Raw genomic sequence first — 129873 nt, 5'->3', positions numbered from 1 at the left:
AGGGGCTGGAGGGAGGGGGAAAAAGGGAGGTGTTAGTCAAAGAGGACAAAGTTTCCCTTATACAAGATGAATAAGTCCTAGAGACCTACCGAACAGTTTAGAGCCTATAGTTAACAATATTATATTATATACTTAAAAATTTGCTAAGAGGGTAGATCTTATCTTATTACACATAAACACAAAATAATAAAGAGGATGGGAGGAAACTTTTGGTGGTGATGGATATGCCCATGGCATAGCTTATAGTGGTCATTTCATGGGAGTATACTTATCTCCAAACTCATCAAGATGTGTATGTTAAATATGTATAGCTTTTTGTACATCAATCATACCTCAGTAAAGTGTTGTTTTCTTTTTAAATAGGAAAGATCAAATGGTTATTAGATCTAGTGATTTGGTGTATTGGGGCTTCTCATAAAGATAGCGTTCCATCCCTGTGACTCTCTTTTTTCATAAAGACCCAGTTCTCTGAACTGGTATGTGACACTGGCCTTCCCCCCATTGTTCTTTCCTGCAACTCTGTACCACTTCTCTGGTCAAAGTAGTGGCTAGTATTTGGACTTTGTGGGAAGGTGGAAGTGGGAGGATGTCATATGTTTGAGTATTGCAGAAGCTGGCAGAAGTTTTCAGTTTCACTCTGGCTATTTTCCCAATTTCCAATCCCCATCCAGTAAATACTGCAATTGCCCGAGAGTAGTGGGAATCCTTGGGCTCTTTGCCCTTCTGAAAGATACAAAAGATTATCTGCTTTCTGAGCTTAGTTTTTGGTAGATGAATATGTTATGGAACAAGGGCCGCATGAGGTACCAAGAGACCAAGCAGTGGGCCTTAGAGAATATGATGCTGGACTGTGTGTGTGCGTACGTACATGTGAGTGTGTGTGTGTGGAGTGTTTGCCCCATGCTTCTATGGGTGGATATATAAACAGGAATAAGAGAAATAGATTGCTCTATAAAATAGTCCATTGAATAGTGGCTGATTTGCCTGCAGGACGACTGTTTTTTTCTGCTTGAAACAAACAGTTGCATTAGTTCACGAACTTGTACTTGGGCTTCTATGAGACAGCTGTTACAAATTCTACACTTGGAGACCGAGTCCTGGTCAAGTTCCAAGTCTCTTCTTTTAATCAGAAGCAGGACATACTGTGAGTTAAGATCTGCTATTCAGAGAATATCTGCTATTCAGTGGCCTAATTTCCTGCAGGAGAAAGCTAAGAGCCTCCTGAAGGAAATCCTCTGCTTCATAGCCAGGGATGGCAGGCAAACACTGTGGTGTACAAAATGGGGTTATGACTCGAGTGCCTTCACTAAACATCTATTTCCCGGACTTTCTTAACCTCTTGAGTTTGGGTTAGAGTTCATCTTCCCAGGGTTATGAACTTGTGTGTATGCTATACAATCTCTGTTCATGTATCTGTGTGCCAAGTAGAGCAAAGCTCCCAAGAGCCTGAAAGTGTTCTTCATCTACACATAAAGTTGATTAGATGCGTGAACCCGCCTATTGGAATTTTTTCACAAATATCTCACAAGAATCCAATGTAGGCAGAGATGCTGGTGGTCGCTTTTCTTTTCTTTTTTTCCTTTTCTATTTATTTTATTTTTACTTTTTTAATTAATTATTTTTTTATTATGTTCAGTTAGCCAGCATGTAGTACATCATAAGTTTTTATTGTTGTGTTCAACGATTCATTAGTTGCATATAGCACCCAGTGCTCATCCCAACATGTCCCCTCCTTAATACCCATATAACTATTCACCCATTCACCATTCTTCTGAATGGCAGTCTTTAGGGAAGTTGATGTGTTCTCATCCCTACTCTTGCTGGCTCTCATGATCTAGCAGCCTGGTGGAGAATAGATGCTTAATGAAATTTGAGCCTGACTTCAGGTATCCTTGTCACCCAGCTCTGAGTTCAAAGGGCCCACTAAAATTTGTACGTCTGGAGCCCAAAGTACACATTTGTTCAAGCAACAACACAAGAATCTTACCCCTATTTAGCTGAAATTACTTCCCTTTCAAGAAGGAGAAGAGAGCTCTTGTAGCACCTAGAGGCATACAGTTGAAGGGCCCCACAGGTTTGGCATCTGATCCCCTCCTCCTACTTTTTAAGCATCTCTGTCCCTGAATATATATTTAAAAGGTAAATGATATAAAGAACGAACCATTCTTAAGACCCAAGATTATTGGCACCTGAAGATTAGCTCCAGGATGATTATTAACTTCATCTTCTCTGGAGGAAATTCTTTAGGAAACAGACTTCAGGAGCATATGAACTAAGAAAATTGCATGCAGCCTAGCTATTTTTTCTCAGAGTTCCAGAAGAAACCTCTGACTGAGCTGATAACACAACAGTGCCTTTGACTGAATTAAGACAGGCTTTTATACATTGGCTTATCATGTTACTCTCACAGAGACCAGGCTCTTCCTGGAGAGACAGAAAACTCAGTCAGGGCCAGACTACCTGCCAAGCCCCAAGCTGCCTAGTAAGTTTGTTAGAAAATGTCATTCCTCCTCTTTACATGAAAAATTTTTTTGAAGTATAAAATATACATTAAAAGTGCACAAATCTTAAAAGTGTAACTATTTTCAATAAAGTAAACACAGTAACATCATAATAAAGAAGCAAAACTCCAGAAGCTCCCTTCTCCTGTCTCCAAGAACAACCATGCATCCTGGCTTTTAACTGCACAGATAAGTTTTGCCTGTTTTTGAACTCCATTTAAATGGAATCATGCAGAATGTACTTTTTTTTTTTTTTTAAATCCCTGGCTTCTTTCCTTCAATATTGTGTTTGAGATTCATGATTCACTGATGGTGATGCAAGTAGCAGTATTTCACTCATTTTCATTACTGTACAGAATATTGTCTGTATATAGCAATTATATATGTAAATAATGGTGCTATGCATATTTGTGAATGGAATTTGTAGGTCTGAGGTTATCTATGTTCGCCATTAGCAGATACTACCAGTTTTCCAAAGAGGTTGTATCACGTTAGACTCCCACCAGCAGTGTATGTGAGTTCACGTGGCTTTATTTTCTTACCTAGTATTGTATATTTGCACTTCGTATTGTCTCTTTTTTTAATTTTAAAATTTTTAACAAGCAGTTTTAATTTCCATTTCCGTGATGACAATTGAAGTTGAGCACCTCTTCATATATTTATTGGTTACTTGGTTATTCTCTTCTGTGAATTATCTAGTTGAGTTTTTGCTTGGCTTTGTATTGAAAAAGCTAATTGACTTTTACTTATTAATTTATATGAGTTCTTTATATTTTTGGGGTAAGATTTTTCTGTTGGCGATAAATACATATAGCAAGTATCTTCTTCCACTTTGTGTTTGCCTTTTTGTTCTCTTAGTAGTGTCTTTTGATAATTTGAAGTTCTTAATTTTAATGTAATCCTATTCATCCATTTTTTCTTTCACGGTTTGAGCTTTTTTTGAGGAGGTATCTTTAGGATAGCAAATCCTTTTTGATGCAACTCTTCACTCACCTGGGAGAAATCCTTGTGTGGTTCCGGCCCAGCGTTAGCATTAGTGGTTTTACAGTGGTGAGTCATTCATACCTTGTCATTGGAGTGTTTCTTGCTTCATTGGCTTGACTTTTTTTCATCTGACATTTTTGTTCTGGTAATATCTTTGACTATGTTCCTGCTAATGCCAGCTGACTAAACCTCGTCTGGCCCTCAGGTTGGATTTCTTAGTCTCAGCTATGATCTGACTGACCAGACTGGCCAATTACCCACTTCTAATTAGCTAGTCTCAATGTCCCTATATCTAATTTTATCCTCAGTCTCTCTCCTAGTTATGGATGTGCAACAACTGTTGGCCTAGTTGTCCTAACCTCTGTCTGGTAGGTAATGTTCCCAGGCCTTCTTTAGAATATGCTCTGGCTAACTATTTTTTCTTTCTTTCTTTCTCTTTCTTTCTTTCTTTCTTTCTTTCTTTCTTTCTTTCTTTCTTTCTTTCTTTCTTTCCCTTTCTTTCTTTCTTTCTTTCTTTCTTTCTTTCTTTCTTTCTTTCTTTCTTCTCTTTCTTTTCACTTTGGCACCTCACAGTTAGGTGAATTTACAGGATTGGAAGCCCCGTCAAAGACTTTTCTGAATTGAACTGGTAGACTTCAATGTGGATGGCTTCTAGCTGAGAAAATGTGATAAAAGAACTCAAGGAAAGTTCAAGTGTGACTTTAGTCAAAGCAATAGCACCGTCTTCATGTATTAAGGGAAGCATTGTTGTTATTTCTATTTGGGCACACATTATTATTATAATGTACAATGCTAAAGAGAAGGAAATAAGAATAAAAAACAAAACACAAAACCAAAAGGGAGCAAATAAAGGAGAAATGCCTATATTTTTTCTTGGAATGCTAAAGACAATTTCACTGAACTTACTAAAGTCTGTCACCCAAGCATCCTTTTCTACTGCACGCAGATGATTTTGTTCATGATTTAGGTTAATACACTAGATCACAAATTTGAGAGTGCTTTTATGTGATAGGTATTTTTTTTAATGAAATTAGGTCCCAATTGAATTATATTCATGACAAGAGAAAATTATTAAAGTCCTTATAATGCTGGTTAAGTAAATTCTGAGTAATAACTGACATTTATTGAGGGTTTTCTATGTGCTAGGCACTGATCTTCACACACATTAATATATTTAATTCTCACAAAACCCCATGAGGTCCAGAGTATTATGTTCACCATTTTAGAAATGACAAAACTGAGGCACAGAGCAACTTTCCCAAGGTAGCTCAGCTAGCAAGGGGCAGAGCCAGGATTTGACTCAGGATCTCTGGCTTCAGCACCTGCAATCTTAACCACTATGCCTCTAAAATTAGTATAATCTATATAACTTCAGTAGTTAAGAAAGCAGTTGGAAAGAATGCCTAAGTTCCTTCCAAGAGATCTGAATACCATAGGAGAAGACTAATAGCTAAGATTTATCAAGCAGGTACGCATGGGTTGGGTACTATGCTAAGCAATTTATAGACATGCTTTCTTAGTTTTGAAAACAACACTGTGAAGTAAGCACTGTTAATCCTAAATTAAGACGAAGGCACAGGTTTAGAGAAATTTAGCAACTGCTTTCTATAAGTTTACCCAATAAATAGCCAGTCAGACTCTAAAGACTCTGTATTTTATATTACCACTGTGCTACACTGTCTTCCAAGAGTAGAGTTTCCCAAGTGAACTCCTTGGTATAAAATGGAGAATGCAATGTGATATGCTGCTATTAGCTGGCTAGGCTTAACAGAGAGGTAGCTAAAGAGATGGAGGGAACGATTTTGCTGTTCTGATCTGATGGGCCCCATTTGAAAGATGAGATACATATTTATTGAGTGAATGAGCATTATAAATAATCTCATAGTCCAGCTGAGTGTAGTGGAGATAGGAAAAGATTTATACAGGGTTCTCCATGCTGGATTTCTGGTTTCATGAACTGCTTGGAAGGAAAAAAAATAGATTTCCATGTTTAAAACACTTAGGGAAATTATTCCCTGCTTAGATAATCATAATGCCTATAAGAAGTTGTGCTGTTATTAAAAATATTCTCTTGGGGCACCTGGGTGTTTCAGTCGGTTAAGCATCAGACTCTTGATTTTGGTTCAGGTCATGATCTCAGGGTCATCAGATTGAGCCCCTGGTTGGTGCCACACTCACCGGGGAGTCTGCCTGAGTTTCTCTCTCTCTCTCTCTCTCTCTCTCCCTTTGCCCACACCCTGCTTGCATGTGCTCTCTCTCTCTCTAAAATAAATATATAAATCTTAAAAAAATATTCTCTTTAGCTTTTCTTTTTTTCAGATTAAGGAAACTTGTTACTGATTTTTCTATGCAAAACCATAAGAATGTGGATAATAAATACTAATAGATCTTTACATTTTGTAGATTATACATCTGATATGATTTGCACAGATTTACAGATATTTAAAGAACATTCAGTGATCGAAGCAGTCCCTGGAATATACATTCTGTCTACAGAAACATATACAATTCCACTAATTGACATGGACTTTAGAAATAGAGCTGGGAGATATGTAATGTAGATACATTCTGTATGAAAGCTAGACAGCTTTAGGCTCAATATATTTATTGTCAATTGTCCTAAAAGGGCAGCTTTACGTTGGATTAATTTGCCTCAGTGATTGTTACTGGACAGAGACCACCTGCAACTGCATTTGCCTTCTCTATTTGTACTTATGGATCCTCCTCACCATTCATTCCCTGTTATTTGGACACATTTCTGAATCTGTAGGTAGGATTCCTTTGGTTTGCCCAAATGTCAGGTGCATATTATGTTCTCGTTTCTAATGTTTTGGTTTAATCAACCCATCTACACAGATCACTTACATTTTTTGTGTTCTTAGCTCTAGGTACATGCATTTTCTTTCAAACCTCACTCATCGACCTCGTTTTCTAATCTCTCTCTTTTGCCTATTTTCTGGTGTAACAAGATGTTAATTGGGACTTATTATCTTGGAACTCCAGCTAGTGCTCCTAAGAAAAAGATGTTACCTTCCTGTTCTAAAGAGAGGAGGTAGACCATCTAACTGGGACTTAATTAAAGATAACAACTGGTCCAGAGACTTTCACTCCCAACACCCCAAGATATCAACAGCTTGAAAGGAAATTCATAGAAGGGAATTCAAAGTTTTGGAGTTTTGCTTTTCTACTCCTCTCTCTGTGAGGAAGGAGGTACACAGTTCCCCCCCCAAGCCAATTCAGACTCTATTTAAGCAGATAAAGGAACACTTATTCTCATATAACAGTAAGTCTGAGAGAGATAGCTGATATCTTCAGTTATCTGCTATTTTCTTGACCCTCTCCCATGGTCACAAGATGGCTGCTCCAGCTCAAGGCAGAAAAAAAGGAAGGCCCATCTCAAGGGCATAGATCACTTTTGTAAGAGAATCAACATTATTTTCATTGATCTATTTGTTCATTTGCCAATATCACACTGTCTTGATTACCGTGGTTGTATAGTAAGTCTTAAGGTCAAGCAAGCAGTGTCAGTCCGCCAACTATGTTCTTCTTCACTTTGTTTTTAGAAGCACTCCCACAGACTCCTTCTTCATTTTCATTTGCCAATATTCTAATACATGGCCACCCCTTGCTGAGAGGGTGTAAAAGCCATATTTAATGTTTTAATTCCACATGCAAAGTTGGATATACCTGTTGTGTTAGGCATCTGATGGTGTCTGCCATAACTGTAGATGATGAGAAAACTTGCTATGCAGAGGTCCTTGGCATCATTGCAGAACCCACAAATGTATCTCATAAATGAGTCAGCACTGGGAGCCTGCCATGAAAAAAATATCAATAACCAAAACAAAACAAAAACTATAACCAACACTTGTTAACTAGAAGGTCTTTGTTCCTTTTCTATAATTTTCCTAACTTCTACCTCAACTTTGAAGGTCACAGAAGATGGAAGAGGCAGAAGATGAAGAAAGGTGAAAGACCACATGTCCCTTTTTCTTCCATAGTAAGTTTCTGGGCCAGGCAGACCAAGCTGATGGAATGTGAGAAGCTCTGAATTAGATGCAAGACTGACAATTTAACTGTAGTAGACTTTAATATTTTCATTTATTTTTATTTTTTAGTATCTTTAATGATAAGAAGCAATGGGATCTTCTGAGAAAATGTTAGAGGATGCGAAGGGGAGATCTGACATAGGATGATAGTCGGGGGGTTTTGTCTGAAGGAAGATCAATTCATTTCCTGATTGTGTTCTACTAAGTTCAGCCCCTTCAACAAACCGATTATGCTAGAAACTACAAACTCCTTTAATCCTATTGACCCACTGCCCTGACTCCTAATAAGTCTTTCTAGCTCTTATTTTCTAGCCTTTTCATTGCTGTAGAGGTGCTGAATCTGTTATTAAAAGACAACTTTAGGAAGAATATTTGGTGTCTGCGGGACAGGAGAAAGCCCAGGAGGAGTACTTAGGAGAGATTGTAACGGGAGAATAACAAATCCTGGTTTGTCACTGACTGCCTTTGCGGTCTCTCTGTAGCCCTGGGTTTCCTACTCTGACATAAATGGGCTAAAGAAAATGATTGTAGTAGACACCTCTTGTGTTGGTTGCCTAGCTCACTTTGTTCTCAGGACATTGCCTCTGATACCTAGGGATGCTGTGGGTCCATGTGACCCAGGATCCCTTCAGAGCTGATTAAGCAGGAGAGGACATCTGTCCCAGGCCAGGCTGGCTCTCTTTCCTGCAGTATTGAATAGGTGGACACAGAGATGGAACAGTGTTGACACTGACTATCATTAGTAACGGAGAGCAACCCACCCCCACCTGTGGTGGCTGGCCTTAGAAAAGCCCAGCCTCTTGCTCTTCTTGGGGCTTAATGTCTTAACTGTTCCTTGTCTTTCATGAGATTCCTGGTAGTTTTTCTGTAAATCCCTCACTTTGTTTAAGCTGCCTCAAATCGTTTTCTATGACTTGCAATCCAAGGTAATTTTTTAAAGGGTCCATTCCACTTCTACAATGTTTTTATTCTTTGATTTAATGGTATCCATTAATCTTGAACAGAGATGAGTTGTAACCTTGGGTGTTGGTAACCACAGACACCTGGCAGCTATGCACTGGTGAATGACTGCCATTTTGGCAGTCCTTATACTGATGAATACTAGAGATATTCCTTTATATATTCTTAATAACATTAGATTTTTAATTAGGTATATTTGCATTTGTTACAGAGAGGGAACATTTTTAGTTTGATAGTTTATATTAGAGGTATACGCGATGTTTACAGAAAAGAATTAGCTTCCAGGGCAAGAAATAGGTGAACCAAGTTGTATTTTATAAGTCACCGTATCAAAAGGCACTATTATTAGATACACACCAAGTCTAAAAAGTTGAGTGTATACTCAGACTGGTTTATCACTAAAACCTCATGCACCAGCATCTCACTGAACTGATTGAATGCAGTGGGTATTTTGAGGGCAATTGATGTTCTTTAGTTAATTCTCCCAGATAATGCTGGATATTAAAAAAGTTGAAATCAAATTAAACATATTTTGTTGTAAATGTCATATTACACTATGATTTGATACGGCATAGTTATCAAATACCTATCAAAATAACTTCAGAATGAAAATGTTTAACTGGAATACCAAAGTTTGGAAGTGTAATTAGCCCCTTTAATATTAAACCTCCTAACTATGGACTCTTTATGGTTCTTTAAAAACTTACTGTTATTGATTTCCCAAAGTGAGAGGCATGCCACTCAGTGGATAGAAACCAGTATTGCAGAGAAGAAATAGCTAGGATTACATTTTGAGATACTAGTTTTTGGGATTTTGCCAACTTGGCTTGGGGGCATGGGTGAGCAAGCTGAGACGAAGAAGGGCTATGTGAGTTGTTCTAGAATTAACTTAATGATTAATATTAGTGGCATGCCCTCAGAGGGGAGGGAGGTGGGGGAATGGGATAGACCGGTGATGGGTAGTAAGGAGGGCACGTATTGCATGGTGCACTGGGTGTTATACACAACTAATGAATCATCGAGCTTTACATCGGAAACCGGGGATGTACTGTATGGTGACTAACATAATATAATAAAAAATCATTAAAAAAATACAAAAAAACCCCAATAATATTTCAAATGAAAAAAAAATTAGTGGCATCCCCATAATGTTTGTACAAACAGAGGCACAGACGGCAAAAAAATTATTTATTTATAATGGTAGTTCTGAAGGAGGGGCATTTTCGCCCCAGCCTTCCACTGGACATTTGGCAATATCTGGAGACATTTTTGCTGTATGTGTGTTACTGGCATCTATTGGGTAGAGGCTAGGAATGGTGTTAAACATTCTATAATGCATAAGACAGTCCCCACAAGAAAGAACTGTCAATAGTAGTGGTGTTGAGAAAGCTGGTTTATAAAAATTAGTTTCACGTGTTTTTGAACTCAGATGCTTGCTTTTTAGTCAAACTCTTCTAGATGTTCATACGAGACCAGCTTTACTTTCTAATAGATAAGCAATATTTTATAATACAGATTTGTTTTTATCTGCAATGATTATGGAACTTTGTAAACTGCTACCAAAAGTCAGGAAAAGTTTGAATTTTCACACGTAATGCCCCCCAGTCTTGCCTTTCTCTATTACCAGTTCAAAGCCTTTCTTCCTTTCATTGCTCATTTTCTTCTATTCTGGATTTTTTTATTAGACTAAATAACTGAAGCACTGACCAGAAGCAAATACAGTGCCCATATTTAAAATTTGGATAGAATTTGTCTTTTTTTAAGATTATAATTTCATTTCCCTTAGATTTAAAAAATTTTTTTTTCTTTAGACTCTAGGCAGATGGAGACCCAGCTTTTTCTCAGTTTTTGAAATGAAACAAGTTTCAGATTATCAGGAGAGCCTGAAGTGATTCATTTCTTTCTGTTGGAATTAGTCTGCTTAGGGTAAGTAAAATGTTTGATTTATCTGCTTTTAAAAAAAATCTCTGATGCTTTTTATGTTGTCCTATTGGTATTAATAATTAATTTAATTATACTGCAGAATGATAGTGGCATAAACTATCATTGGAGATGTTGTAAAGATTACTTCACATATACTACTTTTGAAGTCCAAGGACAAAACACATTATTTTATGACATTTAAGATTGTCAAATGTAAAACCTTTTGGGAAATAATATCCAAGTTCTGCCCCTAAATTCATAACACTACAATTCCAAAGATAAAGGAATGTACAAAAAGTATGGAAAGAATCAACTGAAACATGGAAGTATAAATAATCACAGGTATTGCTTTTTTCCTTTAGTTTTGCTAAAGATCTAAAGACCTTTCTCTATGGAAAGTACTTGCTTAGAAAACCACGTAATGAAAAGTTTTTTTTAGCAAGTCTGTTCTTTCTTTTTTCTTTCTTTCTTTTTTAAAATAAGATCTTTCATTTATTCATTTGAGAGAGTGAGAAAGAGAGAGAGAGGGAGGACGAGCAGGGGGGAGGGTCAGAGGGAGAGGGAGAAGTAGATTCCTCCTGAGCAGGGACCCAGATAGGATGTGGGGCTTGATCCCGGGATCATGACCTGAGCTTAAGGCAGATGCTTAACCAACTGAGCCACCCAGGTGCCCCATGTTCTTTCTTTTCTTTCTTTCTTTTTTTTTTTTTTAAAGATTTTTTATTTATTTATTCGACAGAGATAGAGACAGCCAGCGAGAGAGGGAACACAAGCAGGAGGAGTGGGAGAGGAAGAAGCAGGCTCATAGCAGAGGAGCCTGATGTGGGGCTCGATCCCATAACGCCGGGATCACGCCCTGAGCCGAAGGCAGACGCTTAACCGCTGTGCCACCCAGGCGCCCCCCCATGTTCTTTCTTGATAAGTAGTAAAATATAGAGATTTACTACAATTTTCCCACCTTTTGAACACTTAGTGTTTAGGAAGGGGCCTCTCACATCCAGCAAAATGCCTGGTCCATAGCCGACACCCAAAAAACATTTGTTAAATGAATTAAAACAGACAAAATCTCAGATTTTTAAAAAATCAGTTTAAGTCTCCTGTGGCGGTGCACACTCCCACAAGGCTCTAACCCATCTAGCTGCTCATCATGTATTTCCAGTTTCCTGGTGCCAGCATGACCCGTTGACACATCAAATAAAAAAATGTGCCAAACTCGACTTGTGTTTTTCTTACCCAAGCCTGCTCCTCCTTGTTTCCTATTTCTTTGAATGTAACTATAATCCTCCTACTCACCCACTCTCCATATCCTTTGGCAGGTTGAGTTAACATCTAGCTTATTCTGCTTCTTTTTTATTTAAGGTTTTATTTATTTATTTGACAGAGAGAGACAGCCAGCGAGAGAGGGAACACAAGCAGGGGGAGTGGGAGAGGAAGAAGCAGGCTCCTAGCAGAGAAGCCCGATGTGGGGCTCGATCCCAGAACATTGGCATCACGCCCTGAGCCGAAGGCAGACGCTTAACGACTGTGTCACCCAGGAGCCCCCAGCTTATTCTGCTTCTATTGTATGTTTCCCCATCTCAGTCCCGGCTCCTGTTGTCCTCAACCTCTACTACCTTTTGCTGGGACCAGTGAATACCCTTTGGTTTTCCTTGTCTCTAGCCTCTTCTCACCAATTTATTCCTAAACTTATTGGTTGATTGCACATTACCACCCCTCGCCCCCCATCAAAAAGGGAAAAACCCAGTTTAGTATAACGGTTAAGATAATGGATTCTGGCTTTGATTTTGTCTGAGCATAATGTAGTGAGCAAGAGCTTAGACTCTGAAGCCAAACCGCATAGTTTATGGTATGCCATTCAAGGATTTTTTTTTTTTCCAACCTCATTTCTCACTTTGTAGTACAGCCAAAATACCTCCGTCTATCTCTTCTAGCCTGTAAAGGCCAGTTCGCCTTACCGCTTCCCTGAAATAGTCTTCCTCTTCTAGGAACTGCCCTAGCATGGCACCTACCCTACTCACTAACAGCTTTGTACAAATTACCTGTGACCTCAAACTTTTTTTTAATCTCTTGGGAAAACACACGCTTATTAAGGGCAGGATATGCTTGTATTCTTTTTTATACCGCCATTAAATCACGGTGTCACTTGCACATTACGGTTGCTTGAGAAATGTTAGGTGAATCAATTTGAAGACATTAATCCCACTCTGAACCTCTACCTTTCTGGACTGCATAGGTTTATCCGAAATCATGGAACTTTATATTTAAAAGGGTGAATAAAACATGTAAATTAAACCCTTAAAGCTGACGTAAGAAATTTCTTGAGGACCCAAAAAGAGTCCTCAAGACTTTACATGGGTTACATTATCATTAGTTAGTATATTAGAAGTTTTAACAGAAAATTTTAAAATAGTTCTTTACGTACTCGCTTTAAAACAATAAATGTGCTAATGTTAACATAAGTAATGTATTTTTAAATTCATTATGGATGTTATATTCATCTGCCCATTCTCCTGGATCTGGCACAGCTTCCAGCACAAAGATGCCAGACCCTTATTTGGAGAACCAGACCCGGCCCTGTGGGAACATCTGGGAAGCCGCTCGCTCCGCCCATTCCCCCGGACACGCGGCCCCGCCCCAAAGCGCGCCGGCTCCGGGTCCCAGTGCGCACGCGCAGAGCTCCTCCAGGACGCGCGGAAGGGCGCGCGACCACGGTGGCCCCCTCCCCCACATTTCGCCGCGCACGGCAGGAACCCGTCGCCCGGGCTGCTTCGCCTGTGGGGGTCCGTCGTCGTCATGGATTCTCCGTGGGATGAGCTGACCCTTGCCTTTTCGCGCACGTCTATGTTCCCCTTTTTTGACATCGCCCACTACCTGGTGTCCGTGATGGCGCTGAAGCGTCAGCCGGGTGAGTGCGGGGAGCCGCAGACTGGCCCCCTCGGGGTACCTCTCACGGAAAGGACGGCCTGAGTCGCCTGAACGGCCGAGCTGCCTCTGTCCCAGAGTCCTGTAGTAGAGCTGGAGGGGAGCCGCGAGCCGACCCTTCCGGCCCCTCGAGCGTAGGTGGGGAAACAGAGGCAGGGAAGGGAGGTGGCCCCGGTACTCGTCAGAGGAGGCACGACCTCGGGTCCGCGACGTCGCGTAAGGGGCAGGTGACAGAGAAGCCTCTGCGGCATTTCGGAGCCCGGGTCCTGCTTGAGCCCGCCCAGGATGTGCTTGGTCTCCCGGTGGTGCCACCACTTCCTTGGAAAGTACAGTATTTAAAAGTCACCTGGGGACAGAACTCCCGGGGACAGCAAGTGGGACTTGGTCACTTGGAACAGTGAGTAGTTCTGGACTGTTCTGCAGTCCTGAAAGTTGTATCAACACTTAAAAAGCCTCAAGCAGGCACGCCACTATTACTCATAACGCAGCGCTTTGTCACCTTGCTTAGCATGCTGGATAAAGTGATTGTTGGAAGAGAGTGGATCCCCGTTTTCCGTCTTATGAGTGACACAGTCCAGAAGTCACTATCTGTAGACTGGTGCTAGAGTCTGAATACAGCGTTTTGAGTTTCTTTTTAGTATATGGCCAAGGAGCTATATTTGTATTTTCTTGTATTTTACATTTAGGATATGTTTACTCCTGTATTGCTTTATTTTTGCAGTTACTCTGTTTGCCTTTGGTTTTATGGATCTCTTCTTTCTTTGAGTTCAGGCATTTATTTTCTTTTCCTACTTTCTCCCTGTTCATGCTGCCTGGTCCTATAGAGAGAGTTAATGAGTGAGGGCTTGAGGAGGTGCCATACCTCTTATGGACTGTTTTTTGTTTTTTGTTTTTGTTTTTTTTAAACTGTTTGGTCTCGGAAATATTTTTCATTTACATTGATGTTTGTAGCTCCGTCTAAAGCATTGTTTGGTAGAAGTTTTGACCTGGAAAAGGTGAATATTGTATTAAATCAGGACAAGTAATCTGCGTAACAAAGTGTTTCCCTGATTTGAAAAGAAGTACATTGTCATGCCATAGTCAGTATTTGAAATTTTCTTGTATAGACTACATCAGGTTCTCAAAGTGTGGTCCAGGAACCCTTGGGGTTCCTGACACTTACAGGTCAAAGTTATTTTCATAATAATATGCAGATGTTGTCTTTTTTACACTAATTTTCTCACAAGTGTACAGTGGAGTTTTCCAGAGGCTACATGACCTGTGATACTGTAACAGATTGAATACAGAAGCAAATTAAGATTCCAGCTCTTTTCTCTTTGAAGCCAGATATTAAAAGAGATTTGCTAATATATAAAACAGTGGGACTTTTCTCATGAAATGTTTTTTACTTTGGAAAACAGTTATTTTTCATAAAGAATACATAACTTATGTTAACATGTAGTACAGTTATTATTTTTAAAATGAAAACATAAGTACTACTTTAAAATTTTCTCAGTTAATAATTTCTAATATGCTAAATATTGATACCTGTAACTCAAATAAAAGCTCTTTGGGGTCTTCAAGAATTTTTTTTTCAGGTCTGACTTTTTAAAGGTTTAATTTGCATATATTATATTCACCCTTTTTATTAATAAAGTTTATGATTTTGGAAAACACAGACATGTGATTACCACTACTATGAAGATATGCAATAGTTGTTTCATCACTCATCCCAGATTCCCTCCTGCCCCTTTGTAGTCAGCCCTCTCCCAGGTCCTGCAACCATTCATCTACTCACTAATTTTTAGGGGTGCAAGGACTCCTGAGACCAAAACATTTGGGAAGCACTGGACTAATTGAATGCTAAAACAGTATTACACATGGTGTGAAAAATATTTTATATTCCAGTACCAGTGCTTATAAACAGGTAAAAATGATAGAATTCATACAAAGGAGTATACCTGTTTAAGCTTTTAAAAGAAATGTGTTGGACTGCCTGTTTCTTCCACAGTATTTGCTTTTTTCCACCCTGCTGTTATAATTCTTAAATATTTTGTCATCCTAATGATCAGAAAAATAGTTTTCATTTGCATCTGTCATGGTTGCTGAGTGTGTGCTGCTTTAAGTTTAATGGCTGTTTGTATTTCTACTTCTTATTGAGTTGATCATATTGTTTTTCCTATTTAAATTATAATGTAATACATTTTTTTAAATGATAAATCAGGGGTGCTTGACTGGCTCAGTCAGAAGAGCATGCGACTCTTGATCTCAGGGTTGTGAATTCAAGCCCCATGTTGGGTGTAGAGATTACTAAAAAAATAAATAAAAATTAAAACTTAAAAAAATGATGAATCATCCTTACATTCTTGGGATAAACTCTATTTGTTTGAGGTATCATTTTTGTTTGAGGTATTATTTTAATTCATTAGGGATTTTGATTTGCGAATTCCTTATATAAATTTTTACTTAATTGGCAACTTTTCTTGTCCCCCATTGACTGATTCTCTAGAACTTAGACCAGTAGTACAATAAAACTACTATTCATCCATGTAGTACCAGGATTCTTCTTTTTGTTCTCTCAAGCGTTACTCCTTGAGACTCTTGACTTTTGGAATGTGCTCTACCACTGCCAATACCTCACTCTTCACTTTCCTACTATTTACATCTTATATGTCTCTACCTAGATCTTAAAAAATGCTAGTGGAGACAAGAGGGTAAAGGGGATTAACTCTTTCTTTCTGTGGTGTGAATAAGGACAGCATCCTTTTTTTGTTTGGTTTAGGTCGTAGGCCTTCAAATCCAAGGAAAGATGATGGTTTTCCCTTCATTTACTTTTCCACATGACTTGTGCTTCAAGCAAAGACATCAGGGTATTTAATAAATTGGATTGTTTTCTTTCTTTCCCTCCCTTCCTCCCTTCCTCCCTTCCTCCCTTCCTCCCTTCCTCCCTCCCTCCCTCCCTCCCTCCCTCCCTCCCTCCCTCCCTCCCTCCCTCCCTCCCTTCCTTCCTTCCTTCCTTCCTTCCTTCCTTCCTTCCTTCCTTCCTTATTTGACAGAGCACAAGTAGGCAGAGTGGCAAGCAGAGGGAGAGGGAGAGCCAGGCTCCCAGCTGAGCAGGGAGCCGGATGTGGAGCTTGATTCCAGGACTCTAGGATCGTGACCTGAGCCTAAGGCAGATGCCTAACAGACTGAGCCACCCTGGAGCCCCTGTTTTTTTTATTTCTTAATTTACCTTCATTTGTAAATAATCAACTTTAGTTCCTCCTAAACCCTGGCATCTGATTATCTATGGTTTTTAGTTTCGGTTAGTAGGATAGGTTTTGCTTGTTTTCCATTTTCCTGGGTATTTTATTAGGAAGTTGGAAAATGCTGCCTTGAGGGGTATTAGTCAGAAATCATTTAACAAAAAGTTTACATCATCAACTGTAATCTCTCTTCCATTTTTAATCTGCCTTCTCTCTTTTCTTATTTAAATCTTCATTAAAATGAACATATTTTTTCAATCATGCATTCATATCCAGTTGCTATTTTCTGTAAGACTTTCTGAAAATTTAATCTACAATTATTTCTACTTGATTTTTACACACAAAATCTATTTTTCCCCTTAATTCTCCCATCACTATTTTGCTAACCTCTCTTGAATCCCAGGGACTTCAGTTAAGCAAATATTTATTGAAACTCCACTGCATTTCAGGCACTATATTAGATATTGAGCATACCAAGATGAAAGATGTTGTTGTAGCCCTAAAGGAACTCATCTGTGCTATTGTCTTCTTTTTTTGATAGTATCCATAGGTTTTGCTACCTTTCCTATACAATAATAATATTCATTTCAGATACATGCAAAAACATTGTAGTATCTTAATTCTTATCCTCACATCACTTTATGATAGGTATTATTGAGCTCATTTTACAGATGAGGAATAGCCTTACAGGAATAAAATAACTGTATTATGTCACATTAGTTAATAAATTATGGAGCTAGGTCTTCGGCTAATTCCAAAGTTCTCAAATATTCTGTGCTCTCTTTTTGCAGGTCCATTTAATGTTTCTGGTTTCTCAATATTTAGCAATTTCTCATTAAGCTTTCATTTGACATGGTTTTATTCTCCCATGATTTCTGTCATTTCCTTTTTTTTTTTTTTAAGATTTTATTTATTTATTTGACAGAGAGAGAGAGCACAAGCAGGGGGAATGGGAGAGGGAGAAGCAGGCTCCCCCCACTGAGCAGGGAGCCCAATGTGGGACTCGATCCCAGGACCCTGGAATCATGACCTGAGCCAAAGGCAGATGCTCAGCCAAATGAGCTATTTCCATATCACCAAAGAGTTTTTCCTTTGCTTTTAGGAATTAAATCCAGGAATAAAGCTTATTATTGTGTCCCGTTCTAATTTGTGGGAAATGAAAGGATTAATATGTCAAGAATTTGTCCGTTCTGATGATTCTGTTTTGCTGTCTTTATGAATCCACACGTAACAGCGTACAGAAAAGTACAAAAATTGTAAATGTATAGCTCAATGAATTTTAAAAATGAGCACATCTATTTAATCAACATCTGGATAAAAATAGAACATTCATGAAACCCCAAAAGCCCCTTTTGTTATGTGATGTTATAAAAAGTGACAGTTTGTTCTGCCCAGTGACGGTTGGAAAAGGATGTCTCAGAAATGGCAGTTCACAATTTGCTTCTGTTTGTTTAGAGAGTCTTACTTAAATATCTTTAATTTATAAGTGAAAGAGTATTTGATTGACATGACATAAAATAGTGGTCAGGGAGTGTGGTTTGGTAGAAAGAACTCATAAAATCAGGAGACCAGTGTTAAAACACTATCACTAACTGTGTAGTTTGGGATAAGAGCTTTAAACCCAGTATTTTATTTGTAGAGTGAACAGCTAAGCAGTGTCCCCTCCTTAGGAGTCTCAGTTTTGTTTCTAAAGAGATGTTTTTTCAAGTTTCTAAGTTTAAATAATTTCAACCCATCCTTTGTTTCCTCAGCAGTGGTAAACTGCTTTCTGTAGTTGATACCTCTGTGATACCATAGTATTTACTTTTTACCTTTTCAACAATCTAGTTAACAATCTTATACTTAATGTGTTTATAGTAAATTCCCCCTATTAAAATAACCGTGTATTTTCTCTTTCCTAAGTAGACTCTGACTGGTACCGAATCCTAGCAGTGGAGTTTAGCTTCCTACTTTCTGGTTTGCATATGTCATGTTAGGATATCTAAAGTACTGGCTACTTCCTGCCCGTAGATCCAGTCAGTAAAATGTCATCAGTGTAGTGGGCCAGTGTGATGTATGGATTCCCAATATGATCAAAATCTCTGTGGATTTTGTTGTAGAGCAGGAGAGTTGACATAGACCTAAGGCAAGACCCACAGTTGTGTACTGTTTGCCTAGCCAGGTAAAAGCAAAGTGTTTCTGGGGTTCCTTGCAAATTAATATGGAGAAAAACAATTTGCTTACCAGGTTATAGGGGTTATATTGTTTTGTTCCAGTAAAAGTACTGCATCTTGAATACCAGCTGCAGTTGGAGTCACTACCTGTCTACATTTATCATAATCCCCAGTCATTTTCCAAGATCCATCTGCTTTACATATAGACCAAATAAGTAAGTTCAGTGGGATATGATAGCTATCACCACCTTTTCATCTTTGGTGTTTTTGGTTATGGCACCCATCTCTGTGGTATTGCTTTTTAAAAATACCTTGAGAAGGAGAAGAAACTCTAGGAGCTTCTACTTGAGTGTTTCTACCATACTGATCCTTACTCCATAGATCAGAGAATCGATACGGGCTTTGTGTCAGTTGCTGCCTCTGTCTGTTCTAGTTATACATTGAGGAACTGGGGAAATAACCACAAGGTGGGTCTATGGATTTACTTGGCCCACTATGATTCAAACTTGATCCAAAACTGGAAGGAGAATATGACTTTATTTTCTAGCTTTCATTTCATAATGAAAATATTTTGATGTTAAAGTCCGTAGGTGATTATGAGTGCTTCAAAACTCATATACTTTGAATTAGAGTAAGGCCTCAATGTGACAAATATTGCTAAGAGCTTTGGGGAAAATAATTCTATTTCTAGCATAGCACAGATATCATAAATCAAGGTAGGACAGAGAGTTTTTTGTCTTTTAAATATCAGCATGTTAAAAATAAAATAACATAACTTAATTAACACAGTTTGTTAGCTAAAGGAATACATCTTTGTTTTAAAACTGAGAAAAAGATTAAAGCTATCATATTAACTTTTTTCCTACTGAAAATTATTTACATGCTGGAAAGATATACAAGCTGTTTCTGGTTAACTTTCTGTATTTTCACAGTTTAACTTCACTATAAACTAATTCTGGTACTGGTATGATATATACAAAGGAACATAACACCTAAAGAAATTTGTCATAAGATTGCCTTATACTGTAAAATGTGTTACCATAGTGTGTGTACCGAAGAGAGCTTTATAGAAAAGCCAATTTGAGTTAGGGAAATTTTTCTAGCTGACATAATTTTGAAAATTAGGCAAAAAAGATTGATGTGAGGGGGACCCTTTAATTCTGTTCTTTTCCTTTCTTTTTTCCTCTAATAAAATCTTAATATCACTGATTTAAGTCTCTTAGGGTTATGAGTAGTCTTTTAGAGCTGTGATGTTTTTTCATCCCAGCAATAAGAACTCAAAAGAATTAGGTCTTGGGCTCAGAGAATAAAAGCAGCCCAAGGGTCACATTTTGCCTGCTTTCTCTGTGGGTCGTGATCAGTCCATTCAGTAGATAAATCAACAAAGTGTCTGCCATGTACTAGGTAGTAAGTGTGTTTTTATGTTTATTTCCTTATTTTAATCTTTATAAGTTATGTATTATTCTAATTTTATGAAAGTTGAAAGTTAAGCCAAGAGGGTTTAGTGGTCCTACAAAGACATCACAAAACTGGTGTGTAATTACAGATGCTTCTTTGATTTGTGACAATACAAAGGGAAATTCATGGTAGTAAAACCGTAATATTTGAGCGCTTGAAATACTTCAAATACATTTTTCTGTCATTCAGTACATTTATAGAGCCCTACTCTATACTAAAGTCTCTTAGAATTTTAATAGGTAAGAACTTTGTAATGGAACTAACACTTAAAAACAAAATCTAGAATGTGATGTCCTAAGAGGAAAGAATAAAATGTGCAAGTTGAGGAAAAAGGAAAGTTATTTTGATAAACTTAATCAGAAATGAATTTTACATGAGCACATCATTTATATGAAATCATTTAGTAAATTTGATTCGGATTGTTTTAATGGTCAAAGGAAAACCTGGGTACATTTGAATTTGGCTGAGTCAGTGACTGGTATCAGATGGGTGAAGGTAATGCTAAATCTCCATTAGAGTAATACCAAGCAACACAGAGGACAGACCCCAGTGAGTATTCCTGACTGTCTGTTTATTCAGAGCAATCAGTTACCTTAGAATGTGTTCTTCACAGTGACTGTGCTGTGATGGGCCCGTTATGGCTCTCATGCAGTTAGAACTCCCATTTCCAGAACGCTTTCCCACGGCTAACCAGTAGGCCTGAGAGAGAGAGAGAAAGAGAGAGACATACATGCACGGTAGGTTTGGGAGAGAGTTAAGAGTAAGGGTGGAAAAGGGGTGTGTGTGTGTAAACAAGCATAGGAAAAAAGTTTGAAAGTTGTCTCAGACAACTCAGAATAGGAGTGTGATGGAATGGCAGAAATGGGAGAGAGTAATTTTGCTTTTTATTTTTATTTACTTATGTAATAATAGTGATAAGCTAATATTTAGTTGCTTACTATGTGGTAGGCCCCCATTCTAAGTGATTTCAAAGTACTCACTTGTAGTTGATCCTTAGTTAATCCTTACAACAACCGAGTGGTGTAGTTACTTTTTTCTTTACCTCTTCTGTGTGTGTGTGTGTGTGTGTGTGTGTGTGTGTGTGTGTGTGTTTTAAGATGTGGGAAAGCAAACAATTGTTGAATTCACACAAGTGCTGGTGCCAGGATTTATATCTGAGCAGTTAAACTCTAGAGTCTGTACCCTTAAGCACTCTATATTGCTTTTTTTAAAAAAAATATTTTATTTATTTATTAGAGAGAGGGACAGGTGCAGGCAAGTGGGGGGAGGGGCAGAGGGAGAGGGAGAAGCAGACTCCCCACTGAGCAGGGAGCCAACCCTGGGCTGTATCCCAGGACCCTAGGATCATGACCTTAGCTGAAGGCTGACAGATGCTTAACTGACTGAGCCATCCATGTACCCCTCTATATTGCTTTTCAACATGAAGATGGTGCAGGATGGGAGCTAATGACCCTTACCTAAAAAAAAGGTTATACTCATTTATTAGGCTAACTGACCAATGTTATAATCGGTTACCACCGTGTGCTGCTGCATTGCCCATACACATATTGAGGTAGGTCATAATCTTATGTGGGGGGTTGGCTTTAAAGATAGCATGATCGTGTATTATCAAAATAATTCTTGAAAATTCTTAGGTTTAGGGGAAATTGCTACACTGAAGATTGATGTCCTGTCTTTTAGTACATTTCTTATAGCTGATTTTTCTTCCAGATTGGAACAGGTCACCATTTCTTGAATTATCTCCAGATGCATATCATTAAACCTTGGCATCACTTCACTTGACAGGATATGTACACCACAGAAAATGCACATCTGCCAACTCATGTTCACTCCTGGGCACATTTTGTTGTGTGAAATGGTGGGTTGCACTATTTGACTTTTATCTCCTTCTTTTTTTTCCTGAGCACATACAGATGAATTCCTATATTAATACAAGTATGATGATGTTACTGTACTGAGCTCACACATACATTATGTAGTTTGTTTTGTTTTTGCATAAGTGGGCCTTTTCCTAAGAGATAACAACAATTAATAGTTTGGTTATATATTCTTGCAGACTTTCTTTTATGTATTACTTGTATATGTACTGATAGAAATACATGGTTTTCTGTTTTCCCCCTGTAAATTATTTCTTACTGTACATATTGTTTATATACATGATTTTTGTTTCACATCAGTGCATGTGAAACTGCTACATTCTTTTAAATAGACGCATTATATTCCACAGAGTGGGTGTGACATAATTTGCTAAAATTTTGTTTATACAATTAGTAAATGAACATTTTATTTAAAAGAATTCAAATATGATTAAATAATATAATCAGTAATTAAATAAATTTAAATCCTTTTTGACCATCCTCCCAAATCCTAGGCTTTCTCAAGAGATAATAACAGTTAACATTTTTGTGTATTGCAAATCTTTTTCTGTGCATTCCATGTATATGCATGTACCTATAGAAATGTATAGTGTTTGCATTTTTGCTCATAAATGATTCCAAAAAATAAAAAATAAAAAAATAAATGATTCCATGCTGTCATATTGGTGTTCAACATGATTGTATTTGGTTGTTTTTACTCAGTAGCATGTTTTAGGGATCTTCCCATGTTGATATGGCTTTATCACACTCTTGATTGTTCCTGTATAGTATTCCATAGCACAGATGATCATGGTTAACTGTTCTCTGATGATGGTTGTTTAGATTGTTTTCATTTTTATCACAGCATTATAAACAACACTGCTTTAGTATTCTTGTATGAAATTTCTTGAGCACTTGAGTCAGTTTTAAATTAAAAATTTTGATTTATACTCCCAAATTATTCCTCAAAATGACTTTTTAATACTCTTACAGTAGTATATGAATTTCTTCACACCTTTTCCAACTAATAAGTTAATATTAATAAATATTAAGCTGTAAATTTTTCTGCCAATTGGATGTGTGAGAAATATAACATCTTTTTAAATTTTGTTTTTCCTTGATTACAGACGACTTGAGGGAGGACTTTGTTTCTTCGTGTGTTTATTAGTCATTTATATTTCCCACTTTGTGACTTGCTCATTTTTCTCGTGTTTGTTGTCTTTTTCTGTTGATTTATTGGAATTTGCCTTATACACTATTCCAGACTTTTGTCATATAGAAGTTTTAAATTTTAGTGAGGTCAAAAAATCTTTTCTCTTATAGCTTTATTCAGGTTAAATACTTTTCTTTCTGTTCTTAGATTGCTAGATTTTTTTTTAAAATCAGGAATATTGAATTTTTAAGTCTTTAACTGTCTAAAGGGGAGATAATAATTTGTTAGTATAGTGAATGTTTTAAATGAATTTTTAAATATTGAATCCTTTTTAGTTCTTTGGATAAAATATACTTGGTCATGTTTTATTATCTTTTCAAAAAACGACTGATTTCAATTTGTTATTAATATATTTGTCCATTATACTCAGAGTTAGAATTACTGTGTCTTCTTCCTTTCCTTCTTCCCTCCCTTCCTCTTTCCCTTCCTCCTTCCTCTCTCTCTTTTTTTCGTTATTTATAATTTTTGATGTTGGGATTATGTTGTTTCATAGAATGATTTAAGTTTTTCTCCTTTGCTATATTCCATAATGGTTATATAGCATAAAAATGAGTAATCCAAAAATATTTGGTATATGTTTTCCATTAATTTATCGGGGTTAGCACCTTTCTTAAGATAGATCTTCGCCCTGTAGCTTTTTTTTTCCATAGTTATATGTATGTTCAAGTTTCTATTCTTAAGGGAATTTTGCTAATTTATATTGTCCGTTTCAACTGCATTTTCACATTTATTAGATTAAGTGCATGTTGTTTTCCTATAATTAAAAAACTCTATAAATAAACGATTTCCTTATTTTTCCTTCTAATGTTTTGCATTATTTTTGTTTCTTCCCCTGCCCCTTTCTCAGACTTGTTGAACAATGGTCTGTTTTATCGGTCTTTTCCAAGAACAGCTTTGGGTTGGCTTTATTGATTGCTCATCTCCCTCTCCCATTCTAGCTTCTGTTTAATGGATTTCTACTTTTATTTTTATAAACTGCTTCTATTTCTCTGGCTGACTTTATTATTATTATTGTTATTTTTTGTACTTTCCCTTTGATATTTCATACTTAAAGAAAAGTTGCCAGAATAGGCCAAGGAATTCTTGGATACTTTACTCGGATTCACCAACCATTTACATTTTGCTCCATTTATTTTATTTTTTTCCAGCTTTAATTAGGTGTAATTGACAAAATTATATATATTTAAAGTATACAATTTGATGGTTTGATATGCATGTGAATTGTTAAATAATTATCACAATCAAGTTAATTAGTATATCCATTATCTCACGTAGTTACCTTTTTTTTTTTTTTTTTTGGTGGTGGTGGTGACTTAAGACCGACTGTCTTAGCAAATTTCAAGTGTACAATACGGTCTGAATAACTGTAGTCACTATGCTGTACATTAGATCCCCAGAACTTATTCATTTTATAACTAGAAGTTTGAACTTTAACATCTCTTTGAATGTTTTCATTCATATTATTTTTTCAGAACCACTTGAATGTAAATTGGAAGCATTTGCCCAGTTACTTCAAATTACTTAAGTGTGTTAATATTTAAGAACCACAGAACAGTTACTAAAATCAGAAAGTTTAACAGTGATACAACACTGTTATTAAGCCAGGGTCCATATTTAGATTTCATCAGTTGTCCAAAAAGTTCATGTATAAATATTCTTTGCCCCCTCCAGGATATGATCCAGAATATACATTGCATGTAGTTTTTGTCTCTTCAATGTTATTTAATCTGGAGCATTTCATCAGCCTTTTTTTTTTTTTTTTTTTTTTTTTTTGGTATTTCTTGACTTTGACATTGCTAAAGTATAGGCCAGGTGTTTTTTCCAGAAGCGCCCTCAATTTGGGTATATCTGATTAGATTAGTTCAGGTTATGTATTTTTGGTAGCACTACTGTAGAAGTAAAGATGTGTTCTTAATCATAACAGGAGTCACCTGATGTTGTTTGTTTACAGTGATGTCTGCAAGGTTTCTCCACTCTAAAATTATTTCCCTCTGTAAATAATAAGTAACTTGTTAGGAGGCATTTTAAGATTATGTATATATCTGTTCCTCATCAACCTTTCACCTCTGGGTTTATTTTGTTATTCTGTTTCTAGCCTGTCATGTTAAAAGCTTTATTTATTTCAGCTTTTATTTTCTCAAGTACTTAAGATAATAAGTTTTTCTTAAAATTTGCTTTGACGTATCAACTGGAAGTACTTAAAATAGGAGGGCTGGGAATAAAAGGAGAGAGTAGGTAGGGAGATTGTTTATAATAACGTGTGCTATTAGGAAACTGGTAGTAAGAGCCTGGACAGAGTATTTTAAAGGTGCCCCAAATCCCCTAAGTCTTAAAATGTTTCCAGCCTTGCTTTAAAACCAAAGATAGAGTTTATGATGATAGTGATTGTTGCACCTGTGAGTAAGCTTTTGAAAGTTATGAAATTAAGAAGTTTATTTCTTTAGTGCCAGTGGTACTTTAGGATTTGTTTAGTATACAATTATCTCAGACCACATTTTTACTTTACCATTTCAGGAGCTGCGGCAGTGGCATGGAAGAATCCTCTTTCAAGCTGGTTTACTGCTATGCTCCATTGCTTTGGTGGAGGAATTTTATCCTGTGTATTGCTTGCAGAGCCTCCGTTGAGGTTTCTTGCAAACAACACTAATATATTACTGGCATCTTCAATCTGGTAAGCTGCCATTATGGTGAACTATGAGACATTTTAAAAATTGTTTTGTAAATTATTAGTAAATGAATTTTTTTCTTTAAAACCTATTTTATGTTCTTGAAAAGTGAATGCATGTGCAAAGGAAGGAATCCAAATAAAGCCAATGTTTTTAAGTACAAAGTTTTTCTCTTTCTCACCCTTTGCTTTTGTCCCAGAGGCAAGTATTGTTACTGTTGTTTTATGTATCTTTCATTGGAAGCTTGTCAGATGTGAAAGGGCACCAAATATTTGGCCCAAAACAGTTTAACTCATACAAACAGATATACAACAGGATAAAATCAGGAATGTGACCAACTACACAAAAAAATCCAAGTGATTATGATTCATATGTAATAATCGTTCTTGTCATATTCTCTGTTAGATTTTTCAGAGTCATGGGATTCAACATTAATTTTGTTTTTAATTTAGTTTTGAAGTGAAGAAAAAATGTTAGCAGGAATTGCTTTGGATTCTTAAAAATTCAATTAGTTATCCTTAAGATTGATCCATCAAGCTAAAAAAAACTATAATGCAGTCAGAGTGCTTTGCTACCTCTGAAGCAGAAACAATACTTTTGATTAAAAACCCTATCAAATATATAATGTTAGGAACACTTTAAGTTCATTTTTATTGTTAATTTTTAAATGAATATGTAACCAGTCTTAAAAAGGAATATTATAAGTAGTAGTGGCAATGGGAAGAAGTAATAGTGGAAACCTGTGGCAGTGGAAACAAGTAGAAGTAGAATAATAAATTTGATAGCTAATATTTACTAAGTTGTTAACCGTATGTCAGCTAAATTCTTTATATTCATATTTCATCATAAGATTTCTGTAAGGTAACCATTATTTTTACATTTGACAAATGAAAAAACTGAGGTATTGAGAAACTTTGCTACAATTTACATGTTTAGTAAGTGACTGAACTACGATCAAAACCAGGAAATTTGACTTTGGAGGCTTGACATTTAATGGCCACTATCTCTCATAAATTAGTTTTTTTGTTTTGTTTCGTTTTTTGTTTTTTTAAGTAAACTCTACCCCCATTGTGGGATTCAAAGTCATGACACTGACATCAAGAGTGCATGCTTTACCAACTGAGCCAGCCAGGTGCCCCTATCTCACATAACTTGTTTAACCATCTCTTAAAGTATAGTCTTCCACCTGCTATGTATTTTCTTTCTTTCTTTCTTTCTTTCTTTCTTTCTTTCTTTCTTTCTTTCTTTCTTTCTTTCTTTCTTTCTTTTCCTTCCTCCCTTCCTTCCTTCCTTCCTTCCTTCCTTCCTTCCTTCCTTCCTTCCTTTTTTTTGAAGTACAATTAACATATAGTGTTATATTAGTTTTGGTGTACAGTATGTTTGAAGAATTCTATATATTATTCAGTGCTCATAATGATAAGTGTACTCTTCAACCCTTTTATCTATTTCACCCATTTCCCTACCCACCTGCCCTTTGGCAACCAGCAGTTTGTTCTCTGTATTTAAGAGTGTTTTGGTCTCTTTTTTTCTTTGTTCATTTGTTTTGTTTTTTAAATTCCACATGTAAGTGAAATCATAATGTTATTTGTCTTTTCTGACTGACTTATTTTATTTAGCATTATACCATCCAGGTCCATTTTTAACAACACTAATTATCAGGAAAATGCAAATCAAAAGTACAATGAGATATCACCTCATACCTGTCAGAATGTCTAAAATGAAAAACACAAGAAATAACAAGTGTTGGCCTGGATGTGGAGATAAAGGAACCCTTGTGCACTGTTGCTAGGAATGCAAATTGGTACAGCCATTGTGGAAAACAGAATGAGGATTCCTTAAAAAATTAAAAATAGAATTACTATATGATCTAGTAATTCCACTACTGGGTAAAATGAAAATGAAAATCCTAATTTGAAAAGATACATGCACCTCTGTGTTTATGCAGCATCATTTAAATAGCCAAGAAATGGAAGCAACCCAAGTGTCCATCCATAGATAAGTATATAAAAAAGATACGGTATGTACATAAAATGGAATATTATTCAGCCATAAAAAAGAATGAGATCTTGGGGCGCCTGGGTGGCTCAGTTGTTAAGCATCTGCCTTCAGCTCAGGGCGTGATCCTGGCGTTCTGGGATTGAGCCCCGCATCAGGCTCCTCTGCTGGGAGCCTGCTTCTTCCTCTCCCTCTCCCCCTGCTTGCGTTCCCCTCTCTCGCTGGCTGTCTCTCTCTCTGTCAAATAAATAAATAAAATCTTAAAAGAAAAAAAAAAAAAAAAGAATGACATCTTGCCATTTACAACAACATGGATGGACCTAGAGGGTATAATGCTGTGTTTTAAAAGGCTTTCTCAAGGACTATTATTTCTATAACAATATTTTAAAAAGATCAGCTTAGCATTTATTATAATTTTTATGATTTAATTTATTATAATTTTTATAATGCTGAAACTATATAAAAAGTAGGATATCCAGAGTCTGACACTTACTGTCACTTCCACTTCTGCTCCTGTATACCGACCACCACTCTTTCTTGCATGGACAAAGTGATTATTTAAAAATAAGTTAGAAGGGTGCCTGGGTGGCTCAGTAAGTGAGGTGTCTGACTCTTGATCTCAGCTCAGGTTTTGATCTCAGGGTTGTGAGTTCAAGCCCTGTGTCAGGCTCCACGCTGGGTGTGGAGCCTACTCAAAAAAAAAAAAAAAGTTAAAACATATTACTTCTATGCTCAGTAGTTTCTTTTCTGATTAAGAACAAAATCTAAGACTCTTACCGTGGCCTATAAAATCCTACAGTATCTTCCCTTTCATTCTTTCTGATGTAATGTCTTTCCATTGTACTCCTGTTCATTCTGTTTTAGCCACCATTGGTTTTACCATTTCTTGAATGCATAAGGTGTTTTTCTACCTCAGTATGTTTGTGCTTGGCATCTTCTCTTTGTAATGCTATTTCCCCAGAAGGCATGCATGTATGTGTGTGTGTGTGTGTGTGTGTGTGTGTGTACACACACACACACACACACTTATTTATTTATTTATTTATTTATTTATTTACTTTTCCCCCCCAGAGAGGCCTCCCTGACTGAAATAGCACCTCCTTTCCCATGAGTATCACATCATCCTTCTTTATTTTTCTTCTTGGGCTTATTACTGTCTGACATATTATCTGTTTATTTCTTTTTTATGTTGATCTGTCTCATTCTACTAGAATAATAACTTATCAGAACAGGGACTTTGTTTTTTGAACTGTTTGATAAGTACTTTTCTAGGTTCATTAAATACATTGCTAAAGGAATGGACTACTATGTATTGTTACAAGGGATTTCTGATTGAATAGTAAGGATTACAGGTCTTGATTATTTGATACCTTAAAGAAATAAAATTGCTTGTCTATAAATGGATGCTTTCTTGGCTTAAAGGGTATATTAGAAATGGAAAATAAATGCATTTTTACATGGTGAATTAATAGAATAGTATTTAATGATTTGTTAACCTCAGATCTTTTATTATCCCAGTTTTATATAGGAGGAAATTTAGGCTTAGGGAATTGGTGAATGGCAGGGTCTGAATTCAATTTAGCGTTTGGATTATGATCTTAACCAAGATGAGTTTTCACCTTTTTTTAAAGATTTATTTATTTGGAGAGACAGAGTGAGAGTGAGCACAAGCAGGCAGAGGGTCAGAGGAAGGGTGAGAAACAGACTCCCCGCTGAGTAGGGAGCCCGATGTGGGGCTCGATCCCAGGACCCTGGATCATGACCTGAGCCGAAGGCAGACACGCTTAACCGATTGAGCCATGCAGGCGCTCCTAGATGAGTTTTCATTTTATTTATTTATTTATTTATTTATTTATTTATTTATTTATTTATTTATTTTAAAGATTTTATTTATTTATTTGACAGAGATAGAGACAGCCAGCGAGAGAGGGAACACAAGCAGGGGGAATGGGAGAGGAAGAAGCAGGCTCATAGCAGAGGAGCCTGATGTGGGGCTCGATCCCATAACGCCGGGATCACGCCCTGAGCCGAAGGCAAACGCTTAACCGCTGTGCCACCCAGGTGCCCCGAGTTTTCATTTTAAACACTTTTCTTTTTTTAGGATCAAATCTTTTTATCTTACTTTTATTTATTTATTTATTACAATTTTTTTTCTTTAAAAATTTTCAATTAATATTGAACAGGTACAAAAGAATATTTATAAAATATATGCAATGTATAAAGAACTGTGATACAATAAAAACTGCATTTCCATCATTTAGAATAAGAATCTTTTTATTATAAAGTAAAAATTTAGAAAACCACAAAAAACAAATATTTTACCTAATGAATTATTATAAAGTATAACCTTGAAACCACTACCCAAGTCAAGAGATAAGGCTTTGCCCTTCATGCTAGAAGCCCGTGTTGTGTGTCCCATTCCGATCACAGTGCTTTTCCCACCTTAAGTAACCATTACAGCAGCACATCATTATCTTGACTTTTATGGTAATTGCTTGTATATTTTTATAATTTAATCATCCAAATGTTCATCCCTAGGCACTGTAATTTAGTCATGTCTATTAAGAAAATTGATGTCTCTTAAGTCGCTTTCATTTTATATGTTCCCCCTCCATACCTTTTTTCCCTTATAATTTATCTCTTGAAGAACTGGAGCCATTTGACATGTAGAGAGTTTTTCATAGTCTGGAATGTGCTGATTGCATACTCATGGTGCAGATCATTATATTTCTGTATTCTCTGTGTTTCCTGAAAATTGATAGCTTGATTCAGAATACATATCAGATTCAGGTTAGATCCCTTTGACAAGACCATAAGAGGCCCAAAATATCTGATTTGCTTTCTTTTTTGTTGACATTAGCACTCTTACACTTAATGAGTGAATTAATTAACTGGGAATTGCAAACTGGTAATAGTCTAATTCTATCTTTTCTTCTTATGCATTAGATGGAGTAGTATAAATAAATACTTCCCACCAATCATCTATTATTTAGTTACCCAGTTGTAGAAACATATAGGAACAGCAGGATAAATCCTTGATTCTTTATCTTTATGTACCAGTTTTCGTGATAATTAATTGGTCCTCTGTCATCCTCCAAAGGCGACCATTTTTTGTGTGTGTTTTGAGTAATTATGAACTTACGGAGTTAAGCGTATTTTATAGATTTCAATAAATTGCAGTTGTCGTTATTGATGCTCAGATTGTTTCATCTTTGGCTGGTGGGAACTTCTTCAGATTGGTTCTTCAGGTGGATTAGCTCCTTGCTACTTAATATAAGATTCATCTTGTACTTTTCTTCTGCAACCACTCATTTCTCTAAGAAGCTCTGGTTTCTTTTAGTGAGAAATGGCATTTCAAGACCAAAATTTGAGCAGTAGAGATGTTCATTATTACTGGATTGATATTGTTTCTAAGTTTTTTCAGTGGACAGAACTAGGAAAATTAAGGATGAAAATTATTCATGAGTTCATATTGATATTTCTAATTCAAATTCAAGACCATAGAGCCTTCATTAACACGTAAAAGAACCTTAACACATAAAAGAGCCTTTTCTGTTACATATATTATATGTGTGTATGTGTGTGTGTGTGTGTGTGTGTGTGTGTGTGTATCTCCTTTCTTCCACACTAAGAATTTTCTTTCTTGAGGGCACAAGACGTAAGAGAATTAGAATATTCCAACATTACTCATTTCTTTTATTCTTTATTTTACACACAATACACAATAGCTTTGGAGTAATAGTACTAATACTACCACTGATGTGATTACTGAGAACATTAATTTTTTTGGATATATACTTCTCGTTCTCTTTCCTTTTTTAAAATAGATGTACTGTTCTACATTGTCCTAGTTGTAACTATTACATACTATTACTTTTCCCTTCCTAATCCTCATTCATTCTTAGTTTTACAGATAATTTTATGTTCGATGCTTATCACTAGTCCTTATGTCTGTGTCTCTTTAGTGATTTTGGTTGTTTGAAGCTTATGCTCTAGGAGATTCATCACTGAATTCCCATATGTTGATGTTTGTGTCTTTTGTACTTGAAAGTCAGTTTTACTGGGTATAAAATAATTGGATTATACTTTGTATCTTTGAGGATTTTAAAATGTTACTTCATTTCTTATGTCATAAAGCATTGCTGTGGAAAAAGTCTGATGATCATTTAATTTTCTTTTCCTTATAAGTCACATATTCTTCTAGATGCCCCAAATATTTTTTTTTCCTGTTAAAGCCTAATAATTTAAATAAAATAAATCTTAGTGTTGTTCCTTTTGGGTCAGTATTTTTAGGTATGTGGTATATTTCTTTTTAGTAGGTACATGGTATTTTGTTTTTTGTTCTTTAACTGAGAACAAATTATTTTATTATTTGTACTCTTCAGAAACTTGTGTGGTTGGTATATGGCTCTTTGTCTTTCTTCAGTGGACTTTTTAAATCTCTTTTTTTTAGATTTAAAATGTTTTTCCCTTTCCCCTTCTATTTCTTTCAAGGTATTGTTATGTTTATTTCTCTTTGTTTTCAATCTAGTTTGGTTTTCATTACTGAAGTGATTTCCTTTAAAAAAAATTTTTCCCCCCTAAGAATTGAATCTTCAGTTCTCAGTTTTTCTAATTTTGATGTATGTTGTTCTTTTATGTGTTGTATCACTTTTCTTAATGTCTTTAGCTTGTTTGGAAATATTGGTTTGCGGTTTTGATCTGTTCAGTGGACATATTTTCCTGAGTGCTTCCATTGTCTGTAGGGATTTATTCTGCTTTTTTTCTTAAAATAAATTTGTGTGAGATTTGACCTTGATACTTTTCTGTTGGTCGTTTTTATGTTGAATTGGGTTTCTTGAACTTTTAGGGTAATTCAGAAAAGATGTTCTGACTTCATAGAGCTCCTGCTTCTGTTGTTTTTATAGTGTTCAAAAGATGAGGACAGACCTTTGTTAGATTTCCTGCGTCTCTTTCCCCTTACCCAGTTTGGTCTGAACCTTCCATTTCTTCTGTTGCTCTGTACTGCTCAGTTTTGATTCTATACCAGTGTTTTCTTCACATGGGGCTTGTTCTGGGAGATAGCGTGGGTGGATCCGTTTTGGAAGTTCATGGGGACTAAAATGCTTTAACCTCTTAGGAACTTTTTACTATGGACCCTTTGTCTCACCTGGTATTGGAGAATGCCAGCGTCTCTCCCAGTTTCAGCTGTTGTTATTGTTTCCAAATTGGCCTGTTGTGCTTTCTAGTGAATACCTCTTTGCTATTTTGGAGTTGTTTTGTTCTTTGGTCCATTAGTTGCCACCTTGTTGCTTTCTTCTTCCTCAAAAAAGTATAGGTCTTATGGGTATTGGTGAATTGTCTCCGCCTGTTTGCATTTTGGGATTTGAAGGGATACCTTGTCACATAATTTTAAGTGTTGTGGATGGGATTTTGGTTTTGCTTTCTAGTTGCCCTGTGTTTATGTTGGGATTTGAAGAGATAAAGTCTATGCAGCCAGTGCTGCCACCATCTTCCCTAAACCCATGCCATTAGTTTCAGTGTCCCTTGTATGCTACCACCCCGCCTCCTGCTTGATCCCATCTCCTTTCTTCCTTTCTCAGAGGTAACCATTACTCTTAATTTTGTGCTTATCCATTCCTTTACTTTTCTGTGTTCTGTGTGTTTAAGCATTATATCCCTAAACAATATAGTTTTTGAAAGTATTATATATGGCATCATGTGTATGTATTTTTCCGTGACTTGGTGTTTTTGGTCAGTCTGTGTTCTTGAGATTCAGTCTTATTGTGTATGGTTGTAATTTATTAATTTTCAGTTATAGCATACTAGAATTAGTTGTCATAATTTATTCATCCATTCTTCTGTTGACAGAGAGTTGTTTCTAGTTTTTCTATTACAAACAGTGTTGTTAAGAATATTCTTCTATGTACTTACTGGTGTACACAAGCAAGATTTTCTCTTGGTATTTGCTTTAGAGTAAATTTATTGAGGGGCGCCTGGGTGGCGCAGTCGTTAAGCGTCTGCCTTCGGCTCAGGGCGTGATCCCGGCGTTCTGGGATCGAGCCCCACATCAGGCTCCTCCACTGGGTGGGAGCCTGCTTCTTCCTCTCCCACTCCCCCTGTTTGTGTTCCCTCTCTCACTGGCTGTCTCTCTGTCAAATAAATAAATAAAATCTTAAAAAAAAAAGAGAGATTTATCGAGTTACAGAGAAAGTGATTCTTAAACTGTACTACATAATGCCAGATCATTCCTCAAAGTAGTTAACGAATTTACATTTCCACTGTATTGCACCCAACCTAAGAACTGGACTTTACCAATAACTTACATATATTTCTTCTCCCCTGCCCCATTTCTTTGCACTTTTCCTACAGATAACCTCTTTCCTGTTTTTGTTTATCTTACCTTTCTAAAAAAAAGAAAGCATAATAACATATGAATATTTACACAATAAGTTTTTAGTTTTACTTGTTTTTGGCCCTATTTTAAAATGGAATATTATACTGTATATAGTTCTCTGGGATGTGGTTTTTTTTTTTTTTTTTAAATTTATTTGAGAGAGAAAATGAGCGGGGTGGGGGGTGCGGGGCAGAATTAGAGGGAGAAGCAGACTCCCCTCTGATCAGGGAGCCTGATGCGGGACTTGATCCCAGCACCCTGGGATCATGACCTGAGCCAAAGGCAGACACTTAGCCAGCTGAGCAACCCAGGCACCCCTGAGACTTGTTTTTTTTTCACTCAACATTATATTACTAGATTCACCTGTATCTTTGGATGTGGTTGTAGTACATTCCTTCTCATGCTGTATAATTTATTAATATCTATATTTTATTTTGCTGATGAGCATTGTTGTTGGTTATAAAACAGTAATAATAGCAGCCACTGATAAGAGTATTCACTATGTATTAGACATTTTTTTTAAGTGCTTTTTATATATTATCTCCCTTAAACCTTACAAGAATTGTGTGAGGTAAGGTACTGTTTTATTCTCATTTAGCAGATGATGTAACTGAGCAAGATGGGTTAAGTAACTTGCTCTGTCGGCTCTTATGGCAGTGTGTTGTTTTGGATTCTGGAAATAGAGACAGTATCTCTGTCCTCTCAGACCCTTGAATATAAAAAGGATACTTGTTTAAAGACACAGTATATTTTACTACTTTATTTTTAATGTTTTAATGTTGAGAAAAAATTTGTAATCTTTGCTTTATTTGATTTTAATTTGAGAGATAAAATTATATTTGGAATGTATTTCAAACTCTAGGAAGCTGAACTGCGGGATTCCGTGAATGCACTTACTGGAAAGGCCATCTTTATTTAGTACAACAGCTCATAGTGCTCACATGTGGATATTAGCACCATCTACTGGCAATGGAAAACAATAGCTTGGTGTGTCACAGTATAGTATTGTTTGGAAGACAGTGTATACCTTTGTAGGATTTTTCTTTTTGAAATCTGTTCTGGGGGAAATTAATATTTTGTAATTTTTCTGTGTACTGGGTTTTGTGCCCCAGTTTGGTTTCCTTAAACTTCCAAGTATCAACTATTAAATATTGCACATTTGCATAATCGAGACTATTGCTTTGAAGAAAAATACAAGAAAAGGTATAGTTTTATAGGTCTGTCATCCTCCAGTATTTTTCAAAGCATACATAAAATATATAAAGTTATTAATTTGTTAGAGTAATAAGAGCAAAAGCAAACCTGTCATATTAGACTGATATGAACTGTATTTAATTTGTCATTCTGTTTTGGCTTAGTTAAGTAATACTGTCTTTTGTAGTCAGAGGAGTAGAATTAATAATAGAGTGAAAACAAGGGTTCTCTGACTAACTGTGGGAAGCTTCTCTCTGCTCAGCTCTTGGTATTAACCTAAATTCTACTTTCATCTTTCCTACTTAAACTGGTTTAGGTTTCTTTGTCAGTGGCCTGACATCTTATCTGCATCCTATTTTAGGCTATCCTCTATTATTTTGAACTATACTTTGCTATTTTTTCCCTCTTTTAACCTATGTGACTTAAAAATGTATGAGAAATCATTTTCCTTCTCATTCTGTTTCTTGTCTGATATGTCCCATTTCTTCTTTTCCAGTGTGTTTTCTTTAGACACTTTACAAGTTAAAGTTGCCTTAGATGTGACGATTTTAGTAAGAGGTGAAATATAATCTTTTTAAAAGGAGGGACATGCTGATTGCTTAATGCATGTTGGTTGAGTGGTTCATTAAGGGAATTTTAAAAAGCTGACTTACATTATAGAGCAAGAATGGCTGTTTAGGGAGCCATTGGTCTGATATGTTTACTTGTGAATCTACTGAGAACAGTAAACAATTGTTTTTTTGCCCTGTGGCTATTTAACACTTGAAAAAGAGAATTGTTTTCTGTTTAAAATGTTAGCTTATTGTAGGTATACTTTAACAATATCTGATTAAACAGGATAAAGACTTGTTTATTTTAAAATAGCAATAATTACAAATTTTAGACCATATGCCATAATGTCACATAGTTGAATATAAAAAGTCCAAGTGCTAATAATTTAGGTTTTTTAACTAATGTTAAAGATAGTCTTGGTGTAGAGAATGAAAATGGGGTCATTATACTGTATTCTTTTAGTTTTTGTTGTTTCTTTGAGTATTTTACTTTTGAGCATTCATTACTGCTAAAGGGAAACCTAATTCCCCTTTCTTAATCTGCTCTATGGTGGATACCAAAGTATTTTTATTATAGTTAAAAATATTTTTAAAAATTGCTTATTTTAAGTGTGACATCTTCTCCCAGTACTTAATCAACTTCCTTATTCTGTATTTAAAGAGAGGGGTGTATTGAGGCTCTCAAAATATATGAACATGTAAAATTTTTGAATGATATGTGTTTTCAAAATACTTTTTACTACTCTCATAATTTATTCCTTTCTCTCAAACTCTTTAATTATCAGCTGATTCTTTGATTTGATATATTTTGTCTCCTGATTAACTGCTAATAAATTATTTAATTCAGAGCTACTTTTCATCATGCTGAATTTTAGGTGAGGGGATAACGAAATGAATGATTACTGCCATCTAAGGACCATTATATTTTACTATGAGCTTTACACTGTTTATATGTTATAGAGAAAAATATGTAAAGAGATATGTTGAGGCATAAGAACTGATTGTTTTAGTTGTACAGAGCCATCAGAATTTAGTCTGAACTGAGAATATTAAAATGAAACTCCCACAGTCAAATGTACATGGTAGTATTTGAGTGGGACTTTGAAGAATAAGAAGGAACTGGTAAGTGGAGATGAAGAAAGGGTGCTTCAGCCTGAACAAACCCTTGCATCTTGCGTTGGATCTCTGAAGTAGTATTTTAACAAATAAATTTCATATTCCATGAATACTTTTGGGAATTCTGACTTTATGAATCATGAATTACAGTTCTTTTGGAAGAAATATATAGAATACATCACCACATATCTTCACTCCATTAGAAAGATTATGTTCTGCTTTAAGCACAAAATTGTCTGCCGGAGTATTTTAGAAATGGGAGAAAAAAAACTAGTGTTTTTTCCGAAAGGTTAACACTATTGGTAAACTGTTTGAACAGGTGCTTAGAAAAAATTAGGCTTCAAAAAATAATTTACCTGAGGAGGAGTGAGTTATTCTTAAACTAGTGTCACAATTTAATTAGAGAACAACTTTCATATTCTTTTACATGTATGTAAAAATAATTTTCCTCAACACAAATCTGTCTCCTTGAGGTGAACTTTCTTTGTATAAGTCCTAGTTAATGTGCTGCACAAAAGGGCACAGGTAAAGATGTTAATAAGGTTGAAATGCAGCCCTTCTCAGCTACTAAGGGCTCTTCTCTAATTCCTTTTTCCAGGGGACAAACACACTCTGTTAGAGAAGTCCCTATCCTAGAAGTGATTATACATTTGCTTTTTTTTTTTTTTTTTTTTAAAGATTCTATTTATTCGTTTGACAGAGAGAGAGAAAGCCAGTGAGCGAGGGAACACAAGCAGGGGGAGTGGGAGAGGAAGAAGCAGGCTTCCAGTGGAAGAGCCTGTTGTGGGGCTCGATCCCAGAACTCCAGGATCACGCCCTGAGCTGAAGGCAGATGCTTAACGACTGAGCCACCCAGGCGCCCCTATACATTTGCTTTATTTAGTTAGTGGATTCAGTACTTAACCTTCTAGAAGAGTATAGGCACAAATTAGGAACTCAGTAAATACTTTTTTGCATATATAGAGTATTCAGAAGTCCAAACAAGATGAAATTCCTCTTTGATCACATGTTTTTAGCAAATTATTATATATGCCTCCTGTGATGTAGAAAAATTAACTACCCAATCTGTGGTCTTTTTGAAATCAAATTCTTCGTTAATATGGATAGTTCAGTTTGTTGTGCTTTGCCAAATTGTTATTGCCAATATGCTGGGTTTTTATTTCTTTTTATTGCTCTTCTCATGATTTAATTGTTTAAAAATCTAAGCTTACTTAACTAAATTAAGTGTATATTAAATATTCATTAAATAATTTATAATTGTATCTGTATATTAATGCACATACTTAATATACTTAACACTATTTATAAAATATTTATTAAAGTATTTTTATTGTAAATATTTATACTTTATATATTAAAATATTTAAATTTTAATTTCAGGTATATTACATTTTATTGCCCATGTGACCTAGTTTCCCAGGGCTATTCTTTCCTACCAGTTCAACTCTTGGCTGCCGGAATGAAAGAAGTGACCAGAACTTGGAAAATAGTAGGTGGAGTCACACATGCTAATAGCTATTACAAAAATGGCTGGATAGTCATGATAGCTATTGGATGGGCTCGAGGTAATATTAACATTATATGTTTGTAAATATCCCATTATTGATATACTACTGCTACTGAATGGTTGTCTGGTTATATTAATGAGGATCGTATACTTTAGTAACAGTATTTTTGGGAGGACGAAGTCTTCTCTTGGCTAGTAAAGTTAATTCATAATTGCACTTTTACTAGTACTAGTCATCAACCATTATTTTGAGCCTGACTACCTTACAATATAAAATTTTTATGATTGGTTTGATTAGTAGCTCAGAACCAGAGGGATTCATAGTTAAGGTATAGTGCCACCGTAAATAAAACAAGTTGACTTAAGAAATTATGTAAAAAGATTATATTAAAAATTGCTCTCTTTTTTTTGTTTTTTTCATCCTAATAACTGGAAGTAGTAAATATGATTGATTATGGGTTCATCTTTACTCTACATCACTTACCTTTATTGTTGAGTTCTTTTGTATGTAGAAATTGAACAAACTTCTCTAATCTCTCGTTGTACTGCATCTAAAACCAGTATCAGGGAATGAAATGATAAAGCAGAAAATTTTATTTTTTAGGCCTGAAATAAACCTTTAGGAACATCTCTGTGCTTGAGGCTCCTTAACCTTAATTTTAACCTTAATTATGGTACAATAAGCAGTTGCCAACACTGATGAAAGGGAGGAATTACAGTTGCCTCAGTACCATAAATGTACAAGAAAACTTTTTTCTTTATCCTCAAAATAATATTTTGGGGATCTTCTTGGGTTGTTTCAAATATTTTCTCCATAAAATTTGGCTAAATATTCTTGTTTTATGTTATTTTTAGGTGCAGGAGGTAGCATTATCACGAATTTTGAGCAGTTGGTAAAAGGAGGTTGGAAACCAGAAGCTGATGAATGGCTGAAGATGTCCTAGTGAGTTGGTGTAAACTATACTGAGACCAGCTTTTTATTCTTAAATCTTACCAAATTTCTAAATATGGATACAATGGAGCTGAAAAAATAATCATGATAATGGGAAGAGAATCAGGAAACTTACCCTTTCAAAAAGTCTGCTCTCTCAAATGTAGTTTTTAAAATAAATATTGATTCTTTTCTCTGTGGGTTCCTCCCCTTAGAAAATAAAAGCAAACCAAAGCTCCTGGATTGTTGCAGATTTGTGGGAAGAGTGTGTATTTATGGAGAGAAAACTGCGTAGGAACATACTTCCCTGGATGGAAATGAATCAGTTGCAGGTTCTTGGGATTTTCATTAATGACTGCAACATTACTCAGATTTCAGATTCACATAGTAGTAAAATGTTAAGCTTATGAGAACAAATCAGTCTGTATCATAACGCCTTGTTGCTTTAAAAATGAGAGTTGAGCTTAATTACACATAAAAATAGGAAAAGATTAGAGGAAATAAACCACTCCATAATTGTAGAGTACAGACTACCTTTTGCACCCATTTAAGAGAATCTGATCATTAAATGTTATCTAAAGACACTGACTCATTCTTAAATAAGTTACAGATGTATCCTCGATGCTCCTGAAAATGAAATAGAGAGATGTAGTTACTCTTTCCACGGTTAAAGAAGGAAAAAACTTAGGGAATAGTGGCCATAGTAAGCAAGGTGAGGAAAGACTCCCTGTGAAAAAAAGCTCGTTGGAATAGATTAAAAATGAAGTTGAGAAGCAGTCTATATGATACTTATATGTTTGTGAGAACCAACAAATTCTGGGATATTTAACTTGGAAAGTACCCCTTAAAGTGTGAATGAGGTAGTTTAGAAATAAGAACAAACAAGGCTTTGATTGATAAGTTATAAATAAGGCATTAATGAGATTCAAGGGGAATTTTTCTCATTTTGAGCATATGCCTTGAAATGTCTTTCATAAAACATTTCTTGGGCTCTTATAACCACAATCGAATTGTTTCTCCTTTGTTCAAAACCTTGGAAAGACTCCCCAGATGGCCTATAAAGCTGTCCAAGATCTGCCTTTCTTCCACACCCTATTTGCTTTGACTTCATTTTTTATTATTCTCTCTCTTGCTTGTATCCTTGAGCAAGCCAGATAACCTGCACTGTATCCTTGAACAAATCTACCATGTAGTAAATACTCAATAAATATTAGATGAATGAAAGAATTATCAGTTGGTCAGATGGGATTGATCACTGGTTCATTATGGTATTTTGTGTATGTGTGTATATATATAAATTTTCATTTATCTATAACCAAATATTTTTGCATAGTAGAGAAAGCCTAGATGGTCTTAGAGAATAAATATATTGTCATAAACACAATGTTGGTAGAATTATGAATGTTAAAGTTGCTGGTGAGGGCTCAGAGGAAAATGAGGAGCATGATACTGGAAATTAGAGGAGATGTGATACAGTTATAAGGTGGGAGAAAACTTCGTTGAGTTGTGTGCTACAGTTACGTGGAAAGCATAATATGTGAGTAGTGAACGTGGGTATTTAGCTGAGGAGATTTCAAAGCAGCGTTAAAGGTCTGGACTGGTCTCTCCTTGCTGCTTTTAGTAAAGTGAGAGAGGAAACGTTGAATTGAGGGAGTAACTGCTGAACAAAGAAACCAAGATGATGATTTGGAAAATTCTCAGCCTATCCAGATTGCAAAAGATGATTAAATTATGAGATTCATTTTTAGGAAAGTCTATTGTGGAGACTTTCTAAGTTTTACTCTAAAGGTAAAGATTAAAGGTAAAGGGTGTGGCTGGAAAACTTTTGCTAGTGTTAAAGAAATTAGGTGTGTGACTCATGGATCCATTCAGCCATCACAGCACAAGCCGGGAATAGACATGAGATTATCCAGAAAAGGTATGTGGAGGACCATCTTAACTAATGTCATGGATCCCTGTGTCATATGCTGGAGACCCACAAGGTTTTTGAAAATGGTGTATCAGTAGAAACACTGTCAGCTTGCACTGAAAGGGACAGAGATAAGGTGAAATAAAAGGAGGCTGTCAGACTCCCAAAAATCTATAGGCGGGAAACAGGCTGATAAAACTGCTCGGCTGCAAACATGTGTTACCCTTCAAAGAAAAGGAAAAATGGATTTTGGCTGGGGGCCATGGGCCTAGAGGTCTGAGGCCAGGCCCACAGGTTGGAGTCCAGGTGCAAAGGCCAGAGTCATGAGTGCAGAGGTTAGAGCTATGGACTCAGGATGGAGCCTGATGTCACAGAGGATTATTCCCAGGCCTTGAAACCTTGAAACCTAATGGAATTTGCCCTGCTGGATTTTGAAATTGCAAAGGACCAGTGACCTCTTTCTTCCTTTCCTTTCATTTTCTCCCTTTTGGAATGGAAATGTCTCTATTACCCTGTACCTATTCCACTATTGTATTTCAGATGCAGATAAGCTCATTTCCTAGTTTCATAGGAAATTAATATAAGAATATTTTCTAAATGCATCCTGATCTTCCAAACCAGTCTCATTGACATTTTCCTAAATCTCAGCCCTTCTCCAATTCCCTGTCCCATTTTATTGTTTGCAGAATCCTTGCTTTTCAGATTCAGAGCCTCTTAATTTATGCTCTAAGGAAATGCAATCCAGAATGGACTGTGAGTATGCTAAGAGGAACCCATGAGGAGGCACTATGGTACAGAACCCAAACTATTAGAAACAAAGAATAGCAAAATGACATTAAGATAAACCTAGTTCCTTTTTCTTTTAATCTCATCCTTTAAAAATGTCAATTTGGTGTACATTTTATAATACAGTTGTATGTATATAGAATTTATAAATTAATTGATAAACACATACTAGTGTCTTAAAACACTTTTTTTTTTTTTTTTTTTGGGTCCCAAGAGAGGTGCACAGTTAAAAAGTTTTGGAGACCACTGTCCCAAAACATGAGCGCTGCCCAGTCAACTCTTATGCAAGGTCTAAACCCCTGTTGCCCAAATCTAATCCTCTTTTGAACTCAGTCCTCAGCTTATAATAAATAGGTAATTTTTCATGAAATGAAATTTGTCATATTTTGCAGTGTGGCATTCTAAGAGTTTATCATTTCTCTTTCTCTAGTTGTAAGCACAAAGCTAGATAATGATCTGTTACTAAGATATACTTTAAATGTGTGGCAAATATATAGTACGAAAGTAATGCTTCTTCTTGTAGATCAACATCTTACTGTAGATGTTAAAATTTCAGCATTATTTTATTAAGCTACTAGCAAATGCTAATGATATTCTGTGCTGGAGTTAGCAAAGTAATGTGCTGGGTCTGGCTTATACTGTTATATGAGAGCTGATGTGTGTATCTGTCTCTTCTCCATTCTGTACAGCAGCCTGAAATTTACTGTGATGGGAGTATTTACACCACGGAAATGGGAAAATACTATAAATCAGGGCTTTCTTTTCCTTTTCCCACCTGACTGAAGGAGCTTATTTTGTACTGTAATGACTAATCTTTTTCCGAGTCATATTGTGGAACATGGGACTTTCAAATCTTTGTGAAAAAGTATATGGTCAGATGTGTTTCAGAAATGCTGTATATAGAAATGTACTCTATCAGAGAGTCACAATATATGTATGAACATTCTAAGATCTCTGATATTTTATCAGAGTGAAATTATACTTTTTATAACTTAGCACTTCTAAAACTTCATAAGTATATTCACAGAACCAATTTTCGTCTATTAATAACTCATTAAATTAATATTTTCCAGAGTACTCTTTGAGAAGTGTAGAGATGGATCATGTTTATTACTTACTGACTTAAAACGTATTTTATTTTCAGCCCTGCCAAGGTAACCCTACTGGGGTCAGTTATCTTCACTTTCCAGCACACGAAGCATCTGGCAGTATCAAGGCATAACCTTATGTTCCTTTATACCATGTTTCTTGTGGCCACAAAGGTAAGAATTCAAAGTAGCTATAAATCAGTATTATAAATTCATATATGACTAGAATTCTGCATACTTGGCAAGTAACAGGAACGTTTATTTTTTATTGTTACTACAGTCTAAAAAGGTAAATTTTGGGTTGTTTATTCAGCGCATCCATAACTTTCTGAAACACAGCTCTTGTTTGAGTCCTCATTTGACTTATGCTGAGACTATCAGGAAAGATTTGCAGATAGTCTAATAGTATATTGGACACCAGAGAGTAGTGGAAATAGCTATAGCTGATCAGAGACTGCAGACAGCATTGTCTCATTTGTCAAATGACATACTTGGGGTAGATGTTTTCTGAGGTTCCTTTAAGCTTTAACATTTCAGAATTTTCGAGTAGGACATATTTGTGCTTAGTCTGTTGTATTATAATTGCCTTGTTGGCAGCTTTATTCCCTCTTGAACACAGGAGATAGTGTGGTGTAAGATCACAGGTTTTGGGGACAGGCAGTCTTAAGTTCAAATCCTAGCTTTGCTATCTCATTCCTGAATAGGCAAGTCACTTAATGTTTCTGAATCCTGATTTCCTCATCTTCATTGTGTGGTTGTTGAGAGGATTGGGGATGGTGCATATCCTTCTATCACTGTGACATATCTTATGAATTTTATTTGCATCATGAGGCTAATTCTTACATTATTAGATATTGTTCCCTATTCAAAAGTAGACAGCTGGTTTTAAAATAAGATTATTATTTAAGTGTAGAGGAATTTTATAGCTAATTCTGTCTTAGCCTAGGTATTTTTGGTTAAAAACTTACCTATGGAGTTCTTAAAGGTAAACCGTATATATTATATAAATGTATATCTTAGAAAGAGCCAAGCTGCTCTAGGGATCATTTACTTTTGTTTCAGTAGTCTCTGTCCTGGAAGTGATCTGTGGCTGTAATTCAAGTACTCCAAATATCTGAGGCAGTCTCTTCATATGTGTCTTTCTCTTCCAGTCCTCACATTTTGATCTGTACGTACTTTTTTGTAACAGCTTATTGAGATATATGTTACACAGCATACAGTTCATCCATTTAAGTGTACATTTCAATGTTGTTTTGGTTTTTTTTTTTTTGTATAGTCACAGAATTGTGCAGCTGTCACCATAATCAATATTAAAACATGTTCAGCACTCCAAAAAAAATCATACCCATTAGCAGCCTTCACATTTTCCCTCAGGCCCCCCAACTGTAGGCAACCATTGTTCTTCTCTCTAGCGTTTTTGTCTCTATAAATTTGCCTATTCTGACATTTCATGTAATTGGTATCATAAATATATGGCCTTGTGACTGGTTTCTTTCATTTACTGTAATGTTTTTGAAGTTCATCCATGTTGTAGTATGTCATTCCTTTTTTATTGCCAAATAATAGTCCATTGTATGGATATACCACATTTTGATTATCCATCGCTTGATGGATATTTGGGTTGTTTTACTTTTTGGTTAGTAGGAGTAATGAGCTATGAGCATTATTGTACATTTGTGTGTGGATATGTGTTTCCTTTGGGTATGTCATATAGAAATGGACTAGATAACATAGTAATTTTGTGTTTAGCCTTTGGGGAACTAATAGACAGTTTTCTGTGGTCGTTTCATCATTTTACATTCCTACCAGCAGTGTATGAAAATTCTAATTTCGCACACCATCATCAATGCTTGTCTTTTTTATTAGAGCCGTCCTAATGGGTGTGAAGTGGCGTCTTGTTGTGATTTTGATTTACATTTCCCTGATGACTGATGATGTTGAGCATCTTTTCATGTGCTTGTTTGTAGATCTTCTTTGGAAAAATGTATCTTCGGATCACTTGCCCATTTTTAATTGTTTCATTTGTCTTTTTAATGTTAAGTTGTAAGAATTCCTCATATATTTTGGATCTTAGACCTTTATTGGATTTCTGATTTGCAGATGTTTTTTCCCATGCTGTGAATCGTCTTTCACTTTTTTGATAATGTTTTTAGAAGCACTAATTTCTAAAATTTTGGTGAAGTCCAATTTACCTTTTTTCTCTTTTGTTATGTGTGCTTTTGGTGTCATATCTAAGAAACTTTTGCTAAATCTAAGGTTAAAAATATTACCTCTATGTTTTCTTCTACGAGTTTTATAGTTTTAGCTCTAGTATTTAGCTCTGTGATCTATTTTGAGTTAGTTTTTGGGTATGGTGTGAGGAGGAGTCAATTCCACTTCATTCTTTTGCATTCTGTGGATATGTATTTTTACATTCTTGTAGATTCTGTGGCTATCTAGTCATCCTAGTACTATGTGTTGAAAAGACTATTCTTTCCCTCATTGAATTGTCTTGGCACCCTTGGCGAAAATCAATTGTAAATGTGAGGGTATTTTTCTGGATTTTTTTTTCCTCCCTCACTTTTATTCCCTTCATCTATTTACTTATCGTTCTGCTAGTACCACACTGTCTTAATTATTTTAGCTTTGTAGTTTTGAAGTTGAGAAGTGTGAATCCTCTGAATTTGTTCTTTCTAAGGATTGCTTTGACCATTCTGAGTCACTTGCATTTCCATATAAATTTTAGGTTTAACATCACAATTTCTGCAAACAAGGCCAGCTCATATTTTCTTAGAGATTGCATTGAATCTGCAAATAAGTTTGGAAGTACTATCACCCTAACACTGTTCAGGCTATCAGTCTGTCAACACAGATGTCTTTCCATTTATTAGGTCTTTTAAAATATTTTTTCATGATATTTTCAGTGTACGAGTTGTACACTCCTTTTGTTAAATTTCTTCCTAAGTATTTTATTCTGTTTGATGCTATAGTAAATGTAATTGCTTTTTAGTTTTATTTCCAGGTTGTACATTATAAATGTGTAGAAATAAAATTGATTTTTGATCTTGTATCCTATAACCTTGCTAGTAAACTTGTTTGTTCACTCTAATAGTTGTGGGTTTTTTTTTTCATGTGGATTCCTTAGGATTTTATATATTTAAGATCATGTCAACCTCAAATAGAGATGGTTTTATTTATTTATTTTTAAAGACTTATTTATTTATTTGAGAGAGAGAGAGGCAGAGGGAGAAGGAGAGGGAGAGAAAGAATCTCCAAGCAGGCTCCCTGCTGAACACAGAGCCTAGTGCAGGGCTCAATCCTAGGACCCTGAGATCATGACCTGAGCCAAAATCAAGAGTTGGCTGCTTAACCAACTGAGCCACCCAGGCACCCCTACTTTTTTCTTTCCTATCTGCATATTTTCTAATTTTCTTGTGCAATTGCCCTGGCTAGACCCTCTAATACTGTGTTTAATAGAAATAGAATGAACGTCCTTACCTTTTTCCTGGGTTTTAGGGAGAAGCCATTTAGTCTTTCACTAGTAAGTATGATATTAACTGTGGGTCTTTCACTGATGCCTTTTATCAGATTGAGAAAGTTAGTTCCCTTCTGTTCCTAGTTTGTTGAGTGTTTTCATCATGAAGGAGTGTTGGGAGCTATATAATTTCTGAGATTTTCTAACTTTAATCTTTAAAGAAGATGAACGTGTATTGTACATTTATTAGTAAGAATATGTAGTACCGGTATCTTGAATATTTTTTAATTACAGGAATCCGTTTTTGTTGAAGGCCTAATCTGTGGAATAAAAATAAATTTTTCTTACAATAGTTGCTGGACATATAGTTATTATAATGCCTAAACTTAAACACCATATTGCAATATGATAATAACATGTAGTATTGAACTTGTCTCATGATATCTCCCAGCATTTTCCTAATTATCCACCAACTTCTAAATATAATCATTTTAACCTATATTTTTGCCTAAATTCCATTTAGATTTATATTGATTTTTAAATGGCTTGTCATTTGTTTCTGAGTAGCTACTATAGTTTTTCATTTCTTAGATATAAAAAGATGAAATGACAATATATAGGGAAAGATTTGGAGTAATTATTTATTTTGTTTATTTTTCTTTACTTTGTTCTTTTCCTGTATTATTTGTATAGTCAAGAAATGTGCATTATCTGTTCATTTTGGATAATAATCTAGTGTTTTGGCATATACAGAGATGCTGATAAATATGATTTCTCTTTTCAAAGAGAATAACTCCCCAAAAGTAAAGCAAGCACATAGAAGGCTATAATATAAGTGTGAAAATCGTGAGTTCTGTAAGAGAAACAGAAAGTAAATGCCCCCACCATTGCTCAACCTGTAGTATCTCTTTTGATATCTCAACCCACTAGCAGCCACTCTGTGGTAAGCCACAGGAGGTCTCTGTCTTGACATGTGCAGGCTAGCCCCAAGCCAAGGGCTTGTGGCACCATCCCATATAGACATCTGGAGTCTCCTCCCCTGCCCCTTGTGCCTACTCAGTTTCCTCCTATTTGATATCCTGTCCTGCAGAGCCAAGTCTGTTTAGCTTCACTGACATCAGTCTCTGCCACCTTAGTTTCAGTTCTAGCTTTCTGCTTGAGAAATTGTCCTGAGGCAGAAGTGAGGGTACACGTGTGGATCACTTTATCAGTTACTCTCTTCTCACCATCAGTCTTACACTCTCTGTTGTCCAGTGCCTAAAAGTAGTTACCTTGTTTTTTGGTCAGTTTTATGGTTTCTTTGCCTGGAGTCTAGAACTAGTTATTCTGTTGTCAAGGATCTTACTTGATCAGTCTTGTCAGAGGTTTTTGTATATTGTCAGTCTTTTCAGAGGACCAACTTTTGGTTTTGTTGTTCCTCTCAATCATACTGTTTCACATTGCTGTGTCTCACGTCACCTATTTTCATTTTTACTGTCATTCAGTTTAAATTCTTTTCTTTTTCTTTTTTTTTTGATATTTATCCATTCATTTTAGAGAGAGAGCACGGAAGTGAGTGGGGGGAGGGGCAGAGGGAAAGGGAGAGAGAAATTTCAGCAGACTCCTTGCTGAGCTGGGAGCCCGATGCAGGGCTCAATTCCAAGACCCTGAGATCATGACTTGAGCCAAAACCGAGAGTCAGACGCTTAACCGAGTGTGCCACTCAGGCGCCCCAGTTTTAATTTCTCTTAACTTACATAACAATTTCTTCTTTGACAAAAAATGCTTAAGAGTGTGTTTTAAAATTTCAGACATTAAAAAAAATCTTTTAAACTTTTAAAAACTTTTCTTTAACTGCATTATAGACAGTATATGTGGTCTGTTATTCTCTGGTGTTTGTCGAGACTTTATTTCTGTACTAGTATTGATGAGATTTTAGAATTCTTTTTATATAAGAAAAGTATATTCTTTATTTTTGAGGTGTAAGGAGTCTGCAGATATCTACACATATGCTTGTTCATTATGTTTCAAATATATAGCTACTAATTTTTTCCATGTCTGATCTATTTTCTTTCTTCCTGAGAGAAGTGTGTTAAACTTCTTCCTCCTTCTCTTCTTGTCTCTTTCCCTCCCTCTTATCTTCCTTTCCTTTCTTCATTTCTTCCATAGCCCAAGCAAACTGAACATTCAGTGATGTTTAGCCCTGTAGGATCCCAGTTTCATTCAAAGAGGACTCAGTTCTACTTTTCCAGCTTTCACAAGTCTTTTATGATCGTTAAAATTCAATTCTCAGAGGAAAGAAATAGGAGCCAACTAAGACTGTTGGTATAGGGAAAAGCGCACGGGCTTTGGAGTGAGAATGTGAAATCCAGGCTTCACAATTTTGAGCAAGTCATTTATGTTTCTTAAACTAGAGTTATACATATCCTAAGGGATATATGGCTTTTTTTGGCCCTATCAGTACAAAGTCACATTATAAATGTGTTGTTTTATGTACCATTGGTTGATCTCAATGTTAGTTATTATAAACAATTTTAAGTTAAACAGGAATATATTATGGGATAGAATTCAAAATTCACGTTTTTTAAGATAAGATAAAATATGACATTTTATACTTGGCATGCCTTTGTTTTGGGCTCTACCAAGTTCACTTTCTTTCATCAGAGATGATTTGAGAAAAGTTTGAGAAGCATGGATTATCTTTTGGCTCCTTCATATAAGGAGTTATGGCGAAATAGTGTTATTGTGAAATAAAACACAGGGATACTTGAGTGGTTAAGAGTGATTAAAACTGAAAAGAGGCTGTTGGATTTTTGAAATGAAGAGGTTTTTGGTGACTTGGATAAAAGCAGTTTTCAGTGGACTGGTAGAGAATAGAAAAATGATTATAATAGACTGAGGTGAATAAGAGGAATTGAAGACAAAGCATATAAACTATTTTAAAGGGATTTGGAGAGAGTATAAATAGAAATAGCTTGGGAGAGCAGTTTGGCAATATCTGACAAAGTCGAAGAGTCAACGTATCTTGTGACCTGTTAATCCTTTTCTAGGTATAATCTACAGCAACCCGTCTCTTAACATGTGGTACAGAGCCCAACTTCATCAGTATCTCTTTTAAAATATGTGTTAGCAAAGTAGCATTTTTTTCTTTTAGATCCCTCTAATACCCAAGCCACTAACTTATTCTTATTCTGAAAAAATTGGGCTAAAGGATCTCATACAGAAAGTTAATCTGCTAATTGGCAGTACATTTTCCAGAAATACAAAGGATAACTTCAAAGGGCTGTTACATTTACAAAAAACTTAGAAACAAGCTCTTCAAAAATTTTTTTAAAACCTACTTATTAAACTTAATTTTCATACAATAAAATATACTCATTCTAAGATTACATTTTGATGACTTTTGACACATTATGTGCATAATCATCACAATCAAGATATGGAATATTTCTTTTACTTCAAAAAGGTCCTTGTGTACTACTACTCCAGTAAATCCTAACTATTGCTTATAGCTCCAGGGTACCACTTACCCAGTTTCTGTCATTGTAGATTAATCTTATTTCAAGTTTCATATAAATTGTAAACTATCTATCTTTTGTGTCTGGCTTCTTTTGTTTGGCATAATGTATTTTTTTTTTTTTTAGATTTTATTTATTTGAGCGAGAGAGCACGGCATGAGTGGGGAGAGGGGCAAAGGGACAAGCAGACTCCCTGCTGAGTGGGGAGCCCAATGTGGGGCTCTATTCCAGGACCCTGAGATCATGACCTAGCCAAAATCAAGAGTTGGCTGCTTAACCAACTGAGCCACCCAGGTGCCCCTGTTTAACGTAATGTTTTTGAGATTAACCCATGCTGGTGCATGCTCCTTTTTATTGCTGAGTAACATTATACACCCCAGTTTGTTTATCCAGTTATCTGTTGACAGATTTTGGATTATTTCTAGTTTTTTATTTTTTCCAGTATGGTTATTTTGAATAAAGTTGCTGTGAACACATGTACTTCGTTGGACATGTATTTTCATTTCTCTTGGATAAATAGCTAGGAGTGGAATTGCTGGGTCATATGGAAAGCATAAGTTTAATGTTTAAAGAAACTGGCACACTGTTTTCCAAAATGGTTGTACCCATCAACGTTACTACCAGCAATGTATGAGAGTTCCAGATGTTCTACATCCTTGCCAAAATTTGTTATTGCCAGTCTCCTGCCATTTTACATATATGTAGTGGTATCTCACTGTAGGGTTGTTTTTTGTTTTTTGGGTTTTTTTGGGTTTTTTGTTTTTTGTTTTTTTTTGCATTTTCTCTGATAAACTAGAGATTTGAGCATCTTTTCCTGTGCTTATCAGCTGTTTATATTATCATCTTCAAGCAGTGTTTGTTCCAGTCTTTGCCCATTTTTGAAAATTGGATGGTTTGTCTTCTTATTGAGTTGTTACAGTTCTCTGTATATTCAGGATACCAATCCTTTGTGAGATATATGAACTACAAATATTTTTTTCCTAGTTTGTGGCTTTCTTTTTTATTTCGTTAATATTAAGAAATTTTTGTTTTGATGAAGTTCAGTTTATCAAATTTTCCTTTTATGGTCCTGCTTTTTGTGTACTGTGTAAGTAATCCTTCCATACCCCTGGGCTGTGAAGATTTTTCACCTGTATTTTCTTCTTACAGCTTTTGCCTTTATATTTAGGTATGTGATCCATTTCAAATTAAGTTTTATAATTGGCGTAAGATAAAAGCGAGATTTATTTTTTCATTATGAGCATGAATTTGTTCCAGCACTATTTGTTGAAAAGACTGTCTTTTCCCTCATTGAATTATATTGGCACCTTTGTTGAATATCAGTTGCCCTTATATGTGTGGATCTATTTCTGGACTATATTCTGTTCCATTGATTTATATGTCTATCTTTAACCAATACCAAATTGTCTTACATAACTATAATTTTATAACAAGTCTTGAAATCATATAGTATAAGTACTTCAAATTTATTCTTTCTCAAGATTTCTTTGGATATTTTAGGTGTTTCACATTTTCATATAAGTGTTAAGATTAGGATGTCACTTTCTACAAAAAAAAACCCAACGGGGCTTCTAGGATTGTGATTGAGATTGTGTTGTGTTCATAGATCCATTTGGGAGAAATAATATCTTAAAAATATTGAACCTGCCAATCTGTCAATATGATATATTTCTGTTTATTTAGGTCTTCTTAAATTTTTGTGTTTTCATTGTTTTATATATATTTTGTTAAATTTAAATTTATCCTGAAGTAGTTCATATTTTGGGATGCCTTTATAAATAGTAATTTAAAAGTTTTCAATTTTACAGTTTACATTGCTTATATGTAGATATATAGTTGATTCTTGTATGTTTTTCTTGTATCCTATAACCTTTCTAAATTTATGTATTAGTTCTGGTATATATTGTGTGGATTTCTTAGCATTGCCTAATATACAGTCTTGTCTATAATACAGTTTTACTTTTTCCTTTTTAATATGGCTGCTGTTTATTTCTTTTTTATTGCCTTATTGTCCTGGCTAGAACCTCCAGTACAACGGTGAATGGAAATGGTGTGAGAGTGGACACCTTTGTCTTGTTCCTAACCTTAATGGGAAAACATTCATCATACATTAAGTATGGTGTGAGCTATAAATTCTTATCAATATACTTTATCAGGTTACAGAAATTTCCTTATATTCCTAATTTGGTGAGAATTTTTATCACGAATTGGTTTGGAATTTTGTTAAATGCTTTGTTCTGTATTGGTTGAGGTGATCATATGGTTTTTTTCTCCTGTATTCTCTTAATGTAGTAGATTACTTTGATTTTAAAAAATGTATCAACCTTTCATTTGTGTGACAAACTCCATTTGGCTATGATGGATCCTTTTTGTATATTGCTAGATTCAATTTGCTGATATTTTGAAGAGATTTTTTTCCAGTGCGTTTATGAAGGAAGGATGTTAGTTTGTAGTTTCTTTGTCTGGTTTTTGTATCAGCATAACACATGGCTCATTAAATAAGTTGAGAAGTGTTCAATTCTCTATTCTCTGAAAGTGTTTGTGTAGGTTTGATATTATTTCTTAGTTAAGTGTTTGATATTAGACTATTCAGATTTTCTATTTTATTTGTGTTCATTTTGGTAAGTTGTATTTGTCAAGGAATTTGCCATTTTGCTTAAATTTTTTATTTTATTGGCATGAAATTTTTCATGGCAGTTCTTTGTTACCCTTTTAATGTCTGTAGAATTGTGGTAATGTCTCCACTTTAGTTCCTGGTATTGGTCATTTGTATTTTCTCTCTCTTTTTTTAAATCAGTCCTACTAGATATTTATCAATTTCATTGTTTTGTTGGAAAGACCCAGCCTTTGGTGTCATTGTTTTCAGTTTGACATTTCACTAATTTCAGGTCTATATTGTGTCCGTCCTTGTGCTTACTTTGGGCCTTCTTTATTCTTTTTCTATAAAGAAAATGTTCATAAGTTTGACTCTATAACACTTTTTTAAGAAGTTGCATGGAAGAAAGCACCATGGTCAAAGTAAAAATACAACTGTCAAATTGTGATAGAAGTACTTGCAAAATATATCATAGAGGCTTATATTCATAATACACAGCAACCTCTTAAAAATTAAGGGATACAGGGCCAAAAACCTGATAGAAAAATTAAAAGGAAGCTTCTCATAGAGAAGATATGATATCTTTCAAACATGTGGGAAAAATGTGCAACACTCATAATTTGAGAAATATTAATTAAAATAACATTATTTATCTGGCTGGCAAAATTTAGAAAGTCTGGCTCTGTGTTCTATCTACAAGGCTATGGAGAATCAAACACTCTTGGAATTTTTCATTTTCAGTGTTTTTTAGATATTCTTGCATGTTTGTTTTTCTCTTCAATTTTTTTCCAGCTATTTTTGCATATTGATATGAACTTTAATAGCAATTTGTCTTAACTCCATAAAAAACTTGCTGGTATTTTTTTATTGAGATTGTGTTAAATTTATAAATTAACTTAAGGAGGCAGTTATATTACATAGGGAGAGAAACAGTGAGACAGGAGTGAGGACAGAGCTATGAGATTCTTTAATACTTACTTAGAGAAGGAAGATTCAGAATGGGAACCTGGAAAGAAGTTGTTAGTCAAGCAAGGGGAAAACCAAGATATGGTTTTAGGAAGGATGGACTGGAGAGTTATGCTGAATGCTGTTGAGAGGTATATTCAGATAGTATGTTATTGAAAACATGAATGAGGGACAGTGTCATTAGGCCCTTTGAGGGATACAAATGGGCATATAAAGTTTGAGTAAGACCCAGACTCTGTACTTAAGATATTATGAAGAGAAATATGAGAAAGAGAAATATAAGACATGTACACTAAACTTTTAAACTTTGTGAGGAGTGGGACTAGGTTTATTTTATTTATTACTGCATCCCTGGCAGTATGTCTAGTATTTGTAGTAGATTTTAAATATGTATTTGTTGACTGACTGATAAATGGTCAAAAGCCTCTTTTAGAGGTCTCACTGTATTGAATTCTTCCATACTTAATTATCTAAGACTAAACTACCAGAAATGAGCAATTCATTTACCCGGTTTATTGAAAAGGACATTTATAAAAATGGAAATCTTAAAATTTTAATTTATTTGACAGTCATCAGGTTAATAATTACTGATGCCTGAGTGAGTGACATCACCAATGAAGAAAGCATAGATGACCAGAAAACATGGTTGAATATGCCACTTGCCGTTGGGAGTTCATTCAAGGACAAGGAGACTTTCACTGAAGGTTTTCCAAAAGGCTTAGTGGAGTAGACACATGAGTTGCCCTGCAAAGGATTGTTTGGATCTGGGAACTCAGAGACAGGAAGAAGTATGTTCTGGGTGGAGAGAGAGTAATAATGCAAATTTTGTTTATATAGATTCTTTCAGTTGTTTGTGTGAGGTAGAAATTATGTTTATTCCTTGTACTCTCTAGGCTCTGTACAGGATCTAAAAGTACATTAAGTGTTGTTTGTGCCCTTAAAGAACTTAGATTGTATGTCACATTTTTCTGGGCATCTTTGAAATGATATAGCATGAGATATTACATAAAGAATGTGGTAGAGCTTTAAACAGTTTATTTTCCTGAATTAGTTTATATTTTAGGATATGTTGTAAATATCAGATTGTCTTTAGAGTTTCTACTTTCTTTTTTCTTTCTCTTTTTAAACAAGAGACTGGGAAGTCGAATGCTATTTAATTTAAGTCTTATGCTTTTTCTGTTAATAGTTTGCTAAATAAAGAGACAGTTTTATATTTTATGTATAAAAGAATAAGGGTTCATTCCATTTGTCACCATTATATTTGTGTCACCTTGCTGAATCAAGACCTGATAAGAGGCTGAATTCACAGAAGTTTGTCCTTGAACCTCATAAGTCTATCTCAGCAGTAATTTCTGATGCCAGCAATACTTCTCAGCTGAGTGATGAGTCTACTGGGAGTGGAGATTCTATTAAAACACTCGACTTTGAAAAATACTATAGTTCATGCTCTCATGAAATACTTTAGATCCTGACAGTCTTCTCTTTTAGTGTTTGTAAAAAGACATTGCTGTTTTCCTGACAGTGGACCATTGTTTTTAACTGAATTCCTTTATTTGTTATTGGCAGTCCATGAAGTCAAGCTATGACCAAGGTAATTATGCTAGTACACCTTATTGTAACTATTTATTCTAAAGAATAATTTAGTATAAAGAAATCGTTCTTAGATCCTATGCAATAATGACATAAACTTATAGAGTAACATTATATTTAGACTCTTCTTACTCTATATTCTCTCTCCAGGTGACCACATTCATATTCATGCCTTTACATTTTACTTATATGGTAATGACTTCCAAATCTATATCTCATACTTAAATATCTGTGACCAGACCTCCATCACTGCATTTACCCTTTTACTGTTCTGTAATTACTGCTTTACTCTGTCTCTGACCAGCGTGTCTCTGACTAGTCTGTAAGGACTTTCAGGCTGGGATGACATTCAACTTTTTTCTGGCAGACAGGTGTAATACACAAGGAGATTATTTTAATCCTGTTGATAGTTGCTTTTAGGTTTTGTTCATGCTGTTCTGTTTTGGGTTTGCCCTTCTAGAATGTGACCCTTTTGGGGTCTCAGTTTAAACCTGAGGTATATCCCTAGGCAGTTCCACTTGGCTGGCCTTGAACTCCAACCTTGTGCTGGCTGCTGTTGAAGTGTCTGATCAGCTTTTAGCCTTCCAACTGTTGCTCTCTGCTAGGTTTTTGAAATCTCTGTGTTTGCATAATTTAGGGTTGGTAAACTTCTCCACACAAGTTATGTGTGGATCTTTGGGCTTAGTTTTTTGTGGTTCTTTCCTCTTTGAGCTGTATTGCCCTCAAGTCCCAGATGCTTTGGCCTTCTCACATTGCAGCCTCTGTCTCCTTAGCCCATTTGGAACTTGTGTTTGCTGTGAATTGACACGTATCATTAAAAGAAAAAAGCCAGGTTGAATGTGGAGCTCACCTTACTCAGTTAACTTTCTCTTAGGGATCATAGCCCTTTTAGGTTCAGCCTGATTTGTTACTCTCCAGTGCCTTTTAATGATTGTTCTGTGTATTTGTTTTTAATATTGATTTTGGTGAGAGACTGGGTTTGATATAAGGCATTTTTTAAGTCATGGCTGGCTTGGAGCCCATGTGCATGCATTTTTTTAAAAGTTTGTTAGTTTGTTTATTTTTATTAAGGTCAAAGTCACAAAACAAATCAACTATTTCATTGTATACAATTCTGTGACATTTTGTACATTCACAATGTTGTGTGTGCATGCATTTTAATTTATCTAAATGATAGTACACTATAGCTCTTGTTCTTTATCTCATTTTCACCTAACAGTATTTTTAAGAATTTTTCCGTATTACTTTTCTTTTTTCTTTTCTTTTCTTTTTTTTTAAAGATTTTATTTATTTATTCGACAGAGATAGAGACAGCCAGCGAGAGAGGGAACACAAGCAGGGGGAGTGGGAGAGGAAGAAGCAGGCTCCCAGCAGAGGAGCCTGATGTGGGGCTCGATCCCACAACGCCGGGATCACGCCCTGAGCCGAAGGCAGATGCTTAACCGCTGTGCCACCCAGGCGCCCCCCATATTACTTTTCTATCTACTACTTTTAACAGTTGCACAGTATGCATTTCACTTCTGTGTTCTTCTTGATGGACACCTATCCTGTCTCCCAGCTCCTCACTACCTAGATAATACTGTAGTTAGTAAGAATTTTATTCTTGATTCCGTTTTCCCCAAACAAATGGATTGGGTAGGGGCTTCTTGTGGAGATTTGATTCCAAAATTTTCTAATTTGATTCATTATCTTAGATCTGCTGGAGGAATTGTCTTTTGGAAATTCTTGGGCTTTTGGAACCGTTTTAGTCCTTAACATTCTCCCCTCAGATCCATTTTGGTACCAATCTAATTTGTTGAGTAAATCTGAACATCTCTGAACACTGTGCGTTTTGCCAGATAAAGAATTGGTAGCGCTTTATATTCCACCTCTTAATGTCTTGGTGCTTTGTGTATAAATATACATGTGGGAAAAACTGGGTGATTAGAGACTTTCTACTCTCCCTCCTAAGGGTACAATTTACTGAAAGTCTGTGACCTTAGATAATGATAGAATGCAGTGTGTTTAGTGATTGATCTCAAAATTTGGTTGTTCCAAACTGCTTTACTGTTTATTGGTTCTGTGACTTTGGGCAAATTACTGAACCTATCAGCCTTGGTTCACATCTCTATGCCGAGAGTAATAGTGGAGTAATTGTTGGGTTAAATTTAACGAGATAAGATCATACAGAACACTTATCAAAGTTCTGGCGTATGTTAAAAGCATAGTAATGGTAGCTGTTATTGGTTGTTTGGTATAGTCTGTAGGTGATATTTTACTTTCCAATTCCTTTGAATACTAAATGTATTTTTGTGGTTATACTGCTCGTTTGCCACCCAAAAATATGGTGCCTTGTATTATTATTAATGAGTTATGTTCTTTTGCTCTGGTTAAGTATAAACTTGTAGAGAACAGAGATTTTCTAGAACCTAGCTGAGTTTGCTTCTCCTAAAGATTAAAGAATGCATTTTAGCTCAGAAATAAACCCATGCAAATGTGGTCGATTAATTTACGACAAAGGGGCCAAGAATATACCATGGGGGAAGGATGGTTTCTTCACTAAAATGGTGCTGGGAAAACTGGAGAGCCACATGCAAAAGGATATAACTGGACCACTATCTTACACCATACACAAAGATGAACTCAAAATGGATTGAAGAACCAAAACCATAAAACTCCTAGAAGAAAATATATGTGGTAAGCTCCTTGTCATCAGTCTTGGCTATTTTTTGGATCTGACACCTAAAGCAAAGACATCAAAAGCAAAAATAAACAAGTGGAACTACATTAAACTAAAAAACTGCACAGCAAAGGAAACTGTTAGCAGTATGAAAGGGCAACCTACTGAATGGGAGAAAATATTAGCAAATCGTATATCTGATAAGTGGTTAATATCCAGAGTACATAAAGAACTCATACAACTGAATAGCAAAAAACCAAACAATCCAATTAAAAAATGGGTAGCTCTGAATAGACATTTTTCCAAAGACATACAGATGGTCAACAGGTACATGAGAAGATGCCCAATGTCACTGATAATCAGGAAGTGCAAATCAAAACCACAAGGAGATACCACCTCGCACCTGTCAGAATGGCTGTTATCAAAAAGACAAGAAATAACAAGTGTTGATGAAGAGTGGAGAAAAGAGAACCCTTGTGCACTGTTGGTGGGAATGTAAGTTGGCGCGATTGCTATGCAAAACAGTATGGAAGTTCCTCAAAAAATTAATAGAACTACCATATGATCTAGCAGTTCCACTCTGGATATTTATCTGAAGAAAATGAAGACACTAATTCAAAAAGATAGTTGCACTCCCATGTTCTTTGCAGCATTCTTTACAATAGCCAGGATAATAGAAGCAATGTGTCAGTTGATGGATGAATGGACAAAGAAGATGTGATTGTGTGTGTGTGTGTGTGTGTGTGTGTGTGTGTGTGTATGTGTATTTATACAATGGAATATTCAGCAATAAAAAGAATGAAATCTTGCCATTTACGACAACATGGGTGGATCTTGAGGATGTTATGCTAAGTGAAATAAGTCAGAGAAAAGCAAATACATGATTTCACTTATATGTGAAACTAAAGAACAAAACAAATGAGCAAACAGAACAAAAGGCTCGGGAGGTAAAGTGGATAAAGGGACTCAAAAGATACAGCCTTCTGGTCATGGGGATGTAATGTGCAGCATGGTGACTATAGTTAATAATAGTGATTGTATATTTGAAAGCTGCTAAGAGTAAATCTTAAATCTCATCACACAAAAAATTTGTAACTGTATGGTGACCTATTGTGGTGATCACTTTGCAATATATACAAATATTGAATCATGTTTTACACCTGAAACTGTCAATTATACCTCAATAAAAAAATTTTTTAAAGAGTAAAAAATGTGTTTTTAATCTTTATTTCTTTAAATTTACTTTCTCTTCTCATTTTTGAAAAGTAGGAAACATTTGTATTTCAATTCAAAATTGAACTTTTTTTTTCCAGATAACCATGATGATTACAGAGACTGCTACTGCGCCTTTTGCTCCTTTTGAGGATACATTGAGTCGGATGCTGTTTGGCTGGCAGCAGCAGTTTTCATCATGTGAAAAGAAAAGTGAAACAAAATCATCTTTCAATGGTACTGGTTCATCGACCTCAAAACCTATAGGTGTTGCTTCAGATACTGTTAAGAAGAAACATACTAAGAAGACTGAGTAAATTTACTTTATAAGCTGTAAAGGCAGAAATTTTTTTCTTATCTACCTGTCTGATTGTGATAAATATTTCTATGTAAATGATGTGAAATAAAGATTATATATAAGGAATGGAGGTGACAAAAAGAAAGAACTTCTTTCTGTTTCAGGGAGATTGTCTCTTTCTGAATTGTAATTCTTGAGTGTTATGAGTGTATCATGTGAAATTGTTTTCCTAAGTTATATATAAAGGATTCTGTTGTGATTATTTTAATAGTTTTATATTGATAAAAGAGGCTAGATTTTTTTCCCTAATGTTAGAAAAAGTAAATTTACTATCATTGCAAAATAATAAAAATTAAAGCCTTTGTTATATTTAGGTATCTTCATACACAGTTTTAATTGAATCTATCTGAATTTTAGTTCAGCAAAATTAAACTTATACTTAACATTACTATTATAATTCCTAGATATGGAAAACAATTCCTATTTAACTTTGAGCACTGGGGAAAGTAAACCTTACCTAAACCACTTTTATTATGAACGAAAATAAATGACTAGTTTGTATTTCAGATATAAACATTGTATTTTTTAACCCACATTAAGTGGAAAATATTTGAAATTCTATTTAATTTTTTAAATAGTATTTTTCAGCAAGAACAGAGTATTGGTATGAGTCTCGATCTGAAGTCTATTTCATGCCTTTGTTTATAATGTTCCTTTTTCTCCAGAGAAAATTAGGGGTATAATTTTTAATAAATTACTAAGCCCATGTTTTGCTTTGTAATTTTCATTTTAGGAGCTTATTTTTTTCTCTTTTAAAACAGATTCATTTTAACTGTAGTTCTTGTCAACATTTCACATATTCTTAACTTCTTTCTTATCTTAGTTGGTCTGTATACATTAATGGTAGTATCTTTAATGATTCAGCATTTCAGTTTAAAAACGTTGTGTCTCCTTTCTAATGGGTACGTTTCACGTTTTCTGGTTGAATGTCTCTTACTAGTTCGCATATGTTTGTTATATTTTAATCTACATGTACGTATATTATTTTATTTTAAATTAAAACTAATTACCCTTATGTGGAAATGCTCAGTTCTAATGAGAATTGTACTTGGGCATTTGGTATAACCAGCTAACCAAGAAGAAACATAAGCTAAAACCTTATATGATAGTCCATTTGAATGAAGAATGGTGTTAAATCTGTCCTTATTGGCAAAAAAAAAAAAAAAAGAGAGAGAGAAGAAGAAGAAAGGGTACTAAATAATGTTAAACTTTCTTGCTTTATTTCATAGCTTTAAAATCTAGTTATAATTTTAAAACTCTATGACTAACATGATTTTTTTCTACCAAGACCCTGAACCTACCTGCAAAGAGTTAGTATGTACATAAGGCATTTGGGGATGGCACAGAAGTACTAAAATCACACCAAAGTTGGAAATTATTTGTTTAAAAAATTTTTTAGTATAAACACCAGCAAGGTACTATATACCCTTACTTGTTAAATAAAGATTTTTGGGGGGAAGGACCTTGGGATGCCAAGAAGTTTATTTTCAATATTGTATCAGAAAGCATTAAATATTTGGGTTTTGTATTATATTTGATACTCTTGTAGTTAAAAAACTTTTCAGAATTAACATGTTACTAATTATTGATTTAGTTTTTAAGTGTGGGTTTGACTATAGTTGAAATGGTAGGAGTGTTGTTTTACACTTGTATTAAAGACAAATTTATTAAAATAAGTTATTTAGCACCAATGGAGTATTACATTATTTTTATGTTTTTTTGTTTTATATTTTTCTTGAGTTAGGAGTTCAGAACTCCTCTGGCATTTTGACTGATAATACAGTATTTGTCCAATGACTACTGTCCAAGTGGAATATTGGTACAAACTTTATTAATTTTGATGTGTATCCTGTAACCTTCAATTCAAGGTTCTTAGGAAAAAGCTACTGGAGAACATGGCTTAGGCTTGAAACCTCCCACTCCAAATCTACTCGTGTTGCCTAGACTAGAGACTCACTTGGTTTGCAAAGCAGGTTGTTTAGACTTCTTTCCCAACATGTAGCATGAATGAGGTCTATGGGCCTGTTTCACATGGCCGGTCATACATAGCAGTGAGAAAGTCAAGACCTGGTAGGTCTACTTAAGTAAGAGGAGACAAGATGCTGGTATAAGAACATGGGCTGGCTTAGCTCAGTGGTTTCACCCTCTAGGAAAATGTGGCCAAATTAATATTGAACTCTGATTTATCAGATTAGTCGCTCTTCTTTGCTGAGGGAGTAAGGGCTGGAGAGGGGCCCAGATATGTGGAGGAGGTGGATATCAGTGGAAATTCCAGCTTCCCTCTGGGCAGAGACCAAAAGGTGGAAATGAGAGAAGAAGGGAGAGATTCCTCCTTTACCGTATTTCTTTGTCCATTCCTTTGAGGCCAGACACTTCATTTTAATCGACCTCAAAGCTCAAGTGTATTGCAGTTGAGAGATATGTTGGAAATGGAATAATGTGTTCAAGGACACTTTCCTTCTCCGCACTGTTCTCTTGGAGTTTGCATTCCACTAGTAGAGAGTCTTACAATAAACAAATAAATGTGTTCTTATGGTGATACTGAAGGTTATAAATAAATATTAAGCAGGACACAAAGATAGAAAGTGAGGAATTTGGGGGTGTTGAAATAGCATTGTTAGAGAAGGACTTTCTGTTAAAATTGCATTTTAGCAGAGATCTGAAGAACACATGAGGGAGCAGGCCAGGCAGACATCTGGGTAAGGGCAAGGGTCATTCCATTTTTTTACACACTTGGGTTAGATTATGTATTTTTTTCTTTTTTTTTAAAGATTTTATTTATTTATCCGACAGAGATAGAGACAGCCAGCGAGAGAGGGAACACAAGCAGGGGGAGTGGGAGAGGAAGAAGCAGGCTCATAGCGGAGGAGCCTGATGTGGGGCTCGATCCCATAACGCCGGGATCACGCCCTGAGCCGAAGGCAGATGCTTAACCGCTGTGCTACCCAGGCGCCCCAGATTATATATTTTTTTCTAAAAATTATTGAATTTATTTTTCTTAATAAGTACGATTTCACTCTTCTGGTTTTTAACAGAAGTATTTTTTTAATTTGTTTTTATTTTTACATTTTTTCTCTTGAGGTGAAATTTGCATACAATGAAATGCACAAATTGTAAGTGTACATTTAAATATTTTGGACAAATGCATACAACTAGATCCTGAACTTCTATCAAGATGTAGAACATTACCAGCACCAGCACTGGGAAGTTCCTTCCTAGTTAAATCTGCACCCCCACCCCAAATTATTCTGAATAGAATAAATAGAATCAGGCAATATATTCTCTTTTGCATAAGACTGCTTTCATTCTCAGCATAGTGTTTTTGAGATTCATTCTTCTTGTTGCATTTATCAGTAGTTCATCCCTTTTTAATTTTTATACCACATTTTGTTTATCCTTTGATGGGCTATTTCTGGTTTGTGATGTTCTGAATAAGCTACTATGACCATTTTTGTACAAGTCTTTTGATGAACGTATGTTTTTATTTCTTTTGGGCAAATACCTAGGAATAGAATTATGGTTAGTTTTGTAAGAAAAACTGGTAGACCTTTTTTACACTGTGGTTGTACCATTTTATACTCTGTAACATTGTATGAGAGTTCCAGTGTTCTACATCTTACCAAGGATTAGAGTTGTTAAACATTTTAATTTTGCCCGTTTCCAATGGGTGGTTTGTGGTGTTTATGTTTTAAATATGTATTTCCTGGATGATTGATGATATAGAACACTTTTTGTGTGTGCTTATTGGCCTTTTGTTTATTTCCTTCTGTGAAGCATCTGTTCAGATCTTCTGTCCGTACTTTATTGGGTTTACCTTTCTATTACTAAATTGTAAGGATTTTTATGTATTGTGGGTATTGATCCTTTGTCAAATACGTATTTTGCACATATTTCCTTCCTGGTCTGTGGCTTACCTACTCATTTTTATAGTGATGTCCTTTAACGAGGAGAGGTTTTTAATATTGCAGCAGTCTAATTTCTCAATATTTTATTTTACAGTTACTGTTTTCTGTGTCTTAAGAAACTTTTGCCTACCTCCAGGTTATGAAGGTATTTGCCTGAGGAACTCCAAATAAAGTAGTACCTAGCTTTTATTCTAAGAAACACTTAGAGGAGAAATCTTTATGCTATTATGTAAAGTCATAATTTTGTTATTCAGCAAGTCACTCAAGCCTAATTTTTAGTTCTGCTTCTTGAAAATCCTTATACACCTTATATCTGTGGTCACTTTTTCTGTGCTTGTGTTATAGTTTGTATATTACAGGAATTTAGTGCTTTTCTCTAGGTGTCTGTTTAGGAACTGTGGGCAGGGTTGACCTTATTTCATCACAATCCTGAAAAAGTAGAAGAGATGGTGAATAAGAATGTGGTAATAGAAAATACTTTAAAAATGAAATAAATCTCTAAGCTCATTGTAGGTATGGGATTACGTGGAAAGGTAGTGGTCCATGTTGGAATATATAATCTTAGTGCATATTTGTGGTGACAGAATGTGGACCAGTGATCTGGTATGAAAATCAGTAGACTTTAAATTAATTTCCATGGCAGACTGTCAGGTGACCCATCACAGTACATTTATGTGGCATGTTTAACTGAAGATAAGTATTACTTTCTTCTATGTTAAATAAAGATATTTAAGATGTAATTGGTATCAAGAAAAAGTCAATTCATTTGGTGGGATTATTATCAGCAAACAGTAGTTTGGTTAGGGAGGTGGAGGATTGGAGGGCCTCCTGCCTGACAAATGTAGTAGCTTCATATGTATTTTTACTGCTGTAGAATTATAGTATTAGTAAAGAGAATAAAGTTGATAATGGACATTTGTATTTTTTAATAAACATTTAGTATAATCATGTAATCATGACTTACAAATCCATTCTAATCAATAAAAATAGACTGTAGACTGAAACCTTTGTTGAGAATAATACAAAATGATTCTGTTTGTGGCTTATAAATAGCATTTTTATATTTTGGCATCTTAGCTGTGAGAGGAAGTACATAGTATTTTAATTAAATTTGCAAAGGACATTAGATGTTTTGAAAGCCCATAATGACAGGAAAAGTTCAAAGGTTTAACAGTTATGTTTGGGTTATGATTTGGCTTTAAAAAACACAAGTATGCAACAGGGAAGAATTATATAAGACCTGAACCTAAGGAAATATGCATGCATTTTGTAATAAACTGTGATTGACAAGAATTAATGAAACATGAACATGTTATAGTCTTTGTTTTGAGCAGCCTGACAGTTTGAGGGTTACCTTACTGAGGAAGAGAGAGAAATTCATGTTAGAGGACAAACAGCAGTCTTTGCCGTGACCTCTTACCTAAAAAGACTGTCTTGAAAATAATATATGTGAAAATGTTTTTAAAACATTTCACAGAGAAGAGTCTAGTTAATTTATAGGTGAAACCAGAGTTCTACACAGTTTGCAGGGCAAATCATGTGCCCCAGTCATTCATTTCCCATGTATAATATCTGACTCCCACAAGTCAGCAGGACTTGGACTTCAGAAGGCCATTGTCTTTACGCTGCTACTGTGTCTTGTTATGATGCTGTGGTGGTGGAATCTTATTACGAAGGAGCTAGTCACTCTGTATGGCATTCTGACTCACACATTTAAATCTCTCACTGCTGTCACTCCACTACTATGTCAATTACCACATTCACATTCTAAGTCTGATCTTTCAGTGTTCTCAGTTGGATACATGTCCTTAAAAGCCTACATTATTCTTCCCTATGATTGCAGATTATGTATTATGATAAATTTTGTGGTAATTAAATCCATTTGAATACAGTCTTAAAAAAAAAAAAAAGTCCCTTCTCTCTCCCTCCAGTCTTTCACTCTGTGTGTGTTGAAGCAGCTTCAGGTTTGGTCCCGACTCTGTCTTGAGCAGTGTTATTAATGTTACTCTTCTAAAGGAGACCTCAAGCCAAACTGTCCAGAATCTTTAAAGTACTTTCCAATCCCTCTGTCAACCAAATCTGTGGGATTCTAGGCTACCCCGGGACAGCGGGAATGGCACACATGGAGTTGATGGTCACTCCTCAGGCGGTTGCGATTTGAGTCACTAGGTGGTAGATGAAACAGTTGATAAATGTGTAAGAGCCGTGGGCAGCAGGAGCAAGGTTGAGAATTTCCTAGGAAGGTAGGAGGCTCGTTAGGCTCCAGGGAGGACAAGTGTCTTCTGTGCTGGCACAGTTATCCCCAAATATGAGGTCTGAAATAAGGTGGCAGAGAGGCAAAATTCTGATCTAGCTGTTTTTAAAGCTGCCGAGGTAAAGTTCTTTCACAGCAGTTGTTTAAAGGACAATCATCCTGGCTCTTAACATCCTAACAGACCTCCCAGAAACACCACCTTGCAGTACACAAAACTAGAACGCTTATTCCTACTTCCTCCTCAGTGACTACCTCCACAAGAGATCATACTTAGAGCCGTTCAGATGCTGTTAGTTTTGTTAATAGTTTTGCTAAGTCCTTCTCTGAGGACAGGAACCCACGCAAGAGATTCTTTGCAGGAAAGGGAAGATCTGCTTCAAGGTGACTTTTAGTCTTTGACTGTATCAAAATGCAGTTGACATCTCACCGTGGAAGAGAAATTAAAACACATATTTCAGTTCTGACAGAGCACTGCTCTCAGAAAGCATCCTACTACCTAAAGGAGACAAATGAGTTCAATTCAGGCAAGGATGAGAGGAAACTGGCAAGGCAAGTAATCTCCATTAGAAACAGGAAAATTTCTTCAAAAGGACATTTATCAGATTTGCATTTAAAAATTTTAATTGATGTATAACATTCAGAAAAGTGTACAAATTGTGTTTGTCTTGTTAAATTATCACAAAGAGAACATACCCGTGTAACTAAATCCCAGGTCGAGACATGAAACATGATTAATATCTCTCTTTTCTAATCACCACTCTTCTCAGAGGTAACCGGTATCCTGACTTCTAATATGAGGTGTTTGTTTTGACTTTCTTTGAATTTTATATGAATGGAATTACACCATATTTGTGCTAGTGTGCCTGACTTCTGCATACGTTTGTGACTTTCATCTACGTTACTTTGTGTAGCTTGTAGTTCACTCCTCCTCATTGCTAGTTTTCCACTGTGTGGAAAACTCCATTTGTGTATCCTGTCTGATGTGTTGGTGGGAATTTATATTGTTATGGGGGCTATTGCAAATATTGCTGCTATAAAAATATTCCTTTGCATACCTTTTGATGCACTTGTGTACACATTTTTTTCTGTATGTTCTTAGCCAGGTCATGGAATATGAACATATTCAGCTTTTGTAGATAGTTCCCAAAAGTTTTACAGAGTTGTCGGCTTAATTTGCACTCCTATGAGCAGGGTTTGAGAGTTCCAGTTCCCCCACTTCCTTACCAATACTAGGTATTCTCCATCTTTTACATTTAATAATTCTGGCAAATTTAGAGTAGTAGCTCATGGTTTTAAATTTGTATTTCCCTGACGACTAGTGTAGTTGAACATGTGTCAGACAAGTTCATTGACCATTTGGATATCCTCTTTCGTGAAGTGTCTGTTCTAGTTTCTTGCCCATTATTTTCAGTTGGGTTGTATGTCCTTTCATTTGTGTATAGGGTAGTGTGTGTGTGTGTGTGTGTGTGTGTGTGTGTGTGTGTGTACATACACTATGGATATGAGCTGTTTGGCAGTTTCATGCATTGCAAATATGTTCTTCCACTCTGTCAGCTTTCATTTTCACTCTTAAGTACCATGAATAGAAGTTATTAATTTTAATGTCCAGTTTAACAATAGTCTCATTATAATTGATTAATGACTTTTTGGTTTTATTTAAGAAATCTTTCCCTATCCCATGATCATGAAGATACTCTCCTATATTATCTTCTAGAAGCTATATTATTGTATCTTTTATCCTAAAAGATTCTCAAATTCCACTTGGAATTTATTATTTTTGTATGGTGTGAGCATGGCGTCAATTTTCCTTTTTTTCTTTTTCTATATGGATATCCAGTTCACCATCATTTATTGGAAAGTGTTGCTTTGTTGTAAATTGGACATACGTGCATTAAAATGTTCAGGACCCTGTTGTATTGTTCTCTTTATCTATCCTTACACTATATCACATATATACTATATATTGATTATGTTAACTACAGTAGCTGGATAAGTCTTCATATCCAGTAGAAAAAATCCTCCCACTTTGATCTTTTCCTTCTTCAAACTTTTCTTGTCTATCCTTGGCCCCCTTTGCTCCTATATTAATTTGGAATTGTCAGCTTCCACAAAAATAACTTGCTTGAATCTTTTGAGATTTTTAAAATTGAGATTTAAAAAATTTTGGGGGGGCACCTGGGTGGCTCAGTCATCAAGCGTCTGCCTTTGGCTCAGGGCGTGATCCTGGAGTTATGGGATCGAGCCCCACGTCAGGCTCTTCTGCTGGGAGCCTGCTTCTTCCTCTCCTACTCGCCCTGCTTGTGTTCCCTCTCTCGCTGGCTGTCTCTCTCTCTCAAATAAATAAAATCTTTAAAAAAAGTTTTTTAGGTACTTTCATTTTACTTTCACTTCGTGTTTTTCTGTGTGTTTGTTTTTTTAATTTTAGAGGGAAAGAGAATCTTAAGCAGGCTCCACCACCCCGCACGTAGCCCAGTGTGGGGCTTGATGCGGGAGTCGATCTCAGGACCCTGAGATCGTGCTGAGTGGAAACCAGTCGGTTGCTCAACCAACTGAGCCACCCCGGCACCCACTTCACTTACTCCTTGAATGCTCTTCCTTTATTTATGTAGTTCTGAGTTCTGCCCTGTTTTCTTTCTCTCTAAGGAAGTTCTTTTAGCATTTCTTGCAAGGCAAATCTGGCAACAAATTCCCTCATTTATCTGAGAAATTATTTCTCTTTCACTTTTGAAAAATAATTTTGCAGGGTACAGAAGTCCAAGTTGGTGGTTTTTTTTCTCTCAGCATTTAAGTATTTCATTCCATTCTCTTCTTGCTTGCATACTTTATGAGAAATTGGATATCGTTCTTATCGTTGTTCCTCTACAGCTAAGGTGTTTTTCTCCTGCTCTGGTTTCTTTCAGGATTCTTTGTCTTTGATTTTCCATAATTTGAAAATGATATGCTTACTTGTAGTTTGGTTTTTTGGGGGGGGCGGGTATTTATCTGGCTTGTTGTTCTCTGAGCTTCCTGGATCTCTGGTTTGGTGTCTGACATTGATTTGGGGGGAAATTCTCAGTCATTTCATTTCAAATATTCTGTTTCTTTGCCTCTCTCTTCTGGTATTTGCACACATGTATGTTATGCTTTTTGTGGTATTCCCACAGTATTTGAATATTCTGTTCCTTTTTTCAGCCTTTATTCTCTTTGCTTTTTGGTTTCCAAGGATTTATTGATATATTTGCTAGCTCAGAGATTATTTCCTCAGTCATGCCCATCCTACTGAAAAAGCTCATCAGAGACGTTCTTCATTTCTGTTAGTGTTTTTGATCCCTAGCATTTGTTCTGGTTCTCATTTATGATTGCCATCTTTCTGCTTGTACTGCTTGCCCATCTAATCTTGCATGCTGTCTACTTTGTCCATTATTATAGCCCTTAGCATACTAATCACAGTTATTTTAAATTCCAGCCTAGAATTCCAACATCCCTGCCATGTCTGGTTCTGATGCTTGCTCTGTCTCTTCAAATTGTGTTTTGACTTTTGGTACGTCTTCTAATTTTTTCTTGATAGTCAGACATGATGTATCAGGAGGAAGAAACTGCTGGCAGTAGGCCTTCAGTAATATGATGGTGAGGTGTGGGGAGAGGGGAGGTATTTTATAGTCTTGCGATTAGGTCTTCATCTTTCAGTGAGCCTGTGCCTCTGGACTGTGAACATCACGTTTCAGTTATTTTCCTGCCCCTTGAAATGAGACAGAATGGCTAGCATGGACTGATGTTAGGTATTTCCCTTCTCCCGATCAGTTAGGCTCTGATAATACCCCAGCAGTTTAGGCTCTGGTTAACTGGATACTCCTTAGGGCAGGCCTTGTTAAGAACAAAGTTCTCTGACTAATTTCAAAATTGTTCCTTTCCCCTGCTGGAAACTCAACGAGATTTTTCTCCTGTATTTACTGTGGGAATCCAGTTGAGCTTCTGCAGGTAAATCTCACGATATTGTTGGGGCCCACTTATGACTGGGTCCCCCTGAAGTTTTTAGCTCTCAGAGTTGTCCACACTGAGCCTTCAACAATTCATCGAGTACAGTTTAGGTTTTCCTACCTAGCACTGATTTTTTGGCAGTTTCTGCTGGTGAGTCTCTGCTCTGGTAAACTGTGACTCCCTCTAGTTGCCTGTTTATTTCTTCAATCTTGGGGGGCAGTGTTTTATTCTTTGTCCTCTCCTTTCTTATGGATCCAAGAAGTGTTCATTTTTCAGTCTGTTCAGCTCTTTACTTGTTAGGACAGAGTGGTGACTCCAAGCTCCTATGTGGAACCGGAAATTGGAACTCTCATTTTTTTACTCTGTAAAATACATGAAACATAATATTTACAATTTTTAAAAAAGATTTTATTTATTTATTTGACACAGAGAGAGACAGCCAGCGAGAGAGGAAACACAAGCAGGGGGAGTGGGAGACGAAGAAGCAGGCTTCCCAGCAGAGCAGGGAGCCCCATGTGGGGCTCGATCCCAGGACCCCAGGATCACGCCCTGGGCCAAAGGCAGACGCTTAATGACTGAGTCACCCAGGCGCCCCATAATATTTACCATTTTAACCATTTTTAATTGTATAGTTCAGTGGTATTAAATCTGTCTAAAATGTGCAACCATCACCACCATCCGTCTCCATAACTGTTCTAATCTTATACAATCTAAACTCTATATCCATTAGGCAATAACTCCCCATTTCCCCCTTCTCCAGCCTCTGGCAACCGCCGGTCTACTTTATGTCTCTATGGTTTTGACTACTCTACCTTATAGGTGGAATCATACAGTATGTATCTTTTTGTGACTGGTTTATTTTGCTTAGCGTAATGTCCTCGAGATTCATCCATGTTGAAGCATATTTTAGAATTTCTGTGCTTTTTAAGGCCAAATAATATTCCATTGTATGTATATATCACATTTTGTTTATCCATTCGTCTGTCAGCAGACACTTCGGTTTCTTTCACATTTTCGCCATTGTAAATAATGCTACTATGAACGTGGGTGTACAGCTATCTCTTTGAGACCCTGCTCTTAATGCTTTTAGTTATATACCCAGAAATGGAATTGCTGGATCATATGGTAATTCTATTTTTAGTTTTTTGAGGATCTGCCATACTGTTTTCCACAGCGGCTGTACCATTTTATGTTCCTGATAGTGGTGCATAAGGGTTCCAATTTTTCCACATCCTCTCCAACACTTTTTTTTTTTTATAATAGCCATCCTAACCAGTGTGAGGTGATATCTCATTGTACTTTTGATTTGCATTTCCCAAATGATTAGTGAAGTTGAGAATCTTTTCATGAGCTTATCAACCATTTGAATACCTTCTTTAGAGACATATCTATTCAAGTCCTTTGTCCATTAAATTTGGTGGTTGTTTTTTTTCTTCATTCAGTTTTAGGAATTCTCTCTATAATCTGGATAATAATCCTTTATTTGGTATATGACTTGCAAATACTTTATCCCATTCTGTTGCTATTGTCTTTTAATGTACACAGTTTTTAAATAATCACAAAGTCCAATTTGTTTCTTTTTTCTTTTGTTGCCTTTGCCTTTAGTATCATATCTAAGAAATCATTGCTAAATCCAGTGTCATGAAGTTTTTGCCCTCTGTTTTCTTCTAAGAATGTTATAGTTTTAGGTGTTATATTTAGGTCTTTGATCTATTTTGAGTATACAGTGTTAGAAAAGGGTATAGCTTTTTTCCTTTGCATGTGGCCACTTAGGTTTCCCAGTATCATTTGTTGAAAAGATTGTCCTTTCCCCATTTAATGGTCTTAGCTCCCTTGCCAAAAATATATGTGAAGTTTTATTTTGGGGCCCTCTGTTCTATCCAATTGATCTGTATGTTTGTCTTCATGCCTGTACCATGTGGGTTTTTTGTTGTTGTTTTGTTTTTGTTTTTGTGGTAGGTGAGTATTTTTTTTTTTTTAAGATTTTATTTATTTATCTGACAAAGAGAGAGACAGCCAGCGAGAGAAGGAACGCAAGCAGGGGGAGTGGGAGAGGAAGAAGCAGGCTTCCAGTGGAGGAGCCTGATGCAGGACTTGATCCGAGAACACTGGGATCACGCCCTGGGCCAAAGGCAGACGCTTAAGGACTGAGCCACCCAGGTGCCCCAGATTTTTTTTTTTTAATACCTAACAATAGGGTGCCTGGGTGGTGCAGTTGCTTAGACATCCGACTCTTGGATTCGGCTCAGGTCATGATCTCAGGGTTGTGTGATTGAGCCCTGCGTTGGGCTCTGTGCTCAGCGCAGAGTCTGCTTACAACTCTCTCTCTGCTCCTCCCTCCCATGCTGTCTCTCCCTCTCTCTCTCTTCCTCTTCTCTCTCTGTCTCAAATAAATAAATCTTTAAAAAATATATACTTAGAGGTATTTATTTTTTATTTCATTATTTTTTTAAGTTTTTTTCCCCTAAGTTTTTATTTAAATTTAAGTTAGTTAACATATAGTGTAGTATTGGTTCCAGAAGTAGAGTTTAGTGATTCATCACTTATATATAACACCCAGTGCTCATCACAAGTACCCTTCTTAATACTCATCATCCATTTAGTCCATGCCCCACCTCCTCTCCTCCCGCAACTCTCAGTTTATTCTCTGTAGTTAATATTCTCTCCTGGTTTACCTCTCTCTCTGTTTTTATTTTATTTTTCCTTCCCTTCCCCTATATTCATCTGTTTTGTTTCTTAAGTTCCACATATGAGTGAAATCTTGCAGTATTTGTCTTTCTCTGACTTATTTCTCTTGGTATAATACACTCTCGTTCCATCTATGTCATGGCAAATGGCAGGATTTCATTCTTTTTGATGGCTCAGTAATATTCCTCTGTGTGTGTGTGTGTGTGTGTGTGTGTGTGTGTGTGTGTGTGTGTATCACCTCTTCTTTATCCATTCATCTGTTGATGGACACTTGGGATCTTTCCATAATTGGGCTATTGTTGATAATGCTGCTATAAACATCAGGGTGCACGTACCCCTTTGAATCTTTATTTTGGTATCCTTTGGGTAAATACCTAGTAGTGCAATTGCTGAGTTATACAGTAGTTCTATTTTTAAGTTTTTGAGGAATCTCCATACTGTTTTCCAGAGTGTCTGTACCAGTTTGCATTCCCACCAAAAGCAAAAAAGGGTTCCCCTTTCTCTGCATCCTTGCCAAAATCTGTTGTTTCCTGAGTTGTTAAATTTACCCATTCTGATAGGTGTGAGGTGGTATCTCATCGTGGTTTTGATTTGCATTGTCCTGATGGTGAGTGATGTTGAACATCTTTTCATGTGTCTGTTAGCCATCTGGATGTCTTCTTTGGAAAAGTGTCTATTCATGTCTTCTGCCCATTTCTTAACTGGATTATTTGTTTTGGGTATTGAGTTTGATAAATTCTTTATAGATTTTGGATACTAACCCTTTATCAAATATGTCATTTGCAAATATCTTCTTCCATTCTGTAGGCTGCCGTTTAGTTATGTTGATTGTTTCCTTTGCCGTGCAAAAGCTTTTTATCTTGATGAAGTCCCACTAGTTCATTTTTGCTTTTGTTTCCCTTGCCTCGAGAGATGTGTCTAGTAAGAAGTTGCTCCGGCCAAGATCAAAGAGGTTACTGCCTGTGTTCTTCTCTAGGATTTTGATGGTTTCCTATCTTACATTTAGGTCTTTCATCCATTTTGAATTCATTTTTACGTATGGTGTAAGAAAGTGGTCCAGTGTCATTCTTCTGTATGTTGCTGTCCAGTTTTCCCAACACCATTTATTGAAGAGACTGTCTCTTTTCCATTGGATATTCTTTCTAGCTTTGTTGAAGATAAGTTGACCATATAGTTGTAGGTCCATTTCTGGGTTCTCTGTTCTGTTCCATTGATCTGTGTGTCTATTTTTGTGCTAGTACATACTGTCTTGATGATTACAGCTTTGCAATATAGCTTGAAGTCTGGAATTGTGATGCCTCCCACTTTGCTTTTGTTTTTTGACAATACTTTGGCTATTTATGGTCTTTCCTGGTTCCATTCAGATTTTAGAATTGTTTGTTCTAGCTTTGTGAAAAACGCTGGTGGTGTTTTGATAGAGATTGCATTGAATGTGTAGAATGTTTTGGGTTGTATAGACACTTTAACAATATTTGTTCTTCCAGTCCATTTGGAAGCTTTTCCATTTCTTTGTGTCTTCAATTTCTTTTGTAAGTGATCAATATTTTCCAGAGTACAGATCTTTTACCTCTTTGGTTAGTTTTTTTCTTAGGTATCTTATGGGTTTTGGTACAATTGTAAATGGGATAGATTCCTTGATTTCTTTTTCTGCTGCTTCATTATTGTTGTATAGAAATACAACTGATAAATGTGCATTGATTTTATATCCTGTGAATTTGCTGAATTCATGTATTAGTTCTAGCAATTTTTTGGAGTCTTTTAGGTTTTCTACATAGAGTATCATGCCATCTGCAAAGAGTGAACATTTGACTTCTTCCTTGCCGATTTGGATGCCTTCTATTTCTTTTTGTTGTCTGATTGCTGAGGCTAGGACTTCCAGTTCTATGTTGAACAATAGTGGTGAGAGTGGACATCCCTATCCTCTTTCTGACCTTACAGGAAGAGCTGTTAGTTTTTCTCCATTGAGGATGATATTAGCTATGGGATTTTCATGTATGGCCCTTATGATGTTAAGGTATGTTCCTTCTATCCCTACTTCCTTGAGGGTTTTTATCAAGAAAGGATGCTGTACTTTGTGAAATGATTTTTCTGAATCTATTGAGAATCATATGGTGCTTTTATTTTAAAGATTTAATTTGAGAGGGACTGCAAGTGAGCAAGCACAAGCAGGAGGGGTAGAGGGAGAGGGAGAAGCAGACTCCTCACTGAGCAGGGAGTGCGATGCAAGGCTCAATCTCAGAGCCCCGAGATCATGACCTGAGCTGAAGGCAGACGCCTAACTGACTGTGCCACCCAGGCACCCTGAGGATCATGTGGTTCTTATCCTTTCTTCTATTAACGAATACCACTCTATTTTGATTATTGTAGCTTTGTGGGAAGTTTTGAAAGTTACAAAGTGTGAGTGTCCCAGGTTTGTTCTTTTTCAAGATTCTTTTGGCTGTTTAGGTTTGCCTGAGGTTCCATATAAACTTTAGGATGGGTTTTTCTGCAAAAAAAAAAAGAAATTGGGATTTTGATAGGCATTGCATTGAGTCTTTAGATCATTTTGGGTAGTGTTGCCATCTTAACAATATTAAGACTTCCAATCCATGAACATGAGATGTGTTTCCATTTATTTATGTCCTCTTTCACTTCTTTCAGTAATATATTATAGTTTTTATTGCGAAGTCTTTCAACTTCATGGTTAGTTCCTAAGTATTTTACTCTTTTTCATGCTATTGTAAATGGAATTGTTTTCATGATTGCCTTTTCAGATTGTTCATTGTTAATGCATAGAAATGCTATTTGATTTTTGTGTGTTTACTTTGTATTCTGCTACTTAGATTTATTCATTTATTTAACATTTTTTGTGTGTGCAATATTTAAGGTTTTCTACATATAAAATCACCTGAGAACAGAGATAATTTTACTTCTTTCTTTCCAGTTCGAATGCCTTTTATTTCTTTTTCTTGCCTAATTGGTTTTGCTAGGATCTCCAGTACTATGTTGAATAGAAGTGGCCGTCTTTATCTTGTTCCTAATCTTTGAGGAAAAGCTTTTTTTTTTTTTTAAGATTTTTTTAAATTAATTTATTTATTTAAGAGAGAGACAGCCAGCGAGAGAGGGAACACTAGCAGGGGGAGTGGGAGAGGAGGAAGCAGGCTTGGGGATCACGCCCTGAGCCGAAGGCAGACGCCTAACGACTGTGCCACCCAGGCGCCCCTGAGGAAAAGCTTTTAGTGTTTCACCATGGAGCATGATCCCTGGAGGTTTATATATGGCTTTTATTTTGTTGAGATAGTTTCTTCTAATCCTAGCTTATTGAATGTTTTTTGTCATGAAAAGGTGTTAGGGGTGCCTAGGTGGCTCAGTTGGTTAAACATCCAACTCTTGATTTCGGCTCAGGTCATGATCTCAGGGTCTTGGGATAGAGCCCCGAGTTGGCTCTGTGCTCAGCACAGAGTCTGCTTGTTCCTCTCCCAACCCCCTCTGTCCCTCTCTTGTTCTCTCTGTTCCCCTCTTGCTCATGCATGTATGTGTGCTCTCTCTCTCTCTCTAAAATAAAATAAATAAAATCTTAAAAAAAAAAAGGTGTTGAATTTTGTCAGATGCTTTTTCTGTGACTATTGAGATAATTATGTGGTTTCCCCCCTTCTGTTAATGTGGTATATTAAATTGATCAATTTTCATATGTTGGGCTATCCTTGCCTTCTGAGAATAAATCTCAGTTGGTCATGCTGTATAATAATTTTAATAGGCTGTTCAGTTTGGTTTGGAAGTGTTTTGTTAAAGATTTTTGCATTAAAGTTCCTAAGAGATATTTGTCTATAGTTGGTTCTCCCCTTGTAGTGTTGTGGTCTAGCTTGGTATTAGGGTAATCCTGGCCTCATAGAATGAGTTAGGAATTGTTCCTTCCCCCCTTCAGTTTTTTTGAAAAGTGTGAGAAGAATTTGTAAGGATAAGTATGTAGTCAGAATCAGAGTACCCTAATACTGTAATATTGTGGTATGTTAACCACTTAACTCTACTATAGATGTTAAAGAACAATAGTATTAAAAATAACTATAGTTACAATAATTTGTTATGAATACACAGTATAAAATGAGGTAAATTGTGACGTCAATAACATAAAAATGTGAGGAGTAAAAGGGTAGCATTTTTGTATGTGATCTAAGGTAAGTTATTATCAACATAAAATAGGCATATCTATAAAATATTTTGCATAAACTTCATGGTAACCACAAAGCAAAAATCTGCAGTAGATACACAAAAGATAAAGAGATGAGATTCAAAGCATACCAATAAGAAAAATAATCAGCTCACAAAGAAAGGCAGCAAGAGAAGAAGAAAGGAATAAGGGAACTACAAAACAGCCAGAAAATAATAAGATGTCATTAATAAGTCATTGCCTACCAACAATTATTCTACGTATAAATGGATTAAATTCTCCAGTGAAAACTCATGGAGTGGCTGGGTGGATAAAAAAACGAGACCCAACTATATCCTTTCTACAGGAGACTGACTGAAGCTTTAAGGATACACATAGGCTAAAAGAGATAAAGATATTCCATGTGAGTGGACACCAAGAGAGAGCAAGGCTAGCTATGTATCAGACAAGACAGACTTTAAGCCAAAAACAGTAACAAGAGACAAAGAAGATCATCATCTAATGATAAAGAGATCAACATATTGAGAAGATACAACAATTGTAAATATATATGCACTCAATATTGGAGCACCTAAATATATTAAACAAATACTAATAGATCTGAAGGGAGAAATAGACAACAATACAATAATAGTAGGGGACTTCAGTCCTCCACTCTCAACAACGCACAGATCATCCAGACAGAAAATCAGTAAGGAAACAGTGGATCTGAACAACACTGTAGAGCAAATGGACCTAACAGACATATAAGGAATATTTCATCTGACAGCAGCAGAATACACATTCTTCTCAAGTGCACGTGTAATATTCTCCAGGATAGATCATATGATAGGCCACAAAACAAATTTCGGGAAATTCAAGGAAGTACAAACATTGCTGAAAGAAATGAAAGGAGAACCAAATAAATGGAAAGATATCCCATGTTCCTGCATTAGAAGACAATATTGTAAAGATGGCAGTATGTGCCAAAGCAATCTATAGATTCAGTGCAGTCCCTATCAAAATTCCAATAATTTCTTTTTTGCAAAAATGGAAAGACTGATCTTAACTTATTTGGAGGTTATGAATCTGTTGTCAACAAATGGACATTACTCACCAAGGCCAACCTGGCTACAGCCACTGCTGATGCCCAATTTACCAGCAATAGAAACCAACACTGAATCCTCAATATGGTACCAGTATGATTACATTGGACTGCTTCTAACATGGAAGGGGAAGTGCTTTGTTCTTACTGGAATAGACACTTTGGACACAGATTTGACTTCCCTGTGCACAATGCTTCTGCCAAAGCTATCATTCTTGGGCCTAGAGAATCTATCTATCTATCTATCTATCTATCTATCTATCTATCTATCTATCTACCTACCTATCAATCGTCTATCTGTCTACCTACCTACCATTATAATATCCCATATAGCATTGCTTCTGATCAAGGAATTCCCCCTCACAGCAAATGAAGTGCAACCATGGGCCCATGCTCATGGTAATTCACTGGTTTCATCATGTTCCCCATGTTTGTTGTATCTCATCTCTTCCCTGTGAGGGTGCAGGGGCTCAAGTTCTAAGCCTCTCTCTTAAGCATTGTAAGAAGAGCATGTACTAGATTGGAACTCAGAACACCACTAACAGTGTTTTTAAACCGGATTAACTGAAGTTTTATCCAGTTTCAGGAGTTCCCAATTACCCTAAAGAAAGCACTTTTCACATCTACTATCACAAGAACCAACTAAAAGAATCTATTCCAGAAGAGTAAGGGAAGTCAGTGATACATTGGGATTCTTTTGGGTCCTCCCTTCTTTCACAGAGGGACACTGAAGATACACTTAGATTCTTCCCTGCTGAGGGATGCCAGTCAAGCCATCTTTGGATGAGCAGATTAGGAGAAATATGCCCAGGCTGTGCATGTAGGTGTACACTCCCCTATTTCCTTGCCATAAATCTAGCTTTTTCCATCCTTGAACCCGTAGGTACCACATGTGCTTCCTTAGATGGGATTGGCAGATAAGATGCTGGGATCTAAGCCATCCATGGTAGGAAAAACCAGCAAATTGGGACTGAGCACATGGCCAGAGAGGTTAACTCGTCAATGAGGATGGTCTTTGTGGAGGATTCTCTAAAGGGTGTTACTTACTTGATCCACTTGTATTTGTTGGATAGGCCAACTGCAGTAACTGAAGTCTCCAGAATATATAATGGCTCAAATACATTCAAGTTTATTTTCACTCACATGAGCCATCTAAGACCTCCAGGTGGTGTGGAACTATGTTCTGCACAGGCATTCAGTGACCCAGGTTTACCATTTTTAATACATGGCTTCTAAGGTTGCCCTGGAAATTAATACCCAGCCACTGGAAGGGGAAAGAGGCACATCCAAGGTTTTTATGGGCCAACCCTGGAATACCATTTCTTACTTTCCTTTAGTAGAACTGAATCATATGGCCACATCTCACTGCAAGAGAAACTGGACTATGAGCCCAGGAAGAAGAGAAAAATCAGTTTGTGAGGTCTAGCAATGTTGGATATATAGCTTGTGTATCCAAAGTATAGGGATGTGGTGCCTGGAACAGGGCAGCAGGAGCTAAAGCCAAGAGTTTGCTGGAATTCAAGCAGAAGGCAGCATTCTCTTTGAACTGTTTCGGCGAATTTAAAGTAAGATGTTATCTAGCTGCAGGTTTGGAGATGGCTGTGGTGGTGGAAGTGTTAATTGATGATAGACCCTGCAAAACGGGCTCCAAGAGGGTGGGATTCTAGGACCTGAGCCAAGAAATAAGATTTTAAGTCCAAGCTCTAGTGATGATATTGAAGGCCAGTAGTATGGACAGAGATTTAGGAGAAGGCTTACATGTGAGGGTTTGCCTTGAAGATGCTTTGCGTTTGACTACAAGACTTAATCCCAGGTCACCCCTGCTGGTGGGCCTGGCGGGGTGTGGGCCAGGCATGGCTCTGGGATAGTTTGAGGATGGTCCTCCTGAAATTTTCTTTTAACATTGTCTTTTCAAGAAGGGCACTCATCTATGCTCTTCAAAGGGCTTAATCTCCTTAAAAGAGAGTCGTCCTGCTACCTTTAGTCAGCCATATTCATACTCCCTAGCTTTTAGGAATTTACATTAGAATAATGCTGGGACACAGGTCACAATTTCTGGTGTCCTGTGGTCTCACAGCACACATTCTGTCTCGCAGTTTAGGCATGTAACCTAGAGGCTAAATAACTACTAGATTTTAAATAACCAATAGATTCTTTATGGAAAACTTGCATGAATTACTTGCTTTGTTTACTTTCTTCTTTGGAGGTGGCCAAAAAAATCTTAATTGTTTAGGGCTTTCTAAAAATTGTCTTTTAAGGATGATACTGCATGTACTGTCTAGAGATGTTGTTGGAACAGATGTTGTGAGGCTCTTACACTGTATTATGCTAAGAATGCCTATGTATCCCCCAGGTGTTTTCACAGAAAGTCCTCAAACACATTCATAGCACTACAGGGCGTTGCCTTCCACTTGACCCTTCCATTCTCTTGATTGTTCAATGCACAAGGGTTATTAAGGAGCTGAAAGATGATTATTATACTACATCATGGTTGCCAGCTCTATGCTGGCAGATTTTTGAAAACAGATTCAGGAAACCACTGTAGGTTAATGACAGGATATAGAAGATTCCGGTCTTGGAATAAGCTAGCCTATTTCATGGACCAAAACACGGGATAGTAAAGGAGACAATATATATGATATTATTTGAGCACAGACTGAAGTAAATCTACCATTTAATGGCAACTTGATCTTGGGCTAATTTTAACCACTCAGTGCCTCAGTTTCCTCAATTGAGAAATGGAGATTATAATAGTACTCACCTCCATAGAGTTACTGATAGAGCTAAATGAGACAATACATTGAAAGTGCTTATCATGACGGTGGGCATATAATAAGCCCTCGAAAAATAATTTACCTGTTATTATAGGCTAAGGTTTTTAAAAAACCTAAGAAAAAAATGGGAGATTAAGCAGCCACCAAATCCAAACACTTGTTCTTAATGGTTAGAACGGAATCCTTGAAATCTTGCTGGTAAAAGGGAACATCTTTGATCATCTCCACCTGCATCAGCCCTTTTGGTTACCGTCTCAGAGAAAATATCAGAGCAAGTAGGAGAACAGTCCCCAAAAAGTCTAAAGCAGAGATTCTCACAGTGTGGGCCCCAGGTCAGTCATGTCAGCATCACAGGGAACTTGCTAGAAATATGAATTCTTGGGTTAGGTAAACTAGACCTACTAATCTGGAAATCTGGAAGTGGGGCCCAGCAGTCTGTGCTTTAACAAGCCCTCTAGATGATTCTTAAGCTCAGTTTTGGGGACCACTGGCATAAGCCACCAGAGGTAAATCTGTTGATAAAACTCAGCCTGCAGTCATTGCAGAGAACTTGTGGAAGTTAATGAGGCCGGGCCTGCACTTCCAGCTGCCTCCCGTAATCTCCACCTGAGCCCTTCCTGCCCCTCCTCTGCCTCCTGCGGCATCTTGCCTCCTAGTCCTGCCGTCCATGTGCTCACTCTTCTGGATCCTTCTATTCTCTCACTTGTCATCCAGCCTGGCTCTAAGCACCTGCTGATTTCCCTTCCCGAGAGCTTGTATCTGTGTGCTCGTCTCTCCCACCGCCTCTGCCTTCATTCAACTCCCACTACCTCTCACTGGCGTTAGGATGACTGCGTCACATGTTTGTTCTTTCTCACCTCTTTTTCTTCAGGTTGCCAATTCTTCTCTCCGCACTGCCATAGAGGGACTGTACGCACGAGAGCATGATCTTATTCCACGTCTTGACAATCTTCAGATGCTATAGATTAAGTTCCTTACCGTGATAATCCAGGTTCCTCACAGCCTAACCAGAGGTTACACTTCCAGCTTCCTGCCCGTTGCTCTCATACCATATGCTCCAGCCACCTTGCCTTTTGCCTTCTATTCTGTCAACTCCAAGCTCTCTGCTCTGCATACGTAATTGTCCCCTGCCTTGCATGTTCTTTATTTTTTTTTTTTAAGGATTTTATTTATTTATTTGACAGAGAGAGACAGCCAGCGAGAGAGGGAACACAAGCAGGGGGAGTGGGAGAGGAAGAAGCAGGCTCATAGCGGAGGAGCCTGATGTGGGGCTCGATCCCATAACGCCGGGATCACGCCCTGAGCCGAAGGCAGACGCTTAACCGCTGTGCCACCCAGGTGCCCCTTGCATGTTCTTTATTATCGGCTCATTGAGGTTCTATTTAAAAGTTCAGCTTTAACATCGTTGGTCCCAGAACCTTCCTTGACTCTTCTAAGGAGACTTAGAATCTCTTTTTTTCATTTCACCAGTCATACTCCATTTTCAAAAGCATTTACGACTCCTATGGATGGTTTTCCTACTAGACTGTGGACTTCTTAAGGGCCCCCAAAATATATCTTATTCCTCTTTGCACATCCAGCACTCAGCACAGTGCTTAGGACTTATTAAGTAGTTGCTTAATCAATGTTTGCTGATGGAATGAAGGAATGAACATAAGTGCATTGTTACAGAGAATTTTCCTTTTAAGGAACAAAGCCTCTTCTGCCGAGGCACAGAATACCGCCTTTGAGAGTATTCGTGTTCTGGATCACGGCAGTCGTGGAAGAGGAATACATCTCTCAGGGGAAAGCATGGAAGGGTTTGGGCAGGTGAAATGTAATTATCCAAGCTGGCCCTGGGCCAAGGATTCTCAGAGCCACCGCGAGGCCAGGGCTAAACACAAATGGGTACGACCTTCGTCTCGCATCCCTTCTGAAGAGCTGCTCCTCCGGCAGTGCGGAGCCCCCTAACAGCTTGCCGGGGCCTGGGGTCAGTCTCACTCACAGGGAAGGGGCAGCAGAGCCCCGTGACCCAGCTGAGCTGGCTGCTTGGCTCTCGGCTGCCTTTGGTCTAAACACAGCCTGGTGTGGGAACGGAAGCTGGCCTGTGATCTTTCTTTCATTCTTTTGGGCTGCACTGCTGCATTCCTCCCAGCTGAAGTTAGCAACACGCGCTTGCCTTTGAGGACACAAGACCCCAGCATGTAACAATAGCTTGACCTCAAGTTACTGGCAGCCAATTCCCTCACCTTGTGTGTGTGTTTGTGTGTGTGTATGTGTATTTCTAGAAACAATAAATCCCCCTAGTCAAATTATTAGGCAGCACGTGCATAAATGCACACAATTGAAAAGCCTTCTTTGCAGATGACTTTAAATCCTTCCTGGAAGGGGGTGCAGGTTATACAAAAAGTGGCTGAGCTGGTATTTGAACACAAACCCCACCGCTGGCATCTGAGGCGTCGGAGCTGTGAGACCCCGGACTTTGTGGCGTGTTGGGCTCTCAGAGGATCCACCTAGAAGGGGTGGCAGGTAGCAGAGGCCAGCAAGCACAGCCAGGACTCCTGGGCTCTCGGTTTTAATATAACTAAAATCATAGAGCCTTGGAGTTTCCACAAGGAAATGACCTTGGAGGTGGCCGCAGGAGACAGGCAGAAGAATGCAGAGTAAAGAACAAGGCACGTCCTTTATACAAAGCAATCTCACGTTTAGTCGGTATTGTGCCTCTCAACCATTCTCCAGACAAGATTTTATGCCCAGAGCAGGGACTTTCCCCTGAACAGTAATATTCCTGTATGTCCTACTTTTCATTTCCTTGATTCTCCCTCCAAAGGTCTCCAAGCAATTTACAAACTGTAGGTTGTGTTTGCAATTCGGACCCTTGAAGTTTATCTATCTTTCTCTCCCCTCTCACTTTTCCTTTGTCTTTTATGATTGCGATTGAAAAAGAGGCAGAGTTGGGAGACCAAAGCTCATGAATGTATATGAAGCCATTCCATCCGCTGGGTGAGATCCATGCCCAGGCACTCTCTTTTAAATTGTTGTCTCTGCATCACCAGAACTGCTTTGGAGCTTTTCCCTCCAATTGCACAAATTCATTATTTACTCTTTTACTGCATCTATTTACAAGTCCACATGGACCCTCTGGGAGCCCAGCTCGGGCCTCCGAGCTCCAGTAATGAAGCCTGGCTCACTCTACTTTGATAGATCTCACCGCTACTGCTGCTTGGGGGATAGAGAGTGCGCCCACCTCTTTTTTGGAAGGTCAGCCTGACTGAGGACAAAGACTTTAAACTGTGCTCTGTGGAATCCTGGAATCCTGAGTAGGCTGCCAAGAGTTCTAGGAAATACCAGTAATAAAATCAGCATGGGCATTTTTTAAAAATTTATTTTTCAAGGCACTATGATTTTGGTGTGGTTGTTAAACTTTTTCTGGGGTTAAAATGTGTATCTCGTGCAAACAGACTGTACTCCCTGAAGTTTGTAAGAGTGAACCCCAGGTATGGATCGAGTGTGAATGGAGGAGCCAGGCGAGAATGGCTGCTGGGGACCTTCCATGGTTGTGACTCGTCCCAACGAGAGGTTTGCCGTTTGACTGGCATGTCAGCTCCAAGAGGACGAATACCTGGTAGTAGTAGACACTCAGTAAACGGTTCTCAAGTGAATGCATTTTCTGGCTGCTCCATGTCTTCCAATAGCCCTTCTTGCAGGCTGCATCCTGCTCCAGATCTTATGTCCATTTTGACCAAGGGAAGGATTTCATCAGCAGCTTTGCTCTATGTGCTTCACATGCTTAGAGTTAGGACCCTCAGGCCCGACTGGGACTGGGTGACCCCATTATGACCTACTGCTGATCCCATCATTGCTCCCGATGTCTCCTTTGCTGCACAACACTTGCTCCTAGGGGAGATCCTGGTTGCGTGGCTCACCTCCAATCCTAGCTCTTCCCTCTCCCCTCCAGTGATGGCTCAGGTAGTAATTCTGGTGTCTGCTCTCTAGTCCCCTTGATTCAAGGGCAGGAACTCTAGGGTCCTGTCACCCCTGAGTTTTTCTCCAGGTAAATGCCTATTCCAACTCCAGAGTTTTGGCCACCAGCTGAGATGATCAGGTCCCTGGAACCGACAGCTCTGTAGCCTGACTGCTCCCTGGGATATGTTTCTCTAGCTGGTGAGACCTCCCTCTTGGAGCTGAGCACATGAGTATGGGGGCGAGGCTGTCAGGGCGGGATTCGGGCTCTCTTCTACAGTCACCCATAGGCTCCAGTCCTCCAGCCTCTCCTCTGAGAAAGGTCAAGTTTCTCAAACTAGAGGGAAGGGATGTCTTTAACCTCTCCCCAAGTGGTCATAGGTAAGTTAACAATAACACATGTGCCTCAACTAACAAACACATAGAGTGACTCTTTAGGAAAATACCGGACCCTTGACCTCTTTGCTTTCTGAGATTGCATTAGTAACAAATGGACGAAATTACTACCCGAAAACTTCTTTCTTATAATTACCTTAGGAAAAGCACTCAGAGTGAGAGAACCTTGCTTCTTGGGGGATTTGGCCCATTTCCCTCCATAGTGAGTGAGGGGGAGTCTGAGCCTATGTGCTTCACATGCTCGGTGATGGTGGGAGCAGAAGTCCTGGCAGTGACCTTTGGTGAGGCTGGGCAGGGGGTGGCCCACGAGGAAAGAAAAGTGGAGAATCCGCATGGACAAGGCAGTTGGGGAAAGTTCAGGAAGAGACATGGAAATGAAGTTTTTAGAGGAAACAGCTGCCGGAATCTAAGAAATGCAAAAGGATTTAAAGACAATTTTGAGAAGGCTCACTTGGGTTATGATTATATCCTCCTCTAGTGGTTTTTAGGAGCACAATAAAAGGTTTGAATTATTTTTGGCTATTGAATTAGTTTACTTGGGTGAGACACCATGCTGGAATCCAACTACTAGAGAACCGGAGATTTCATTCAACACATATTCCCTGCCAGCTACTGGGCATCTAGCAGTGTTCACTGTTTTATTCAAAACAGACCCGTGCACTTTACTCATGGAACTTATTAGAAGAGATAGAAAGTAAATAAAATAAGTAAATTATGTCATATATTGTAAAGAGGTAAATAGTATGGAAAAAATAAAGAGGAGAGAGAGATTGGGAGTCTCAAGGTGGGGGGCATGTTGAAAATTTTAAATATGGTGGTCTGGGAAAGCCTCCATGAGAGAGTGACATGGGAGCAAAGCTTTGAGGTGTGCAAGGGGTGAGCCAGGCCAGATATCCGAGGCAAAGTCTCAGAAGATTTGGTGCCAGGACACGTTTGTGGAACAGCCGTATGGCTATAGTGTAGGGAGTGAGGCAGAGAGCTGTGGATGAGTGAGGAGGCCTGCTCACCGGGAGTCTGCAGGTCATTACAAACCCTTGCTTGTACTCCGGAGAGCTCTGAGCAGAGGAGCAATGAACAGGACTTAAAAATGACTTAAGTTTTAAAAGGAGGACTTTAAAAGGTAGAAGGGGAAGCGGACATAAGGAGAACAGGTAAGAATTATTACAGAACTTCAGAAGATAGATCAGAATGGTAACAGTGAATACAGTGAGAAATGTGTGGATTTGTTAGCATTACGCGTCCATTTATTAATTAATTTAATAAATCATTTAATAAACGGCTTAATGAATATTTACTGAGTCCTCACCGAGATGACAATCTGAAATGGAAGACAAATAGTTAATTATCAGAAGCCCATCCAGCTCCAGAATTCTAGGAGAGTCTAAGGAACAGGAAAAGGGAGGAACTTGCACTTTTCCGTCATAGAATCTACTGAGAAACAGAACTTTCCATCATGAATCTATTGACAAACATACACAAGAAGTGTTCGGCAGATGCCATGTGCATTAATACGGACAGCGGACAGAGCAGGGGCAGAGGCCCAGAGCCAAGCAAGGGGGACACTGGAGAACGCAATGTGGTTGGCACCTGCTGTATGAGAGAGGGTGGCTGGAGGTTATGCCCCAAGGGTAGGCGGGAAGCCACTGTGAAGGGCTCGGGTGGTGAGAAAGCTGCAGGCTGGGCTGGGGGTTGGGGGTCAGAACTCCCCTTGGCAACAGCCACAGCAGTACAAGAGGCTCTGCTTCCCTCAGTCCCACCCGTTCTGTCTCTGGGGAGCCAGGTAGGGAGTCTGCAACCAAATGGGATGCTGAGGTGCGGAGGCAGACAGTCAGAGCCAGAAGAGCACCCAGAAATTACCCACTCACCTCGAGGTCAGCCTCCACTCATTATCTAGAGGATGGTGTGGAAGCCCAGAGAGGGGAGGAATTTTCCAAAGTCACCAGTTAGAAATTGGCACCGTGGGCTCTGGAGCCTGGGCAGAATTCTCTCTTACTGCACCTGCGTATGCCCGAAGGTGTTTTTCAGTCTTTTCTTTCTCCCCTTTATTCACTGGCACGCGGCCCTCTCTCTCTGGCATTTACTGGTCAGGACCCACCCGTGCTGAGGATCTGGATTCTGTCTTGGTAGGCCAATCATGGATGGAACAGAGGTTGCCTTGGAATCACGCTAGTCTTGGGCTCTTTCTCAGGAGTTTTGACCTGTGGCCCTTTCTCACCTCTTGTCATCTGTGGGGACTCGTGACTTTCTCTACACTCTAATCTCTTTCTTCCGTGACAGCTCATCTCTCCCTGCTGACCCATCTGCGGCTGTGCCCGTTTCCGTTCTCTCTCTCCTAATCTCCCATACAAGGCAACTATAACAAAGTCTCATTTCTCTCCCATCCCAAAGTCTAAAATATTCTCTTCTAAGCCTGGTCTCTTTTCATCTCCGCATTACTTGTCCTTAGTTCTCTCCCTTTCTGTTTTAAGTCCTGGTATCTTCTCCCTCTTCTTGTATTATTTTTCTTCTTGATTACCCCACTAGTCACAAAAACGTCTAGGGACTGATTGGATAATTGGGCAAGAAAGAATCCTTTTGGGAGTGAGTGGTAAGGAGGGAAAGAGGATATGAATAGTCATATTTTTTGTGTCGCATCCGTGTCTCTCGTAACAGGTTTGAATTTTAGGTTTGATCTGGACTGTGTAGAGTAGAATTGTTATATCTCCTCTCCTTCCTCCTCCTCCTCCTGCTCGTTCTTCAGATCGTGACTTTAGACTGCCAATAGTGTGAGCTTCCTTATCTTTTACCTGCTATTACTAAGCCATACCATCTTAGTTTGCGTATTGGAATCCCTTTGTGTCATTTTCATGGCTCCAACTCTATCAATCTTTAACTTCAGATATTACCTCTGTTCTGATGGTTATCAATGTTGTACTTCCAGCCCATATATCTCTCTAGATTTAGATAGTCACAACATTCTCTTATAACTGTTACGAGTTTTGGGTTGAGTCCCAGTCCCATAATTTTTTGATTATCACCTAAGGTAAGTTCCTTAGCTTTCAGGCTGCTTTTTCTTCTGTGAAAAATGGAGAGAATATGAATAGCCACCTGTCAACGCTGGTGGGAGGATAAAATGAGATAATGGATGTAGAATTGTCTTGTAAATTATAATGGATGTTAAAAAAAAAAAAGCCCTCTGCATAGATAGCCAACAGACACATGAAAAGGTGTTCGGCATCACTAGTCATCAGGGACATGCAAATCAAAACCACAGTGAGATATCACTTCACACCTGTCAGAATGGCTAAAATGAAAAAGACAAGAAATAACAAGTGTTGGTAAGGATGTGGAGAAAAAGGAACCCTAGCGTACTGTTGTTGGGAATGTAAATTGGTGCAGCTACTGTGGAAAATAGTATGGAGGTTCCCCCCAAAATGAAAAATAGAAATACCATATGATCCAATAATCCCACTATTGGGAATTTACCAAAAGGAAACCAAAACACTAATTTTAAAGATATATTCACCTCTGTGTTTATTGCAGCATTATTTATAATAGCCAAGACATAGAAGCAACCTAAGTGTCTATCGATGGACGAATAAAGAAGGTGTGACACACAGACACACAGACCCACACACACAGTGAAATATTACACGGTCATGAAAAGGGTGAGATCTTGCCATTTGCAAGGTGGATGGACCTAGAAGGCATTATGTTAAGTGAAATAAGTTGGATTGAAAGAGACAAATACTATATGATTTTACTCATATATGGAATCCGAAAAACAAAACAAATGAACACGCAAAAAGTAAAAAGCAGAATCAGACCTATAATGCAGAGAACAGATGATGGTTGCCAGAGGGAAGGAGGTGTTGGACCAGGATGAGCTAAGTGTGAAGCGGAGGCTGGAGATACAGGCTTCCCACTATGGAATGAGGAAGTCAGGGGAATAAGAGAAGTTGATTCTGTGTTGTACACATGAAACCAATTAACATCGTGTGTCAATTATACTCAAATTAAAAAAAAAAAAAAGCCCACTACAAATCATCGTTTTGTGAATGGTATTTGCAACTTGACCACATACCAGCTAAATTTAGAAATTGCCCCTGCAATAAACATATGTTGCCACCAGGTGGCAGGAGAAACCCGTGATGCAATCAAGGAAGGCCATGTTCCAAGAGAGAAAATAATTTCTGATTGTTAAAAGCAGACAACTCTTCAATGATCATTAAACAAAAAACAAAGCTTATTTATAAATCACAGCAAACCTAAATAAACCAAATATAGAACCTATAAAACAATATGTTTCATTTTTTAAGACAATGGTGATCATTTTCCAGATGAAATCTTATACAAAATCCCAAATATATAAAGTAGATAAAAATGGCAAGGACACTGGGAATCTGTTCCCTCAACCTCCTCTTTTATTCTTGAGCCACCTCTACCAAACCTCAGATCTTAATGGGACATAGTTTTATTTTATTATTATATTTTTGAATTTATTTATTTTATTGAGGTATAATTGACATGTAGCATTATATTAATTTCAGTGTACAACATAATGATTCAATATTTGTATATATTGCAAAATGATGACTACAATAAGTGTAGTGAACATCTGTCACCATACATAGTTGCAGAATTTTGGGGATAGGGTTGTTTTGTTTGTTTTGTTTTTTTAAGAGAGAGAGCAACTGGGGTGCGGGGGTGGGGGGCAGGGAGAGAGGTAAAAGGAGAGAGAGAATCTTAAGCAGTCTCCACACCCAGCATAGAGCCCGAGGAGGAGGGGGAGTTGGGGGGGGTTCGATTTCACAACCCTGAGATCATCACCTGAGCCGAAATCAAGAGTCAAGAGTCAGCCGCTTAACCTACTGAGCCACCCAGGTGCCCTAGGGACAGAGTTTTAAACCACTGTTCTTACAAGTATATTTTCCCAACACCCTCTTAAAACATCCTTTTATCATTATGAAAAAATACATAGTGATCTTTAAAAATATAGGGTTTTAAAGTTTATATAAAATATAAATTATAAATAGATAACGTGTATAAATATAAGTTATAAAATTTCTAGAATTTGAGGTGCCTGGCTGGCTCAGTCAGTGGAGCATACAATTCTTGGTCTCAGGGTTGTGGGTTTGAGCCGTATGTTGGATGTTGAAATTGCTTAAAAATAAAATGTTTAAAAAACATTTACAAACAGAATTTTTATAAACTCTACCCATAATTAGAACATATAAATTTTTAAATTTTAGAACAAAAACATTTTAGGGCACATCAGGACAGTTTCTTAAAACAATATTCTTAATGTTCTCAGCTGCTTTCAACCTTTATTTTAATTGTTGGAGAATTTCTACCTAGCTTTCAGTCCAAGAGCAGACTGAGCACAAACACTGAACTCCTCTCACCCTTCAAAGAATCAACATGATTTCACAGAACTAGAACAAATAATCCTAAAATTTGTATGGAACCACAAAAGACCCCCAGATAGCTAAAGCAATCTTGAGAAAGAACAAAGCTGGAGTTGTCACAATCCCAGATTTTAAGGTATGCTACAAAGCTATAATAATCAAAACAGTATGGTACTGTCACAGAAATAGACAGATAGATCCATGGAACAGAGTAGAGAGCGCAGAAACAAACCTATACTTATATGGTCAATTAATCTATGACTAAGGAGACAATAATATACAATGGGGAAAAGACAATCTCTTCAGTAAATGCTGCTGGGAAAATTGATCAGCTGCATGCAAAAGAATGAAACTGAACCACTTGCTTACACCATACAGAAAAGCAAACTCAAATTGGATTAAACACCTGAATGTGAGATCTGAAACCATAAAAATCCTGGAAGAAAACATAGGCAGTAGTTTCTTTGACACCACAGCAACATTTTTTTTAGGTATATCTCCTCAGGCAAAGGAAACAAAAATAAACTAGTGGCACTACACCAAAATGAAAAGCTTCTGCACAGTGAAGGACACAATCGACAAAGTGAAAAGGCAACCTACTGCATGGGGGAAGGTATCTGCAAATGATACATTGGGGAGGGGTTGGATAACCAATGATCACCAAACTCCTGAAAAGAACAAGAAAGAGAAAATGAAAATGAACTAACACAACTGACTTCAGAGGATGTGCAAATAATTCAGGGAAAAGAAGAACACTTTAGAAGGATTATTAAAGATACGAATTAGTCAAGATGATATTCTCATAGAATGAAAAGAGTATATTATGATAAAGAGGCGATTGCCTTGGATTAGTAAGACCAAAGAAAATTCCAAGGATTTAAAAAATGGATTAGTAAAACCAAAGAAAATTCCAAGGATTTAAAAAATGTAAGTCTTAAATCAAGGCTGCCACAGTGCACAACTCTAGGGGTGTAGCTATGTGAATGGAGTTCTCTAGATGGCTCAGGGTACAGCCTCTGTGGTCATATGCAATGGCTCAAGTTTGGAGGTCAGGCACCCGGATTTAAGTGCAGACTATGTTACAGCTGGGGAGAGAGCTTGACTTCTCTGGGCTTTAGTTTCTTTCTGGCCCCGAAATATTGTGGGATTAGGAATGTATTCAAGGAAGGCGCAGCAGGAGGCATTTCCTGCCTTTGGTTCCTACAGATGTTAAGAGATTCCCACAGGTGGTCCTGCCCCTCTCAAGGTCATTTAATCTCTGCATTTATAACCTGTTGCAACTTCTCTCTCCTTTGGATCTGAACCTGGGAATGTGAAGGATTTGGGAGGGCACTCTCTTCTACTAACCCCTTCACCCAAACTCCGATTAGTCCTGAAGCAATTCTTTCTTGGTAATGCTTCAGTCTTGGATGAGTGTGTATCTCCTTCATAAAGGTAAGTGTCTATCTCCTTCATAACAGAACAAAATCAATATAAGGTTTGTGGGAAAATTCTGTTGCACAAGAGAAGCATGGTAATGTACTGTGACTAAGCAAATCACTTTCCTTTGAGATATATTTCTTATAAGAAACTGAAAACACATTTACAAAAATATCAATCCTAACAAGACATGCAAACAGACTTGTTTCTGTTAGACTGACTGGGCTGTTCTTGGGAACGAAGGGAGTAAGAAAATAAAAGGATGCACAGAAATGAGCAAATATAGTGGCTGAAAAAGAATCTACATAGGAATCAAGAGGGTGGAGACTGGATACTATTTAAAAAAGTAATTAAGTAAGGTAGAAGACAAACTTTAGGTGTTCTCGGAATGCAGAGGAAAAGGTTAAAGATATTAAAGCAATATCAAAGAAGATGGCAATTATAAGCAATAGAAAGCAGAAATTAGCTTCATGATTAATAAGCATTCTAGGAAACGAATCCAGAACCAATGGAGTGGAGGCAATAAACGTAGGAAAAAATTAAGAAAGGATTTCTGATTTTAAAAAAGTCTTTAAAAATTTTTTAAAAATTGGATTTCAAAGAAAAAGAAATAACCCTGCAAGCATCCTGAAAAGAAAGTAAAAAACCTGTTTCTGACAAATGAGCAAAAAGCAGATTGATGTTAAAATTCTTGGCAACACTGAATGCCAGGAAACAATGTAGCGATGTCTGTAGAACTTGGTGGAGAAGGCTATGTTTCCTATGCAAAGGGAATAGAAAGATACTGTCAGATATGTTTGGTATCTGGGGAAATCAGCACATAATATTGCTTAACAAATTGTACGCAAGGTGTCCCAGATCCTTGAGATGAGATACACTGCAGTGAGCGTTGACTGTGTTAAATACACAGATATAATTTAAGTAATGGTGACGGAAGGCAAAAGACTATATGTAAAGAAATTATACATGTTATATATATATATATTTAAAAGAGAAAATAGTATCTGAATTCAAAATAAAAGCAGAATGGAAGGAATAGAGGCAAGAGAAAATGTAAGTGCTAATTTTCATATTTTCAGTAGATTACAGTAAAAATGACAGTCTCTGTATTTGATAAATATAGCTTTGAGAGTGCTTTTGAAAGTTTTCCATGGAATTCATTACTAGAATTCCAAAATTTTGTAGAAGAGTGAAACAAACATTAATCTATAAAGAAAACTGGAACAGAAAGGAAATATCAAAGAAATGAAAAACAGAAAGGATAAAATGGCATTAGAAAGACTAGCATAACAAGTCTGAGAATAAATATAAGTAGCTTAAAATTTCCTGTTTAAAAAAAGTTAAACTTTCTCCAATTTGATCACAAAATTCAGTGGTTTTCTATGTTCAACGATAACATAAAAGGCAAAGATATATTAGGAAAACGGAAACAAAAAAGAAAATGGTTATAGGAATCACTAATAACGCATTTTACGATCATTTTATGCTGCTAGAAGTGCTGATATAAATCAGTGGTTCTCTAACTGGTACATCAGAATCACCTGGAGGGTCTGTCAACAAACAGATCCCTGGGCCCCACCCATAGAGTTTCTGATTCATTAAGTCTGGGATGGGGCATGAGAATTTGCACAGCTAACAAATTTCCAGGTGAGGCTGATGCTGCCAGGCGCTGAGAAACACTGATTGAGAGTGGAGATTTGATGGTAATGGAAGTTCATGTGCTAAGGAACAGCGTCAAAATATACATAGCAAAAACCAATGGAAATAGAAGAAGATAAGAGAATAACACATTTCAACATATTTTTTAAAAATAAAAATAAAATTATTAAATCTCAAAAAAAAAAAAAAAAAGGAAAACACAGTCCAGGCTAGAGGTAATTATGGATAATTCTTCCCCAATTGACAAGAATTATAAAATTTCCCTATCATCTGTACTGCTCTAGAATACGGAACCTGATGAGTTTAAAGCCAATCAAAAAGTAGCATAATCTAAATATTCTCAACAGATGGATGGAAAGGAAACCCATAGACCATTCTCAAGAATCTTAAGTCTTAACAAAAAAAAGTGAGTAGAAAATGTCACCATAGAACCAAGGAGGGTTTATTCTATAAAGGAAAGAATTATTTTTAGGAATTTATTACAATAAAACATTATATTCATAGAGATCCCTAAAAAAAGAGAAAATATTATACCCATTTACTAGAAAACTTAGCACTATTAAGAGTTTCTGTGTAAACCCAAATCATCCTTGGTGGTGATCAATTATGGTGATCTAGAGTTCCCATTAATCTCACGACATTAGTGGGAGTATTTATAGTTCTCAAAATAGAGGATTTGATGGGGTTCGTTTCCCTCCATTTATATGGAATATACCTCTTAAGTAGTGTCTTTATCAAGCGATCATATAAGTTCCTGGCCTTCTTCAGACCTTTGCAACTGCTCCCTGGTGCCATCAGCTATGGCTCAAGGGTCAAGTTTATGTATGTGACACGTATGACCCCAGCCAGGGCATGCTTGTGGGCTAGATCTGCCTAGGATCCTTCTTCTCAGGAGGAAGGTGACTTGGAAGGCATTCCCAGAACTTCTTTTGCAATGTGGACAGTTCATGGGCATCTACTTTCTGAGCCACACAGCATCCATGATAGAAAAGAGTTCAGAGAGAAGGATGATAGAATATGACACATTTCTCCATAAAGGAATCATTAAAAATATTGGCGATGGCATTGAACTTTCTGCAGCTATGTGGGCTGAGGTTTTGAATTATTTCTCTTGGATATTAAAGAACACAGTGACTCAAAGGGCCAGAAGTGGGGCTGGGACAACTGGATGTCCAAATGCAAAAGAATGAACTTGAACCCTTATTGCACACAATATAGGAAAATCAAGATGGATCAATGACCTAAAAGTAAGAGGTATTCCCCTAAGGATTCTTAAAGTAAACATAGGCATAAATCTTTATGATCTCAGATTTGGCAATGGTTCCTTAAATATGGCAATAAAAGCACAAGTATCCAAAGAAAATATAGATAAGTTGGACTTCATCAAAGTTAAAAACTTCGGTGCTTCAAAAGGTTTCAGAGGGCACCATCAATAAAATGAAAAGATCATTCACGAGATGGAAGTAAATATTTGCAAATCATACATCTGATAAAGGATTTATATCTGGGATATTTAAGGAACTCTTACAATTCGATAATAAAAAGACAACAAAATTAAAAATGGGCACAAGATCTGAACAGACATTTCTCCATAGAAGATCTACAAATGGCCAATAAGCACATGAAAAGCTGCTCAACATCATTAGTCATCAGAGAAATGCAAATTGAGACCACAATGAGGCAGCGCTTTCTACCCACTAGCGTGGCTCTAATTAAAAGGACAGATAACAAGTATTGACGAGGATGTAGAGAAATTAGAACACTCATATACTGCTGGTGGGAATGTAAAATGATGCGGTTGCTTTGGAAAACGGTCTGTCCATTACTCAAAAATTTAGACATAGAATTACCATATGACCCAGTGACAATTCCACTCCTAGGTATATACCCAAGAGAAATGAAAACATATGTTTGCCAAGCACACAAACAAACTTGTACGTGAATGCTCACAGCAGCATTATTCACGATCACCAAAAGGTGAAAACACCCCAAGTGTCCATTATTGGGTCATAAAAAGGAATATCGATACATGCTAAATGAACACATCTTAAAAATATCATGCTATGTGGAAGAAGCCAGTCACAGAGGATCATATATTGTAGTTTTCTGTTTGTATGAAATGTCCTGAATAGGCAAATCATAGAGATGGAGGTATTCTAGTGGTTGCCTATCCTAGTGCTTGGTGGGGGATGAGGAGTTTAGGAGCTAAAGGGTATGGAGTTCTCTTCGGGGTGATGAAAACATTCTAAATTGATGGTGATAACGGTTGCATATTTCTGTGCATGTACTAAAAACCACTGGATTGTGCACTTTAATGGATGAATTATACGGTATGTAAATTATGTCTCAATAAAGCCGTTATAAAGACTAGAATATTGTGGACATTGGGGTCATACATAGACTGAATCTCCTCAATGTCTCCTCCATATCTTCTTACATTTAAAAAATGTTTATTTTCCCTGCTTAGAGTTTTAAATTTCTCGTGTCTCTTCCACTGTGGTAATCCAATTTTCTGCAGGATCTGTCTGCTTCCATTACAGCTTTAATTCCAGTTTTATTTTCCTGTTCATCCAATCTTTCTTGATGTCAAATTGTTACTTTTTCATGACTCTGTTTTAGTTTCATAGATTCAATATATTCTTGAATCTTGCTGAGCATATGACTCATAAATGCTTCAAAATTTCTCCTGCTTCTTGGAGTACATCTATTTCATAAAAGCAATTTAAAAAAAAAAAAAGGATTTCCTCTTCTTCTTCTGACCTGCAGTATTCTTATTTCATAGATGGGGTGATTTTACTCTGTTTCTTCACTTGGGCATCTCACCTCCAAGACTCAGCCCTTCGCTTGTCCTCTAGAAAATAAACTTACTGTTTGCTAAATGTAGTTCATGCCCGGGGTGATGCCAATGTTAGTAGTCCTCACTGGGGTCAATCTACAACTTGCTAATGGAGTGCTGACTAAATTTGTTTTCCGTTTTCATGGAAATTTGGGAGTGGAGACATCAAATGTCTGCTCTAAGTCTCCATCTTTGTCAGTCCTCTTTCTGGTCAAAAAGAAAAACAAAAAAAGATTTTAAAGCATATGCTTGGTTTATTTGGAAATTTCAAATAAAGGTGATTTTTTTTTTTAATCAATAAACCCTTCAGAAGTCTTCCTTTTTGCTGTGGGTCGGCTTGGGACCCTGGTCGCTCAGGCAGTGGGTGCCCTCTTCTTCTTTCTGGTCAAATTTATTTGCTAAAAAGTTTAATGTTGAATTACCTATACATAGCTTAGGGAGACTGAGAATCATATTGGTAGGAATTCAAATAATTGGAAAATCATTTGGAAACTTAAACCTTGAGAAAAGAACAACTTATCTTGTGATAGTAATTGCAGGAAGAGGCAATAAGGAGGCTTTTGTCAGAAATAGTGTTAGCTACACCAGTGGATATAAAATCTGATTACTACCATACATCAGGATGAATTCCAGATGGATTCAAGAGTTAAGAGAATGTACAGTCAGAAAACAGACTAATGTAAAATGGAGTTGTTATCATTTTTTTCCCCAAAGAAGAATACCTTACCAAGCACTGAAGTCACAGAAAAATAAGAGACAGGGTTCCAAGTTCAGACCCCAAAAATGAAAACTTCTGTCCAACAACAACAACAACAAAAAAACGTAGAAGGCAAACGTACTGTGGATGCATTTGTAACGATGATGACAAAGTCATGGACATGGAATTGCATATCTGCATGGAACCTTACGAATTACTTTGGTCAAATTTTTCCCAAGGTGAGGTGGGGTATTAGGTCCATACTGGACCAATGACTAATGGGGTATGTGAAGACCACCAGGTGTACTGGTGAAGAGCATGGCCTTGGGAATCTGTTAGGCTGACTGGGTTTCTGCTACTAGCTCTGTGACTTTGGGGAACTCATTTCTCTCTGAGCCTCTGCTTCTTCATCTGTAACATGGAGGCTAATGGTAATCTCTATCTCACAAGGTTACAATAAGAGTAAAATGAGATAAAGGATGGAGAGTCCCTAAGAGTGTCTAGCGCATGGGAAGAGTGCCACAAGTGGCACTACTTTATCTATCATGACTATCACCATGTTACTCGTCATCTTCATCATCGGTCATTACCATTCTCATCATCCTCATCCTCACCCCTACCTGTGTTTGGGTCCTGAATCAGCATTTCTGAGCATCAGAAGCTTTTGGGAGCCTTCAAGCTACCTTGGAGGAAGTCAGTGCAACAGGTGGATGAAAGGAAAACGGGGGCAGATAGGGCAGAACATCACAGGTCTGTGCTATTGACGGTTGCTCTCCTCCCTCTGCTGCTTTCCTGGTTTAATTCAGGCACTCTACCCCCTGGCCCAGTTTGATGTTCCAGGACACTGTGTAACACTGGAAAGGTTCTCAAACTTTTCTTTCTTCCAGTTTCCTCACTTGGAAGTTGGGAATAACAATTCCTACATCCTCATGGTTGCAATGAGAATTTTTGAAAGGACATGATCGTGAAACTTAACATAGCAGCAGACATCGTAGGTCCTCCAACATTCTTCATTAATTTTGAGAGAGCGTGACTTCCTTGGTGTCACATATCGTATTGAACCAAAGAATGCCCTTGGGCACAGTGTCTAACTATTGTTAGATTTATGGCCCAGTGTCACGTTAAATACGGAAGGACAGGCTGTTGCTTGGATATGCTCGGCTTGACCCATTTTTCTCTAAGCTCCGTATCCATCCACTTTTGAAATTCCTGGAGTGGCTTTTCCTCGCCCAGTGGAAATAGCCTTTTGGCTTTCTGTGATAGCTTTCTTTTCCTTTTTTCTTTTCAAATTACTTATGACCACTTGTTTTTTATACATAATTTAAAGAACCAAAGCTGACACCCCTCCCCCATGTAACAGTTGGCAAAAACACTAAAAATATGCCAAAACTTAATTTTATGTGTGTACTTTTTTTTTTACCCCCTAAGAAATAATAAAAAAATTATACTTGCAAAACATGTAGTGTGGGTCTTGAATCAAGTAATCAAGTTACTTCTGCCAGATGCCTTTGACAGCACCTCTCTAGATTCCTGAGAATTACATTTCCTGTGTGTACCGCTCCACATGTCTGCACTTCGTGGGTGTGCAAGGTGGAGGCTGGATGTGGCCTGCCCTGGGGGACATGATTCCTGGTATTAAAATGCAATACTAAGGACATTTTTTTTGTGTGTTTGAAACAGCATATTTTTGTCTCAACAGTCTGATGCTGAAGCAGACCTCTGGAAAAGCAAGTCTGTTTCTTGTGCAATTCCTCCTCAACCCCCTCCCACCCTAGCCATATGCTTTTTCTATCCAACTCCCATCTCTTGGATGCCATAAGGTTTGGCAGAATCTTGGCATGGGGCTCAGAGATCTGAAATTATGTTGGGTGTGATGTCTGACCATTCTCCCCTTGTCTGTCCAGCTTTACTTTCTGTGGTAATATGGATGCACATGGCAATGTGGGTTTTGATGTATTCCTCTGGTGGGTGGAGTCAGTTGGACCTCATTGATATTGATAATGCTCACGCTGATTTAAACACTGCCTTTTAATTTAAAGAATTTTATTGGGAAGGTGTTCTTAGCGTATGTTCCCAAATGACATTATTCTTCCCTAGCTGTAATTCAGTGGGAACTGGATTCAGTAGGATTCGCATCGTTGCTCCTTTGATATGATTTCTCTGCCTACAAGTCGTCGTACCACAGTACCAGGCACCACTGACGAATGGTTGCCCTTGAGTTATTTAATGCAGAAGATGTACTCACATTGTTACGGTCCCTAAGCTGCAAACACTCCAGGGTCAGTTGTGAAACACTCTAGAAAGACCACAGTACCAGCCGCCATCTTGATATCAGCTGCCATCCTGTTTCCCAGACCTCTGCCTTCCTTAGCAACGTCCCACTGGATTTTCTGATCTCTTCCACTGATAGGACCTCTCCTTCCTCAAGTCCCAAGCGCATCATGATTGAGAAAGCTCTTGTACTCCTTTCCCTTAACACTATGTTCTTTAATAGGAATTCAACATCTACCCAAGATCCAGGCTCTACCAGTTAGCCACCACTCTTAGTCTCTTCTTTACCCACACCCTAACCTACCTGCTAACATCTGTTTGGAACTAACCAACTTTTCAACCTATATACCACCAGGACCTAGTCCAAGGCACCTATGTAGCTTTTCATTCATCCATTCATTCCCTCACTCATGCATTCATTCACTTACACATTCACTCAGGAAACATTTACTGAATCCCTGATCCTATAGAGGCTCTCTCAGGCCCTGTGATGGGAATAGAAAAGGACAATTTTACTATGTGTAGTGTAGTGTAGTATAGGGACTAAATTAGAGGCAAGCACAGAATGCTATGAAAACAAAGAGGAAGTTTTAACCCAGTCAGGGACTGAGCAGAGAGGAGAGGGCGGCTGTAGGCCACCATTTCCTAGGAAGCAAATGCCTGGCACTGAGTCCCTGCGCAAGAGGAGCACTTCTGCCTCCCTCTATGGGACTAGCGCCTTGTACTGTATCACTTGTACTTCCTAATTCTTCAGTTCCACCTTTGGGTGGAAGGCCCTCCCTGAAACTCAGTGAATTTGGCTGGATCCAGGTACCCTGCTTACCTCCTTTGGGCAGCCCCCTGCCCTCTGGGTGATGGCATATGCCCAGTCCCCCATTTTCTGAAATCTTCCAGAGCCAGGTCCACCGCCTCCTGGCTTCTGAGGGTTTGCCCTCTGAGCCTTGGACCCCCGTTACTGCAGCACCCTCTGGAGCAGGTTACACAGGTATGTGGATGACCAGACTTTGGAGCTAGGCTGGGACCTACATATGCATCCACACCAGCCTGGTCCTGAGCCAGATTTGCTTCCCTAGACCCCTTCAGTTTGGCCTCACCTTCTGGCTTCTCCTCCCATCTCAGAGTCCACATTGAATACCCGCCTCTTCTAAGAGTCTAGTATACCTTATATATGAATATATCTGAATTACGAGTATAACCGACCTCTAAGTTGAATGGGTTGAACTTGGTAGAGTAAAATCCAAAATTAATTTTATTTAATTTTTTTTTTTTTTTTTTATCAACCACTGCTCTTTAAACCAGCTCTGTTGGGAGTTTCTTTCCTATTCCTAGCTAATATCTCAGAGATACTAGCTTTTCTGGCAATTTCACATATCAGAACAGACTCATTTTTGGAGTATTAAAAAGCTCAATTTGATTTAAATTAGCTTGGACTCAGCTTCCTGCCTTGGAGAAGAGAGACGTGGTCTGTTCTTTTACCTTGCCTCCCAGCTAGCTCCCTTTCTACTGCTTCTGGATGAGTGGGAAGGAGGAATAAGAGGGAAATCTTAATTCTTATTTGACAGCTGCTGGCATAATTGGCCTTGATGCTGTCTGTGTGGCAGATGCCCAAATGCTCGAGGAGGACTCTGTGAGTCCTTCAAGCCCCAGCCCTGGCCCTCCCGGGGATCTCTGGCGTGGGCGATGCATCCTCTGGCTGGCAGCCAACAACCCCTCCTCAGCTCTTGCTCAGAAGGAATACCTCCAGACTCTTGCTGCTGGCATCTCTTCAGCCCACCCCATCCTCCTGCGTGGGGCTCCTTTTAAGATGGCTCCAGCTTAGCTACTCTGGGAGAAGTCCACTTAGCCCATGGGGAAATCTATGTCACCCTTGCTTCACCTTCTGAGGAGACGGAGCTCAGCCTTGCGGTGGCATTCCCTCTGCCCTCTGAAGTCACAGGCAGCTCTCTGTGGGCTGAGGTTGGGGGGGGGGGCTGCGTACCCTCTCTCCTGCCCTCTTCCTTCCTTTGTAGAGCGGGGACGGGAATGTCAGACGCTTCCTGCCAGATGGGCCACTCTCTTCAAAGAAACCCTTACTCTGACTCTTATAAGCTTGGAAGGTGGGTGACGAATTAGGAGATCCAGGACCTGTCAGCTTTGGGCTTCCACGAAAATTCGGAGATACCAGAGAAAAGCCCGTTTAACAGAGACACACTGTGGGCTGCAGAAAATGTACCAGCAGGAATCATCCAGACTTGGGGGGACTTGAACTTCAGGTTGAACTTTCTGGATTTGTGAACTGAGACTCTCTCCTTCCCCAGAGAAGCTCCCGTAGCTGCCGCTGATGTTGTAGGGCCCTGTTCCCCCAAGCTCTGTGAGTCTCCCAGCGCGTGTTGAACCGTGCGCCCTGGAGGGAAGCCAGTGGAGAGCAGGAACTGAATAGAAATCAGGTGGATCCGAACAACACCTGCTGCCCACGGTGGGCCGCGAACACATAATAAAGAGGAAAGCAAGCTCATTGACAAAAGCTAGCCCCCGTGACCGGCAACCAGTGGGCCCCCAGGAGACAGCACAGTGTTTAAGTGTGCTGAAACCACAGGTGTGACTCATCGCTCACCGGAGCCCCCACCTGTGATGACGGTGAGTGTGTGTGTTTGAGAGACAGAGACAGAGAGAGAGATTGAGAAAGAGAGAACGTTTGAGAGAAACAGAAAGACGAACCCCACTGGAAAAGTGTTTGAATCTGAGAGGGAAGGTGGGGGGATAGGGAGAGAGGAAAGGAAGGGAAAGAGAACGAGAGAAAAAGAGAAAGCAAGAGAGAGAGGGAGAAAGAGAATGCAGCTCAGAGCAAGAGAACCAGCAGGAGGTGAAGAGGCATGAGCTCTGGCCAGCCCCCAGCAGCTGGGTGCAAGGCAGCCTCCCAGATCTGGGCCGCCTCGCCGTGGGTATCGAGGGCACATTTGGGCCGAGTCAGTGGGTCTCAGGGCTGAGTTGCAGGGTGGTGTTTGGGCTCCTGCCCAACTGCATGAGACCCAATCTGTGTCCCATGAACACTAATATGAAGGGTTCAGTGCCAATTACTTCAAAGGACGTGCCGATCGGGGGCCCTGGGACGTACTGACAAGGGCTCCCTAGAGGAGCAGGGATTTGTCCTGGGGCTTCAAGAAAAGGAATTAGGAAATGCGGTGCGTGGAGAGTGTGTTTCAGGAGGAGGGAGCAACAGCAGCCATAAAGGGTGTTGCACAGGCAATAGAACCTCTCACATCCAGCGGGAGAGGAGACCGGACCAAGGCCAAGAGTAGTCAAGGGCTCAGGGCTCACCACTACTTTGGCTGACCACTGCAGACTTGGTTCCTCGCCTTCTCTGACCTTTCGTGATTTCTAAGCCACCCTGTTTCGTGGGCGTCCAGGTCCTGGCCCCTCCTGAGAAGCCCCCCAGGGCTAGAGCTTCCTACAGTGAAATCATCATCACTACACCGTCACTGCCTGCTTCCCGTCCCTGCCTGGCTCCTCAGCCAACTTCCCAGCCACATCTTTGTTCCCCACCGCACCTGCCACAGGTGGATGCGATGTCAGAGAAGCTTCGGGGCTTTCTGGTCAGGGTGGCCTGCCTTCCCACCCCAATCATAGCCACAAGCAGCTAGGAGGCCCAGGATGAGGATTTGTCAAATGATGGAATGAAGGATAACGAAGGGGCAAGAATGTAACGGATGTCGTGAAGCCTGGGTTTGATCTCAACTTCATCATTTCCTTGTGGACGAGTTTGGGCAAATCACTTACCTTCTCTGTTTCCAGTTTCCACTTAACCCCCTTGGTGACTGTGAAACCTGTATGAAATCACTGTTAAGTAATGCACAAATGTCAGTTGTTAACAAGACTCAAAGACAAGGTGTTAAAAACTGTATCAAATTGTGTTTCCAAGCTAAAAAAAACTTTCAGAAATCATTTACCCTGGCATAGGCATTCTATCAGGGTTTTCCAGGCTTTTCTGAAGGTGAGAATTACCTGAAGCTCTTCTCAGAAAATCCGGATTGTGGGGCTTCTTCCCAGAAACAGCATTTCTAGGGGAGAGGCCTGATGATCTGTATAGTTAGCAAGCATTCCAGATAATTCACACCAGCAGTCGGGTTTGGGAAATCGGCTCTATGATGTTACGTAATACTCAGGTGATGGGAATCCAGTAGAGGCAGTAAGAGTGAGAAATGGCGGCTGAGGGTGGGAAAAGAGAAGCATTCAATGATTTTTAGAGGTGAGTGCCGAAGCCTCACTTTTTAAGTATTGGGCATTAGAGTTATCACTTTTAGTCCCAGTTGTGAATCCGAGTCAGGAACCTTTGCACCGAGGAGGCTGACCTTCTCCCTGTCGCTCTCAGCCTGAAGATTAACAGCTCGGTTCTGCAGCACCCGCACCTGAGGTCCAGGGCCCCGAAAGCATGAAGACAGGGAAGGGCGGGGAGAACTGTTCACTTTTGTTGCTAAAGGCAGGGGCTCCTGCCTGTGGGAGAAGGAGTCTGGTGAAGAACAGAATCCTTTGGGCAGGGTGGGCTTCAGCCTGACACAGAAGGAGAGCTTGTCCAGTCCTTCCTCTTCCTAGTGCGCAGAGAATTAACTTCACTGCTCTGCAGTAGATAGCCTGACCATTGAGACAGAAACAATATCTCTTCCTCTCCTGGACAGCTGGGCTGGAGGGAACTGGCCCTCCTCTTAACTTGCATCACACTCAAGTCACCTCTTAGAGAACAGGAAACCTGCTACTTTGTTTTCCAGTTACTTCTCTAGCAGAGCCTGGCTGGATGGTTACAATTGTGTATGCTCTCCCTAGGTATCCTGTGGTTAGAAATGATGTTTTCCACATCTAGACCTGGGAATTACAGTTTCTCTGCAATATTCTTGGCTCTCTTTCTCTTGCCAACCAACTGGAGGTGAAGGACTCTGGTTTGGTGGAATGACACATGGAAGAATCCAGATCCTGGATCCTGGCATGAACAGGAATCTGAAAAAGTCAAATTCATAGAAGCATAGAGTGGAATGGTGGTTACCAGAGTGGGGAAGTATGGGAAAATGGGGAGATGTTGGTCAGAGGTACGAAGTTTCAGTTTATGCAAGATGAGTAAGTTCTAGAGATTTAAGATACAGCATGGTGACTATAGTTAATAATACTATATTGTATACTTGTTAAGAGAGTCGACCTTAAGTGTTCTCATGACACATACACACACACACACACGAGGTAACTGTGTGAAGTGATGTTAATTAGGCTGGCTGTAGTAATAATCATTTCACAATGTATTTGTATAGGAAAACACCGTATTGTACACCAGTGAGATAATAGAAAATATATATTGGTCTCTGTCCTCCGTTGCTGGCATGGAGTTCCTGAACACCTTATAATTTCCTGGGTGATAAGAGTGTCAGTTTGGTCTAATGAGACAGCTTTGGGTGGGCTCCAGGGCCCCTGCATGAGGGCTGGTCCCTGGGAAGACCAAGCCGTGATTGGAAGCCTGGCATTTTCAGCCCCACCTGCCATTCTCTTGGAAATGGAGTCAATATTTTGTCATGCCTGCATGATGAAGCCTCCATAAACTCCTAAATGCACAGGATTCGGAGAGGTTCCAGGTTGTTGAAGAGACATGGAAATCTGGGGGCAGTGGTGTGCTCTGGGAGGGCATGGAAACTGGGCCCTTTCCCCACACTTCACCCTGTGCATCTTGTCCGTCTGTCTGTTCCTGAGTTACATCCTTTAATAATTAACTGGTAGTCTAGCAAGTAAAATGTTTCTCTGAGTTCTGTGAGCCACTCTAGCACATTGACCAAATCCAAGGAGGGGGTTGTTGGCACTCCAGGTGACAACGCGCGCTCGGGACTGGCATCTGAAGTGTGTGTGTGTGTGTGTGTGTCTGTGTGTCTGTGTGTGTGTGGAGGGGGGCCATCTTGTAGGACTGAGCCCTTAACCTGTGGGATGTGATGCTATCTCCAGGTAGACAGTGTCAGAATGGAGTTGAATCGTGGGATACTCAGCTGGTGTCAGAGCAATGCTCATTGGTCCCCAGACCCCATGAACACAATGGAATTTGGTACAGAACCTTTTAACACCTTAAATATATACAATTTTTATAGAAAAAAAGAGATTCCCCAGCACTGACAACAGTTTCTGACTCAGAGTAGGCCCTTAGCAACTGTTGAACAAATGGAAAAGTAGTATTTGGAGACACACAGTTGTTTCGTGATGGCTGGGGGTCCATCCTACACTGGGACAATTCCTAGCAAAGGATGAACTGGTCAAACACTCTGATGATATCTCCCCGGGCTGGTGTTTTATAGAGCGAAAACGACAGCCACCGTTAGCTGATCACACGCCACTTGGCAGGCACTGTGCTGAGTGCTTCACTATGGTCTGTGAGGGGGTACTATTGAGAGGAAGCTCAGAGAAGAGAAGTGACTTCTTACGGATCCACAGCTCATGGGAGGGGAGCTGGGATTTGAACCCAGGCAGCATGACTGTAGTGCTGGAATTTTTACCTGCAACACTTACCCATATCTCAGGCGTCCTGTGAGTTGCTGAAGTTCTTTTACTGGAGGAAGGAGACTGGATCCTCGGGCTGCCGTTTGAAATGGCACTTTGCAGAGAGTGAAGGAGGCTGGAAGCAGGGAGACCAATCAGGAGACCAGGGGAGAGATGAAGTCGTCTAGATCGGGCCAATGGCCAGGCGCTTGGAGCGGAGACCCTGGAGGAGACATCTGATCTCAGACCTAATAACTTCTGGCTCCGCAGGCTTGGAGGTCTGTCTCTGGTGTGTGGTCTTAAGGCCTAGGGCACCACGTTCAGCATGATGGGCCTCTGGTGACCCTGTAGGTTGGCCGTGCTCCTCGTGCTCTTGGGGCTGGCACCTGGGGATGAATAATGGAAATACCCTCCCTCTTGCAAAGGCCCTTTCCATGTTGGGTCTGCCCCGACAAGCTCTGACTCTAGCACAGCTTTGGAAATTTATGAGGTTGATTTGTTGTCATTGGTCACGATTCCTTTCTGAACTCTTGAATGCCCTCTTGACTTCTGTGATAGAGTCCTCATCCTGTTCTTCCTTATATTTTACTCTGCTTGATTTATAACAGTTGCCTTCTTCATTCCATTCCATCCCAGAAACCCCTTCCCTCGAGTTCAATATTGTCTGTCAAAGCAGCTCTGAGTGTTGAAAGAGCCAGGAACCTAGAATCTGGAAAACACAGTGTCCAGGGACAATTTGATAATTAGCTTGAGCCCTGATAGCCTCGACTATAAAATGAGGATAATTTGCCTCACAGAGTTGCTCTGAAGGGTAAATGAGATGTTTGTAAAAGGGCTCCGTAAATCCTGTGGCATTATGTAAATGTTCATTAGCTTCATTAAGTTCGGTTGTTCAGAATTTCTTTTTTTTTTTTTTTAAGATTTTTTATTTATGTATTTGAGTGAGAAAGAGCAAGCATGAGTGGGGGGAGGGGCAGAGGAAGAAGGAGAAGCTGACTCCCTGCTGAGCAGGGAGCCTGACATGGGGCTCGATCCCAGGACCCTGAGATCATGACCGGAGCCAAAGGCAGATGCCCAACTGAGCCTCCCAGGTGCCCCGGTTGTTCATAATTTCTTTGCCCTTCGTTATCTTCTGCCTGGCTGTGCGGTGATGCTCAGAAACAGGAGTTTCTCAAGTGTCTGATGTCAGGTAGGACCTGATTTAATCACTCAGTCAAAGAGATCTGTTGGAGCACCTTCTCTTCCCTACTCAGAGTGGGCTTCTCTGTTCCAGTGCAGTCTGAATACTTTCTTCACTGCTCAGATGGGCCGACAGGCTTCATTTGTAGCAATGCTTTCTTTTCTGAAATTAATTATAGCAGTACTTTATTAAAAGTTAATTGTCAGTCACATCAGGGAATTGTTTAATGATTTGGTAGTTGCGTTGGCCAAAAATACTTGAGGCCAAATTTAGTAGCCTCGTGGGGAGGTGAAACATCTTAAAATTTGCCAGGTGGGTTTGAATAGTATTTTCCAGATTTGCCCGGTTTTAAGAATAACCTGGAGTCGTCTTTGAAAGCACAGCTTTCTTGTCCCCATCCTAGAGCCAATGAATCAGGCAGGCAACTTTGGAATGCACTGATTTTGTACATATGGGAGATATTTTTGATACTCATATTAGGATTCCTATCTTAATCCCAAATAATAAGTCAATTTTAAAAGCTAATAAGCGCAACCTATAGATTATTTTAATAAATCCAGTGTGTGCATTTTTTTTTGCATATCCCCTCACATACAGCAAAAGTGAAATATATTCCCTGATAGGTAAAAATAAGAAATTTATAAGATTGGGTTATGAAGTTCATTCAGTGTCTACTTTCTTCCTGTTTATTCCTAACCTAGAGAAAGATGAACTCCCTTGCTTTTTTAATTCCACAAAAGAATTTGCCCAAAGAGGTATTTCCTTACATCTACAAAAGTAACCATGGCTATTAGAAGTTAGATTATCACTTCAATGGTTTCTGACAGTAAGGGATTTCCAAACTATCTCTGTAGGGCTGATCTGAAGATTTAGATTAAAAAACAGGCACTTTGCTGGGCGATTTCCCATATAGAATCTCATTTAATCCACATGGCAATTTTGCAAAGCATTGTTCTCTCCATTTTGCAGGTGAGCAAATAAAGGCTGAGGGTTTAGGGAGTTCACCCCAGGTTATCATGCTAGTAAATGGTGTGACTCTCTTGAAAAGCCCACTAATAAGAATCACCTTTATCCCTAAAATGAATTGATATCGGGTCTGGAGAGTTGACTTCAGATGTGCTTCTTTGGGAGATTAATGATTAACATTAGTATTGAAAATAATAGCAAGGATATTGGTAACGTGCTGAAACATTTTTGCCGTAATGAAAAGAGAACAGGTTTTTGCAGCCATAAAAAAAATACCACTTAGGAACTAAGTGACCTTGAGCAAGATACTAAACTTGTCTGAAACTCAGTCTCTGAAAAATGAAGACAATAGTGCCCGATTCACTCTTCAGAGATGGTCGTGAGAAATGAATGAGACAAAGGATTTAGGGTCTAGGAGTGTCTGCCACATGGTTAATGCTTACTAAAGTTGAATTCTTTCTTCCTTTCTCCTTCTGGTCGCAATGGGAATATCTGCAATTTAACCCTGTTGTTATACATTTTCTTCTCAAGCTTTCCACCAACTCTTTTCTAACTGTAGTAGGATTCCTAATATTTAAAGGTATAGACAAGGGGCGCCTGGGTGGCACAGCGGTTAAGCGTCTGCCTTCGGCTCAGGGCATGATCCCGGAGTCCTGGGATCGAGCCCCACATCAGGCTCCTCCGCTATGAGCCTGCTTCTTCCTCTCCCACTCCCCCTGCTTGTGTTCCTTCTCTCGCTGGCTGTCTCTATCTCTGTCAAATAAATAAATAAAATCTTTAAAAAATAAATAAATAAAGGTATAGACAAGAACTAACATTTATTGTGTGTTTTACATGCATCCTCTCCTTGAACTCTCACCACAACTTTTTGAGGAAGATAGTATTATTATTATTATTTTTAATTTATAGAAGAGGAAGAAGTCAGAGAGAGGAATGTGGTTGTCCAAGGTCACACATATACTGTATATATTTATTCCACATGGTGAGATGAGTAAGAACCAGATCCGCCATGTATTCTTAACTACCATGCTCTATCGCTTCCATAAAAATAACTACTTGCCATTTATTCCATGTGTGGAGTAATGGGTTCCTGGAGGGGCAACCTGGGTTCTCTGATTTTCCTGAGACCAAGACTGCCAACTTTGGTTCTGAAGGATGGGTCGACTTGGTGATGTCTTTCTTTGGAGGCTGGCATCTTGTGAGGGTTAATTTTATGCGTCAACTTGGCTAGACTATGGGGTGCCTAGATTAAACAATAATTTCTGTGAGGGTGTTTTGGATGCAATTAGACTTTGAATCAGTGGACTTGGTAAAGTCCTAATTTGGGTGGGCATCAGCCAATCCATCGAGGGCCTGCATAGAACAAAAAGGCCGAGGAAGGGGGAGATCCTTTCTCTGCCTGGCTGAGCGAGGACATGGTATTTTACTCTCAGGCTGGAATTTTTTCCATCAGCGCTCCTGGTTCTCACAGCTTTGGATCCAGTGGGGACTGATGCCACCAGCTTTCTCAGGCTCCAGCAGGCAGATGGCGGATTGTGGGACTTCTTGGCTTCCATAATCACATGAGCCAATCTTCATTACCAATCTCTCTCTCTGGGAAGTTCTATGTCTTTGGAGGACCTGGACTACTACATATCTAATCAGGCTAATTTCTAGTATGATGAATAATCTCCTATCATCATTTTTCTCGGCGTTTTCTTGTGAGTTTCCTAAGTGGCAGTAGTAGCAATGGCAGCAGGACCAGCAACAGAAGGGTTTTGCTGAAGTATTTGCAGATTCTACAACTTCTTCCAGTGTTTGCAGAACACCAAAAGGGCTTATCAGAAAAAGGCTGCATCTGTGTTTTTAATGCCAATGTTTTCTCACTGATTTCTTTTCATCTTTTGTAAAGATTCTTTTTTTCCGACAGAGCTACCTCCCAGATTCTTCACCTTTCTTCACCATTTGCTCTAATACTTTTGCTACCTCTTCTTTATGTATGATGGATAATAACAACTAGTGAATGGAGCCCTTTCTACTCTATAAAGTACTTTCACCTATATCATTTCATTTTGTCCACATTACATCATTGGCGCTGCTATGCCTTCTATTTGGAACACCCCTTTTAGGTCTGGCAAACTCTTATTTGTCCTCTGTAGCCCAGATCAACTATGCTGTTTGAGGCCTATGAACTTCCCAGCGCTCTGCTGCTCTGACAGCCTTGCTGCTCATGAACATACCAAGCTCATCCAGCTTCAGGACCTTTGCATTAGCTGTTGTGTCAGGATGGAACATTTTTTTCCCCAGATTCATTCATGACATCATTTCAATTCAGACTTCGCTCAAAAATTACCTCTTCCAAGAAGCCTTCATGAACATGTGTTTAAAAATAAGTCTTTGGGGGCCCCTGGGTGGCTCAGTCTGTTAAGCCTATGGCCCTTGGTTTAGGCTCAGGTCATGATCTCATGGGTTGTGGTGTCATGGGTCGTGAGATCAAGCCCTGCATCGGACTCCGTGCTCAGCAGGGAGTCTGCTTGAAGGTTCTTCTCCTCTGCCCCTCCCCCCACTCACACCTTCCCACTCTCTCTAAAATAAATAAATAAATCTTAAAAAAAAAACAAGTCTTTGGTAAACATTAGCCCATTACTAATGTTCATGAATGTTAGTTTCAATTATACCTCAATGAAGCTGAAAAGAAAAACAAAGTAATAAAGAGTATTGATTTCTTCTCAAGTTCCGTGGTGTAGAAGACTCACGTATCCCTGAGCTCTGGAATTCAGGTCTAGCCGCTGACTGGGTCTGGCCCACGGACTGGGAGCAGAAGTGCTGTGTATCTTGCCTCTATCATCCTGAAACATGTGTTCCTACAAGGAGCCATTATTCTCTTCAGCTATGACTCAGATACAGCATGTGTGTGGTAATAACCCGTTATTATGCGTATCCATAGAGCTGTAAGTCCCTTGAGGGCAGGGCCATGTCTGTTCCTTTCATTGGTGTTTCATCATCTGTACCTGCACAATGCCTGGCTAATAGCAACAGGAACTCAGCACCTGTATGGAATGAATGAGTGAGTTCAATTCAACAACTTTCGTAAATGTGTCTGTTTCTTTGTGATAAACTTCCTTGAGCGGTTTACCTTCTGAGATGGTTAGAAGGCCTGTCCCTGTCTTAAAGACTGTGCCAGAGTATGACAGTCCTATCCTTTTCACTTAGAAGCTCGTTTGAACTTCCTTAATCCTTTCTTCTCCTTTTTGGGGTTTGCGAGGTCAGCACTCACAAGTAGCAGCCCGTCTTGCAGGTACCTTGACAACAGTAACGGCACATTTACCTGATGGTGAAGGGGCTTTAAGTTCTGTGCATATGAGTGTCGGTCTGCTAGAACTTACCAATCCACAGAGGACTTTGAGAGAAAAACTAGCTTGCTTTCCTCCCAGTATACTTTTGTATCAAGAAACACAGTGTATGAAACTTATAGACTGTCTGGTTTCAAATACTACTTCCTGCAATTGCTAACTGTGTAATCCTGGTTCAGAAACCAATCTTCTCTGTGCTTCAATGTTCTCATCTGCAAAATGGACACAATAATTATGTCTGCATAATTAGTATGGCAGTGTGTGTGTGTGTGTGTGTGTGTGTGTGTGTGTGTGTGTATCTCACATGGAACAGTGCCAGGCATATAGTAAACATGAAATAAATGTTAATTATTACTATAATCAAGCGTATATCTATTATTTAATTAAACAAATTTTACTAGTGCCCATTAGGGCTCCGGTACTTCGTTCTGGGAATGAATGAGTGAATGAATGATTAAGACAGTCACTGCCCTTAAATTGCCTGCAGTATTCAGTGGAGGGAAAGATAGGAGAAATTCTGGTACTTATTGTACAGTGGATGTGAGCTGGGAGAATGGAGGCTGAGGGTGCCTTGGAAGCACATGACACGGATTTCTTGCCTGGTTGGTGGAATCAGGGAAGACTGGAGGAAATGATTCTAAGCTGAGTCCAGAAGGTGGAACAGGAAGCAAGCATTCAAAGTGCTGTGGTGTGGGATGGGTCAGGGCATTCCTGGCAAGGGGCTAGCTGGCAAAAAGGCTATTTGGAGGTTGGAGAGAGTAGAAGGCATTTTCAGAGGAGTGCACATGGTTCGGTATGGTCGGGGTTTGACTTCTGGGGCAGGGATGGCCTGAGATAGGGCTGGAGAGTCAGGGGCTAGATCAAAAGGGGTCCTGAAGGTCAATGTTTTCCAAAATGTAAAGTGGTAACAAACCATCTGGAGATTTTGATCAAATGCACATTCTGACTCAGTGAGTCAGTGATGAGGTCTGAGATTCTGCATTTCTCACAAGCCCCCAAGTACAGCGGGTAGTGCTGAGTCACTATGCCTAGTAGGGGGGTGTGATATTAAAGAGGATTTGATTGTATTCTGTAAAAATGAAGGGTTTTAGGCAGGAGCATGAAGCTGTTGGAAAGAAAATAAGGAAAATAAGCAAAGGAAATCAAAAGAAGACCTCTTTTGGGACACCTGGGTGGCTCAGTCAGTTAAGCGTCTGCCTTCAGCTCAGGTCATGATCCCGGGGTCCTGGGATGGAGTCCCTTATCAGGCTCCTTGCTCAGCGGGGTGCCTGCTTCTCCCTCTCCCTCTGCCGCTCCCCCTGCTTGTGCTCTCTCTCTCACTCTCCTTCTCTCTCAAATAAATAAATAAAATCTTAAAAAGAAAGAAAGAAAGAGAAGAAGAAAGAAAGAAAGAAAGACCTCTTTCTTTCTTCCAGGCCCCATGCTTAGCCTTTTCCCAAATGAGCTAGACTCTTCCACACCCCTGGCCATTGCAAGCACTGTGCCTTCTCCCTGAGAAGAGTTTCTCCTACAGATGAATGTCTCCTTATCCATGAACTGGAGACTTATTCTAGTTTTTGTTTCTGAACTAGATTAGCTTGTCAGGGTGTTTCTCAGAGAACATTAGGGAAACTTCCTGCATCAGAATCACTTGGGGATGCTTACGTAAACTGCAGGTCCTCCTTGCTCATGGCAGCTGACAAGAGCTGGCTGGTGAGGTTGGAGGGGGTGCTGGAGAGGGCACAGCAACGTTCTGCAACTGTTGTCATCGTAAAGATTGGTTCAGGCAAGATGCATCAGTGGATGTTGAATCTAGGGGAATTTTGATTTGGTGTGGGATATTCGCTTGATCTTAAGTTGCACCCCCCCTTTTAACAGATGGGTTATTAGAAGCAAAGGAAAATATAAATTCTATATGGTGGAGGAAAACCATACCTGGACTGGATGTTTATAATTAACATCACTAATGTGAGGCAGATGGATAGGGTGACAGTGTGCCTTTAGATATGATACTTGGAGGGGCGCCTGGGTGGCACAGCAGTTAAGCGTCTGCCTTTGGCTCAGGGCGTGATCCCGGCGTTATGGGATCGAGCCCCACATCAGGCTCTTCCGCTATGAGCCTGCTTCTTCCTCTCCCACTCCCCCTGCTTGTGTTCCCTCTCTCACTGGCTGTCTCTATCTCTGTCGAATAAATAAATAAAATCTTAAAAAAAAATAGATATGATACTTGGAGAAGGCCACAATGTTGCTTCAATGCTATTACAGCTGGGAATGCATAACCTGGACCTATTTAGGAAAAAACATCAGCTCACACTAAAGAATTTGGCCTTGACCATGGAAATTTGGCTATTGCCCTCAGCTCTCGGAAGTAATCCATGTCATCAGTGATAGAAGTGGAGGCTGGCCACATAAGCAAGACCAACCCTGTGAAGAGAATGCGGACCTTGGGTTACATGACACGGGTTGGGGTCTGAGACTGGGGACTGCATTCAACCATGTGAGCGATCAGTCAGTCAGTCAGTCATGCCCGTGTGATGAAACTCCAACATCAGCTCTACGCATCGAGGATGAGTGGGCTTCCCTCACCCAACACTTGGGAGTATTGTCACCTATCGATTCTGGGAGGCCGATGTATGCTAACTCCCTGGGGAGAGAAACACTGAAAATTCCAGCTCGGCACCCTCCAAGACTCTGCCCGTGTGTCTGTGGTCCCGGTGCATCTACTCCTTCGGCTGATTTTAATCTGTCCTTTCTCTGTAAGAAACCACAACTGTAAGTAAAACAGCCTTCTGGGAGTTCCATGAGCCCTTCTAGCAAATTATCGAACGTGAGGGTAGTTTTGGTAATCCCCTGAATTTGCAATTGGTATCAGATGTGAGGATAGACTTGGGGACTATGCCTCCAAACTTCATAATTTGGTCAACTCTGGTCAGTTGGACAAATCCCCAGTGAGGAACTTTCTGTTTAAAAAAGCAGATGACATTCTTCACAAAATGTCAGTGTCATAAAGACAAAGCAAGCCTGGGTCACTGTTCCAGATTACAGGGTTAAAGGGACATGACAACTAAGTGCAATACCTAATCTTAGACTGAGTTTCGTACTAGAAGAAGAAAAAAATCCATAAAGGATATTGTTGGATCCATTGACAAAATTGGAAAATGGATGGTAGTTTGGAATAAAGAATTCTACATCTATGTTAAATTTTTAGAAATCAATAACTCTTTGTGGTTATGTAAGAGAACATCCTCATTCTTTTTAGCAAATACACACTGAAGTGTTTGGAGGTAGAGAGCCATGATGTCCCAAATGGTTTAGAAAAATTATATACAGAGAGAAAGAGATCAAATGACACAGAAAATGGCACAAAGCACAATGCTTTATTGCAACTTTCCTGTAAGTTTGAAATTATAATCAAAAAGAAGTTACATAAAATGCAAGCCCTCCACCCAACACCCAAATCTTTCTTACTAAAACCACTCTTCAATAAAAGGTGTCGAGGCTCCTTGAAGAAACGGTTGGTTCTAGGACTAGAACATGAAAAATGTGTAGGCCTAAAGCATCTCATCGTGCTAGAAAGTGAGGACATGCTCAGAAACAAACAAAAAGACCTAAACTGATGGGCGTGTGTCGAAGGGACACAGAGGCCGACTGGGAGAGCTTCCAATGGCCAACACTGGAATGGTTTGTGCAACCAGATAGGACAGCATTGGATTGTAACCTGGAGTGTAAAATAAATAGCCATTAGTTCATACTGACATAAAAATGATTGAATAAATCAATAGGGCGAAGAGAAAAATCTCCCATGCAGAAGTTTTCCAAATAATTTGTGTAGGTACTCTGCCTTCAAGGATGGGGAGCGCAAACTTCCCATTTCTTAAGTGTGGGCTGCGCATAGTGACTTCCTTCCAAAAAGTAGAGTGTGGAAGCGATTTAAAAAAAAAAGTAGCTTTAGAGTGGAGAAAACTGACAAACACAGCCTCGGTCAGTGACTTATCAACAGTGATAAGTCCTGCCGATTGTACGTACCCTTGATAGGATGTGATGAAAATGGCACATTCCCTCTGTGGTTGTCCTCCCCAAACCCACAGCCCCAGTTCCAATCATGAGAAAAACATGCAGTCGAGGGGCACCCCGCAAATCACCTGACCAATACTCCTCAAAACTGTGAAGGTCACGAAAAACAAGGGAACTCTGAGGAACCGTCACAGCCAGGGGGAGCCGCTGGAGGAGACACACCAAATAGAATGTGGCGTCCGATTCTGGAACAGAAAGAGGCTTTAGGTAAAACCTAAGGCAATCTGAGTAAACGATGGACTTTGGTAAATAAAACTGTATCAACATTGGTTCATAATTTGAATAAATGAACCACACAAATCTAAGATGTCAATAATTGAGGAAACTGGGACTCACTGTACTGTCTTCTCAATACTTCTGTAAATTTAAAACTGTTCTAACAAATAAAGCCTTTTTCTAAAAAAAGCAGCTCCCTGAGAGTGGGGACCAGCAAGCTACAAATTTAGAGTCAGATTAATTCCTATCAGTCAACATTTAAAGATCGCTGGCCCTCGTCAAGTTACCTGGTTGCTCAGTGGCTTTCCCAGCTAGACACGGTTTAATCAAAGTCGTGGAGCCCGTCTCCTAGTTTCTGAGACCCTGGCTAATAACGGAGACTGGCTCAGGGAAGTACTCCATAGAAGCCAACTGAATAATTAATATTAACGACCAGTTCTGCATGTGTGATAGCACCCGGGGAGAGTAACAGTTAAAACAATAACCCCCTAGGTTCAATTTCAACGAATCTTAATGACTGAGCACTTGCTATCCATCAGGAGTCAACAGATATTTACCTTGGGCAGCCCTGCAATTGTTAATGATTCCAGGTTGCCATAGACTGCTCTTTGAAAGGGAGGAGCTGCTGCTTTCTGGCTCTGGGGTGTGATCTCTGCTCCTGGTGCTGGGGGGGCTGGAGCGGGGAGGGAGGAGGAGATGAGAGCGAACAGTCTGCAGACATCCAGGGTGCCTGCTGGGGGAGCTGCTTTCCTCGGTGTTGCTAACTGAGCAGAGCTGGGAACCAAGCCAGGCCACCGCCTGGGTGACCTGTGTCTGCTCATTCACAGACGCTGATGGGGCACTGGCTCCCTGCTGCCTGGCTGGACGCTGGGGCCAGAGATGCTCGGTGACTAGGGAACCTCTGCTGAAATCTTCGGGAGTACTGGTCTCCTCTCCCTCCTCTCCTGGCTTCCCTGAGGGGGTGGTCTCATTTCCGGTCATTTTCTTCCTAGATTGGCTGGCTTTTCTTGGCTTTGATCTTTGGCTCTGGCTTCAGGTCCCAATTTCATTGTTACTCTGGGGCAGCGGAGCGAGGCTTTGCTAAGAACATTCTTTAGCACTGCTCTGGGTCAGTGCAACAAGTTCTGCCTTTTGTAGGGGCCAGTCCTGGAGACTAGGAAGGCGAATTCAAGAGTAGCTTTTGAAAAGTGCTCTAAGATAGCAGTGAAATGAGCATAGCAATGGTTTCAGTCTGTGGCAGGCAGTGTGCTGGGTGCTTTGCACGTAGCATCCCAGGCACCCTTAAAAAACAGCCCTCTGAGGAAGCATGAGTGGACCCATTTTCCAGAAGAAGAAACTGAGGACAGAGATCAGTTCCCCGCATCTAGTAAGTGGCAGAGAAGGGCTTTGCATGCAGGCAATGGCACACTATTGTTGGTTAACAGAAATCGATGCTTCAGGAGACTAAATAACGGTCACTTAAGAAAATGGAAGGTTTCCTTTTCTCTTTCATAAAAGTCTAAGCTGGAATGAAGGAATGGAGAGGTGGTGAGTGTCGCAGACACGTCTGAACCGGGGGCGGGGGCGGGGGGGGGCGGTGGCCAAATCCCCGGCACAGTCACCATTTGCGTGCACTCAGACCAGTCATCCGTCATCTGGCATCCGTGCCTCCCTGAGGGCCCTCTCTGCCCCCAGAACACTCTCTGCCTGGAGTGAGGCTGGCCCAAGGTGGCAGCAAAGGAATACCCCTTTCCTCCAAGATTCCTGTCAATTTCTGCAGGTGTTGCCATATAAATCCCTCAGCATTCCTTGCCCGTGGGGCAGGGTGACTCTGTTCCACATTCTCCACATTCTCCCAGTATTCCCATTGTGATCGAGGGCCAGCTGCCCGGTGGTAATGGCTTAGTAATGTACACTTTATTGTCCCTTCCCCTTCTCTGTTTTCCTCCCCCGCTCCCTCCTGGTGTTTCCTGGAAAGCAATGCGCTCAAATCCTTATCTTCAAGGAAGCCAAACCAAGCACGGGAGTGGCATACTCTGTAAACCCTTAAGGACCCAAGTTCCTTCTATTTATTTTTCTTAAAGATTTATTAATTAATTAATTAATTAATTAATTAATTTATTTATTTATTTATTTATTTTTTATTTAAAAGAGAAGAGAGAGCCCATGAGAGGGAGAAGGAGAGAGAGAATCTTAAGCAGACTCCCTGCTGAACACGGAGCCCGACCTCATGACCTTGAGATTATGACCTTGAGATCATGACCTGAACCAAAATCAAGAGTTGGACGCTTTGCCAGCTGAGCCACCTGGGCGCCCCACAGAAGCTTCCTTTCAATGCTACCTCCCACAAGTAGCCAACATCACTTTCCCTTACATCCCATTGGCCAGAGCCTAGTTATATGGTCACACCTAGCTGCAAGGGAGCGCTTGTGCTCAGCTAGAGCTCCAGGGTTCCATTAGGGGAATGAATTAGCATTAATTATAGACCCAATACTACATTGCCTTGTTAAGCAATTGAGTAGGGGAGGGCATGGTCTTGGGCTGGAATTGATGAGATTACACAGGTGGCCTGGATCAGCACATAAAGGAGGCTTTTTTGCAGGTTAAAGTATTCTGGCTTTCTCTGGGAGATGATAGGAGTGTCACTGTAACATTTTCATCAGCTATGTGAGTCCACAGAATTAATTTTTTGAAAAGAGCCCTCTGTTGACAGCAAGGAGCTGGGTCGATGAGGCAGGAGATTTGGAGATTTGGACGGCAGGTGGCTGACTTTTGCAAGGATCCTGTTGAGAGCCAATGTGGGCCTGACCTGGGGCACTGGCAGTGGAGACAGAGATAAGGTGACTAATTTAAGATATGTTTAATCAGTATTGAGATGAGAGCTCAGGAAGGGACTGAGGCTAATGCTCCTGAGTTCTGTATTCAGAGGGCCAGAGCTCTGGTGGTCCTTCCAGCTCAGTCTAGAGGCAGTGTCTGCATGAGAGAAAGTTGTTTTTCTGCACCCAGAAGCCTCACTTGCCAACTGGGTGACCTTAGATAGTCAAGTCACTCCCAGCCTTAGTTTCCCGACATGTGAAACAGGCTATTCTTACCTTTCGTGGGGCATGATGATAGGGAATAAAGAGGGTAAGTGCGTTTGAGGGTGGGTTAAATGGAAGTTTAGGTCTTACAAGTTTGGCTAAAGATACATGATTGAGACTCTCTCAATACAGTGCAAAACTGGAATCCGTTTTATAACAAGGAAAACTCAAGAAAGACTTAGAAATCGAGATGCTGAGATCTAAAAAGGGGACACATTACATAAGAATACTTGAAAGAGGGAGATTTCAGAGAGACTTTTAGTGTATTTGGTGTGCACCTGTTGGAAAAACTCAGACTTTGGTATCTCACACAAAAGAGCTCCAGACCTGGCTCTCCCACACAGCTCCCACATAGCTGTGTGACCTCCAGCAATTTACTCAACCTCTCTGAGCCTCAGGCACCTCATCAGTAAAGCAGAACAAGCACCTGTCCATTATAGAGTTGTGAGCATTATGTGAGAATGTTAGTGACGTGCCCAACACAGAGCCTGGCACACAACAGGTGCTTTACAAGTGTGAATTCCCTTTTTCCTTTGTCTAAGAGAAATCAAAAGATCTAGTTGACTCTGTTGATTTAGTAAAAAAAAGGGTTAATGCAGAGAGGAAAAATCACCCCATCTGATATTTGGAATTCGGTCAAGGGAACCTGGTTGTTTGACTCAAATCTTCTTTTTCCACCAGTTGTGTTGGCATGGTTTCGGTACAGCCTTTGTCAGAGCCACTTACTAGAATACCAAGAGAAGCTCTGTGGAAATACAAGGCAGGATTAATATGGTGATTTCAGAAATATAAGGTAGGGTGACATGCAATCGATTAAATAACATTTGTCCCCTCCCACCTCAGGGTAATGACTCTGGGATTGAGGGGAATGGCTCCAACAGAAGGAGAGGGAGCCCTGGTTTGTGCTCCATATGCCTGCTTCATTTTGCAGCTACTTCTAGCGGCCCATCTGTTTGTGACGGCCTAGTCTAGCCATGGGGCTTATAAAACGGCTTCTACATCTACAGAGGCCTTCGCTCAACAGATGTGAGAATGAGGGATGCCCACATCTCACACCAAGAGCAGTCACCAGCCCTTCGTGCCTCCTTCCACTGTTTTCTCTTGTTTGCCTTTCAATTTCATTTATATATATTTCTTAACTATTGTTATTTGAGAAAAATGTGAAAAGGAGAGGATTCTAGAATTTATGGAGTTACTTTTCTGTGCCAAGTACTTGCTGGACACACTGTGTCTAATATCTCACATCATAACCATCTCCATTGGAAAGGAATCATGAAGAAACAGGTTCAGATACATGAAGTCACTTGTCCAAATTTGTACACTAAGAAATGGTGACCCTGGGATGGAACTCTAACCTACCTGCAGAGATCTGGACTAATGATGAATGATGATTAAAATTCTGCCCCCCCACCTTCAAACCAACCAGCTAAGCCTCCCCAGCTTCCTGCAGTCCTCTAGCAGATGACCTCTTGAGAAGTTGAGCTTAAATGACTTTGATGCTAAAGGATGAGCTCCCTCTAGTGGCAGAGTGTGGTTTGGTGCAACCTCAATTTCTTGGGGATACCGGAACCTAAAGAAAGATGGGCCCTCCCTTTTAGGCCTTACAAGTTTGGCTAAAGATACATGATTGAGACTCTCTCAATACAGTGCAAAACTGGAATCCAAATCTGGGTGGACCCCCATGACAAAGTTAATGCTGGGGGAAATGAGAACTCCCGTATATCCCAGGATAGTAGGAGGACAATGGAATTAGCATTTTCACAGAGCTCTGTGATTCGCCAACAGCTTTCACATCCCTGTCTCAGGGTCTTCACAACACCTCTGGGAGGCAGGTGTTCCTTCTTGATAGTTGAGAGAGCTAGGAATCAGAGAGGCGAAGTGGCCTTTTCAAGGTCGCATAGCTGGTCAGTAAAGAAGTCATAATTCTAGCCTGGGGTTTCCACTTCTAGATCTGCTGCTCTTTCAACCACACCATGGAATCTTTCCATTACAGAAGCATATCTACATCACAGGAGATCATCTGTCAGGTGAGGGATGGGTAATCACGGTAGTGATGTCCGAATTAAATGAGACATTAAAATTTAAGAGAGAGTTCACAAATTTCCTGCCGTGTCCGTTTCTTCCTCAGGTCCATCCTCTCACTTCTCCAGTAAGATAAAAATGAAAATCACAAATCCCACTGTGTCCTAGCCTGAAAACCCCCATTGCTCCCCATGACTCTCAGGATAAAATCCAAACTCTTAGGCTTGGCATGCAAAATCTTTCACGATCAGAAACCTCTTTACCTATACGGGTTTACCTTTCTCTGCATCTTCGCCTACTGCCACGTGGGAACCTCAGCTTTGCCATTTTTCCCTACAAATGTCCGCTTCTGTCATATCTTGTGCCACCTTCTCCATCTGGAGCAATTCTCCTAACCTTTTCTTTCCAGGTGAGATATCATCTGGCTCTGAAGGTCACAGAATCCCATGGATGAGCTCTGTGCTCCCATCTCTGCTCTTCTCACATGTGATATGTAATTCTACTTCCTTTCAACTGTTGCTCCTGGCTTAGTTCATCTTTGGGTCTTCAATGCCTAACACAAGTCTTTGGCACATGGTGAGTTCACTAAATGGTTGCTCGATTGCTTCAGGAAAGGTATAAAGAAATGTCTTCAGAAATCGTAGGCCAAACCAAAGCTCAGTTGATGTGTGAAATGGGGTTTAGGGCTACTTGACCATTTGTAATTAAAACTCCTTGGGGGAATAAAACCTTGAAAGCCTGCATTCAAAAACCATTAACCATGGTGTTAAAAAAAAAAAAAAAGTACTTTTAGGGAAAAATGACTGAAATAAGGGCCACTTGGTTAATCTTGGGGTTTTTCTTCACCATACTTTTAGAAACTCTTTTGAACATGAGGAAGAGATGGAAGTTCGTGGCTTCTTGAATGACTCAGCCTTGAAAGGTCTGAGTTGTTTTGCAGCCCAGATGCACATCAGTGGATCACCACAAAAGGGTGCTGGAGGAGAGCTCTCTCAACACCCTTCTCCGTGGGCTACCCTGGACCATCTCACTTGGCTCTCCAGGAGTCCATGAGGATCTGACCCACCTGGTCTCTACCCAACCTTCCTTGAGTTAAATTTTGAATTATTTAAATTACCATCTATAAAATCTTCCGATTAGACAAATCAAGGCAGATCATCTGAAACTCTTCTACAGCATTCTTGACTAATGATCTTGTTGACCTTAAAAAATGAGAGCCACTTATTTTATCCGCAAAATGAGTTTATTTGGGAATAGCAGAGGAATTGCAATTTGGGACAAGCAAACTGTGGTGAACCATTGGCAAATCCAGAGAACAGAGGAGATAAGCTTGCTTTTGTAGGTGATAGGAGGAACCTGGGAGCAGTGGTTTTGCTGAGTTCACATTGGCTGGGCTGTTGCTGGGCAAGGAGAAAGTCTTCCTTCCCCCTGCTGGGCTATGGAAAGTTAGCCCCTTCCAGTTGGAGAAGGGGAGATACACTTCTTGCCTCAAGTGGTGGTGTGTGAGAGCTCCCCCTGCAGGGCTTCATGACTCTATTGTTCATGAGGTTTCCTTTATTTATTTTTTATAGTCTTTTTGCATCTGCTTGAATCTAGTGGGCTTACTACTCTGAAAACAGTCTATCAGTTGTTCTTACAAACGCTTTGCTTAAATATCAATCTATACTTGGCCTCTTTTAATGTCCCACTTACTAGTTGTTGGGACTGGGAGGCATAAAACCCTCTTTTCTTGCCTCCTAGAAATATTTTCCTCATTGCCAACTTTTTTTTTTTTTTTAAAGATTTTATTTATTTATTTGACAGAGATAGAGACAGCCAGCGAGGGAGGGAACACAAGCAGGGGGAGTGGGAGAGGAAGAAGCAGGCTCATAGCAGAGAAGCCTGATGTGGGGCTCGATCCCACAACGCCGGGATCACGCCCTGAGCCGAAGGCAGACGCTTAACCGCTGTGCCACCCAGGCGCCCCTCATTGCCAACTTTTGAACCCCTTTTGTTCAGAGACATAGCTAATGGCTGCCTCTGGACAATCTCTTAGCAGGCTTGGAGGTCTGCCTGGAGTGTGGGCTGCACACAGATGTTGCTGTAAGGACGAAATGGGATATAATGTGGGCCAGCCGCACACCAATACGAATGCATCTGTAGCCTCCTCTGGTGGAAGGTGGTCAAGGCTGGAAAAAAGTATTTATGATAAACTATGGTAATAGGAATTAAAACCATCCCTACTCCCTCAATCATAAAAATCAATGATTTTATTTTCTGTGTTTGCTACCAGCGTCTGTCCGTGTGCAGAGCTCATTTTTATCGTTATACCAATGAGGTGAATATTTCACGTTCTTTTCTTTGCTGAATGAATCCTAACTATTTTTTTCATGTGATCTAAGACTTGCCTGAATTATTTGAAAGGATACAGAAACATGGTGATTGACTCATTTGTTCCCTACTGTTGGGTAGGCAGGTCGTTCCCAGATTCTGGCGATTGTGGTTAGAGTACGACCGAGTGCCAACCCTTCCCATTCCCACGGGCCAGCAGCAGCTGCCAGGGACCCTGGCCTGGACAGAGGCTATCATGTTTGAGGGCAACAGTCTATGGGGCTTTGAATGCTCCAGTGAGTCTGAAAAGAGTCCTGCTGCCCTTGGACTGGTACCCACAGAGCTGGAGGAAGGCTTGGCTCCTTCACGCCCCCCCAAACGCCCACTGAGTGGCTCCGTCTCACACCTGGGCTTTTGTTCTGGTTTCCAATCCCCTCACCGGGAGACTGGCACCAGCCCTTATGCTTGACTCTGACATCCTCACTAGTGGTGTCTCAGTGGCCCCTGTGCTGGCCACCCGGATCCCTCTTCAGAAGTGCAGGACGTGGCCCCCCAGCTTCCGGGAGTGTTACCTGCAGACAGTTGTGCAGGATGGCTTCCATAGAAGACGGCTGCCTTGCCGAAGCCCCTTCCCTGAGCCGGCTCTATGACGAATGCAGGAATGTAAAGGCCTGGCCCTCTCTCTGCAGCCTGGGACAGCTGTGAAGGGCCACCCAGCCTTGGGGCAGAGACCTCCATCAGGGCTCCATCACAGCCCAGCTGCTCCCTCTGCTCGTTCTGCTTCCGTCTCCTTCTTCTTCCTTCCACGGGCAACAACCCCAAGGTCACACCCTAGTAAACTTCTTGCACACTCATCTGCGTCTCAGAGTTGGCTTCCTGGGAAAACCTGGGACACCTTCCTAGTCCCTATGGCCTGGACTCCACTCTCCCCACAGCAGCCAGTCAGCGCCTGGGATGCTAACGCAGGTGGGACGTCCCCACTGCCCTGAGCCGCAGGACTGCCTTCAGTGACCCTCGGGGCATCACTGGCCCCTGGCGAGCTCCATTTCCAGCTCTTCCTCTGAGATTGTCTTCAATTCTTCTTTCCCCCTTAAATCTCCACAAAAAAATTACTAAATTCTGGTGACTGGGTGATTAGAATATGCAGGAAGTCTCCTGCCCCTCCTTCTCCCCCATCCATCTCTTCCTCTCCTCCTACTGTCTCTGCTCTGTGGGAGCCTACATTGTCTCTTCCCTGCTCCGCCCGTGGCCACAGCCTCCTACCTGGCCTCCCTGTCAGCTCTTGTGCATCTGCTGTCCCCCACACCATGGCCTGAGGGACCTTTCCAAAGCACATGTGTGCATGTCATTCCCTTGTCTAAAGCCTTCAATGCCTCCTTGTAACGTATAGGACAAAACCTAGACCTTAGCAGAACCCCAGAGGCTCTGTGGCTCGGACCCACCTGTCTCCAAGTATCTGTAGCCCTGGCTTCCCTCTTGCAAGCTTCCAAGACTTGGTCAATCATTTTTCTTTCTTTCTTTCTTTCTTTCTTTCTTTCTTTCTTTCTTTCTTTCTTTCTTTCTTTCTTTCTTTTTTTTTTTTAAGATTTTATTTATTTATTTGAGAGAGAGAGAGTACACATGGGGGAGAGCGGATGAGCAGAAGGAGAGGGAGAAGCAGGCTCTCTGATGAGCCCAGAGCCTGATGCAGCTGATCCCAGGACCCTGAGATCGTGACCTGAGCCAAAGGCAGGTGCTTAACCGACTGAGCCACCCAGGCGCCCCAGCTCAAGCATTTTTAGGAATCCTTTTCCTGAGCCTCCCAGGTAGGGCCAAGAGGCCCTCCTTGGAAGATGTCATGATCCCCAGTGCTCACCACTTACCTTTAATGTTGAAAAAAACATTCACTTCTCTGATTTCTCCAATGCACAGTGAGCTCTTTGAAGACAGCGAGCAATTCTTACTTGTACCTGTATTTCCAACACTGGCACAAAGTAGGCACTAAGTAACGGACTCAGCCCAATGCTCTTGATTTATCATGCTGCAGTGGTGTGCAAAGTATACTAATTTCAATTGTTACATGCAATGTGCAAATGAATCAGTTTCAGTATAACCTCACCCAAACTGGATGTTGTTTGTCTTAAATTTGATGGCTATAAAATGTCCTACGTTGTTTTGACTGCATTTTAAAAAATAGATATTAGGATTAAGTTGCTGATTAATAGCGCCTCTTCTTGTATGGATCACATATTCCTGTCCTTTACCCTTTGCATTATAATCTATAGTCGCATATCAGTTTCTGACTTAGAATCATTGACACTGAAGTGGGCTTGTCCAAAAGTGAGCGGTTTGAATATGGCTGTGTGATTTTTGAGATAGTTATGTCCCTCTATGAGCTTCAGGTTCTTTCTTTCTTTTTTTTTGTAAAAACTTATTTATTTATTTGAGAGAGAGTGAGCTCATGTGAGAGAGAGCGAGGTGGGGGAGGGGCAGAGGGAGAGAAGCCGACTTGCAGAGCCCCACGCGGGGCTCGATCTCACAACCCTGAGATGACAACCCTGAGATCACAACCTGAGCTGAAACCAAGAGTGGGTGCTTAACTGACTGCACCACCCAGGCGCCCCCAGTTTCTTTCTTAAAAATGATGGTGTTTGTTTTGTTTTTTGGGTTTTATTTTTTACCTTGCTCCTGACAGAGATCACTTGGTAGCTTCTAAAAAAATGTGGACTCCTGGGTTTACACCCACTGATTTGGGCCCTCTCAATGGAAGCGGGGATTTTTAGGCCTCTGGTGACTGTGGTGCAGCCAGGATCCACAGGCTGGTTTTTGGGAATCACCGATCTCCCAGCTCTGTATTGTGCAAGCCTCTTTTGGACCCGTGTGTCTCTCAGGCCAAGGAGAAAAGAAGAAGGAGGAATGTCCTGCTGTGTTCTGCTGCGTGAAGGCATGCCCTAGAGTGCAGAGTACCCTCACTCCATGTGGTTCCAGCGTGAGGACCAGCATAAAGGCGTGGAAACACCACAGAGGCCGATTTGGCTCAGCAGGTGTGGAAACTCTCTGAGGACCCACATTCTCCCACACAGAAGCAGACTGCCTCAGGGGCTGTGGGGAGAATCCGCGCAACCGTGCTTGGCCCCGGCACTCCCAGAGAGCAAGCCTTCTGGAAGTGACCCTCACAGGGCAGGGGAGCCGCCCGGGAGGCAGGTGTCCTGGCTCTGCTCCCTGCTGGCTGTGTGACTTCAGGGTGCGCTGGGACCTGTCTGAGCCTCAGCTACTTTGTCTATACAGTGAGGAGAGTAGGAGCTCCTTCTTCACTGAGGGTTTGATTTTGTTTTCAGAACAGCTTTATTGAGATACAATTTATATACCACACAATTCACCCATTTAAGGCATACGATTCAATGGTTTTTGGTAAGTTCACAGAATGGCACAACTATGGCCCTTTCACTGACTGATTCTGAAGACAGAGTGAGCCGTGTAGGGGAACCGTTTAGGGCAATGCCAGGGCATAGGGTGTACTCGGTAAATGGCAGACGCTATTGTTCTTGACGGAATCCTTCTCTCTGGTGCAGGTACTCAGGGTGACAACCTCATGGTCTAGTGCAGGGGACAGACTCTCAGGCATCAGGGAGGGAGTTTCGGATCTCTTCTGTGGGTTGGCATGTCTCTACCAACAATTACTAATGCATGCACGTGTGCAAATCGTGGAAATTCTCTCATCCCCACATTAGCTCTGTGAGCTGGGCATTCATTCCTGTTCTTCAAAGATGAAAAGTGAGGCTGAAGGAGGCCATGGCTTTTCCAAGATCACCACTCCAGGGTCTCTTTAATACAAGGGCAGATAAATAAGTCTGACTATTTGCCCCCTACCTTTTTTGGAGGGGGGGGCATTGTTTAAGTTTGGAAACCATTGCAAGTTTCCAGAAGAGATAAGATCAGGTAGAAAAAATTCCAAAGAGAAAAGGAATTGACTTAAAGTCTATGGGATGATTCGGGGTGGGGGGCTCCCCTCTCCCAGCACTTTTCTTTTCTCACCTCCCCGGCTAGTCTCACGTGAGCTGCAGGTCAGGGAGACACGCTAGACAATGATCGAAGACGAGAGCTGCTGGTTAGTGAGAGAATGACAGTGGAGGAAGGTCTGGAGGTGGCCTTCCAAAGTCGCTGGGATCTTGGGCCCTTTGTGTGCATTTGGTTTGGGGCCTTTAAAATCCCTATGCTTGACCTCGATGTGAGACAGGAATCCATCAAAATTCTAGAGGAGAACATAGGCAGCAACCTCTACGACATCAGCCAAAGCAACCTTTTTCATGATACATCCCCAAAGGCAAGAGAAACAAAAGATAAAATGAATTTATGGGACTTCATCAAGATTAAAAGTTTCTGCACAGCCAAGGAAACAGTCAGAAAAACTAAGAGGCAGCCCACGGAATGGGAGAATATATTTGCAAATGACACTACAGATAAAGGACTGGTATCCAAGATCTACAAAGAACTTCTCAAACCCAATACACGAGAAACAAATAAACAAATCAAAAAATGGGCAGAAGATATGAACAGACACTTTTCCAATGAAGACATACGAATGGCTAACAGACACATGAAAAAATGTTCAAAATCATTAGCCATCAAGGAAATTCAAATCAAAACCACACTGAGATACCACCTTACGCCAGTTAGAATGGCAAAAATAGACAAGGCAAGAAACAACAATTGTTGGAGAGGATGTGGTGAAAGCGGATCCCTCCTACATTGTTGGTGGGAATGCAAGTTGGTACAGCCACTCTGGAAAACTGTGTGGAGGTCCCTTAAAAAGTTAAAAATTGAGTTACCCTATGACCCAGCCATTGCACTACTGGGTATTTACCCCAAAGATACAGACGTAGTGAAGAGAAGGGCCATATGCACCCCAATGTTCATAGCAGCAATGTCCACAATAGCTAAATCGTGGAAGGAGCCGAGATGCCCTTCAACAGATGACTGGATTAAGAAGTTGTGGTCCATATGTACAATGGAATATTACTCAGCTATCAGAAAGAACGAGTTCTCAACATTTGCTGCAACATGGACGGCACTGGAGGAGATAATGCTAAGTGAAATAAGTCAAGCAGAGAAAGACAACTATCATATGGTTTCTCTCATCTATGGAACATAAGAACTAGGATGATCGGTAGGGGAAGAAAGGGATAAAGAAAGGGGGGGGTAATCAGAAGGGGGAATGAAACATGAGAGACTATGGACTATGAGAAACAAACTGAGGGCCTCAGAGGGGAGGGGGGTGGGGGAATGGTATAGAGCGGTGATGGGTAGTAAGGAGGGCACGTATTGCATGGTGCACTGGGTGTTATACACAACTAATGAATCATCGAGCCTTACATCGGAAACCGGGGATGTACTGTATGGTGACTAACATAATAAAAAATCATTAAAAAAATAAAAATAAAAATAAAATCCCAATGCTTGAGGGAATCCCTGACCACCCAGTTTTCCAGGTTGGTTTGAATCAGTTCCAGCCTCACTTTCTGGGCTATTTTTCTCTTCGTCAGCTTGCAGCTGGATGTACTGTTGTCCCTGTGTCTGTGCTCCTTTGCTCCTGTCCGGTCCCCATCGTGGCCGAAGCAGGCACCTCTCCTCCTCCAGGCTGGTGTGCTCAGTGTTGTAGCCTCCCCTTGGTAGACCAGGGAAGGGGCACCTGGGTTGGGCTACTGGGGGCCCTGACTGTGGGCTGAGATGTGTCCCGCCCCAGGCCTCCCCAGCCCTCAGTCAGCATAACCACGGCAGGCCGTGGTTTAACTATTCCTGAGTTTGCATAAACCTTGCTGGGTCCCCTATGATTGGCCTGTGTTCTGCCTCCCTTTCTAGATTCTTGTGCTGGGGCCTCCCTGTCTTGTTCCCCCTGCTCGTGAACCCCAGTGCCAACTGTGGACCCCCCTTCTGGCTGGGTGTTGTCGTTGTCTATTTCTGTTTATGGTTAAATCCAGTCTTACACCTGGCACATAGTAGGAACCGAAGACATACTTACTGAACAAATACATTGTAAACATTCAAGGGAAATGTATCTGCGGGAATGGATGGTGATCAGCTGTTTGTTTCCAAAGCTTGTATGGTGGGAAACGTTTGAACTGCTTATTTCATCAAAACCTAACCTATTAGAGAAACATAAGACTGATTTCCTTAGGTTTTAAAAGATGTCAAAGGACTTAATTTAACATGCTGAACCTCGTCAAATTTCAGAGCAGTTACCCGATATGCTTCTGCTGTATAATCCCAATCCTGTTCGCAATTCTGCCATTTGGATTTGATGTGTGTTCCCACCCTTGGGGATAAACTGCTTTTTAATAATTCTGTAATACAGTGACTCCAACCATCTTTGCTATTCAGACCCAAATCTATCCAGATATTTATAAATGCGACCCCTCATACATGTTGAAGGGATTCACATGCTCTTTGGAGGTCTTTCAAATCGGAGAAATAACTTTTCAAAAATGAAGATTTGTGGTTGTTTCCCTATGGGGGGGGGCCAACCACTTTTCTAATAAAATAAAGGGGAATAAGAGTGGCCCAGCATCAACTGCACATGGGGCAGGCTTGAGAAGGCGGCGGAGGGCGCAGGAAGCTGTCCGCCCAGGCCTCCCTCTGCTGCCACCTGCTCTTGGGGTCCCACCCAGCACATTGGCTTGTGTTCCAGAACACTTCACTTGCCAGAGTGGAGCTGTAGCTATTTGCTCTGGATGCTAACACACTCTTCACGTGGCCTCTGTGATGCACTGAATTGTGTTCCCCTCAAAATTCCTATGGTGAAGCCCCAAGCTGCAACATGGCTGTGTTTGGAGATAGGGCTTTTATGGAGGTAATGAAGGTTACATGTAAGGGTAGAGCTCTAATCCAAGACAACCGATGTCCTCATAGGAAGTGGAAGAGACACCGAGCTCTCTCTCTGAGCACGCATGCAGGGCAGGCCATGTGAGGACACAGTCAGGAGGTGGGTGTCTAGAAGCCGGGAAGACGTTCTCACTAGAAGTGCAGTCGGCTGGCACTTTGTTTGTGGACTTCTAGCCTCCGGGACTTCGAGAAATCAAGGTCAAAGGTTGAGGCCACCCAGTCTGGGGCATTGCGTGATGGCAGCTCAAACAAAGGAATTCGGCCTCCTGGTGGTGTTTTGTTTTTGCTTT

General features: G+C 39.2%; 1 protein-coding gene across 2 annotated transcripts; it reads left to right on the top strand.

Annotated features, from left to right (window-relative positions):
• Nucleotides 1–13056: 13056 nt before the first annotated feature.
• TMEM38B (transmembrane protein 38B) lies at nucleotides 13057–61385 on the top strand. 2 transcript variants are annotated; one of them, XM_045780388.2, is made up of 7 exons: nucleotides 13200–13322; nucleotides 21885–22032; nucleotides 25758–25914; nucleotides 38522–38706; nucleotides 39504–39591; nucleotides 43419–43536; nucleotides 59438–61385. In XM_045780388.2, the coding sequence occupies exons 3-7, from the start codon at nucleotides 25808–25810 to the stop codon at nucleotides 59651–59653; spliced, it is 714 nt and encodes a 237-aa protein (XP_045636344.2). In that variant the 5' UTR covers nucleotides 13200–13322; nucleotides 21885–22032; nucleotides 25758–25807; the 3' UTR covers nucleotides 59654–61385. The 2 variants fall into 2 exon arrangements, with proteins under 2 accessions (XP_087725626.1, XP_045636344.2); XM_087869500.1 differs by lacking the exon at nucleotides 21885–22032 and having other exon boundaries at nucleotides 13057–13322.
• The last annotated feature ends 68488 nt before the right edge of the window (nucleotides 61386–129873 follow it).

This window comes from Ursus americanus, chromosome 18 (genome assembly GCF_024610735.1).
Source record: "Ursus americanus isolate L20-20 chromosome 18, mUrsAme1.1.p, whole genome shotgun sequence".
NCBI classification, from domain to species: Eukaryota; Metazoa; Chordata; class Mammalia; order Carnivora; family Ursidae; genus Ursus; species Ursus americanus.
This window is presented reverse-complemented; position numbering and strand designations above follow the sequence as displayed.

Excerpts from the sequence above, each read along its gene's own strand:
- TMEM38B (XM_087869500.1), top strand. The coding sequence starts at position 13,211 with ATGGATTCTCCGTGGGATGAGCTGACCCTTGCCTTTTCGCGCACGTCT. Across the intron at positions 13,323-25,757 it reads GGCGCTGAAGCGTCAGCCGG|GAGCTGCGGCAGTGGCATGG; the intron begins GTGAGTGCGGGG and ends TTACCATTTCAG. Across the intron at positions 25,915-38,521 it reads TTACTGGCATCTTCAATCTG|GTATATTACATTTTATTGCC; the intron begins GTAAGCTGCCAT and ends TTTTAATTTCAG.